The following is a 144,179-nucleotide window of genomic DNA, read 5'->3' on the forward strand; positions in this document are numbered from 1 at the left end:
ACCCCTTCACCAAGCAGCAGCAAATTTTGATGCTTTGTAGGTCAGATTTCCTCTCTGAGAGCAGGATACAGAGGTGCTGACTTGGGTATTTCCTTAGGGTAATGTGTCTATTTAAAGTTCATACAGACACTTGCTGATTACCACAAGGGTGGCTAAAAACAGCATGCAGTCAATTCCCCTTTGCACAAACACTACTTGCCCCAAGAAACCGATGCTTTGGCATCCTTTCTTTTCAGGGTGCTCCCAAAACCCAGAGCAGCTGCTCAGGCACATCCAACACCCCTTTCTTGCCTCCATCCCAGCCTTTGACTGGGAGGAATCCTTCTCCAGGGCTGACCCCATGGTGCGGAAAAGTGCCTGGATCATTATGCCCGGCTTTTATATTGCTGCTTCATTACACAAAGGGAATTAAGAAAGGTCTAAATTCCCAGACAAAGAGGAGAGCTTCAACCCACAGAGTGTCCTTAACAATTTTGCGTGCGTGGTTACTGCTTGGGATTCTCAACTTTTCTGTGAAGAAATTCATCGGGCTGTGATACATCATGTGCAAGTCATTAACTCCTTTCACCATAGCAATATATTTTCAAACAACAATAGTGCTCTTTATTAAAGCACTTAAAAATAGCATTCTAGTGCAAAAGGTTATCCAGTGCCTTTCTACTGTATAGTGTGTGTCCATGGCTCTGACAATTTGCACTGCATGTCAGTGATTTATTTGGGAAATTCCTGGAGAGAAGGGGCAACCTGCGTTAAAGCCTTAATGCATCAAATTCAATGACATATAATAAAAAAATTAACAGTTGATAATGTAAGCATATTGAGGAGGTTGTGAAGAATATTCTTTCTACCTTTAAAGATGTTGAGAATTGGTACTTAAGGCCAAACAACCTGGCATCTCTATTGCAGAGCTCAAATTTTATTTTAATGCAATATGAGAGACTAACCAGAGTGGTGGGAGGAGAGAAAGAGGCTGAAACTCAGTAGCACACAGCAAGGGACTGGGACTGCTCCCTGGCTCCACTGCCACAGATCTGGTCTGGATCTGACCCTAGGGTGATACCCTGGCCTTGCCCTGGTGCAGGACACTGGCCTGTAGCAGTGCTCTGCAATGCTGGCCCTTCTTAGGGCCTCAAAGCACCAACCAGTGGAACTCATCACTGCAGGACTGCTTTCTGTCGATGCAGGACATGAACTGCTTCCAATAATTTTAACCTAGACTGCAGATTTACACCAGCTGAAAACCTGGCTCCAAGCGGACTGCGAGGGAATTTCCTTGACTTTTCTCCTCCTTCCCTTTAGAAATGAATTACTGCTGCATGTTTTCCATTTTCCTATAAGCTTTCTATCCAGTGACCCAAACACTCCAAAATAAACATGTACATTTCCTTCCTTGGTACTCTATGTCAGATCTATTTAACTGCCTCTACAAAAGCAAGTGATCCTAAAAATCCCACAGTCGTGGTTAAACACAAGTTTCCTTTATATTTTTAGGGCCATCTCTGGGTATATGCGCTACCCTTCAGCACGCATTCACGTTCTTGCAGCAGTTATAGGTGCATTTCCTAGGGCTGCATACTGCTGCTGGACTCTACTAACTGGCGTTAGACAATTCTGCTGTGATTTATTCCAGTTCATGTCTGGAACAAATGCAGCTGTTCCTGATCGATTCTGAGTGTGTGAGCCGATAAATAAATGTACAGTGGAATCTTCTGAAATGAAATGGGATGAAAACTGAGTTACAGTGCAGCAAAGCAGGACCTATTATCTCCATGATGGTGACCTTTCCTGAAAATGCAATTCTAGCACTGGAGTGTGTCAAGGTGTGAGGAAACAGTTATCTGTGCTGCTGCTGCTGCTGCAAATACATGCTACTTCTTTCTTTGTTTATTCGTATATTATCACTTGTACTATAGTAGCAACTAAAGGCCTAAACTGAGATCAAAGAATTGTTTTGAGGGTTGCTGTAAAATACATGCTTTAAGATAAATGTAATTGGTCTGGCTGTAGGTGTTGTGCAAGGACAGCAGAGCAGGATGGTGAGGCAAGGGGCAGGAGCTGTATGTCGAAAGCCATGCTGTTGCTGCTGCTGCATTAAAGAAGAACTTGCTACAAGGAAACATGCTGGTATCACCCTGCTTGTGCCATATCTCATCATGCTGCTGGAGGGTCTGGCCACAGGACTTGTTCCATGTAGTTTACCTTCTACCAAGTGAGAGCACAAAAATTAGTATATTCAGACTTGGTTTTGGTTTACAGGATAATCTACTAAGAGTACAAACAGGCTCTGTTTTAAGGGTCCTGTGTCTGCAAACGTGGTTGATGCTTGCTTCTCTCCCCACATAAAATCCCGTCACTGTGATTCAATGGTGTGGTAAATGCACTGTGACCACACAGATTTTGGCACTGGTGTGCATGAACACTGAAGTCACAGGGATTTGATGCTGCCATCATTTGGACAACCCAACTGTGGGCCACGTTCTATCCACAGAGCTGTATATGTGTGCCACTCACGCAGGACCTCTTGCTGTGTGCGGGTTTTCTGGCTTTTCCAGCAATTAGGTCTCCTAGGCTGGTTCATACCTTGACTCAGCCACCTCCCAAATGAAGCAGTTTGTGATGAAGGCTTGCCCCGGGATTCTGCTTTCGTTTTCCCAGGGGAGATGGGGAAATACATCCTGTCCAAGACATATGTGAACAGCTACTTCTGCTGGAATGCTTTCAACTTCTTTTAAAAAGACACATTAGGTCCTCATGCACTGTCCTGAGCTGTAGCAACACGCCCAACCTGGTTAAACAGAAATTTAAGAGGTCTAGGCAAAACAGGTAAAAGACCATTGGTGAGGAAAAGGAGATGTAATTTTCAAAGTCCTGACAACATTTTTTTTTTTCCTGAAGTAAAAAGTTTGCAGCAAGAGTAGCTGGAAAGAAAGAAATTCATTCTTTTTCTCTTTGTGCAACATTTTAATATTTTTCCATATGTTTCTGATTATCTCAAGGCGATGTATAGTTTTACCACACTCCAGAGAAACAAAACCCTTGGTGAGCTAGAAATCAGCTAGGTCTCACAGATTTTAATAATACTCAGGGATGTGTGTGAAGGCCAGTGAATGAAGGCCAGCGATGCTGAAGGGAAGGTGAAGCTAACGCATAGAGTCAGACGTGCAGGTGACAGAACTGCCATTTCCTGAGAGCTGGACTGCTATTAAAATGCAGGATTAATCCAGTGTTTGGCTCCAGTGTGGCTCCTACCCTGGCTCAGCCACACATGTAGAATCCCCTCACTGCTGGCACAGTGCTTTAAGCAGGAGGGATTTTGCTGACACTGTTTTGCTCTGGGCAAAGTACAGGATCTGCTCAGGCACTCATCCTTCTCCCAAGATCTCCCCAGCTGAAGAAGGAATCACAGAATTCATCAGCAGAGCATCACCGAGCAGCCAACCCTCACACAACACAGAAGACACAGCAACATGCAAGTGTGCTGGCAGCACGCACAGAGGTTTTGGAAAGTTGGCTTCAGCTTTCATGTAGCAATACATGGCTCAGTTCAGGTGCCACTCATGTGAATTAGCACTCGTATTTTAATTTCAACGTGCCATTTTCCCTTCTCCACTTGATTTCTCCAGTCAGTTTCTATTTGGCATGGGCACAAAGCGATGGTGAACTCATACTGTATCCAATGCTCTCTTTCCCATTCAGATGTAGTCTTCAGTCCCATGGGAGACACATCAGCTCTGCAGAGCTGCATATCAGGGTGTCTTGGGTGCTGTGCTGCACCAACAATAGGAGCTAAGTACCTAATTGCTTGATTTAGAGAGGCAGTTTGGACATACCGCTGATTTTTCCAAATGTTTTTTGGGCCAAATCTGAAGAAAGCCCATTAACTTCATTGGGTTTGGATGATATCCCATATACACACAAAACTTGAAGAATGATGCTTTAAAAGAAATACCAGAGTTAAATTGGGACATTTTAACAATTCTCTTTGTATTTGAATTTAGTGGCTGTATGCTGACAATGTAATTAGCAAGATGCTATGTTAATTAATGCCAGATGACATTGGTGGGATGGCAAAACATCCAGTTTTCTGAAGAATAGCTCACAGTTGAACTGTTCCTCTCTCCCCACCCCATTTTTAGCAGAGGAACATACTCAGAAAGTCAGAGACATCTGAATTAACCCAAAAGTCAAACCATTTATGAATATTTAAAATGTGGCATATCTCAGTGCCTCACTTTCAAGCCAAATCTAATGTTATTGCAGAAAAATACATCAACCGTCTCTCTTTAGATCCTACATACAGAAAAGGAGAATTTGAAAAGCATTGCACAGTGGACAAATTAGCTGTCACTGAAGCTGAAGGAGCAGAATTTAGACTTGTCCTTCACATAGCGGAGCATTTCAAAGGTAATTTTCAGTTTAAGGATTGTGGATTTATTGGGATCAATCAGATAATTTGAAAAGAATTTGCAATAAATGGAAAAATACATTCACATACAATCTGAATTCATACATGTTAAACTTCAGTCTATACATGTAAAATTACTGAGCAAATTTGGTAGGGCACAGAAATTAATACCATGTGAGAACTATAGTGTGTATAATTTTAATTCATATATTTTAAATTGCATGCGTAGAGATATTTACCTATGGATATGAAAACTTCTGTATTTAAGTTCATGGTCCTTTACTGTACTCCTATTGTAGATCCTGTCTTGAGTAGAATTAGAGACTATGATTGTATTCTACTGTGTCCGATGAGAAAAATTTGTAAGGGCATTTGTGCTGCTCTAGATAAGACTTCAAATCTAGTGGTTTTACTAGCAGTAGGGCGGCAAAATGAAGTTGGCAGGATTTCCTTAAAAGTCTTTATTTTCCTGGGAGGGTAAGCCAAAATGATAAAAACTAAAGGCTGGTACACCCCACACAGCAGAGATGTTTCCAGTGCCACTCAGGGGTGACACATGGACTTGTATCAGAGCCAAATAATGTGCCTGCATGAAACCAAATGCACAGCCAATACAAACTCACACAGCCAGGTCAGGAACATTGTCATCCACACACCTTACCTGCCACTTGAGGCAGCGTCTGTCCTTGAACAAGGCACCATAATGATAGCCTAAAAGCACAAAACCACCAGAAACCCTAGCACTGTGGCCTCTGACAAAATTACATGCTCATGCCTGGCCAGCACAGAAGGTCTGATGGTGATGATCTGACAAGATGTGCCACACTGCTGGTTGCAATGGCCACGAACCCTTGGCCTAACTGTATGTGACAAATTCTCTTTACTGGTATTTTTTCTTAATTCACAGCAGTCAAACTTTTAAGTTGCACAAACCCACCCATCTTCCTGTAGTCATTCTCCATTGACTTTGCATCTGCTTTGCATAGGGTTAAACACCAGGAAAAACCACAGGAAAATTAACTCTTGTCTCAGCTTGTCCAATCTCTGTCAGAGAAAGCTTATTATTTATCCTGAGTCTGGAGCTGTATTTTTACATTTCCTCTCCCCACCCCACAAGCGCTGACAGTCAGGTGGTGAAAGCTCATGCAATCTCATTGTTAAAATGATATTAGCTTTCTTGTATAATGTTTGGGATTGGGTATATCTGAATAAGGTAAATGTGTGGTTGAAGGGGTTATACCTGCATTTGGGTCTGGTACATGATTTCACAAGGGAACTGGGATTGGTGGTTTGCCCTGCGTGTCCTCAAAGATCCATATCCTGGGAGGATCCAGAGGACTGAAATATTTCAATGCAAATATGAGGAAGCCTTTGAATTCATAAATATGCTTTAACTTTACAAAAGCATTTAGCTTCAGCACATGGAAGTGTCTGGTATTTTAGACATCTTCACCTGTGCAAAGATAATAACTCTCTGTGCTCTGAAATTGCTCTGAAGAAACAATCACTAGAATGTGGTATGTCATTGAACTGTAAAATCTAGGAAGCTTTGCATCACTTGTGCCGACTTTTCAACAACATGTAACTTAATATTTTTGACCAGTTCATTTATTTCAGCTTGTTGTCAAACCACTTTACCCATAAGCCTGAGAAGGCATTTCTAAAATCATTGTTAATGAGAGCAAACAGCAAGTTTGTAGTGGACATTTATGAACAAATCTGTACACAGCAAAGAAATAAAACCTTGCATCCTGCTTCTTCCAGAACCCCAGCAATTCCTTTCGTCTTCCAACTATTCGCACAATGATTGTTTGCACATTTCACTGAGATCATATGGAGACACGGGGATTCAAGCTGTCATCAGGACCTGAATCTTTCACAGAGGAGGTTCTCTTCTCTTCTGATCCTAGCAGTGACTGCGTGGGCTTAAAGATGAACAGCCTCTCCCCATATGAAGTTCCATAGATGAGAGCAAGCATCAAAGCTGTTTGTGGAACATCAGCATTATGTACAGGACTGGGAAAGTTCTCCTGTGACACAGGCATTTTCCCACTGTGTTAGGAAGAACCACAACACTCACACAGTTTTCCTAGGGGGAGCAAAATACCAAAGTTGAGATCCTCTTATCCTAAGAGAGCTGATCAGGGCACTTAACTTCAGTTACCGAACATCTGCATTCAAATCCTTTCTTTGCTTCTTTCACAGCACAGATGGGAATGTGGGCTTCCCACATCCCAAGCTTGTGGTTTTACCACCAGGCTACTTGTTCTTTGAAAGCAGGTTTTTCTTTACGTTTTTACATCTGCTCATGTGAGATAGTCTACTTAATAAGCAATCTGAATCACTCCGTTTTAGCACTCATTTGTGAGATGATTCTGTATGTTCCACTGTCATATGCATTTTCATGAGTATTAGAAACAGTCTAGTAAGAACACTGAACACAAAAATGATGTCTAAGGAGTGAGGAGAAACAAGGATCATAAGATGCTTACCAATTTCATTTCCTCTATAGGAATATGTTCATAATAACATATTCGTAATAACATATACCCTCCCATTGCATATATGCATCCTTACACAGGCTTCCATAGGAGTGCATAGGACTTCTGTCACTCGGTTCAATGACAGAGAAGACTGATTTCCAGAACACAAGGAGAGCAGCTCGTCCGACCTTTCCTAGGCTCTGCCTGAAAAGACAGCATTTTTCACACAACAGCTCCAAGATGCATTTGCTATCTCAACAAATCTTAACACCTTAGCATCAGGGAACAGTGTTAAAAAGCGGTAAGGGGGCTCCAGCTTATTTCAGTGAATTAATCACAGGAATACACTTTCTAAATTAGATGGCACAGTCCCAAAGGGTTAATGGCTTTGCTGCTCAGATAGGTACAGCCCAGAATCACGCTGAGAACCAAAGAAGCTGGAAGTTGGGTCACACACAGTTGTGGAGAACAAAGCTCCGGCCTCTCAAATTAAATCTCTTGATCACCAGATGTGTAGGCATGCTGTGTTTGTTTTTGACCTTCCATTTTCAAGAGGGAAAGCAAAACGGTTCCAATTAATCCCTGGTGTAAGCCAGTCAGCATGGCTGAAGTCAGCCCCGGAGCAGGCTGTTATTAGGAGCAAGCTTCGCCATCTGAAAAAATCCCACAGCTTTCGGTGCAGTGCGTGCATTCAGAGGGTCCCGTGTCACATCTCCTCAGTTACCAGGAATTACGCTTTTGGGCTTTAGTAAGAAAACAGGCTTAATTATGCAATTGTCAGCTCGTTTAACAACAAAACAAAGCAAAACGTTTATGTTCGTTAACTTTTGGACTGAACATCTCAGCGGCTAAATGCCGAAGCCTCGCACGTTATTTTGAAATCAGCCAATGGCCATCGGCTGCCTGAGCTTCGCGACAACTCCGCAAGGCCCGTCTGACATTTCTCTGACCGGCTACGGATAAAACCGCTTTATTTTACTTTTGCCGAGGCGGCTTCCCGCGCCGCCACGGCCCGACAGCCGGCGCGGCCCGCTCGGGGCAGGGAGCATCGCCCGCAAGGCGAAGGCGGGCGCAGGCCCCGTTCGCCCAGCGCCCCGCTTCTCGGGAGAACGCGCGCCCCTGCCGCCGCCGCCGCCGCCGCCGCCCTCCAAGCGGGTGGCCCCACCAACGGGCTGCGGAGGGAAGCGTCACCCTCCCCCCTCCACACCGCCTCTCTCACCCCCGGCCGGCTGAGGCGGCGCGGCGAGGGGAGGGGAGGGGCCGAGGAGCGCGGAGCGCATCGATCGCTCTCATCCATCGGACGGCTCGCTCGGCGCTCGGCTCCCTCGGCAGCTCCAGCCCCGGCCCTCCCCGTCCCCCGCCATTTCAGACCGGGACGGAAAGGGACGCGGAGCGGGCGCCGCGCGCGGCGGGCAGGGAGACGCCGGCGTGCTCCCGCGGCCCGCAGAGCGCCGGGCAGGTACCGGTACCCGACCCCCCGGGCCGCGCTTTCCCCTCCCCCCCCCCCCCCCCCCTTTCCCTCTCTCCCCGCCGAGGCGGGGCAGGAGAAGCGACTCCCCGCAGCCGGTCGCCCCCTCGCCCCCCCCCCTCGCCCTCGGTGCCGCTGATCGCGGGAAGCGGCCGGACGGCGGTCACCCAAGCGGCCCGCGCCCGCCCCTCGCCTTCCGTCCCCGCGGCGCGGCGGGACAGGTGGCCAACGCCCTCCGGGAGCCCGGCACCTGGTGCTGAGTCAATCTCGCGCCTCGCGCCGCTCCCCCTTTCCTCCTCTCATCACCCCGCATCCTGCCCTCGAGGTCGGCTCGCAAACTTAGGCGGCCCCGGCGGCTCCGCGCTGGAGGAGCCGGGGCGGGGAGGGCGGCGGCCGGGCCGCGGAGGTGCCGAGCCCGTGCTAGCGCCCTCGCAGCGCTGCGGTGCCGGGGCTGGGCGGGATGAGGGGGGAGAAGTGAGAGCCGCGGCCCCGTCCCGCCGAGCCTCTGCGGCTGGCGGCTGCGCTCCCTGCTCGATGGACGGAGGGGCGGGCTGCCGTGCCGCTGGAACTTGAGAAGAAAGCGGTGGGGAACGAGAGCCTGTCTGAGGAATCTCTTCCCTTCGTAGCTTTTTGTCCTTTTTTCCGGGAGGGAACCGCTTTCCGGTAGTAGTAAAGGAACGCGATAGTGAATGAAGCTACACCGACGGCATCCTCGCTGGTCTGATCCCAACCCTTTCTGCCTAACGTTGCTTTCTTTGCCTCCAGGTCTGCTAAAAAATGACAGAGTATAAGCTTGTTGTCGTTGGAGCTGGTGGTGTGGGCAAGAGCGCCTTGACAATACAGCTCATTCAGAACCACTTTGTGGATGAGTATGACCCTACTATAGAGGTAAATACCTCCGTCTTAGCTTCGTGTGCTGGGAGGTTAGCAGTGCTGGTGGGAGTTGTTTGCTGTTGGACATTACTGCAAAAAACGCTATAGAACAAGGCTGTATTAAATAAAAAGTAAAGAATAGCATCACAGTGGCATTAGCAAACTGCTGTACTTCTTGAGCTGGCTGTATAACAACAGCTACAGTGAAAAATGAGCAGTTCTGTGAAGTGGAAATGTGGCGCGTGTTAGTTGCTGTGTTGTGTTGGACACTTTGAACATGAGTTTGCAGGATCTTGGTAAGGAAGTACTTGCCAAACTCTAATGGAGAAAGGGTGCCAAAACTTACTGTAGCTCCGCATCAGTCTCTTAATATCAAAATGGAAAGTCACACGTAAGGAGAGATTTTACTTCTGAAATGCATGTGTCAGGCTTTCTCAGCTCTTATCATCAGGATCTGTGTCACATGGGGAGGAATGTGTTCTGGGATGTTATGCTGAATGAGGCAAAAATTTGGAACTCGATTTTTTTTTTTTTTTTTTTTTATTTTTTAACAAGCAGTTGTATGTTTCTGTGTGTCTAGAAAAAGATGTAGGATAGCTGCTATCGTGAATTCTTTTCTGTACATGGCACAGTCCTTCAGAATCTGAAAATCTGTTTGAACTTACACAGTTCTGTTATTTTAGAGGCTTTTAATGAGTAGGCAGGTCTGGCTTTGTAAATAGTGTTGTCTGAAATCTCCTGCGGGTAGTTTGATTTAATAACCTCAGACTGTATGAAAGGAGAAATGACATTATAACTTACCCGGGATTTTTATGTTCCCAGCACTGAAACATTCTGCAGCTTATGACTTCACTTATATGTTTACACAATGAGGTGCTTCCAACCTCACTTGAAGGGATCGCAAGGGTATAAATCTGGGCTTAATGTGGTGACTCAGAAATGGTTCTGGAGTCATTCTCAGGTAGGCACGAGTGAAAGGAGCCAGTGTCCCAAGATGGTAGGAGGCTGTCTTACTTCAGTGAAGTACAGGCCTGAGTTGGTGTTCCACAAAGGGGGATGCACCAGGCTGTGTTCGGGATTACCTTTAATGTGCCTGTGTACTTTGTCTGACGCGTGGCCAGATAGATTACCCTATGCTTGCTGAAGGTTTTGTGAATGGATAGGAAGAATGTTTACCTTGCACTAGCAAGGTAGCTCTTTCAGTTATTAAGATTTGAAATCTGAAAACAAAATGTCAACCCAGAACAGTCTTAAAAAACAAGAAACACAACTCATTGAGAGGAACAGGCAAAATGGGATTTTACTTTTTGGTTGCAAAAGGAACTTACAGAGTTGTTGGTAACACTTGTACTACTTGCTCATCATCTAGGTTTCTTGGATTAGAGGTACATTTAAATTTTGCAGAAAGCACTGTTGAGGTTCTACGTTAGAAGTTGTCTGAAAAGGACAAACCTATGTAAACCGTTCAGGAACGCAAGAACTTAAATGTCAGTTCTAAATCACTTGAGGGATTTTTGCTAATCAGCAAGTTGAGTATTTTGAGGAATGCTGAAGGCATTTTAATGATAATAAAACATGCGGTTCTTGTAGGAAGGACATTGAATTCTAGAGCAGCGGCTTTTATTCAGTGATGGACAGGGTAGGTTGTCTGTAAGGCTGTGGTGTGGTCTGCAGTCAAACAATATGATTTTCTGGGAGAAACCTATAGCCTAATGGATTTTACCTGCATCAACAGCTTGTTGAATGTAACAGCATTAGTCTGCTTGTACTCAGCCAAGAACTTGTAGGGAGTTGGTTGCCGTTTTTGCCTTGTAAATCCTGAGACCTTATGGATGGATATTCTATCTACTCACCTGGTAGATCGCTTTGTGTGCTCATGGTGTTATAATTCTGTAACTTGGTTAGGTTTTTGTAGGGAGTACGTACTTCAGTTACTGTGGGGTGCTCTGTTATTTGGAGAAGCAGATGGGTTTCAGCTAGGGGGCTTGTAGTTGGGTTTAAATGCTTCACTTCTGGCTAGGGCACAATCCCTTCAGAAGGGTTTGGTTGTGCTTCCTGTGTATAGGTGTAGTTCTGGTATGGGGCTGCCAAAGAACAGTAGCTGTAGAAAGGCTCACTTTTCGTGCAATGAGGAAATAAGGCTACGGTTGTGACCAGTAAATAAGTGCTTCAGTAGTGTCACAACTATTGTTTTTCACTGACTACTGTTTCTTTTTCTACTGTTTGTTTTTGTTTTGTTGTTGTTGTTGCCAAAACATGCCTTTTCCTCAAAAATAATGAGGTATTTTGGAGTAGGCATAGACAAGAGCTGAGTGTTTGTTGTATACTGTGGGTTCCATACCTACCTGGTTGTTCAGTTGTTTTAAATCTTTCATGGTAACCATTGTGAAATTCATCTCTTCTTAAATTCTTACATTGCTGAAACAGTGCAGGAGAGAAAAAAAAAAAACTGGTTGCTTAACTACAGATGCATTCTCTAACATTCACGTTTGTACTCTTTTCAGTGGAATTAGTGAATGAACAAATAACTTACCTGCTTGGGAAGCTTCATGTCTCATGATCCAGTCAAAAAAACATGTATTTATTTTGTACTTTGTATCTGAATTTATTACAGTTGATGATAGGGAAAAAAATAAAATTACTGTGTGCTTGAGTAACTCCTGTTATTCAGAAATAAATTTTGTTGTGTTTATCACAATTTCGTATCTTTCTTGAAATGGATGTCAAAGCACATTTACAGCCAAGCAATTTTAAGTGTTTTTTTTCTAAGTGTGTACACTCACCCTTTGAGCTCTGGCTTAATGCACAGAGCAGTTGGACTGATGCCCTCTACTGGTCGAGATTCGTTAAATCTTTATTTGCAATATCTTCCGTGATTACTTTAAAATCAGTTCTTTTTATAGTGTCAGCATACATGTACTAGCATTTAGGTCATGTTTTCAGTGACTTGGAGAAGGAGCAGTCCTCCTTGCTGGCTGTCAAAGGATTTTTCAATTGGATTAGCAAAATCCCTTGGGTGATTTAGGAATACTGATATTTAAGTCTGTGTGTTTTTCAATGACCTGTGCACCTGTGGAACTTCCACCAACATGTAGTAGTAGCTTCATAATAATTATGATATTTTAATATTTAATCATTGGTAGAGTGGATTCCTAAAAAAAGTAGTTACTCTCCTAGATGGGGTTTCTTTAGTCAGTGGATTTTTTTTTTCCAGATAAACTCAATTTGTGACAGGAAGCTGAGATGCCATTTTTAGTTAACGGTAATTGTTGTGAACAAATGGAATTATTATTGCTCCTTTAGCATAATGTGTGTGTTTTATATTTTTTATGGCTTGAAAGGTCAATAACAGCAGGCTGTGTGATTAATTAAATTGAAACTCTTTGATGTAGATAATGTCTGCATACTCAGAGAAGTGACAAGTTCATATTTGGAGTCATGTACAGTGTTGCATTTAATTTCTAGTTTGCATTTTGTTTTATATACAGTAGTCCTACGTTAGGTGCTTTTCCATTGCCATATCTTCCAGTGTGCAGTGAAGCTGCTGGATTTCAAAAACATCATGAGAAGGGTTTTTTTGTTGTTAAAAGGGAGTCTGCCCATGTTGGGTTCTGATACTCCATTCTGAAGTAGAGGGCCAGTAAGATGATCAGAGGGCTGGAGCACCTCTCCGATGAGGAAAGGCTGAGGGAACTGGGCTTGTTTAGCTTGGAGAAGAGAAGGCTCTGGGGAGACCTCATTGTGGCCTTCCAGTACATGAAGACAGCATATAAACAGGAGGGGGAATGGCTGTTTACGAGGGTGAACAGTGATAGGACAAGGGGGAATGATTTTAAACTGAGACATGGGAGGTTTGGTTAGATATTAGGAGGAAGTTTTTCACAAAGAGAGGGTGGTGACACATTGGAACAGGTTGCCCAAGGAGGCTGTGGATGCCCCATCCCTGGAGGCATTCAAGACCAGGCTTTATGTGGATGTGGCAGCCTGGTCTGGTGGTTGACAACCCTGCACGTAGCAAGGGGGTTGAAACTAGATGACCATTGTGGTCCTTTTCCACCAAGGTCATTCCGTGATTCCATTATGATTCTATGACAGGTATTGTAGCAGTGTAACTAGCTTTGAGTTCTTCAGTTCATCCTGCACTATTTTTTTTTCTTGGACTTGGTAATTTCTTACAGTATGGTAACATTTGAATGTTATCTGCGTTTGGGCTGTGTGGGCAGGTATTCACTGTGATGCTGCTGTGGAGGTCTCAGCAACCTGAGCTGTTGATGTGGTGGTTTGGTTTTCATATAGTGCCAAATAGGATTTTTTAGGCTTGACTCTTTTGCAGGGGAGAGGGTAGAAAAAAACAGCAACTGAAAAAGCCATATATTTATTTTTTCAGCAACTTGGTAGGAAATCATAAATGTGAGTTTTCTCTCTCACATCCTTAGTCTTTTCCATCTCAGATCCTCTCTTCTAGTTTTCTTTCAGAACAAACTATCTGAAGGCATTCCTTGCTCGTCTACCTGTGCTGTGCTTTGTGCTCAAGCAGCTTTGCTGCTGCTGGTGTGGCATATTAAAACTAGCATTTCTTGCAGGAAGAATTTTAAAGTGGTTTTCTTTGATGAAAATTACTTAAAGCTTTTGTTTAGAGCTCAGCTTTGGAGAGTTGCTTTCCCTCTAGAGTGATGAATTGCACAGAAATTCATATTTTTGAAGTAGCAGTCGGATTGTAAGAAGAAAATGAAATGGGCTTTTTTTATGACTGATGCAATGCCAGAAGTTATGTTAATACATTGCTGAACTGTGATAAAGTTGATAGGATGTGGGAGATCTCCTGTTGATTGAAGTGAGTTGGGATAAAGATGGGCAGGCTTTTTTCCTTCTCATTTAAGCGCTGAGATGGAATGTTAGCCTTATTTTAAAATACATTGGAGATTGTGTATTTCTCTCAGCTTTTATATTTCAAAGACTGCCAACTGCTTACTTGAACACTGAATTTGCACTTCTGTGACATTAATACTTCCAGAATCATGTTGGAGCTGTACTTGTATGTTAAGGGTAAGAAGTCAATAACGTTTTACCTGATATTGTTGAATTGTATCGAGGCTCGACATAAATAAGAGCCCAGCATTTGTTTACTTGAACATACTGATTTTATACAGCTGTCTTGTGATTGTTTTTAGGATTAGCAACAAGAAAGAACGAACTTCTGTGTTTAAAAAAAACAAACCAAGCCACCGAATTGATAAAGTGCACAGCGTATAGTGCTTAAAATTGATGCAAAGGAAGGAAGACCATGCAGAATTCATCTTGAAGTTGGCTAGAATTGCAACTTCAGTTCCCCTCACAGTAGCTTCAGTTTGTGGTTTTTTTTTTTTTTTTTTTTTTTTTTTTTTTTTGTAGAGTATTAAAAAGATCCTGCTTATATAACAAGAGCACAAGCAATATTATGTTAATCTCTAGCTAAAGGATCTGAAAGGTTATGCCATGATTTCCTCTTGACGCCTTTTACTTGCTATGAGTATTATTAACTGAGAATAATTTGTGGTGCTCAGTGACATTTTTAAAGTTTACTGACGTGGTCTTATTATAATAGTGCTTGTAGGAAATAGAGGTTTGGATGAAAAAATAGGACTCGTGCTCTCGTTATTGCTAAAACTATGTGCTTACAGAAGTCTAGCACCAAAAGGCCTGTAAATAAGTATTACTTTTAGCTGCTTGGGACTCTGTACAGATTTCAGCTACTTGAGTCAGTGACCTGAAAACTTTGAGTTGATAGTGTTGAAATAATTTGTTCCAGCATCTCTCGGAACCTATCAGGGCTTGTGTCTGATTTTGTGCTTTGTGTTGCTCTGTCTTGTCTGAAAAACTTGAACTTCAAATGTATTTACTAAATTTTGGTAATTTGGTAACAAATGTTATAAGCAGCTGCTTAGGGATATAAAACAGCTTTTACCGTCTCAAACTCTGAAGGCTTCTTTCTCTGAAGACTCTCTGAAGGCTTTACTTCCTTTCCAAAAGCATAGATTTTTGGAGTAGTTGTTCTGCTTGTGAACTTTTTCTATTTTATTATTTTGTACATGTTGTGGCATGATGTTTTTATTGACATCCATAGAATGAAGGCCACATTTCACTTTTTTTTTTTTTCCCAATTGAGTTAGCTCATAGTTAAATCTTTTAAAATCAGGATTACAGCTTTCTTCAATTCTCATATGAACAAAGAGGTTTTTGATCTGGATTCAATTTGAACTTTTTGTCTCTTTGTACAAAATGAGAAATAAGAATGCTGTGTGTATGTGCATATGTGCATACGCGTGCAGTGTTACTTGCTGAAGACACGGAATGCAGATCAGAACATGTCCTTCCAGTGGCATTTTCTGGATTTCTGGATTAATGTCTGAGCAGAAAGATGGGCTACCAGTTATGCTTTCGTTTGCCTATCTGTAAAATTGGATTATAAGTGTTTTCAGGTATGATCAACTACTGGAAAACAACTTTAACATCTTTTGAACTATCTGTGCTTAAAAACTTTGTTTGTATTTAACCATGTTTGTTTGTTTTTTTTTTTTCTCTCTTCTTTAGGATTCCTACAGAAAGCAAGTAGTAATTGATGGGGAAACCTGTCTCTTGGATATTCTTGATACAGCAGGTCAAGAAGAATATAGTGCAATGAGGGACCAATATATGAGAACAGGAGAAGGCTTCCTGTGTGTATTTGCTATAAACAATACAAAATCTTTTGAAGATATTCACCATTATAGGTGTGTATGCTGAAAGATAAATGACTAACTCATGTATTAGCTGTGTGGGTTGCTTGCTTTTTACACTGGATAATGAATTGACCTCTCATGAAATAGCACTTAAAGGAAAATTTGCAAATTAGCAGTGTTGCAATTTACTTGTCCATTTGTAAGTCTGTAATTTTCGGTAATTGAAAATCTGTTGTTTCATTCTGGAGTTAAGCAGGCAACGTATCTGAAAGCTCTCTGTTATGAATGACTGTTACTGCCTTAATAGATATTATTTATGTAGTAAGAAATTATCTGAAAGTAAACTCTGCCTATTCCATAAATAAAATTGTGGGTTAAAGATGAAAAACACAGTTTAAAATTTACAGATAATATATTGTTAGCCTTTCTTCTCTGGGGGAAGAGGAGGAAAATACCCATGCAAGGGTATCTAAATGGGTACCTAAATGGTAACGTGGGCTCTGACACCTTAAAGAAAAAAAAATAAAAAGGATACCCATATGAAATTTCACAGCCTGGATGATGGCTGATTGAGTTGGTTAAAAATTGAAACTTGTGCTTGCTTGATGGCAGCTACACTAAAATGGAAGTAGAAGCAGTCTCTACTTCTGTTATCAATACCAGTAAGTTATAGCTTTTTAGCTTCATGTTACATTGAATTCTGCTTGGGAGTTGTATTAGAAGGCAAATCCCACCAAAGATCACGGATTTTAGCAGTATCAGTTTAAGGTTGTTCCCAAATGCATAAGTTAAGCTATTCCAAGTTAAATATTTAAATGCTCTTGAGTTTGTGTTGCTGTGTAGCATAGGAATGACTTGCTGTAAGTAATAACCACAAACTCAACATCTACTTTTAAACTGAAGTTGCTCATTTTGTAACAAATTGAAGTCACTGATTCCTCACTTAAGGTGGGATACCTTATGATAGTTCAAGGTAATCAGAGTGAGGAGCTGTAGCTGTCTGGATTGTGTAGCATATATTATATGTATTATATATAGCTTATCCTGTATGCTAGCAGTTCAGCTCATTTGGTAGTGTAGTGTTGATTTCAGTTGCTAAACTGGTAGATTTCTAGCTACAAAATTAGTTTACTGCTGGCTTACCTTCCTGTAGCAACTGTGCGATCAGGAGAGTTCTGTACGCCCTTTGTTTCAGGACTGTTGCTTTTCCAAACTGAAATTGAGCTAGCCAGTCTTTGTATACCTTTCACTATATCTAAAATGTAGTAAGTGAAGAATGTGATGTACCAGCAGCTTCCTAATAAAAATGGAATAGATTAGAGTTCTCAAGTAGAGATAAAAAAATATAAAATATCTCGCTCTCAGAAAAACACCCTACATCTCCATTGTCTAACCAGATTATTAGAAAGGAGTTTCCTCTGTCTGTAGAGGAGGAAGGAAATGGGAAGGTGTTGACATAAGGCAAAAAGGAGTGTGAAGTTTGCTTTTAAGCTTCATAAAGAAATAGTTGTAGACTTGCACGGGGAGGCCTTCTGGGTTTTAACTCAGCGCTGTGAGCTGAATGCAGGAGCTCCTCCTGTGCATTCCCACACCTGTGGATGACTTTGCTGACTGAAACTGAATATTTCTAAATAAATAACTGAAAACAACGACTGCATTAAGGAGAAGACTTATAGACTGTTTAAGAAAGCAAGGAAAGAAAAGAAGAAATAAATGATTGTTATTTGAGATTCTTTACAAGTACATCTAAATGGTATGGTAAAAACATTTTCTAGCTAGTCTTTTAAAAGACTCTGTACCAGATTTCTCTTTTCAGAGAATCAGACTAGTGGTCTTCGGAGTTTAAAATCTCTTTATCTAAGTGCATAGTTTATGATGCTGACCTGGCCTGAAAAACACAGTACAGGCAGAGGGCTTTTGACTGTTTTATCTCAGCAAATGAACTGGGTATTGTGAGTGCAAAGTATGGGAGATGGGTAGTAAGATTTATACCAGAGCTGACATTAACTGTTGTTTTTGGGGAAGATTCTTGTGTAGTGACATGAGAAGCTATGGCAGTTTGGCTTACTGAGCACTGCTGATAGAAACACTTGCTGCAACATGCCAGCCTTTTAAGAATAAAGTAATAAGCTTGATAGTGATAGGACTTGATCAATTTATTTATTTTTTAGTAGCTTCTAATAGTGAATGTGCAGTGAATTAATATAAGGAATGATGTTGAAATGCCATAATTTCATTTGTTTTAGTGTTTTATAATCTACTGTATAAACTATTAATATCTGTTAAATAAACTTTTTTTTTTTTTTTCTTTAGGGAACAAATAAAAAGAGTTAAAGACTCTGAAGATGTCCCAATGGTGCTAGTAGGAAACAAATGTGATTTGCCTTCCAGAACAGTAGATACAAAACAAGCTCAGGATTTAGCAAGAAGTTATGGAATTCCTTTTATTGAAACATCAGCAAAGACAAGACAGGTAAAGCTCACAACTTACAAATCAAAATGTAGCACTCAGCTCAGTTTTCATCAAGTTAATCATTCTGAGCATTACCAATCATTACAGCAATGGATTTGTTTCTTCAGAGTAGAAATTCTTGTGGTGTCTTTTCTTTCTGTCAGCTCTCTGACTGCTGATAATTGTTTATTAATTTGTGATTTGCTTCTGTTGCGCAAACTGAAAGAATGAGACCTGGGCTGCTGGTACTCTCCACTGTCAGTTGCAGAATTCTTATTATGCTAGGCTTTATATGTAAAAAGTACACCTGTTTAGAGGTGAAATGTTTGTTTTCTCTCCTCTGCAAGAGGATTAAGCAGACAGTACATTACTTTATTCTAAGCCTCAATGACAAAAGAAAGAATCTTTTAAGGTGTTAATTTAACATGAGTGGAACGTGCTTCAAATACCTTTTTATAAGTAAGCGATTGACCGCAAGTCTTTTTTTTGAAGCTACAGATGGTTTGGATGTTAGATACTAGGAGGAAATTCTTTACTATTCTTTACTCAGAGGGTGGTGAGATGCTGGAGCACAGGCTGCCCAGGGAAGCTGTGGATGCCCCATCCCTGGGGTGTGTTCAGGATCAGGTTGGATGTGGCTCTGGGCAGCCTGAGCTGTTGGGTGCAGTCCTGCCCATGGCCGGGAGTGGAATTAGGTAGGCTTTAAGGTCTGTAAGTCATTCTATGATTTCTGCAGGGTGAATTGCTTGTGTCAAGCGATAACTTTCCAAATCTTTAGAGCACACATTTGTTTGTTGTACTCAGCTGCTGTAGATGTAAGAGACAGTATTAGAGCTCTTTCAGTATTTCTGTAACTCTGGGAGAAAGGTGAAGGAGGTAGTATATCTGCACTCAAAAGAAGATAAGTATACAGTATAAATGAAACTGGTTATGTACTGAAGAAACCATTCCTTTAAAAAAAAAAAAAAAAAAAAAAAAAAAACCAGAAAAAAACAGTTGGTTTGCATTGGGGTTTGATATTTTTCACAGGAGAACAGGGACTTACACTCAGTACGGAATTACGGCAGATCTGAGTGGTCAAATAACTTTTATTCTCTGCCTCTTCAGAAGTATTGCATGTAAATCGGTACATACGTATAGCAGAAAAATGCAAATAAGGGCAGAGTGCTGCAGTTTGAGTAATGTCATGCATCTGCTGAATAGATGGAGCTGCATCACTTGACAGAACTTCTTTGTAAACAGTACATAAATTATTTCTATATTAAAAGGAATGACAATTTTATTAGTGCAAATATGCTGCACCCACCCAAGTTTCTGACAAGTTGAGGCCTGGACCAATTACTGAAACTTTGCTGAGGATTCAATGGAATTCTAACTTCAGGCAATAAGGAAGAGCCAGTAAACCCTTGTCAGGTAGGGTAAGTGAAATAGAGCTACAGAACTTCAATGGCTGATGATCAATGAGGCACAAGAAAGAGTGTGGCATATAAATGGTCTGGATAATTATGGTGGTTAGAAGCTCCTGCGTTAGTGGCTGTCATTGAGATGTTAAGATAAAAAGGAAGAACTCTGAAATTGCATTTGAGGTTTGAAATACAAAGTCTGTATTAACATCTAGATGTAACTTTGTTCAGCCTGCTATATAGTGTCACGTCTTGTTTAAGGAATACTCTTCTCAAATCCTCTAATGAAAGTGGATTGAAAATGATGTAATGTTCAAAGAAGTCCCAGTCTTCACTTTATCCTATAAGCCTACCTAGTGAAAAATTTCACACTCACAAATTGCCATTCCTGTTCAGTTTTCTGGTCTTCACTTATGCAAAGTAGTATCAGCTTTGTTTCTCTTTAACCCAGGTGTGCCTCTAAGGGGTCTGCTGGAGCTTTGTACTTTTCACTGCACAATCATGACTCATGTATGAAGTGCTGCAACTTATTTCTTGGTGTTTTTTTTTACTTCATATTTCTAGAGGTGTCAACTGAAATATTATAGAAAGGGGATGGCCTTTAGTTTTTCAGTGCTGATCTTTACACCCTCTGCAGATGAGTAGTCACTCAAAAGTCTCAGATTTTATGGTGGGGATACCTACTGGTCTATTCTGGAAGGTAACATTCTCAAAAGGTGAACCATTAGATATGCTTATTTCACAGTGTGGCATTAAATCTCCTAATGATGCAGTGTATTAAAATGGTAAGATTGAATGGAATTGAAAGAAGGAGCTGATCTTTAAGTACAGCAAGCTCATCTAAATATTTGTGTTTGTGTATATATATATACGTGTGTGTGTTACGACTTTTAAGTCACATTAATTGATATAAAATACATATGTACATTTACCTTCTTCCAAAGTCATTCTCTGAAGTGGGGGTGTGGAGGAGTCAAACCATTTTATGAGCTGGATGTGGCCCATAGAATGTATTTCTAGTAGGCAGAATTCAGTCCTTGGTGTAAAAGGAAATGAGAGAGGGAGAGAAGGAGATATCTATACATCTGATCCTTTCTGTGGCTATATGAAGAACCTGTGCTATTGGGCAAGTGTAGCTGATGGCCTGATAACTTTGAGAGTCTATATAAGGCCCAAGAAGATTATTCAGCAGCAGGAACATTCTTACTCTTGCGTTTATGCAGCTGCTGGCACTAATGCCCTGCTGGAGGGCTCCCGGCTGCCCACTTGCTTTTGCCATTCCTTTTGCCCTGGCTTTGCTGGAGACCAACAAGAAGCAAAAGGGCTTCAGGGTGAGGAAGTGAGGGAGGTGAAACTGCAGTGGAGTTACCTGTCTATTCTGTTTAGATTGCTGAGATGTGTCTTTTAAAAGACAGTGCAGTGTGCTCAGGCATTACCTTGTATCTCTTTCAACTAATCCCGATTTTAAGATTTTATATAATTGATAGGTGGGGCCAGAAGTAGGAAAGGAAATAACACTGAAATGGAAGTGTTTTAAAAGCTAATGTAATTGGTTTTCATTCCATTCTGACTGGCATAAAAGTCATGTTGTTACACAAATCCTTGTGTGATTTTTTTTTTTTTTTCTTTTTTCATACAAATTGTTGAGTTGAGCAGTAAAGTATTAACTTGGTGGATCTTACAGGTTGGGTATAGGGCTGTAGATTATTGGTTGTGGTTAATGGGGTGTTCTTTCTTCTCTTGTTAGCTAAACCACTGACTAAAGTGGATATTATGTAACTTTTATAAATAGCACTATCGCTATTTTGTATATGTAAGCCAGTGTGTGTACTGGTGGTTTTATAGTGCATGTTGCATCAGTTATCCTTTCACAGTCCTTATGCAGAAGAGTTTGAATTGTCAGGGTTTATTTTTATAGCTGTTCTTACTTCTCCCTGTCTGACACAACCTTTAATTTTAAATTCTTCCCTGTGCATGTAGTGCATAGTCCCCCATCATGGGAGTGAGAGAGGAGGGGCAGGGTTATCCTGACAAAGGGCTACTAGATCTGGTGTTTGTTACTGTGCCATTTACCTCAGTTACACGACTTTCAGTTGAATGTTTGACAACCTTCTAAGTCAGAAGCATGTTGAAAACATTGCCATTGAGATCATGGGTTCTTCACGTCGCTCAAATTCTAAACTCTGCCAGAGGGTATTTTTTGCTTCCATTTCTGTTGGCTGGTTAATTATATTTTAGATGTGTAAACCGGGCTTGTTTAAGAAAGTAATATTGAAAACTCTTAAAGGAAATTGGTATTAAAATGACTCGTGTTTATAAGAGCTTGACACCTGGCTCTCTAAAAACGTCACCTTGTGCTATTGAAATTAGCACAAATGTTTCTTTGTATGCATTTGTTTTCAGAATAATTTTCCTCAACAGCATTCATAAGACTGTTCTTGATGGTGGCAGTAGTAGCAATTTCTTTTTTCACTCTGTCTGTCTCTCTGCCTCTCTCTGCATTGCTAAAGCAAATCATGGCTCCTGTTGGTGATGGGAAAGATGGCAATAAACATAGAGTGACGAACTGTTGCCTGATTATTTATGTGAAATCTCCATAATCAAATTATGTATTTCTACTGCAAAACAGTAGATTTGCAAAGCGTTGATTCTCGTACAGCCTGTGCTTTGGCACGTAGCAGCTGATCAATATTGAATCTTTCCTCCTCAGGAATAAGTTTCCATGCCTTCTAGGAAAACATGAAAGCATGAGCTTTACTTGAGTTTTGATGTTTGTAATAGCTCCTTTAAATTTTTCAAGACCTGGAACCTAAGAAGGCTCAACTTGTCTGTAGTTCACTACATGCTTACTGGACACATCTTGTGTAACAGATATCACCCAAGAAATAAATTAATTTAGTCTTTAAATTCGAATGACTTTAGTTTGGAAGAACTCACAAATAAGCAGCAGTCTTAAATAAGATAGCCCATAGTGTGGTTCATGAAAAGTGACCCACTAACTGTAGCAGGGAATGTTAGCTATTTTCATTATTGGGTGCACAATATAAAGATGAGCAGGAGAGTAACTTAAAGAAAATCTGTCATACAGAATCTCAGATTTTGAGTAATAATAAAGTTCTGGGGTTTAAATTAATCTGCATTCTTGATGTTCAGTCTCTTTCATTTTTATTTCCAAATAATGAGCTTGTGTTAAATTAACAACAGTGTTGATCTGACTGAAGAGACAAGTCATGAGGTCGACTGAGGAGAGATTTGCTTCTCCTTTAAAAGCTGTAGCTAAACATTGCCACCAACTTAACGATAGCGCTGTACTTCCCTATTTGCTGAAACAAACCAATCCTCATTATTTTTTCTTTAAATGCTTATGGTATCCTTATCTCTAAGTGGTGTAAAGGCATAGCTGTGGAGAGGTAGTATGTGAGACTAGAGGGTGAAATGCTGCTCTGTTGGCCCTGGTGTGCTTGAGCAGCTGTCTGTAGCCGAACAAAGACAAGAGCAGCAGCAGGTCAGAGTCTGTATGGATGTAGTGCTGCCATAGGGCCTGACTCTGGCCCAGAGAGAACTCATGTGTGCCTTACATGAGGATCTGAACCAAGCTTTTACACATCATCAGTAATGAACTTGTTGCCTTGTCAGCGTGGAAAAATAACTTCTCTTATTACAGTATTTACATTGGAAAGTTATTCTGAAATACCATTGAGATACTTCTTAGAAAGCACTTTGCCATGACTCAGAAACCCATTCTTCTAAACCTGCTAGCATAATCTTGCTCTCTAAAAAAGCTTTAAAAACAGTTTTCTCTGGAATTTTATATTCTTAAGGGAATTTATTGCTTTATCAACTCCTATGAACTTTTTCTACACTTCAGTAGCTTGCTGCACAAATTTTGCAAAGCAAGTAGTTATTTAAAGTACAGAAGATAAACAAGATTACTTTTCTTTGCCAGCCCAAACAGTGACAGGTTCTGGCTTTGGCTAAGAAGTGAAAATAGTTGGCTAGCTGTATGTAAGTGCCCCCTAGTTACCAGTCTCACAGGGCTTTTTGTCTGCAAAATACATTCACACCCACAAAATTATGCAAAAATATTCAGAAATTGAAGCTCTGTTTTCAACACTGGAAGAAATGGGAGAAAATTTTCCATCTATTCTGATGGATGGGATCTTTGATTATCATCTCTGGACCCAATATGAGTGCAGACTTTCTGTGGGCCATCTGGATATCCATAGACTTCTCTCAAGTAAAGCTCATAATTTTGGTATTTTTTTTTTTTTTCCCCTGCCATGGTGTTCCAATATGTCAACATTGTCAATAAAGCAGTTTTTAAGGAGTTGTGTTTTACAATGCAGAGAGTGGAGGATGCTTTTTATACATTGGTGCGAGAGATTCGACAGTACAGAGTGAAAAAAATCAGCAAAGAAGAAAAGACTCCAGGGTGCATGAAAATTAAAAAATGCCTTGTAATGTAACAGGGTAAGTTTTGTAATGTAATAGGGTAAGTTTTAAAGTCATTTGCTGAATAACACTGATCAACAGTATTTTGCAAATCAGATATTTTATGATTAACTGATTACATTATATAATATCATTCAGATTTCAGTATGGCAGTCCTGAATAATATACCTAGCAAACACCTATAGATTTACTTTGTTTTTCCTGTTTCTTTTTTTGATAAATAGGTTAAAAGAAGATCTTTACTGCGTATCAAGTTCTCCATCTGTAAAAATAGAGATTTTGTTTTGTGCCTCAGGAATTTGGGAGGAAAATGTTTTAACGCGGATTAATTGCAGATACTACAGAAGCTGTATGTTGAGTGCATCTTCAGGCTGATGAACTGAGGAGAGAGGATCATAAAACTTGCAATCTTTTTGAGATGTAGAAGGAGGTTTCTTGATTATTTTATCTTTTTTTTGGAGCTTTTATACAGGGGAGGAAAAAGCAATGGTGAAGTACAACTGGAAAGAACAGTTGCAGGATTCTCACAAATAATCATTTTTTTAAATCAATACCCTGCACTGCAAGCAAAAGAAAGGGGAGAGGGAAGAATTGGCATTGTGTGAGAAGTGCTAGTCTAAATCATTTCCAGTGATGTTTGGGTAAACCATCGCGATAGCCCCTTGAGTTGATTCTTTGCCTCTTACTGTGAGAGTGTGGTCTGTTACTCCTCTAATGGAGGATGATGTGGAGTTTCCTATTGCTTAAAAACCCATTGAAAAAGTTTTTTTCACACTGTAAAACAGCTTGCAGAAAGTAAGAGGAATTGGACTTGTCTTTAAGAAGACTGTTGTAACTGAAGGAAGATTTCCTTTAATAAGGAGTGGGGGTGGAAGGGGAGAATCTTCTTTTGTAAGCATGAGCACATCTAGTAAAAACTTATTATATTCTTAGCTTTTTAGTGATGAATGACTGCTTTGAGCTGCATCATTAGATGTTTTCTAAAAAAAAAAGAAAAAAGAAAAAAGATGCTTTGTGATACTATTTGTATCAAAGGCTTCCTTTTCATGAAACTGGAAACTCTAGTAATGACGCTACCCAAGTTTTGCATCCAAGTACCAATAAAATTAGTGCCAATAAAAAACTTTTTTTTTTTTTGTATTTATTTAAAAAATAACTAAAAGCAGCTTGGCAAGACTGCTTTTGATGAGAGTAATATGAATTAAAATTGCTTAAGCATCCTTAAAGTAGCATTCTTAAGGCCAGCTTTTCCATTTCTTGCTCTTTGCTAGTATAGTCTCAATGTGAAATGTCTTTTATTTCCTTGGAAGGGCTTTTAAGTGTTACTACTAAGCCCCTGCCCTACACCTTGTTAATGGATTGACTTTGTTCTGTGAGCCCCTCTTCCTATGGGAAAGTTTATTTCTTTTTACTTATTTACAGTAACTTACTGGACTAATTCTGATAATGGGGAGTGATGGAAGCATTTATTTGCAAAACCCAAACTAAAATTTATTTTGTATATTCGTACTTTAATGCTATTTGATTTTCCTTTTCGTGGACTTTCCTGTGAGGAGCATAGGAGGAGTATAGGGTTTTTTTTTTTTGTTTTGTTTTTTGTGTTTTAAGTGGAGGAATCTTTTCATATTTTAAGATGCTGCTTTTTTTTTTTTTTTTTTTTCCTTTAGCAGCTCAGAGAACATATAGGTAGGTCACTTTGAAAGCCATGCCTCCTATTTATTTCCATGGAAACTGCAACAGATACAAAGAACACAATAACACTATTTGATAGAGCACATTCTCAGCTACAAAATGCTCTTTTTCAACATAGTCACCACTATTAGCAATGCTTTTTCACCAGAAATGAACAAGAGCTGCACGACTCATTCCTGAAAATGTGCACTAGCGAAGGTGCCACCGCTGTCATCACTGCTGAAGAGCACCACCTCACTGTTTGGTCTCTGTAAACATTCAGAAAGTGTTGAGGAATGTCAGTGGGTGCCATTTTTCAACATGGACAAATTCAGTGACACAACCTTCATATGCACTTTTGTGTCAGACACCATTCTGTCAGACTGCCTGCTCTGCTGCCATCTGTCCCACAACAACAAAATGTAATGGAATACTGGTAGGGAAGTTCAACCTCTGCTGCCATATCAACAACATCCATCTGAAGTCATGGGCCAGCATTATAAAGTCGGAGGCATTACTTTCAGAGCAGCCCTTGTACTTCCTTTCCATCTGCTTCCAACTTTTTCTGTCTACTTCAAAGAGAAATGAGTTTTTATTTTTTTCCCCTCTGAGGAAGATCTTTTGTCAGCAATCAATAACTTTTTTTTCCTTTTTTTTCTGTTACATACCTTACTTAAAAAACAGAAGGCTGTAGTGCTTTCAGTATCTGCTCAGCAGAGGAAACACTTGTCTTCATTTTCAAATGAATTCTACATAAATACCTTCAAGTTACTGATAGTCTTTGCAGCAACTTCATATTTGGAGATTAAGCTAGGGATGATATACTCCAAAATTCTTGCACTACAGCTGTAGCACAGTAGTGATGATAGTGGCGTGAGAAATCCAGCATTTAAAACACTCCAGCTTGTATTACTGCCCACTTAATAAGACTAAATGCATTCTATTTCAGCCTGCTGTATGTTAGATGAGCTAAGGTGAGCAGCACCTAATGGTGTATTTGAGGCTTGCTCGTTGTAACAAGTGTTGGAGTGATGCACAGTGTATATCTTCCTTTCTTGCCTATGGGTTATCAAATTTGTTCAGGGTGTTTTTGTACCTCTTGGAATATCCAGTTTATGAAAGCTCATTAACTTACCAGTTCTTAATTAAAACTAATTTCATGATTTTTCAGTAGCACTGTGGAGGTGTATGCGTAATTTCTTTTTCTCATGACTCTGTGTGTGTATGAGATATACTTTAAAGGACTCTATTTGAGGCTGTAGTCCTTAGGAATCCGAATTCCTTGAGAATTTAGGGTGTGTAGGGTGACAGATTCAGGCTACTTGCCAAGTCTCTTGCATGTCTGTAAACACATAACCAGACATCTAGACTTCTGTACAGCCACTAGATAACGCAATTGTAGTGCTCCAAAAAGAAGCTGTAGCTAGGATTGGACTGCTTTCTGAACATTCTGATTTTTCTGTTCCCTTCACTTAGTTGCCCTTTGGAAAAACAAATGCCATGAGCAAGCTGTCCTGTATGCAGCAAGTTGCTCTAAACCAGTGTTTTCCAGAGCAGTGTGCTACAGCTCTGAGCATGCTCTCTGAATTCTGAGTTTCTAATCCTGAGCGTGGATTGAAAGCGCTCATTCGGTACATCTCCTGCTTTCTGAAAAGTTTGTACACAATGACTCCAGTGTTAGAGGGAGAAAGGTCTGCTGCGTGTGGTCCCTTGCTACTGAAAGAGGGTAACTGGGAAATTGACCACTCTTGATCTTGTTTGTAGTACTAATGCCTTCAGAGATCTTCTGTAATTGTGGAGTGTCCACTACTTGTATTCTAAGTGCATTTTTAAGATTTAATTCACAGACTGAAAAGTGAAGGATCTCCATTTTTCTTGAATCTCCAGTTCTAACACACAAATACTCTAAATATTTTCTATGTTGTATTTACAGTTTATGCTTAAAATGAATTGTGACAGAACCAAAACTACCTAGTTAACAACTGTAAAGGCTTGCTCTGCAAAGGTATAAATGCAAGGACAAAAGCAAGTTATTCCCAAGTATTTTGCAACATGCTGTCTTTGAGACTACCACTTCAGGAGGTGCAGTGGAAGATCTCAGCCTTAACTGTGAAGTCACATGCTTAAAGGGCCACAGTATTACTTAAAACACAGATAAAATACCTTGTATAAAAACTAGTTTGAGGAGAGAAGGTTGCTCATTTGAAGACTTGAGTTACAATTTCTGTTAAGTGCATCTTGCTTGAAGACACTGCTGAGAGTCATCAACTATCCTTGTAATGAATGTTGTAATGTGTAACACAGTAATGATGAGCCTGAAGTGCTGAAGGGTAGTTTTGTAACAAAATGTGAACAGTCTCATAGAAGAATATTGTGCAAAGGATCGTTCTTACATCATTCTTATGTTGTAAGAATGAAACTCTGTTGTTGACCGTTGTGACAAACTCTGTTGGTGAGGTGCTGGAACAGGCTGCCCAGGGAGGTGTTCAAGGCCAGGTTGGATGGGGCCCTGGGCAGCCTGGTCTATTATTAAATGTGGAGGTTGGCGGCCCTGCATGTGGCAGGAGATTTGGAGCTTGATGATCCTTGAGGTCCCTTCCAACCTAAGCCCTTGTATGACTGGTTCTTAATACTTCCCTCCTGGTTGGCTGGGATAAGAACTGCAAAAGATACACTGTGATCTGTTGCTATTTGTAGATCATTTCCCTGCATGAACTTTGCTAAATGTTCACTTTGTGCATTAAGGCTGAAATTATAAGTAAAATATTCTCCCTCTATAAAATAACGCCAACCTTTTCTGATTCTCAAAAAACTTCACCTTTTACAGAGCCATGCATACTTCTTACAAGGTACACTACATCAATTTTATTTTAGCAAATAATATTTTCAAATATAGAGCAACTTAAATGCACATGTATTTTATATAAGACCTTGCGAAACTCTATTACCAGTTTCAGAGGATAGGCAGTGAAGGGCTTTGATCTAATATTGCTTATTTGTAAGTGTTAATATACACAGGAGCAAACCAAGAGTGCTCATTTCTATTGGCAGCTTGAGGGCACAGTAGCTGACAGGAAGTCTGCTGGCTGCAGGGCTGGATTTCTCAGCCCAGTTCTGTGCTGGTGCAGCTGGCTGCTGTGATATGATAACGTTATGCAGCTACTGCACATAAATAGGTCATTACAAAGTAAAGCCTGTAAAATTGCACTTGATTATGAGTCACATCAGGTTTATGGGTGTCTGGTCAAAAGTAATAAATTTTGTCAGTTGCAGTTATCCCCCAAAAGTAGACAAACTATTCAATGTGAAGAAACATTAGCTTTTGTGTGTGTAGTGTAACTGTTGGAGCTCTGAAGGTTTTAAGTGGCTGTACATGATATATGATAGACTACAGACAGTTTGTTCCATGTGTCTTTGCATAAGTTGAATGGAAAGATTTATCAAACGTTGACTGATCATTGCAGCATGATTAATTCGAATGATTTGTTTATGTAGAGTTTTTAAGAAACCTGTGGTGTGATAAAAGGAGCTGAGTACGTGGATGAGTCATATCTATCTCTTTGGTACTGAATTCCTGCTCTTGTGTTTGTATTTTAAAGCTATGTATAGATTTTTAAGCGTAAGCAAAGCTAACAAATGCTTCAGAGCTTTATTCTGAAATCCAGCAATAGTACTATACATCCTTATAATCTAAATGTGGCTCATTCAGGTGGCTGATCCTCAGCCTGCAGCCAGGAGGGTTTGCTCACACAGTGGCCACCTGCTCCCTAGAGCTGCTCTCCTGCAGAGCTGCACACAGGGATGCCATCAGATGTATGCATTCTCATGTAAATTCTCATGCAAACAGGAGACAGCTGCAGTCTCCCACCATCTCAGTTTTTCCCAACATGCCCATTCCCAAAGACAAGGGAATGCTCAAAAAGGTGTTGGTGTCCCGACAACTCCTACAACCCACAGCCTGCTCTTGGGGTGTTGTGAGGGCCTCAGCGAGGAGGGGATGCTGTCAGCTCTCCTGACACAGCTTCCTGCAGGGCAGGCTTCTCCTGCTCAGCTCAGGTGAAACGAGGCTGTACATGAGCAGGCAGCCGAGTCTGTTAAGGTGATCATAATGTGTGTATCTGTGTATCTTTTTAGGGTGTTGACGATGCCTTCTATACATTAGTTCGAGAAATCAGAAAACACAAAGAGAAGATGAGCAAAGACGGTAAAAAGAAGAAAAAGAAGACAAAGACAAAGTGTATAATTATGTAAATACAGTGTATCCTTATTCTTAAGACGTACTGAAGTAATTTTTGTACATTACACTAAATTATTAGCATTTGTTTTTAGCATTACTTTACTTTCTGCTTCATGATCCTGTTAGCTTTACCTGAATGCTTGTTTTAAATGACAGTGGAAACTTCATTCCTCTTAAAGTGCCAGTATTCTTTGAGTGTTGGTTCTTGAACTAGCAATGCCTGTGAAGAAAAATAAAAACAGAAAAAAAACACACAAAAACCTGAGAACTGTCTTAGGACTCTTTGGTGCATGCACAGTTGCTAACTTACTACTTTTCTTACTGATTGTGAACTTCTGTTCTGTGTGTAAACAAAACAATGAAATGATGCTCTACATGTTCTAACATCCCCCTTAATTTTTACTATTTTTTATTTTTTAAATCTGGTTGGGAAAACAGACTAGTTAGCAAAAAAAGAATTTATTTTCAGATTTTCTTTTAGTTTAGACTGACTGCAATATAGAGAGACCAGAAGCCTTTATAGTCTTCCTGTAGATTTTGCTTCTAGGCATCTAGTCTTGTAGCATTTCAGATCAACTTTATTGAATGTAAAGATAAAACTTTCACAAAAAAATTTTTTCACTGCAATTTGTCTCAGTCACTCCTTAAATACTATATTTTTTCTATTAAAAAAAAAAAAAAAGAAAAATTAAAAAAAAGACACTAATGCACATCTGGCAATGGAAAAAGTAAAAGTTCTGATTAGATTGATTTCCTGTTGTTGATGTATTGCTTTAAAACTTTCACTTAACTTTTTCTGTCTGAAGACACCAAGGTGCAATCTTAGCTCTCCTGAGCTCCCAGTGGTAAATCTTCAGGTAGTTCAGTAGGACGAGATTTCACCCTTAGTGTTTCCAGGAAATACTAGAAAGCCTTAATAGATAAGTTGATTCAATTTCTTAGGTTACTTCATACATGGATCCAGAATTTATCATAAGAATTAAATCAGAATGAATCCTAAATTATATAGTAAATCAAAACCATTTGATTTTTTTTCCCCAAGGGTGGCATGAAATGTTTCCACATGCCCATTTTATGTAAAAATAGGAGCAGAATTTTAAATTCTAGTAACCTCAAATCAGTGAATGAATGAGCTTGAACTTAGCTGCTTCATGCAAATAATTTGGAAATCCACTATGCCATAAAAATGGTGTGGAATTTGCACTAATCTTCAGCATAGAACATGGTTTCCAGATTCAGTGTTGTTTATGTGATGTCTGTGAAGTGCTAGTTTTGTTGCACAGATTAAATGGTTGGTGAGTGGCATTCCGATGTCTAGACTGTCATGAAACTAGACCAAGGATTTAAATGTTGTCTTTCTCCGTGATTAAGTCTCTTGTGATTCTTTTTTTTTTTTTTTTTCCTTTCCGATCAGAATTAATGCAGAATTCAGGTTTCCTTTTTGGTACTGTAGTCTAACTATTCTGCACCAAAGTAAGAGCTAGTGTTTGCGGTGCTGCCAGTTCCTGTTTTCTTCCTGCAAAAGTTACAGCGCTAGGCTGTGTTAGTTGCCTCAGTGCCATAAGGCTCACTGGTACCCAGTCAGCTGCAGAACAGAATTGGAAGCATGACTTTGTGTACCAAAAGTAAAACAGAAGTCACTGAAGGAGGGTAGTGTAGGACAGTGCACTGGTAAGTTCTGAAAGTTTGGAAAAGGGAATAGCAGCATTGCCCAAACTTAACCTATATCTAAACCACCTGGAAAATTTACACGGTATCACTTGAATCTACCAGTGTAACTTAGACCATTTATATGATGTCAAAGGTGCGACGGCAGGCACACATTTTGCTTCCTACAGCAAAAATCAGCAGTGACTGTTAGGTGGAGAGTTGCAAAGCTGGCAGGGGAAGCGTGCTGTCTGCGTTGCTGCACATTCTTTCATGCGCCTGAGAAGTTAACAAATGAGTGCCTTTCCCTGCCTGCACTGACTGCTCTCCCAGCCCCCCAGCAGCCCCCATCTTTTCAGCATCAGTGTGAGATGTATTTTAGCTTATGAAAAAGAAAATTGAAAAATTATAACAGGAGAACATAACTTAATACATATTAAGGGCCAACGAGGAATACTGATAAATTTTTAATGTCCTACAACATTTTACAGCTTCCAAGGCTAAAAACAATTTGGAGGCGGTTATTTGCACATGGTAGTTAATATATGATTAGATATGAAGAAGATAGCAAAGCTGGATAGTATACCCTGAGCTAACAACAGCGATCTTAAGGTGACTTTAAAGATTTTTGGTAACCGAGTCACTCTGCATGTAAAACTCTGAAATTCTCATATTAATTAACTAAAAACTGTTAGGGGAAATAAATTTAGCAGAAATATCTTAATAATCAAGCGTGGATTATACAGCTCTGCTATCAAGATATATATAGATAAAATAAGTTTTTCAGTAGGTCTGATCTGTAGCTACCAATCTAATCAAATTATTATAAAATTGCCCTATAATAGCCCTTATTGACTTAAAGGAAAAAAAAAAAAAAAAAGAAGAAAAATACTCATCCTTGCCACTGTTGTGCAGTTTTGTCTTAATATTTGTAGAGATTTGGTGAAGCATGTTGGATTGCAGCTTGCACAAGTTGATCTCAATTATTCTGTCTTTCCCTATTTGAAATGTTTTCAAAGGACATACCTGGATGCTTTCTTTTCTGGCAGTAACTGCTAACTGAACATGTGAATCACTTGCTGCGTTAATACATTACATTGCCATATGTCAGGGAGTAACACCTTCTTACAGTAGCTTTATGTAACCCTGGTAAACATTATTACTGGTTTTCTTAGAACTGAACATTATTTTAACCAGTCTCATTGCCCTAACTTAGGAAAAAAAGAAGTTACGTCACATAGGATCTCTGCAGTAGGTAAATACAGACACACAATCTTCTACACTTCATTCTGTGAAGCAATACAATTATTACCTTCAAAGACCATCAAACTGTATACCAATCATTTTGTCTGAAGTTTACATAAAGCTACATAGATGGTAAACCTTTCCTAACATTTCTTTATTCCACTGTCTTGTGTTTTCATGTTGAAAATACTTCTGCTTTTTCCTCTTGAGTGCCAACTTCTTACTAGAATGACTTCTTAATGTAATATGTTTACCTGGAATGTATTTTAACTATTTTTGTATAGTGTAAACTGAAACATGCACATTTTGTACATCGTGCTTTATTTGATGTGGAACATATGCAGTGTGATCCAGTTTTTCCATCATTGGTTGCGTGACCTAGGAATGTTGGTAATACCAGATACTACATTTAAAAAAAAAAGAAAAAAAAACACAAAAAACCTCTGTTTGTTTTAAAATTTTTAATGTTTTTAGGAGTATGTGCTGTGAGGTGATCTGGAATTTGTCTTTTTTTTTTTTTTTTTTTTTTTTTTGTCAAACTGTACTGCTCCTATTTATTGTAATGTAATAAAAAAATAGTTATTGTGAACTTCTGTCCCTGTTTGCTTTTCTCTGCAAGAATTTCAGTGTTTCATCTCTGCAGTGGAGTAGTCTGTGCCACTGTACTCTGCTCCAGTGACGCATCACCTTGAGTACTGTGTTCAGTTTTGGGCACCTCAGTACAGAAAGGACATTAAGGTGCTGGAGCATGTCCAAAGAAGGGCAACAAGGTTTGTGAAAATATGCCCCACGAGGAGAGACTGGAGGAACTGGGGCTGTTTAGTCTGGGGAAGAGGAGATTAAGGGAGACCTTACTGCTGTCTTCCAATACCTGAGAGGTGCTTACAGCAAGAGCGGGGTTGGTCTCTTCTCATTGGTGACAGGTGACAGGATGAGGGGAAATGGTTTCAAGTGCCAGGGTAAGTTTAGGTTGGATATCAGGAAACACTTTACAGAAAGGGTTGTGAAGCAGTGGAATAGGCTCACGAGGGAGGTGGTTGAGTCACCATTCCTGGATGTGTTTAAAAACCGTTTGGATGTGGTGCTCAGGAACATGATTTAGTGGAGGGTTGTTAGAATTAGGGTCGTATGGTTAGGCTGTGGTTGGACGCGATGATCTTTAAGGTCTTTTCCAACCTGAGCGATTCTATGATTCTATGAAGTACACACGTGTTTGGCAGTTGTTTGCAGCTTATTTCTCCTCATTGCCTGCCATAAGCGGCACTGACGCAGCACAGCGCGTGACAACGCTGAGCCCTCTGGTGGGCCATGCTGGCTCTGCACTCTGAGCAGGGCCCGGCCTCAGGTGCATCTCGGTTGCAGGTGCGTGTAGACATCTCTTCCCTGAATTGAAGGGCCGTCGCTCCCAGCCAGGCACAGAGACCAGGTTTTCCTTACTCTAATAGCAGAAGGAATTTGTATCTGCCTGCAAGCCTGAAATGGTCAGAAGAGTCATTCTGTACTCATTCCCAGCTGTGCACAACACCTCTATCAAATGCCTTTTGTGAACTTAGGGAAAATAAAAGCATTTCCTTAGTACTGATTGTGTCCTAGGGAAAAAAAGAAACAAAACAACCTGTAGAATTGTTACTTTTCCCGCAAGTTGGCCCTTTGTATCTATAATCACATCTAGACAATCTTTTACCAGTTATTGGGCAGGGTTAGTTACATTTTTTATGTAAAGGTATTTCCGCAGAGTAGGTTTCACTGCAACATATTGTAGGGGAGTTAATCCAACTGATACGGAAGGGCTTTGTCAGATCAGTGCAGTATGAAGCGAAGCACACATCTCAAGTCTCCTATTGGCCTTTTTTTAAAAAAAAACTTTTCTGCTTTTCTGGAACCCAGGCATCTTAACACTGTGGCTGTTGCCAACAGTTTTGCTGCAGTGATTATTTACCTACATTTCAAAGATCTTTTCTGTTCTATCATCTCCAGCGTCATTTAATTCTATGCGAGAAAAACCTAAAGCAGCAAATCAGCAGAGCATGTAGAGAGGAATAGTTAAGGTGAAAGTCTGCCTGTTGTGCCAAAGTTCACAAAGTTATCCATGGAGCAAACAGCCAGGGTCAATCTTCTCCTGCAGGGGAGAGGATCGAGTTCTAAACTCTTGCTAAGACAGTTATACAGCATCAGAAATCAGTAGCTGCAGGAATTGTCTTTGGGGTCTGAGTACTCAAACCATTTATATTCCTGTCCATTCCCTTCCTGACCCACTGGTGTTCTTTGTATCACAGTAAGATGTCAGTATGTTGATGTATTGCACGCTATGCAGATATAGCCAAAATCTTAATATCCTTTTGAGAAGGTGCTCAATTGTGGTGAAAAATATTCATTGAATGTGGAAGACTTTCAAATTCAGATTCTTCTTCTAACTGACAAAAGATGTGCAGCACCTCAAATCAGCATTGCAACGCACAGCTGAACCAATATAGAAGCAGTGATCTGCTCAGCATGTATAGGGAAACACAACCTTATCACCACTTCTGCCTGCAGAATTATTCTCAGTTAGAGTTCAAGAAGGCCAAAAGAAGTTGAGAAAAAAATTACCTGAGTAATACAGACCCCAAATCTTTCCAACACCTCCTTAAGGGTAAATGAAGTCCCAATTTGTATTCTAAATGAGGTGGAAGGATTTACTGTTCATTTCTTGTGAAGTTTCACTTCTTTTATTGGCTGTTTATGGCTTTGTATCGTTAGGGTCGCAGCAGTTATTCTTTGTCATCACTGTAGTAGCGCTTTTTCATAGCTCTGTATTTCCTGAGGAAGTACAGAGCCTCCAATTCTTTTATAACAAACTCTCCTCGTGCAATTAGCTGCTTAATTTTTTCAGGATCTTTCACATCTTTGTTTTTTAGAAAAGCTGCTTTCAACCGGCTTCTAAAGTAGTCTGCTCCTTTGGGATACTCCCTTCCAAGGTACAGCAGCTTGAAGGGGAAAAGAATGATAGGCTTTTAGACAGGCTTCAAAATACAAGGATTTTGTTTAGTTTTAGAACACGGGAAGTTCTTGTGGCACTTCAGACACTTACATTTTTATAAAGGTTCAGTACTTCACCTCTTAAAGAGCCGGCCATTGCACATGTCACTCAACTCTTAGTTCTTACGGGTGGCAACGCTTAATTTACCTGCAGGATAACCAACGCGACGTTAGCCTGTTACGGAAGCCAGCACACTCCAGTCTCACTTCCCACACCGACTGCAGCTTCTCTCCAGCCTCCCCTCAGCGCAGCCCCGCTTGCCCTAATCACCCCCACTCTCCTCAGCGCCCGTGTCCCCCCGCCCGCAGCTCTGCCCTGCGCCTCCCCGCCTGCCACACCGGCACGGCCGCCCTGCCCGCTTAAGTTTCCGTGGCCTGCTACAGAAACGCTTGCTGCCAAAGCGCTGTTAGTAACGACATATCAATAAAGAAGCGCTAGTCGTTAAGCGCGATGCTTTTTTATTTCTATAAATCGGAGCCAGCCCCAGCTCGCTGCCCGTCGGTTCGACCGGTCCCTCCCTCTCAGGCCGCCCCCCGCCCCGCCAAAAGGAGAGAAGAGCGAAAGGAAGGTCGTCGCCTCACCCGCTCCGCGCCCCGCCGGAAAGCGCGCTGCTTTACGACGCGGCCGTCACGCGACGCACCGTGTTCCGCGCCATAGGCGGCCAGAAGCTCGATGGCCGTCGCCATGGCAACACGGCGGCGCCATGGTATGGGCGGGCGGGGGTTGGATTAGCTCCGGAGTAGTCCCGTTATTTAGCGGCGGGGTGGGCGGCTTTTGTGATGATTTTTGTGCTCTGTGCCCCGTTCTCTGACTCTTCCTTTCTTCTGTTTTTGTCCCTAAACTTCTAGGGTCCAAAAAAGCAAAAAAAGGTAGGTGGAAGCGTGCTGCGGTGATCGCCCCGCGCCCCGCGGTGCTCATTGCGATGCACCAGGGCAGTTCTGTCAGTACAGACACAGAGTCCTCATGCTGAAGCTGAAGAAAGCGTCTGTCACTTCTTGATTCAGCGCATCCAAAAACAGTATTGTAAGGACTTTTTTTTTTTTTTTTTTTTTTTTTTGGTCACAGTAAAGCTGTTGTGACGACGTTATTGTATGCAAATATGTTTAAAAACAAAAAGATTCAGGCTAACCCTGCTGGGTGCATGTTGTGGGCACTGAACTCCCACCAGCAGTGTGAGCTTTCTGATAGCCTTGGTATCCCGAGTCACATTCATGCATTTATTTATCACTGTGCAAAGTGATGTGAATAGCTTTCCAAATAGTTATGCGTGTTACCTTTCCAGACTGAACCCTTGTAAGCACTTGTCTCTCACCTGTGGGGATGCGCAGTCCTAATTTCAGTTCTCCAAAATGAAACACCCAGGGTAGCTGCCTGAAATGGTGATGCATCTTCCCCTCACGTTGTCGTGTCTGCTGAACTCATGTACACTCCCCATGCACACTCCCTATTTTCTCTGTTTTTAAAAATCAAACACACGTTCTTTGAATTTCTTTTCCTTGCTTGTCAGCAGCAGAATGCTGTTATTCAGTCAGTGCACACATACCCCACCTGATGTAAGTCATTCCTTTTCCTTCATGTCTTCTCTTTTGTCATCTGCAGCTTTGCTTTCAGCTATAGCTCAGTCTTCTGTCATTCCTTGTTATCTCCAGACCCTGGAGCCTGTACAGAATATAATTTTTGTTCCTCACCTATACAAAAAAAAAAAATAATAGCAATCCCAACCACACTCAGCCAACACTGTAGGCTGTGAATTCATTTTGCAGTACAAAACCAGCCGCCTTGTTTTCACAAGTTCTATAAACTTGATTTACTTCTCGGCCCATCCTTCCTTTTCACAGAATTTCTTGGGTTGGAGAGGATCTTAAGGATCATCTTGTTCCGACATCTCTCACTGTAGTAGTCTCTTACTGATTTGTGTGTGCTTTTCTTTGTGGTCACTGATTGCTGCTGTGCTGGGGCCTTGTCTTTGCAGCACCTTCAGGATTGGCACTCCTCCCCAGTGGCATGTCACCCACTCATGTAGAATCAGGCTGCACATTGCCCATCCAGTGCTACTGCACCACTAAATGCTAAAAAATAATACTTGAAGTTGTAACACCTACTTTCTTACCAGATCTACTTACTTATTATTCAATTTCCAGATTAAAAATTATTGTTCTGTATTCAGGAAACCTAGAATAAAATTATATAAGGGCTGCTCCGAAAGTAATGCCTCCTATTTTGTTATGTTGGCCTGTGATGTCAGGCAGATATTGGTTGTATGGCAGGAGAAATCAAACCTTCCTGCCAATATTCATTACATTTTGTTGCCATGTGACAGATGGCAGCAGAGGGACAGTCTGACAAAATGATGCCTGACATGGAAGTGCATATGAAGCAAAGGGATGCCACTGAATTTATCCATGCAGAAAAAAATGGCATCCATTGACATTCATCAGCACTTGGTGAATGTTTGTGGAGACCATCAGTGGATATGAGCACAGAGAGGCAGTGTGTGGTGTGTTTCAGCAGTGGCAACTATGATGTGAAAGCCAAGCTACATTTGGGATGGCCGTACGCAGGTGGCACACCTCAAAACAATAAGCTTACATGCTTATCTGCACAAATTGACAGAGTATACGACCAAGGAACTGTGTGCAGAGCTAAGTATCTGCTTCAATGTGTTGAAAATAATGGTGGCAGTGTTGGATCACAAAGTTCCTGCCGGATGGGTCCCACAAATCCTCACACAGTAACAGAAGAAACATTGAATGCAAGTTTTTCAGGACCTACTGAACTAATACAAGGCCAAAGATTACAGTTTCTTGGATCACATCATTATTGGTGATGATATGTGGTGTCACCGCTACAAGCCAGAATCAAAATTACAGTTAATGAAGTGGTGACGCGTGAATTGCCTGTTGAAGAAAAAGTTTAAGTTGCAGCCCTCAGCAGGTAAAGTGATACACTGTCTTTTGGGATAGGAACGAGGTGATCCTTCTGAATTTCATGGAATGTGGACGAACCATTCACTCTGACCGCTACATCAATCACAACACTGACTAAGCTGAAGGCTTGAACTTCCAGAGCCAGGCCAGAGAAGAAGACAGCCTTTCTTTTGCAGTGTGATACTGCCAGGCAGTTGGAAGGCTGTGGAGCACGTTGCCTATTTTGGCTGGAATGTCCTAACATACCCACCATATAGTCTGGATTTGGTTCCTTCTGGCTTCATCTGTTCAGGCCAGTGAAAGATGGATTGTATGGGTGACATTTTCCTAACAGCAACTCCATCACAGCAGCTGTGAAACAGTGGGTCACCTCTGCTGGTGCAGATTTTTTACGAGCATAGCATGTAGGCTCTTGTTCATCACTGGTGAAAATGCATAGCTAAAGGTGGTGACTGTGTTGAAGAGGTGTTTTGTAGCTGAAAATTCGCTCTATCAAACAATGTTACTGTGGTCTGTGTATCTGTTGTAGTTTCCATGGAATTAAATGGGAGGCAATGCTTTCAGAGCAACCTACGTATAATAGCTATAAGAGCATGCATCACACCATGGAAACAAGAACAAAAATGGATTTGGGTGTATATTGTAATTCTGGAGGCTTCAATGACTGTGTAGGAAGTCAAAAATCTTTATTCAGGGTTCACATTAGATGGGCAGAGTTATAGAGGGTCAATACCTCCCCAGATGCATTTAAATAATTCTGACATTTGGTTTCTTTTAATTTATTGCAAACATTAAGTCCAGTGGAAAAAACAAAGTTGGCAAAGCTGAAAAACTGAGATTACAGAAAGAAGAGGAGGAAAGGAAGCTGAAAGAGGAAGGTACCGTGCACTTCATTTACAAGGAATGTGATGACACAGTCATTTATTTTAATTAAACAGAAAGAAGTTACCTGCCGAGCTGTAGCACACTGATGTTAACACTGTATTTCAAAAAATGCATTTCTCTTCTTCTGTGTGGGTCAAATTCTATGTTACCTCTTACTGCCTCCCCATCTCACTTTCCTGCTAGAGCCATACTTTTTCCTCTAATTACTTCTGCCATGATTAGGAGCCTGGGGATGAGAGTGTCAGGAAGAATTAGATTTTTTTCCTCTCTCTTACCATTACATTTTGAAATATTCTCAGTGGGATGGAAATGCAGTGTTCTGTGTTTTTCTTCTCTCAATCCTCATTAGCAGAAGGTAAGAGAAATTCTCTGAAAAGGCCTTTTTCAGAGAAGGTTGATAGGGTACACCTATTGTCAAGAGCTAGCTGGGTGTCTGCTATCCCTTTGCTGTCCTTGTGGCAGTTAAAGCTGTGATCAAAGTTACTGATCCTAAGGAGAACTGACAGCCATTGAGACAGGCCTAAAAACTCATCTATTTCATTGAATAAACATCTGTAAGATGGAGTTTCCATCAAAGGATGTAGGAAAGCAGAAGAGTAGCTGGGAACTGAACCACTCAGGTGATTTCACAGCAGACATCGGATTAAAATTCTGGGCCTACTCAAGCTGTAGGGATGGGAAGAGGGAACATCCGTTGTTGTTTCTGAGGGGAAAAAGGCAGCCTGCTGATCCCTTTCTGCACTTTCTTTGTCATGGGCTGATTAGGGCAGTGCTGTAGTAGTGGGTTTTAGTACTGTGATTCAGATGAGTTTATCTAATCCCATTTGGAAGATTCTGGGTAATATCAGATATGTTGCTTCATATTATACTTGTTTTGTCATTACAGCTAATAAGAAAATAATGTGTCTGGTTCTAATAAGCAAAATGTAATTGTGCTCTTGATGTATTTCCCAAACTTCAGAGGAAGCCCGACTGCAAGCTGAACAAGAAGCAGCAGCTAGACTTGAAAAGGAAAGGATTGAACGGGAGCGTATGGAAAAGCTTCAGGCAAAAGTTAGTTCATAGGCAATAGTGACTGCAAAATGCTAATTCCATTTCTAAACTTATGACAAGATCTGTAAAACATTAGCAATTTAATGTGAGAATGAAAAGGAATTTCCTTTTCATTAGTGTTGGAAAGGAAGGAAATTTTCTAGCATCACTAGATCAAAATCACAAAAGCAAAAAGAAAAATTGGGAAGGTGCAAACGAAGCAGTAGTGCTTAAATAAAGCACAGTACAAGTGCAATCAAGATAAATGGTGCTGTAGTGGTAGTGTGCTGTATTCCTTCTCTAAGGCAATGTTTGGCTTAGTGTTGCTTGGTTCAGAAAAATTCCCTAAGGCAAGGTAGTTTTGTTACACAAAGGTACTGTGGTTAAAGATGTTAACTTTGGGGATATGTCATACTCCAGTTTGAATAAATAATTATTTTTATCAAAATTCCCGTCTAGCTTAAATTGGATAATTTTTTCATGTTCCCCAAAATTTTGTGTTGCATCTGTTTTGAGGTTTTTATTGTTTTTCTCTTCAGTAAAAGCCACTCTTGCCTGTGCACCTTTGTCCTTCACACAGTGTTTTTTCCCTTACACCAAAAAAAGTAAAAATAAAAATTAAATCATAGAAATTGTAAGGAAAAAAAAACAACAAACACAAAACATTTTGCATTCTTTTTTCAACATGTGCTTACATTTTATATCAGCTCTTGTTAGAGGTAGTTGTAGGATGATGACGATGATGTGAAAACTGTTGATGTGTAAGGATAACAGTCATATGACACGTGTTTGTCATATGGCTCAGTAACTAGTGTGATGACAATAACATATTGCTAACTACTGCAGCTTACAAATTGAATGCTTCTTTAAAAAGCAACGTTTGGATTTGTTTAACTAGTAGCTCACTCAAATATTCCTGATTATTTTCTTTGATAGAAAATGCTTGTAAGAAGGGGAAAGAAAAAAAAAAGTTTAATTGCTCTGCTTGATATACAAATATTTTATCAGGATCAAGAACGGAGGGAAGTTGAACTAGCCGAACTTAATGCACTGGAAGAGAAGTTTGTGTGTGCACAAAGGTGGAAAACAGAATTTAGAGCTTATTCAAAGGTAAGCTTTCGAGATCTGCCCACTGTCATAGAGTTTAGACAACACAGAGGCTTTAGGCTATGTCTGTTTATAGGACCTAGGAATACTTCAATTTCTTGAATTCATCCATCTCAAGGTAGGAATTTGCCCTGCTCACTCTCCTTTTTATACTTCGTTGTACATGGAAAAGAAACGTGACAGTGAGGAGGCTGTATGGGTGAGTAGGGCCCCACAGTTTATGCCAGCAGTAAGAACGATGTTAGTGGAGCAGAAGTATCTTAACACATTATTGTGAAAATAAGCTATTTCTTTCTGGCATAATGATGATGATGGGAGTACAGGTAGCATTACAGTCCTGTTTAGACACAGGTGTGAATGTATCACTAAATATCACTAAATAAATCACTGCATTTGTCTTTCAGAATCCTTCTTGTCGTAACTATGGAAGTCATTTGCACCATGTGCCCGTATCTACTTTTCTTTTATGCTTTTTCTGTAGTGGGAACATTATATTGCTTGTGATGGAAGTCCTGACCCAACTGTACTGCAGGAAATAAATACTTTCATGAACTTATGGCGCGAAGATCAAAATAAGGACATTCCATTTGTGATGGAGAGGGGAGAGCAGGTGCTAAATGTAAGTGTTACATATAAGTGGTATTCTTCAGTTTAAAATCACTAACCGTATCCTTAATACTGCTCATCAGTACCCTCTTCCCCTTTTCTTTTTTCCAAAGACTGAAATCAGTTATAACCTTCACCTTCCTTTTTTTCTTCACCTAACTTTTTTTTATTAATTACAAATTTATTTTAAAGTATAAAGAAGGAGACTATAGACTTTAAACATGCTGTGTATTTAAGGGACTTCTGTGTAACATTTCTACACTGAGCTCTTCCATGCTATCTACATCTTAAAAAGTCTTGAGCCAGCTAGAAACAGGGGGTGAAAGTTGGTTGTGTATTACAACTTCTGCTGGGCTGCTTTTTTCTGCATGTTAAACTTCCCTTCCTGCAATGCTTGCTGGATGCTAAGATTTTCATCTGTCACATATTGTCCTCTTCTGAGCCAGCAGGGAATATGGTAGGCCTTTCCAAGAACACCAACAGCTAACAGGATCCCTGCAAGTATTCAAGGTCAGGCTGGATGGGACCTGGGGCAGCCTGACCTTGCGGACAGCAATCTTGACCACAGCTGGGAGCTTGGAACTGGGTGGGCTTTAATGCCCCTGCCAACCCAAGCCATTCTGTGATTCTATGATTCTATGGTTCTGTGAACGCCATGAATTTCTCTCTTACACTGCAACCCAAACAGAATGTTTGCTCACATTCCATTCCTTCTTTCCTGCTGCTATGTCTTTCCCCTGATGTACTTCTTCCTTACTCCTCTGTGTTTCCCGTTCAACACTGAAGAGTTACAGGTCTTTCGTGTCCTATGAAAGTATCCTTACCCTACACGATAAGATCAGTAGAGTTTTATGTGATACTGAAAGACAGGCATTTTCACTTTGCCCCCACTGGAAGTCAAGGTGATGTCAGAGAGTGTTAAAAGAGTGGCTATTTTCTCATGGTGCAAAACGTTTCATAGAATCATAGGATGGTTTGGGTTGGAAGGGAACTCTAAAATCATCAAGTTCCAACCCCCTGCTTAGGCTGGGATACCTCCCTCTAGACCAGGTTGCTCAAAGCCCCATCCAGCCTGGCCTTGAATGATTCCAGGGAGGGAGCATTCAGAACCTCACTGGGCAATCTGTTCCACTGTCTCACCACCCTCACAGTAAAGAATTTCTTCCTGATCTCTAGACTAAATCTACCCTTACAGTTTAAAGCCATTTCCCCTCATCCTGTCACTACATGCCCTTATAAAAAGTCCTTCCCCAGCTCTCCTGTACTGGAAGGCCATTATAAGGTCTCCTGGCAGCATTCTCTTCTCCAGGCTGAAGAGCCCCAGCTGATCATCCTTGTTGCCCTCCTCTGGATGTGCTCCAGCGGCTCCATGTCCTTTTTGTGTTGGGGGCTCCCAACACGATTTGAGCATTTCTTTCCTGCTCTGTACTTGTTTCTGGAGAAAAATTCTGAAAACTCAGGGCTGTGAGAAGCTGTAGATCAGCAGCTCCTAACTGGTAGGGACCTCCTGATAAGGACCGAGTGAAAGGTAAAATCTAAAGACAGTGGCAGTGCTAGTTATTATCCTGCTGTTCAGTGAGTGGTAGCACTGCAGTGCCTCAGGTTAAGAGGGAAAACAGTCTGGCAAATCTGGAAGGGATGCATGAAATATAATCTGGTTCTCTTTCTCAGTGCTGCAGATCTGGGTGAAGAAAAGTGGTATGTAAGATGCCTTTGTAGTGATAGCTCTCCTTTGCTTTGCTATGTTAGTTACCATACAGCATTTTGGGTGTGTGTTTTGAAGGGTTTCATAGCATCAGTTAACATAATAACAGTAGCACGTGTGATCTGCTTCCCATGTCATTCATAGCTGACAGCAGCTCCTGATGATTGTCATTAAGCAGAACAGATCAGTTAATATTTCCAGTTAGAGTTAGTATTTCACTGTGACAGCTGTTGAGCAAGAAACAGGTCACATAGATAAAGTGAAGCAAGTTATTCTTCTCTCTGTGCAGCATCTGTTAACATGAATGGGTGTAATTTGTGGATGGGGAGTGAATAGTAATAAAAATTCCATCAAGAGGTTTGAAATTTAGTTTTACTGGAGAGTGTGTTAATAAGTGCATCCTGTGATAGATCAATGTCTTTAAAACTTCAGCCAAATAGGAATTTTTTAGTCTTCCACGCTCGTTTAGAAGTTCAGATATTGGCATGTATTGGAAGACAACAGTGTTACCGTGGAGTCCCAAACTTCACACTAAGGATTATTCTCAGAATTAAAGCATAATTGCTGTATGTCTCAGTACTATATATTCTCTAGATTTCAGAGCTGAGATAATTGATGCAGAAAATATGTTTCAAAAATAGGTCTGTAAGATTTTCATTAAAAAATTTTTGGCCAACAAGTGTCTTCGATGACATGACAAACTGGTTCAACATGTGGTCTGTTTTATAAGCTAAAATTTCACATCTCCATGTTGAGGAATGGAGGAATTGGGCTGCAGGAATGAAGGAAGGCAGACTTGACCTGGATTTTCCAGCATTTTGCATGGTTGCCTGTCTATGCTGGTTTAGTACAATCTCAATGCATATGATGAATTATCTCTGTAGCAAAGATACGCCTAGATGCAAAAGAAGCAAATCTGCCTCTGTTTTTATGATGGAACAGCCTGTATGGCAGGATTGGTGGCAAAACAGAGATATTTTTCTCAATGTCTTCTAGTTAATTGAGAAGTTGCAGTTTCTTTTGTTGGACACGCCACCAAGTGAGATAACAGAAAAAGAAACAGCTCAGTACAAGGAAACGATTCTGGAATTGGAGAATCTTCTTCATCAGAAGTACAATGAAGCGACAGAACAGCTGCTTAAAGTAAGTTTTACTGCTTCCAAGTTGCAACACGTGCAGCGCATGGAAATTTTGCTTCAAGTTTTTTGCTGTGATGGTTGTTCTTGGTGTGTTGTTTTGTTTTGTTTCTTATATTGTGACACAAACCACGTATGGAACAGCTACCAGACCTCAAATCTTCTGAGAATCTTAGCTTTCCTTTGGAAATTGCTGTTTAAATTAAGGCATTTAATATTCCATTACTGTGATCTTAGGAGATGTTGGAAGCAAGTGGCTCCCTCTGAAATTTGTTTCCTTTTGTCTCTATGAGTTGAATTAGAAGTTGGCTGACCGCACAGAAATTTGCAAGTGTGAAAAGTGGGTCATAAGTTTTGACAAAAAATATCTGTGCAGTAAGGACTGTAAAAAAGTATTATTTGTGCAGTAAAAAATAGGACTGTTGTATTACTCAGTAAACACTGTTTTTATAAAAAACTTCCACTGAGAAATACAAAACAAACTACTAATGAAGACAGGCAGTCCCATGGAAGGGGATGATGTAAGACTCATATTTGGTGGTATTTTGATTGACAGACTTGATGATGTCTGAGGAAGAAAAGACTTGAGCAAAGAGATCTGAATTTATAACCTGGCATGTTCTAGTATATAAATAAAACTTAGCTAAGCTTGGTCTGCTGTCATTTTTTGCTCCTATGTGTTCTCTTTTTTTAATTTACTCCAGTGTAGATTTAAGTAAGTCCAAGTAATATCAGAAGAGAACGTGATTCCATCTGCTTTCTTCTTTGTAGTCAGCTATTATGTATGAAGATTCTGACACTGGAAATATGCAGACAGTCATAAAGGATAAAAATGTTACTTTCTGTATTTGGGCCAATCTGAAGAAGAAAGCAAGGTACAGCATGTTGAAATTCTTCATTTACTTTGAGACTTGGCTTTGTCCAAGTACTCCAAGAACCAGTTTCTTGTAATTGTTTTCGTGTTGAATAGGATTTATTCTACAGCCTTCCAGCTTCCTAAGCTGTCTCAGTTTCTTACGAAGTGGTGCATGATGCTTTACACTCAGTTCTCAGTAATGATAAAAGAAGACAGAACCTGCGCTGGGAATATTCTCCACAGTCGGTTCTGAATTTAAGATTTTTTATTAGATTGCCATTTACCTGATACATTTTTCAAAACAAGTTCCGAAACAACAATTTTTTTCTTTGAGACTTCCCACTCCCAGCCTGAAAATAGGAGATTTGGTAAATGGTCTTTGCCTTGACTGAGGACCCGCTGCTACAAGCATTGCTAAGATAGCTGCAAGGCTGGGTCTTGAGCAAAGTCAGACTGACTGGCAGCAAGTGCCCACTGGAGTTTGTGTCTGCCATGGCTGGCCTCCTGTGCTGCTCGCAGCCTGACTCCTGGGCTGTCCCAAGGATTGGTGGGTGTGTAGTGCTGCTGCTGATCAGAATTGTCTTTGGATTTCATATGGAAGATGCTGAGGCTGATGTAATTCAGACAGCGGTGATTTCACCTGTATGGGACTTTGCCCATTAAATTAGTCTGCTTTAGCAGAAATGTCCTGTGTAGAACAGCTGTTGTCTGATTCTGCTGCATTGTCTTCCTATTGGGACCATTACTTTTTGGCAACTCCTGATCCCCTTAATGCCTCTACAGGTTTTCTGGAGAAGCATACTGACAGTTGTCAGTACAGGACAGGAGGTGCAGTGTGACATCCATTTCTAATACTGTGCCATGTAGCAATAGAGAATTTAGGTGACTTTTAGTGCAGAACATCAACAAGAATAGTCATGAGAAAATGTAAAAATGAGTGCTGCCGATCTTACTAGGGAACTTCTTTTTCTTTAACTTATGTACAGATTCAAGAATCATGTCTTTTGTGACACACATCATGGATTTGATCTTCCAAAGTCACTGGCTGTGAGCAGCATTGCTGTTCGCATATTGCACACCCACTACGACCACATATCTCCACTTTGGCTGCAGTGCCAGAGAGTGCCAAGACTGGAAGTCTTAGACAGTGAAGAGTTGACTCAGCATTCACAAGACAATGCAGGAGAACCACAAGAGGAAAAGGAAGCCAGAGAGGAGCCCAAAGTGACTACTGGACAAGAAATGCTTCCTGTAGAGAGAAATGTAGGTAAATCAGCTCATGAAAGGATGTTCTACAGCACCAGCTGCTGTGTGATTGCTTCTTAATGTGCCCTGTACAACTTTCTGAAACTTCTAAGGGTAAAGACAACTTGTGTTAACACTGTGCCATGAATCTTCTGAGGGGATGGAAAAGTGCATGACCAAAGACTACCTAAAAATGGTGGAGGGGGAAGTTTTGACAGGACATAGCAGTTGTTGTTTGTTGGCATGCATGAGATGGCATTTGGTCAGCATTTTGTGAGCAGGATCAAGCAGTGATGATTGTTAGGCACTGTTGTAGGGCATTTGCTGCAGTCTGTGATGTATATCAAGATGATTATATTCTGCACCCCATACATTGGCAGCCCCATAAAATAATTGCAAGAATGTAATCTTAGGAAAATCAAAAGAATGCAAAATAGGATTCAGAACTCACTGAGGCTTGGTTGAGCAGTTTACCTGCTCAGTTCCTGTATGTTGATGTTTTTGCCACTAGAGGGCTTTCAAAATCTGCTTCTGACTGCTGGATTCTCTTTCTTTGCAGTCTTCAATGAAGTGTAATGGCATTTGGGCATTTGGTTGTGGGGTTTCTTGGGTTTCTTTTTTGGTTTTTGTTTTTGTTATTGGGTTTGGGTTTTCCACTTATCTGGGGCCTCCAGATAAGTGACCTGACCACTGCCTAGAATACCATTTTTCTTGTTCTTTTGTATGACAAGACTTGTCCATTGACAGTTTTCACCTATGTTTTTCAGTCCTACGTACACTTTCATTGCTTCTATTTTTTTTCCAGGTTTTACTCTCTTTCTCTCTTTTTTGTGCATTACCACGTTCTCTCTGAAGCCTCCGCTTCTCTCAGCCACTGCAGTCACTCCTCCTGTCTGGCTCAGCCTTCAGCTCCCCCATGTTTCTGTGGGTAACACCTTTTCCCCTCCCAACCCAGGCCAGGAGGTGCGTGCTCCTCCTGCTCCCAGGCAGGCACACAGGGGGTGCCTGTGCCTCCACATGCATGGTGTGTGTGCTGAACTATTGTTTGCTTATTGCTGTGCTTCCAGAAGAGTCAGCTATGCCAGGGATGAAATCATATCTGGACTGGAAATTTGGCTGGAAATCTAAGGTGATGTTTTAGAAATAGAGAACAGTATGAGAGGGAGTAAGTATCACAGGCAAGGCACAGACTGAGACTGTAAGCTGAGGTTCTGGCAGAGTTATCAGTGTGGCTTTGGATTGAACAGTTCAGTTTTCTTTGTGGCACTCTTTAGCTCTAAAGTCAGCATAAATGTTAGTTTTGAGTACACACACTGCTAGTGAAAAGATTGGATGCTTGACTAAATGCTGACAGTGGATTAAATGCTGGAGGTGGAATTTGCAATTGAAACAATTATGTTTATCTCTATTTACACGTTAAATTCTAAAATTGAGGGATATCTTTAATAAAATTTATTTTTCTCAGGTAGGTAAAAAGGATTTCTCCTAGAACTTTAATCCCGTGGCAAGATCAGTGCAAATACTGCTGCAGGAGTGGAGCTGTACTCTTTCTCTTTGAGCCACTGTTTTTAACAAAGTGATACTCTCTTTTTTTATTGAGTCTCTCTACCTAATTAAAAATCTTTTCCTTTTTTATAGAGTGCCATTTCATTTAGAGGAAATACAAATAGCATAACTGGTATAAATGAGGTGACAGAAGAGGAAACTGAGAAGAAATCAGAAAGCTTTGATATACCACCAGAAGGTACTGTGTTCTTATTTGCAACACTATGACACTGCTTATTCTAAATGTCTTGTTGACAATATGGAAGGATGGTGATACAGATCTCCACTGGAATAGAACAAAGTTGGTAACTATACTGCTGTCTAGCTAATGGCAGTCTTGTTGACATTTCTGTTAATGATTGCTAAAGACAGGAGAAAACTGGACAAAGAGGCACATGGCAAATGGGCAAACTCACACAGCCACTTTTGGGAGGAGTCTGAAAGGACACTACTAAGTTACCACAAATCCACTGACAACAGGCAGCCAAGGGACGAGAGAGGAAAATAGGAGAGGGCAGCAGTGAGAACAGCAAGAACTTTTGCAGGTTATTATCTGGATTTAATTTAGTTGTACCAGTGTTAAGAAGTTAATTTAGCTTGGAAAAATTAATAGCTTTGTTTAGAAGACATTTAAACATTATTGTATGGTAACATTCTTTCTTCTTCTGCAACATCTGGTACAATAGTTTGTGTTTGTTGTTTTTTAAATACATTTTTCTGGGCATTTTTATCCATGGTATCAATGCCATCTAATTTTTTTTATTTTTATTTTTATTTTTTTAGTTAATTGAGGAAAAACTTGAATTTATACATCTGTTATACATAGAAAAATACTACAAATTACTTTTTGTAAAAATTTTGTTTCACTTAAGTGCCTTTTGTCCTCAAATACCATCTACCCTTCACCTTCAGCACGTGGCCTGTAGTTGCACTATATCTTTTTAATTTCCCTTATTTGTCATCTCACCAATACAATCTTACTGAACTTGGCCAGAATTTACTGTCTTGTTCACCTGTGAAATTCTTCTGTGATTAGTGATGCAACTGGTTTCTGTCACTGGAACTGCGTTTCTGTACGAAGTACTTTGAGCTGACCACAGAGTGTGAATAGGGATTAATCTTCAGAGCACTCAGTACTAAAACACAAGAAATGCTTTTCATGGTCCAGCATCCTCTTTCTGTGTCAATCAGCTGTTAATGGATGCATGGCATACTGGCACACCAGTAGGTGGAGCTGAAATGCCACAGAAGGGGAAGCACTTCAAGCACACGGTTTCTGGTGCAAATGTAAAAAATAATAGAAGCATGAAATGTCAGTGGCTTAGTTTAAGCACCACGATAACTCACCTTGCTTGGTTATTATGCAGTTCAAATTCTACAGATGCAGGAAAAGACCAGTGAAGAAGAGGAGATGATAACTGATGAAAACACTGTTGATTTGCAACGATTTGTCCCTGTGGGTGGTGTGTACCACATCGATGGGCTACAACTTCCACCTCAGGTCCAGCAAATCAACAGCTGGAGTGTGGTGGAGGTAAGTGAGGAAATATTGCATCTCGTGCAGCCTTTTTCCCTGCCATCCTCAGAGAGCCATTCCTAGAGCTGGCACCAGGGCATATGCACAGTTTATACACGTGTTGACCTCTTGAACAGTTAATTAATTGAAGCTCCAAAGTTGACAAATCATGTTTTCAATTAGACTTGGTCAATTTTTGCAGCAGCTGAGGTAAACAAATGTGCATACAGTAAGGTGTGCACTTGGACCCTGCTCACTAGCACAGCTAACACAGATAACTTAAATTGTTGTGCTGGAAAATGCTCTTGGGAAGTAAAAGAAAAACTTACTTTTTCATATGTGAAAAGGAAACGTATAAGGAAAGATGGTAAGAGTATTTAGCAAATCCACTTTCAGACTCCACAAGATGTTTGTGATCAAATGGGCACAAACGGTGAACGTATCTTTTTTCTCCCACATGTAGTCTCAGTTTTTATTGTGAAGATGAAAACAATAAGTGGAATGAATGTACAGGCTAAAGAAAGCAGGACTGGGGGCAGACTGGCAAAGCTCTCATGTCTCTCACTCACATTTGACCTCTTTCATTCCTTTTGACACTGTACAGACATACGGAAGTTGTCTTGGCTTTTACCGGGTAGGAGCCCTTGTTTGTCTTGTAGACTCCAGCTCTATTAAATACCTTCACTTACCACATAGCACTGCCTGAAAGGGCCAATGGAGCACATGAAGGGTGACTGCCAGTGGGACCTTTGAACCCTCCTACTGCTTCCACCACTGTAGTTACGATGAAGGGAAACATGCACTGCAGCAGAACTTGTCCCAAGTGCTACTGTTTCACATTAGTGCTTGGTAAAAGTCTAGCAAAATCCTTTAGCAGGAGGATGTAATAAGGAAAAATATTTGTTGGAGATATGCAATATTAGCACACCATTTATACTAGTAAATTTTAAGTTGTACGTCATAAAGATCTACAGGCGGTTAGGTGGACTTCAGTCAGTTCAGGCTATTTCTTTTTCTGATAAAACATTTTGTCTGTTCTCTTCCTGCTTTGTCAAAGTTACTCGACAGTGGCTTGGAGGCATACCCATATCCCCCAGAAGAGTCTGAAGACACCACACATCCACCAATTCAGATAACACTCGGACTTCCTGACAGTGTGATCTTTTGGAAGGAGCCTGTGATAGCTCGCTGGGATCCTGCAGGTACCAAGTTAAAATAAATTCATTTTGTTTGGCTTAGAGAGTTTCTAGCTGAGTTTGAATCTTCTAGAAAACTACCTAAATGTAAGAGCCAGCTCAGAGCTAAGAAATACTTTAAAGATTTCAGTTTGTGGAGTCATTTTTTTTCCTCTTGGTTCTGTTTTGCTCCTGCACTGTGTGTAGTCAAGGGCTGCTTTGAGGCTTTTGATATTAATAGAAAAACCCTGCACTATTTAATGGGGCAGCAGAACACCGCTGTAGCACAAATCAAGTTTTGCTAGGATGAAGCCTGCTCTGAGCCAAATTAGTCCCTACCCTACAGTCACGTTACATCAAAATTCTGAAGTTAAAAACAAATGTGATATTCAGTTATTAAAATCTGACTTCACAAAAATAGGCAGTTTAAGATAGTTTGATGGCTGAAGTTACTGTTGAAGATAAGATTGCAGACTCCTGTTACTACATAAAAAGCAACAGTTACATTAGTCCATGTTGTTCTTTTGAGTTTAAGGAGAACCTTTAATGTCAGGATTAGTCCAATTTTGTGTTTATTAAACTAAGGGAAGCTTTTGCCCCAAAATACTAGGCACAAAGTAAAGAGAATTAATTTATCTCAACTCATTCTGACTGCAAGGAGTTTCACATGTACAGCTTTTTCTTTTTGCCTCTCTTTTGTAAAGGCCAGCAGTGGAGAACAGATGGCATCAGCCACATAACATATGAAACAGAGGAGGAAAACCTCACTTTTGAGATAGATGCCTTTTATACAATAGCATTTCTCCAGGACATTCATCTCAACATGCCCTATCGAGCATGGGAATTGCGACCCACCAGTACAGATGAAGCAGTATTTGTAATTACCACAGTCTTCGCAGAGGTTCAGATACAAATTAAGGTACTGTAATTTAGTTATTTAATATAAAAGACTTGTAGGCTTTTTTTGAAAATAAATATAGAACTACCATGCTGTCCCTTGTTAAGAACTACTTGTGCTTCTACAAGAACTTGAATTTCAGTCCTTCTCTGTTGAAAATAAGGAAGGATTCTCCTCATTTCCAAGCATTAATTGAACCAAAACTACAGGTGACTTAAATTATTTTCAGTGGACTGGTCAGAACAAAGCATCTGTTGTGCAACATTCCAATAAAGTTCTTTGATATTGATACTACTTTAGCAAAGTCAAAACTGCTCCACCAGCACTGAAAAACTGCTTCTTTCCCCTCCGAACTGTGCCAAAAGAAATAAAAACATTTCAAACAACCTATATTTTATGCTACTCATTCCTTCCAAAGGTTGAAACTATGCACAACTATTCGTATTCCTGTTGACATATAAATTGGTTAAAGCCATGTCTGTTACTGAAAAGTCAGCGTGACTGTAAGTATGGGGCAGTAGAGTGGCTTTCTGCAAGATCTGTGAATTAAGATCTGAAGATCAGGGTGATACCTGATGTGGGCAGTATCCAGAATAGCCACGAGGCAATAAATAGTTGATGCCTGAAGCAGAAAAATACCTTTGTTCACCAGCAAGATGCTTTCATTGGTTTATGCAACAGGGTAATCAATGCATGCTGGCTGCAGTAGTGGTGGGAGAGAAGAATGCGCTTTCCCAGTTGATGGGAAAATGGATGTGCCCTGTCACCTTCAGAAGAGTTTTGAAGAAGTGTGGTCTGAATATTTTCCCAGAAGAGTATTCATACAAATATGTCTGTGTGAACAAAAAGGTGCGTGCAAGCAAGTGGTTTTGCCATTTTTTTTTTTCCTTCCACCTCTTCTTGTAGGCATTTTCATATAGCAAGCTGTATAGAGGCAGCAGGCAGAGTTGTGAGTGGCAGCTTAGACAAGTGTCTGCTTAAAGGAAGTTGTTTTTTTTAAGCTTTATTAGGCAGAAAATGATGCATATTTTCTAACTTTGTATTACAGGCTCCTCTAACAGAATTTAGGGCATATCAACAAATGGCCCTGGTTGCATCTGCTTTTGCTTTTGGCTGGAGCAAGTGGAATCTGGAATCAGGTCAAGATCAAGTAGTGTTCAAGGTTCGTAGCTTTAGACCAAATTTCCAGGGACAAACCAGTATAAAAACATACCACACAAAAGCACAGATGATGGAAGGTATTTCTGTCTCAGTCTTCAAGCCCTGTCCTGATCCATATACATAGGACATCAGTTCTAAGATTTCAGGTTAGCTATTTAGGGTAAAAATAAAAAAATAAAAAAAAAAACAACACACAAACAAGAGCACATCTGTGTTCAGCAGAGCCTGCTTCTCTCCTGCTTCACAACTCCTGCATTTGTGAGGAACAAGCCTGAGAGCTGTAATGGTACAATTCTCAATAACAAAGGCACTTACTAATGTGCTAAGATGTACAGCTGATACAGGTCAACTACTGGGGCTAGGAGACACTGGTAGGTGCTGATTTCTCAAAGTAACCTATAAGAAGGTCCTCTGAATTACCATCCAGTTACCACCTGGAAGCTACTTCTTAGCTTCATAGGTGTTTTCATTTGTTCTGTACTGTAAAGAAGGGAACACACAACTTGATTTGTTTCCTCACTGAGTGGCACACGGTCAAAACTTCTCCCAGACAGAGAAATACCTCCATTTGTGGCTGCAGGTACAGAACATACTGCTGAAATACTGAGAAGTTCTCCCCCCCGGGTTAATATTTGTCTGAATGTCACATGCTTTTAAGCCCACTACTTAATCTAAGCAGAACAGAAATACATGATGCCCATTGCAGCTAGCTCTTCTTTATGCATAAGTCAGAACAGCAAGAAAGGCAGTGACTGATACTTGCAGTTTACAGAAGCAAACCATGGAATAAGCTGGCGTTGATGTTATTCTACACAGTCATTTAGGTGAAGACCTAATGTTACATTAAGAGTTCAAAAAAAAAAAAACCAAAAACCATACTGATTTTCTGTAGTAAACTCAAGCACATACTAGAATTAGTTCTGTCAGCTTTATCTTACAGCCCATTTTTTTTCCCCGCATCAGGTAAGTGAGCATCTTAAAGCAGATTTTGTCAAAGATGAAGACTGGTCTCTTTACATGTTTAATGGTCAGAGAGCACAGAAGCTGAAGATCACTGAAGTCAGTGAAGCTTTTTCAATGGAACTAGAAGAAGATTCTGAATTTCACTCCTCTCTCTACCACATGCTGAAAGATTTTGCCAGCAAAGCAGCAATTGATAAAGTGAATACAGCTAACTTTCTGTTTGTTGATGTTGTCTATCAGCTGCTCCTTGCTACGAGAGTTTTAACATACTCTTAAATACTTCATGCTTTCATTTAAAACTTTATTATCAAAAACTTCCAATAAAGTCACATTTCAAGTCTTCAGTCTTTTTCTATTCAAACTATTGGAACAGCTTTAATGACTAAAATGTAACCATTGCATCTTTGTTAAAATAAGTTACTTATTCTCTTGTGGCTGGACCATTTAATCATATTTATTGTGAGCCACATTCAAAATCACTGCCTGTTTTATTCTAAACCTGAATAGAACTAAGACTCCCCCCTCCCCCCATTACTTGAGAAGTTAACTTTTGCCAGAATGAGAAGAAAAAAGTATTTTTCAAGTCATGAAAAAACAAAAGCACAAAAAACCCTCAAAAGGCCCACAACCCAAACCATGACCTTAAATATATTACCTATCTCAGTGTAGCTTCTCATACTGTCAACTAGAACTCAGACGTGTCACTTCACACAGGTCCAAACCTTGGTTATACTGGGGGTGGCCCATTGTGTTGAAGTCCTGTATATGGCCACAACAGTTGCTGTAGTGAAGTCCAGGAGTCCCCTGTTCCTACAGGTGCTGCATCTGCTGGTCGCTGAAGAGACAGCCCAGTGAGGAAGCTTGTAAAAGCAGCAAGCAGTACCAGGATGGACACAGAAACCCAGAGAGTTTTGTTAGCGTTGGAAAAGGAAGTCTTGAAATGGGATGCCCACGATGACACTAAATTGCACCTGTAGAATACAGTAAGTCATGTAATGCTCCTTCCATTCCTCTTCAGAACTTGGAACTCCCAACCCTCAAACAAACAAACAAAAAAAAAAACACCACCAACTGAAAACTCCCACAAACCAAAAAATAACACAATAACTCACCAAGACAGTAAGCCAAGATTTGAAAAAGCACATACATCATTAACTATCACAGACAAGGATTCTGTTGCACTAGGAGCTTTGCACAGTGCTAGCTGACATTTTGCAGATCAGTAAGTTTTTGATACAGGCTTTAGGTGACACACCTAAAGCCCAGTTCAGGCAGCCACCTGCTCCATTCTACGCTATTTCTGAAGAGGATTCACAAGTGCTGCCTTGCAGATTGTGAAAAATTCTGTGTCTCACTGCTTTCTAGGACTTTGGTGCCTCCCATGAAATTAGGGAATAGTCTTTTCTCACCTACTTTTCGGTGACTTTTCTTTCCTACTTTTCCTCTCTTAAAGCTGTCATGAAATTGGGAACATGTATTCTTTGTCCAACAATAGAAAGTAAATGTATTGTTCTTTCTGCTGTCTTTTCAGTTTTACATGCTAGCGTGCAATTGTCTCCTTGCCCAGGAATGCCTGAACTATAGGTTTAGCTTAGGATATTCATGCAGTTTTTCCTGTACAGAACGTGATTCCTTTCCTGTAAAAGGATTCTTGAAAGGATTCTTCTTGAGGACAGCCTTCTTTGACCCGGGAGACCCAGAGAAATTAGCTGCAATAATCTAGACTTGGTGGTGATAACTGCTTGTCTCTCAGTTTGTGCCTGCTGCTAGGTGCTGTACAGGCCTCAATAAAAAAAAAAAAAAAAAAAAAATCCATGGTGTTTTTTTTGTGTGTTTTTAAAATGAGAGTAGATGTCACATGCCTCAGTAGCTCAGAGCTCAGCTATAAATACAGGCACAGAGTAGTAAAAGCAGGATTGCAGCATGAAGCTCCCATTTATCTCCCCATTACCTTCCCCCTTAAGGTTCCTAATGGATCCCTGGTGAGGTGAGTCTGGCATCTGATGTTATTCATTCCTGGTTTGTTTTTTTTTCAGCAGTCAGTGTTGAGAACAAAACCCAAAGCGACAGCTTTGGTTCCACTTCCCACAGCCATCCACTGCTTTACCTCACAACCATGTGAGGGGAAAAAACAAAAGAAACTTACGCCGACTTCAGGTTCCATTTTGATGGACACTTTCCTTTTTCAGAGGTACTTTCCTTTCTTGATAGTTGTTCTTGCATTTCAGCAGGCAATTCCAGCTGCTCATTTCTAAAAGCAAGCAAGCAAGCAAGCAACAGTTCCAAAGCTTTTCCATCAAGCATTTGATTTGACAGCTCATAACACGGAGGGCATTGCCATGGAACTTACTTAGTTTCCAAATGTTCATCCTCATACTCTGTCCAGGAATAGGTGCTAATGAATCGCTGTAGGGAAGGACGCTTCTCATTTTGCCTTGCTCCTAGTCGTCCCCTGTCATATTTTAAACGTACTTGCCTGAGTTTCCCCACCAGAAACATATCATGAAATTACAAGTTTAGCAGCAGCCTACTCATTTGGTTGGGACTTAGACAAATAAGTTTCAAGATTAGTCACCTAAAATTAGGGATTTTAAAAAATTAAATCCAAATCCATTAACATTAGCTACCTGGTTTTCATATTTTAGTTCTAATGCAAGAGAACATAATTTTTCAATTAAGGGTTGAGAGATTTAAAAAAGAAAAGCTGCAGCATTTAGTCACAAAAGCTCATTTACCTACTGAAGCACATAGAGCTAACGTGAAAGATGTAGCCTAATGTTATTATACCTCAGGACGCTCCATAGGTTGCTTTATATAGGCACAGCTTGAGCTGAAAATTATTTAACCCTAGACAAAGAAGAAGCCGAGCAACTTTACCAACTGCTTGATCTCCTGTTGAATTTATCACTCCATTCATCTCCAACAGGTTCTTGCAGTTGGGCCTAGAGAAGAAGCACAAGCCACTTAGTGCAGCTGCCTTTTCCCAGTGAAACTCAGCCACTTCTGAGAAGGGACACGTGCCTCACCACACGAGAGCCCTTACTCACCAGTGGCACCCCAACACCTGCGTTTCCAGAGCTCCTAGGCAATGTTGCAATGCTAACTCTTCGTAAGGATGGTGACGGCTGCAGGAATAAAAGGCATTACTGGCTCAAAGAATGACTGGATTACTCACTGAGTGCACAAGACACCATCTGTTTTGGCACAAACTGTAAAAACTCAACACTGATACTTAGCTTGAAGTGACACACAACAAGCAATTAAATGATGCACACAGCCTCAAATGCATGCTTTTTTTTTTTTTTTTTTTTTTTTTAAGTAGCATCTTCCCAGATTAACTGCTCCTCCCCACCTAAGTAGAGGCTGGGCACACAGCTTCCAGCAAAACACCAAAAGTGAATGCATTCCCTCACAGGAATTCCTCCAGTCAACAGGAATTGAATTCATTTTTTCATCTGTGCTAAACCCTTCTCTTGTAACGCCAATGGGAGAACCACATGTGAACAATATTTCTTAGCTGCTACATGAGAACACAGTCATTTCAGCTTTTGTGAACCCCTCATTTGCCCTAAGAGGGGCCACACACAACTCCCTCGGGTCTGGAGGAAAAGGGGGAATCAAGGCAAATGAGAAAATGTGTCTGTGTTTGATGACACCAGCCCATATTTGAGAGAAAACCATCATGTCAAGCATGCACCACAGTGCCAGTGCATGACTTGGCAAAGGAAACCACACACACACACACACACAACACATTAAACTAAAAGGGCCATACCTTGAAGTTAAAGGAATTGGGGAGCTTCTTGTTTGTAGATTCATCTGTGAACAGATTAGACATCAGGAAGGTTTACACAAATGCAGTGTGTTTTAGTTGCAACTAGAGGTCTGACTTTCTGCAGTATCTGCCTAAGCAGAGAGTACATCAAAATGCTCCCAGAAAGCAGAAATGAGATTTCAGGGGGAAAAAAAAGCTCTCTATTTCTAGATAAGTTCTGAATATATGCATATATTACACATCCTCTGCAAGGATCAATTCCTGTTGCTATCAGTGTTTCTACCATTATCAGTCAAACACCCTGTTTTAGGCCAATCTCTACAGTAATTTATGGTTCGTAGACAAAATTTAAGATTAACCTGTGGTTTAGGCTCCTGATTTTTAGCAGCGCACAACTAAGACCACCTTATCTGCTCTTAAAATGCATGCTTCACTTCAGAAGAAATTCATGCTCCTCCTGGAAAAGCCACAAGTTCATGACACTGTCTGAGAACCCAACCACTCTACCATTTGCTGAATGGGGGAAACTCAGAGCACCTGCAGTTCAACAGCTGAAATTCAAATTTAGAAAAGAGCTGCAAGCACCTACAAAGTCAAAACTAAACTACATAGAAATAACAGGCTGGGAACACTGCAGAGTGAGCAAGCACCTAAATGTACTGCTCAGAAGCAGTAAGATTACCATCACCATACCCAATGCACTTGTGGAAAAGCCAGAACACTGCCACATCCTTGCACTGTTTCTTCCCACTATCCCACAGTTCCTCATACTTTATATACAACTTTGCTTGTAACATAGTATTTTTCCTCTAGTTTTAGAAAAGGAGGTACATCAGTCACACAAATCTCTCTACCTCAGATGTTGAGCCTTAACTAGGCAGGCCTGCCTGGCAAACTGCAACAAGAGGAGGGCCCAACCGGCTGGTCTGAGTTACCTCGATCTCCAAGAGAACTGAATGACCTCTCATTCTGGAGCAGGACCTGCTTCAGCTCCTCAAGTTCTGCATGTTCTTTTGCGTACATGCGCTTCAGGTTTTCCACGTGCTGAATCATTACTTCCACAGCCTTGCTGATACGGCTCTCCTGACAGAGTGAAACGGCCGTAAGTCAATGAAGTGGCCCCTCTGAGGAGCTACACTGTGCTTAGATTTTAAGATTCTATTTTCTCCGTCATCGTCTATCCACTCCCATCTTGTACCATAGTGGACAGAAGTGAGAGGATGTTGCATCACATCTACAAAGTTTCACTGCAACCCATCTCTCATTTCACACCAAAGTTACGCAAATCTCATTTCTTCAGTGACTTTTCTTATTCTAACGTGGTTCATACTTTAATGTTCTGAGTCCTTATAACTCACCTCCTTTGAGCAACAGTCTGAACACTATAATACAATACATTCACTAGTATTGTCAAGACTTATCTTCATGCTGTTCTTCCACATGCTTACACACAACATTTGACTAGATTTTTAAAGAGTTTCCATATATTTCACTTACGCTTCCTCCAAAGCCCTGTTAGGACCCTTCCCAGAAGGCAGGGAATTACCATTAGAGCAACAAGACTGCTGTTGCCACATTATATCTTTGTGCTCTCTATTGTAAGCAGCCCTAGGCTACCAGTTTTCTTTTGTTTTGTTTCATTTTTTATTTTAAATCAGGACCACATTGGTGCTGTGTTCCTCCATAATGCGGTCATTCTCACAATGCCTGTGATTCCCAATAGCAACACATGCAGCAGTCTGAGAAGGCAGAGCCAGGACTAAACCTTACTGGTCAGTTTCCTCTGCATATATGAGTTCCCACATCTAGTCCTGAAACCAGAAGCCCAGCCAACAGGTACTGCTAACCCTCAACAACTAGAAGCTTTTATACAAAATGTGTATGTGGGAAGCATTACCTGGTTAATAGCTCCCAGCATCTCTGCTCTGCTGGCAACTCTGGCTGCATACTGGCTGAGAAACTGCAAGCTTTTCTGCAGCTTCTTAATAATTTCCTGTGCTTGGTTATCTTCTTCACACAAAGGAACTAAAGCCTAACAAACGCATGGAAAAGAAAAATAAATGTGAGCTGTCTTTACAGAACAACGGGCAAACTCAACTGATGATGCTGAAGGGCAGTGTTCAGGCTCAGAGTCACCACACTGGCACTCAACAGCCTCACTCAGTGTACCCTGATAGCAAGCTCCAGTGGACAGAGACTTCAGCTTAACTAGCATAAAATCAATCAAGTACAGGGTTCTTTCTGGACACCTGTGCAATAGAGAAATTCCCTACTGTCTGAGCACTCAGATGCAGGTTAACCCTCCAATACTAAGTTCCTCCTATTTTAAATCCATCACTTTTGTTCAGATTAGTTTATGATGTACTACAAATTCTGGAGAAAGAGCGCCATACTGGAAGACACTAATAACCACTGCTCCTGTGCACCTCACTCACACTCACCTCCAACATCTTCAAAGCATTTGTAATCTCCTTTTTCAAGTTCTCTTCAGCCAACTCTCGGGATCTTTCTTCAAGCCTCACCCTCTTGTCCAAAGTGAACAAGTCACACTTAAAACCTAAAGACAGCCTTAGAAATTCTGCCTATTGTGGAAACAAAATGATTTCAGAACAATCCAAGCAGTGCAGAGTTGTGTTTTTTTTTTTTTTTTTAAGTAGATATGAATGCTGAAATGACATTTTGGAATATACTCCATAATGAAGTTACAGAAGAAATACAGAAGATAAAACAAACATGGCTTGCTTCCCCAAAGCCAGTCCTTCCATCTATAGTGATGGAGAAAATAATCCGTAGCCAGGACAGATGAGACTCTGGCAGCATGCAGCGTGCCATCTGTCCTTTGAAAAATGGGCTAAACCAATACACTCTGCCAGGAGGAGGTCACAGCTCTGCTCTCCTTCACCCTTGCAAATGAGTGTTTCAGTTGCAACAGTGTTTTAGTCAGTCTTACAGATTTCCACCTTTTCACATCGCAGCCCTTCCATATTTGTGACATACAGAAACATTGTTTATGTCAACATACTTGGGAACAACACTTCAAAAGCCAATTTTCAAAAGTAGACTGGGTTTAAGTTACTCAGCACCATTCTTTTATATGGGAAAAGATAGCAATCCACAATTAATGGCTTATGTACGAGGCCCTTCTGTTGTCCACAATATGTAAGGATACAGGCAGTAGAGACTTACCTCCACCTCCTTCTCACTCGGAGAGTCACTGTGAGATAAGAAGAAGCAATCATGTAACAAACTGCTACTCTGAATTCCGACATGCAGGTATCACTGAAAATCAGAACACTTACGGCTCATTTTGCTTCGCTTTATCTCCTTTAAGGCCACCTGTAGTGGGTGAACTCCCTGAGAAGAAAAAAATAAAAGCGTTCTCAACCAAAATGAAAAAACAAAACGAAACAAAACCAAAAACCAACAGCCCACCAAAATGGTTTGTGTCAGTCTTTGGAGCTCCAGCAGAAGCCACGGCTGTAATTCCTGTGTTAAACTCTTTTTTTTCTTGTGTACCTCAGTAGAACAGCAACAACAAAGCACTGACACTTGCATGGAACCACAGAAGTTAGTTCAAGTGATTTCAACTCACATCTTGCGTGCATGGGAAAGCTTAATATAAACCTTGGATTAAACTTTCAACCCTTAGGTTCAGAATGTTACACCATCACTCGCTGCTGTTCTCCTCCAAAGGCAAAAGGTGAGGTGACAGAGTGGGGATCACTAAGCACAGTTCAGCAGAAGCATTTTCCAGTTAATCTAGAACACAGTACCCTAAATTTTAGTTAGCATAAAGGATGCTGCTTTACAAATCTCAGGAGGAGGTATGTCAGTTTCAGACACCCCAGCTCCTCTGCAGCTCTTAAGTTCTTCCTCCTGCCTAGAGGAAGCTGGAGCTGGTTAGATCAGTATCTGCAGAAATCAGAGAAGCAAGTTTTTGTATGCTAACATCTTTCATTTCTCTACTGCTAACCCAATTCTGGTGTTCAACTGCAACATCCATCCCTAAAAACAGAAGCCTCATACAACTACTGGCACAGCCCAGGCAGTTTTTTTTTACACCCACTCACACAGCTCTTGGCACAGATGACCAAGGGACACACCTGGTAAGTTAAGCAAATGAACTCAACAAATCTCTTACCTTTCCTGCTGGGAACCACGGCTGGTGTTACCTCAATCTGTTCTTTAGTAGCTTCATTTTCCATCTCCTAAAAAAAAAAAAAAAAAAAACACAGACCAAGGCAAAAGCTGTAGAAGCCCTGAAAGGGCCCATCCTCTGCTGCTTTGCATCGCTACCACTCAGCCAAACAATTCAACATTTCCACATCACCAGGACTCTCACCAGGTCTTTCTTCATGGGATCTGCTTTGTGTTCTTCCATCATGGAGGTGGACTCCTTCTTGATGAGGTCAGGTTCTGGAAAAAAAAACGTTCCAGAAAAGAAATGTAATACAATCAAAACAAGCCTCCAACACACCAACACCCAGAGTACCAGCCACTGACCAACAGACCTCAAAAAAAATGTGTAGTAACATGCACTACATGTTTATGAGCAAGACTTACTTCTGACCAGAGTTGCTCCAGGTGAAGTCACAGAAGTTCAAGTAATAGTCTCTTGGTTTTTCTGTCCTTCCCCCCCCCGCCCAGCTGTTTTCTTTGTTATTTAGAGAGAGAGTTTATAATGAGTTTTTATTTCAACTTCAATTAGCACAGGAATACAGGAGATAAATTCCCATGCACAAGCTAGAGAAGAAGCAGCGAGCGTTTGCAATTCTCCAACTTCATGCTATGAAACATCAGACAACACATCAGATACAGAACTTAATTCAGCTACCATTACAGAGCATCTCGAGCATAACCAGGTCAAGAAATGCACAGAGTTGTGGTATATCAGGAGCTTATAAGCTTCCAACGCCTGACACCTGGGCTGCCCTTCCTACTCAGAAAAACCACCAACCAGTAGGGTGCTGGCAGAGCCAACAGAAGAGCTCTCCTTGCCAAAAGGCTGGTGGCAACAAATTGCTCAGTTCAGGAACTGATGATGCCAATTCGGATTCTTTCAAGTGCCATAGTGTAGAAAGCATTTAAAGCAGTCAAAAAATAACCTCCAAAAAGACAGCTATTAAAGGGAAAATATTTAAGAAACTGAAGGAAGTCTTGGAGAGTTAAACTGATTTCTTGTGTGCAAGTAACTCTGGCAGCTATTTATAGCTCTTAGAACATCCAGAATTTTTTTTTTTTTTTTTTTTTGCTGTTTATATAGTCACACACACCCACATACACAGATGCACAGAAAGAAATAGCACAAGAAAAGAAAAGTTTCAGGTCTGAAGTGCTCTCTCTCTTCATCCTTCACATAACCAACATCCCCTGCTCAGTGCTCCCTTTGCCCCTGCTATTTTTTCCACAGCCCTAAGTATCCAACCTGGCTCCCAAGCACCTTTAGAAGACGTTGTGTAGTAGTATTAAAGATCACAAATGCAGATTCAACAACACTCCCATCCTAATGCTAGAAATGCTTTCTGCTGGGAGATGTAAAGCTAGCAGCAGGATCTCAGACTTTAAAGCTATTTGGACTCTTCCTGATCTGCTTTGCATGTCTGTTTCCTCCTTGCTAAAGGTACTTTCATCAACTATGAAAATTAACTGCAAAGGCAAATTAGTAGAAAGAAAATATATTAAGAAAGGAGACTGAATTAGATTTCAGGAAGATAGCTCCCAAGAAACAAAACAAAACAAGAAACAAGATGACAAGAAAAGAGCCCTATATTTGGGTAAAGGTTAAAGATAGTTACAAACAACCACGAGTTCTGTGGTGCTTATTCAGATCAGCCACGCACACACTCTAGTTTTGTTTTGCTTTTAGTTTTTAAGAGAAGCCCCAGCAAATCTGGTAAAAGTCATAATTATGGATACATGTTACTATAGGGAAAAACAGGACCATACACAAAGGTCTCCATCTCATCTCTCCTCCAGGCCCACCCCATCCTTTTACACTCTAAACATCAACTTCAAAGGAAAATGCCATTTAGTACAGTTACCAAACCTCATGAAACAATGAAAAGATTTTTTCCTCCCTGAATGCCCTGGGGTTTAGCACCCACACAGTGTTACACCAGCTGATTTCACCAAGTTATTTCGTGCTCACATACAACAATAAGGCACCCTCCTGGGCACAGCCTTACTCCTACTTATCTTTGAGAGCACTTGCAGGTGTGAGTGTTTGCAACAGCAGAAATTCAGAAGTTGAAGTTAGTTTCTTACTCAGCTTCTTCATTTTAAAGGCATTCTGAAAGCAAACTGTTTCCTCACTGCACGAGCACCAGTGTGGCTGCAGCAGTTACTGTACCTGACACAGAACCAGCTGCATCCTGATCGTTGTTTCTCTCCATTGTCAGAGAAGTTGGCACAACTTCCTCCTCTGCGCATGAGTTCTTGGGTGGCTTTTCCTCCATCACAAGGCTGCCTAGGTATCAGGCCACGGAAGACGGAGCACTTATCAGTCAGTGAACGCAGAGACTTCACCATATCTATTTTGAGAGTTTCAGCACAAGACATTTACACACCTGCACTCTGGTTTAAGGGCCCTACCTGTTACCGGCGCAGTGCTTTCTGAAGAGGATGTAAGAACTTCTTGGGGAGAAGTTAAGCCATCACTGTCAAAACAAAGTTACTTTTCAGATGCTCATCCATATTATACAATCTTAATACTTTTAAAGCTTCACACAAAACCTGACCTGGATGGGATCAGACCAAGTGGTACTGACGGCTCTGCACAGTCCATCTTAACAGGAAGAGAGAAGAGTTAGTATCAGGTTGCCTTGCAAGTAGAAAATTTTTTATGCCATCAAATGTCTTGTGTGGAAGGGACCTTAAAGCCCACCCAGCCGAACCCCTGCCATGGACAGGGCTGCCCCCTCACCAGCCCAGCTGCCCAGGGCCACATCCAACCTGGCCTTGAGCACCTCCAAGGATGGGGCACCTGCACCTTCTCTGGGCAGCTGTGCCAGCGCCTCACTGCCCTCTGAGTAAAGAATTTCCTCCTGACATCTAACCTAAATTTCCCCTCTTTTAGTTCAAAGCCATTCCCCCTTGTCCTATCACTACCAAACCAGAGTCAGTTTCCTGTTCATAAGCTTCCTTTAAATACCAGAAGGCCACAATAAGGTCTTTTTGGAGCATTCTTTTCTCCAGGCTGAACAAGCCCAGCTTCCTCAGCCTTTCTTCATAACAGATATGCTCCAGCCCTCTGATCGTGTCATCTCAAAATCTTAATTACTCCAGCTGTACCTGAATTACCTCAGCAGCAGAAAACCAGATGGTACATGAGCACAAAGTCTATAGCCACCTCTACTCATATCATACAGCTTACTGTGATACTACTGTTCGGAGTGATAACTCTCAGCAGAAATTTAGTGAGATAATTTTGTTCCTGACAACACATTTAGCTTCTAACACATTTTCACATGACCAAAGCATGTATTACTATACCACTTTGCTATCCCAATTCTATGCTTAAGGGTGCACCCATTTTTCAAGGTCATAAGTGCACAGAACTCCATTCAGCTATAAATATTCAACTCATTTACGTAGATAAGTGCATTACTTTTAACAACTTGACTGCACAGACAAAAAAAAAAAAACAACTAGTTTTGCTCATGTGCCTTTAGCCACTGCAGTGTGGTTCTGGTCCCAAGTCTTATTGCGTCACAGCTGAGAAGAAGAACATCTTTAGCCTTTCAATATGCAAAGAGAGACACTGAATGGGAAATATCCTTCTTTCCCCTCCAGTAGAGCTTGACTGCCCTCGCAGAGTCTGTGCCTCAGCCAGCCGATGTTTCCTCTAATGCAAACGCAGGCTATTTTTATTCCTATTTGAATTCTCTATTAAGCTTAAGGAAGTTCAGCATTGTGTTAGTCTTGTTCAGGCCAGTAGGACTAAAGGAGTAGTTGAGGAGAAGAAAAGAGATGAATGGTGCACTGGAATGAAGCAAGAGAATTCTGAAGGATTCCTGAAGCACAAACATGCACTGCCAACACAAAGCAGATGGCATCTGGAGCTGACTAGCACAACACAGCATCCTGCATGACCTCTCTGGGTAACCTCAGTAGTTTCCTGTTTTGCAATTAAGGAAAATCCTCAACTCCATTTTTGAAGACCTCATACTGGCTGCTTGTATTGGGATTGCAAAGTCTACACTTAAAACAACCACAACTAAAACACTTTATACATTTTACTTTCATACCATCAAAACAAGTATGAAATGCCCAATTCTGATCTAGCTTCACAAGCACTCCTTTATTTAGTATCCCCTGATCTATCTCCTACAATGACAGCATTGACAAAGCCCTGGAGTTACTTACATGCAGAAGGTCTCAGCCTGGTCAAGCACATCTGCAACCACAGTGCAAAATAAAAAGAACTAGAGATACCTTTCCTATTAATCTGGGGTATTCAAATGTCTCCACACATCACAGGTTTCAGAACAGGTACTGGACACAGTCTGTTTACCTCCTCCTTAGGGCAAGCTTTAATACTTACATTTTTCCTTTTTTTCCTTGTTTTCCTTTAGGAAAAGGAAAATGCCACTTGCAAGTCCAGTTGGAATTACAGAAAACTCCAGAACAATGAAGGACAGACATTTTGAACAACTTTGCAAAGCTGCCGCTTCCCAGGAGGATTAAAATCACTGCAATTGCCCCTCTAAGACAACATAAGCAGCAGCAGCACGAGGGATGGAATTCCCCACCTTCTCTTTCCCAGCTGAGCAGTGTGCTGAGACCACAGGCAGTATCTATCTCCCACTTTCTACCTTCATTGCACTTTCTGCCTCACTTTGCACTGCACTGAGACCAGGGCAGCTCTGAGGCTGCATACTCACTGGTGCTGCACAACTTGTTTCCAGGTTCACAGAAACCACCGACCAATTTTTACTGCTGCCCATGCTATAGCTTGTAAAGCTAATTAGAAAGCCATGCTGTGTAGCAGGGCTGAGGTCTGGATTTCAGCAGTGAGTGCTGCAGCACTGAGCACAGTGCTGAGACATGGTTCATGTGGCTGTCACCATGAGAAAGCTGGCTGACAGTTCAAACAGTAGGAGGAAGCAGTTTGATAGATGCAGAATTCACTACAGCAGGGAAAGCATATCCGAGCACATGACTGAAGGAAGGTCTTACATACAGCAAATACACCATTTTTGAGCTGTTACAGACATAGGAGAAAGTGCAGAGAAAGGCAGCATTCACAACTAAAGAATCCTGTCATCACTTACAGGTGTGGTGAGGTTACTGAGACTTCCCCGGCAAAACAGAGCATTTCTGTTCAAAGAGCACTGGCTGAAGCCTATAAACCATTTAAAAGTCATATCCCAGCTAAAACCATAACCCAGTGGCACATGAACATCAATACTTTTAGGTCAGTAACAGTATTCCAGGATAGAGCCCAAGCAGAAGGAAATATCCCAGAAAAAAACATCTCTGCACCCTGCTGGCTAGTGCCAGCTCCATTGCAGTGCTGATAAATCTTCATCTGCCTGTTTGTAAGGCACAAAGTGCACGAACCCATTCAGAACTACATTTGGGGTATCAGAGACAGCACTCACCTCAGTAAGTGAAGAGTCCATCATTGTAATGGAAACAGGAAGGTCTGAATCAGTATAGCCACCAGCAGAGTATATTTTCCACCTGGCAATACACATTTTATTTGCATATTGCCTGAACAACAGTGAGATACATTGCCTTAAGCACATAACAACCAAAGTCACTGCTATCTGTACAGTCAGACAGCTGGTCTCCAAGAGAAATTCATGACAAACATCAATCCCTCCTCCCCCAAACAGCAAGAACCACCACCTGTCCTTCCCAACCTCCTCCACACTGCACTGCTCTAGAGAAAACCTATGGCAAAAGCTTCAAAAGCTGCTGAGTTTCCTCAGAAGCTGCAGACTGCCTGCTTCTACATCTCCAGGAACATCCTTAGCTTGCTTTTTAAATATTCACTGACATTAGTTAGCTTGCTTACAGAGTCTTAAATAGTTCAATCTGTTTAAGAGATCTAAGGAGACAGTTTGATAGGCAAGATTTTAGAATCTTGCACTAAATTCTGCCAAAAAAAAGTTCTCCTTAAAATGGATAAGAATTTGGCTCCAAAATGCAAGTGTCATCATGAGTTAAATACTGAAATAGACACAAGAACACCTACCTTCTGCCTCAGCATGAAATGCTGTTCACTGCCACCATATCTGCCTGATGGCCATACCAGTGGTTCAGTAAAGTTTTAATAATACTCTTGAAAAGAGGAGCAAAACGTTCCCCCCAAAACACCATTAGCTGGCCATTGAGTGCCCAATATATTAAGAGATGCTCATCTTTTGAACCTAGCGTGCTGAGCTTCTTCCAGGACCTGCTGTATCCCAAGCAGTCTTCCACCCTTTACCCCAAAGAGGTTATCCTGCCATCTTACTTGTACCCTACTGATGTCACATCTGAAATGGATGCATGCCACAGACCACAGCTTTCAAAGAGGCTAGTGACAGATCTCCATCTGCAAGGGGGATTCCAGCTGTGCACAGGAAAGTTAATTGGGCAGGAGGTTTCCAGGTTTAGAGCATCTGTAGAAAGTGAAAGCAGCATGAAGAGGCACAGCCACAAGCAAAGTTGTCACAGTCACATCAATTTTCATTTCTTAGGTCTGAGATAATAAAGAAACAGACCAATCTAATAAAGATTAAGAAAGTTTTTGTCTTGTATGAAGGGTTGGATTACCCGGGCTTTGCCTATTTTTGTACATGGAAGTATGTACAGGGTGTTTACTTCCCTGTAGCACCCAAGGAAAGGGATTTGTCCATCAGTCAGGTCACAGAAACTTCTGTATGGCAAAGTATTGGTCTAGTGAAGTGTTGTTTTGTGGTAAAGGGCAGTGGAAAAATAGATCTTTGACTGAGGACTTCTTAAAACAATATTTGACTGATGCAAGACACACAAACCTGCCTTCTTTATGGCAGGATCACAATAATACAGCAAGTTGCAGCTACACTGCGTTAGTGCATTTTAGAAAGCACATACAATCAAACAAGTTTATCCTCTATTTCCCCCAGTATGGGGCTAGATTACATTTGGGTATTTCACAGCTTGTACTAGAACAGTCACCTTGTTCTACCAGCTTTATTAATGGAGGAAATACTGTTCCAAGTGCACTCTGCTGTGCAGTGGAGTAAGGCTTGAGAGATGCAGGAAAGCACAAACCACATATAAAGAAAGAAGTCAGAAATGCTACTATTTGATTCTCAAAAACTATGCTACCCCTCTGAGTTTTTAAATCAGGATTGTCCCCATCTCAGTAGCAGGATGCCACTCACTGCCTTAAGCGTGTTCAACAGGATGAATAGGAAGAACATAAGTCCCATCAATTCAAGTACCTTGCCAAGAGTATACTTGAGTGTGTGTTCAATATGCTCCCTATACTTTTGAGGACCATTGGTAGACTAACAGACAGCCACCTTTTGAGACCTTTATTTGAAAGCATTAAAAGCATGGTTCAACCTCAGATCATATGCAAAATAGGCTAAAGCCAACAGCAGGCTTTCCACAATCTAGAAGCACATTTGGCTGCAGCAAGACTGCTCTATACAACTTATTAACTCCTCTGTACTTCAGGAAGAGGCAGAAAATTGGCAGACATCACTAGGTCTTACCTAGCAGAGGAGTAAGACTCCAGTATGAAGTATCAGAGGGCAAGGTCCTGGGAAAGTCAGTGCACAGGGTAGGTCTCTCACTCCACAGTGTTTTTCTATTAGCAGCTCTGCTGCCCTAAAAAAAAGTACTTAAGTTCAACCATGATAAATGTACTGGTGCCATCAGCGCCACACACATGCAGAATTGTTTTTGCATTATATAATACTAAGTTATGCCATTTCCCTCCACCCACACTTTTTCTAGAAAAAAAAAACTTAAATCCTTCATGGGCAGAACTGATAAAAAGAGGTAGAATAATTGAAGTTCCAACTTCACAATTGTAGCAGGTAATATTGGTTTCAGCTACGTTTGGGAGTAGATAACATGAAAAAAGGATGGAAGGTATAAATGCAGGGTGTGAAGGACAGGAGAGGAAAGAAACCAAACCCAAGCCACCCCATTCTTTCCCCCTTCTCTGTTTCCAGTAAAGCCAGAGTAAGACCAACGAGGCAGACCAAGACAGGGAGCACTTGCCCAATGCCTGGCACCTACTAAGCAGAACAAGTTTCCTTCAGCTGGGGTAGCTGGACAGCTCCAGCTTAAGCCCTGTTGCATGGAGAGAAGGCACTGCCCACATACCCTACAGACACACACCATTTATTTGTCATATAGTGCTGAAGAGGGATTATCTCCAGATGGCTAAAAGAAACATCTGAAATATTAACACAGCATTTTATCAAATGTTGTATAAAGTGATTAATAGAAGACAAATTGAGAAATGCAGCTCCATCTTCAGTCTCTGATCCTTCTCAAAAGGCACCTTACCAAGTGCCTGTACTTTGTAACAGCACTGTTCAGAAGCAATAGTAAACTTTGAAATATATATTTGAATATACTTTTGTGTATGTGCACATATACATAAACATACAAACAAGTATGTATATATAAAACATACAATCAAGTAACTTAATTGACTTGGCAAAGTTTCTCATGAGGAGAGACTTTTTCCCCCTAAGTAATGAAGGAAAATACTACTAAAACAAGCATCATGTTTTAGCAGCCTTGGCAATGGTCAGAACCACTTACCTTCCCTCTCACTGGTTCCACTGATGTAGGTAGCAGACTGTAAATAGATTCTTCATCTACACAGAGCTGTTGCAGTGGAGAAACAGTAGAGAGAAAAAAAAAAAAAAAAAAAAAGGAGTTTTATCTAATTTAATTATTTTCAACTATTAGGAAAAACACACAATTGTTTCCCCTTGCTGTCTTCAGTCTTTAATTCTGCAGACTTCTATGCACAAATAGAATTTGTTTTTATTTTTTGCTTTTATTTCACATGCAGCTGCTCCACAGTTTTGATTCTGCTCCTCTGATGCTCTCGTTACAGTCTAAGATACATTTTAGGATCTTATGTTTGTCTTTATAAATACCTTCCTATTCTCTTTTAAATTCAGACTGCTCAGACCATAAGCTATAACATTTTTTTACTAGAGCCAGTTGAGAAAGTCTTCCCACTACGTCTCCCCCTCCACCTCCTCCTAAAGATGAAGAAAGTATTTTTATTCAAAGCAAATTATTCTAGAGTTATATAATTTCCAACATATCTCCACAGAGGAGCATGAGGTAAAAATCGTTTTATATCTTTTATCCTAATCCCTTTATGCTGGAAGCATTTTTTAAGGAGACTCTCTGCAGAAGAAGGATATGACTGGGAAAGGGGACAGTTGGGGAAAAAAAAGTAATAAATCACATCATGCATCAGGGAAAGCTCCCTGAATCTACATTCAATATCATCATGTAGAACTGCTTACATTGAGACCAACAGCACACCAGTGAGTTCTAGTCCATCTTTACTGTGAGAGAAGAACGTCATGCAGCTTGGCAAATAGATCTCATTTGGATTCCACAGCCAAAAAAGTAATGGAACTGCAAGTGATTTGGCAGCATAGCTCAGCTATAGATGCCCTTTCACCAAAGCACCTCTTGTGCAAGCCTACCTTTTCTTCCCCAGCCAGACAAGCTTCATACCTGATACAGCCTTTCACAGAGTCGCTCTGTAAGCAGCTCCCCTCTCAGCGCAATAACAGTGGCTATGAAGAGACATTTGTCAGTTTTAGAGTGCCCCTCACAATTTGATAAGGAGCAGTCCAGTATTAAAGTGCCTGTAAACTCAAAGCTGCCTGTCACAAACTTATCACGTTTTGCTTTGGTGTTGTTATACTTACAATAGTTTTCACAGGAAATAGTTTTAAAAGCATACTTTGTTTCAAAAGTTCCATCAGGCAGACAAAATTGGGAACCTTTTAACTTGCGATTATGCCTCCTTTGTTCTTCTATGAAGGGGGGATTCTTCCCCACACTGTCAGTGTTACAGTTCCCTATGGAAACGAATGATTATTACAGATTTTTGGAAGAGAAGGCTTTGTACAAAGAGTTTACACAGAATGGCTTGGGTTGGAAAGGACCTTAAAGCCCATAGAGTTCTGCACTTCCACCATTGCTGGGATAAGGTTGCATGAAATAAGGTTGCCCACAGCCCTATCCAAACCAGCTTTGAACACTTCCAGGGATAGGCTTCACTTCATACTTAAAAACATTCTTTGTTCAAGTTTGGTTACGCTGGGGCCTGCCCCTGGTGGTTTTTACTTTGATACAAGACTCTTGGGATATAAAAACTAAATCTAATACTGCGCAAGTAAGGAGAAGGAAGAAAGATTTTTATAAGCAGTGTCATCTCAGTGCCCAAGTAAAAACTGAAGGCAGGTCATTCAGCTTTTTCACTGAATGATGGCATTAGCAGCTAGCTTCAAGTCATCACTCCACATTTGAAACACACAAGTTGTGCCAGGCTGACATGGGTTTAGTAGCAATCTTCCTCATCTATCAGGTTTTCTGATCTGTTACCTTATCACGTAGGATGAGGAAGTGGGGAAATGGAGTGAGAGTCAGGGAGGAAAAAAAAAAAAAAAAAAAAAAAAAAAAACAAACAAGCAAGCAATCCAGGCCTTTTGTCAGAAGAGGCAGTAGCCCACCAAGCTTTTTGCAGGAGCCAATATAAAGCACTGTCCTTGTCCTGACCCCAACCCTGTTTGCCCTGTTCTTTACAACAAATTCCAACTTTCCAACAGAACTACCTATTTATTTCTGTTTATCTTAGAAAGACCCCTATAAACTACCTGGAGTCATTTATAGCCTAAGTCTTGGCCATTTTCAAGGCAGGAAACTTCAGGTCTTGTTTATTTATTTTAGATCAGTGGCATCAGCCTCCTTTGTAGTATCTGGAGTTCTCACTCTTGATTCATGCTAGCTTGACTTGCAGAAACACTTCATCTATTTAGTGCCATCTTTCAGTTCTATTTCCACTATTATGCCCTTTGGTTACGAAACACCATATGGCTTGAAGAAAGCAGCAAACATGAAAGCATGCACATGTGACTGATGCTTTGGCATTGTCCATAAGTCAGCACAGCTAGGGGTGTGTAAGAGCTGTACCTTAAGGCTAAGGCATAGAGCACAGCATAATTTTTCTACAAGAAAAACTGTAATTTCACACTCACGTGCCTTGAGCTTATTGCCAACACAAATCACACTGTACACTGCACTTTGAAATGCATGCCTGAGGCCAGATATTTAGTGGGCATAAGTTAGCTTTACCTGGCAGCAAAAGCTACTTGTGTATTTGGACAGGAAAAGCCATGTACACTGGAATTAAACCAACAACTTATTCAACCAACTCTGTAAAGTGGGGACATTAGCAAGCAAGATGTTGAATTAAATTTTCATAGTTCCATAGCAGAAGTTGCACATGTACAATGAAGTGACATGATCGCTTTTTAACAAAGATACCACACAGTTATTTGTGTACACAGAGCAAATCTAAACATCAAGCAGAACACAGAGCATAAAACCCAAGTCTCCTTGACACCGGAAGCTTAAGACACAGAGATGACTGTTAAGGCTATGTAGGTATATGAACAGCACCTTCAGTAAGGTGAGGCTCCCATGGAATTACTAAACCTTCCTCATAGGTAGTGTTAGGAGTCCACAGCTCCAGTCCAGCCCAGCCACACTCATGGGAATCCCACCCAACTCACTTCCACAGAGCATTTTACCACAGGTGACCTGCAGGTCAGTATTATTCCCTTTTGCTATAACTTATCCATAAAGTATTTGCCCACGGAAAGATGAATGCTGTCACACTGCCAATAGTTACTCACTTTTCTGCTCTTCCATCTTTTCCTGAAGCAACTGGCAAGTGCTTGTTAGAGCTGCATTCACATCCTTGAGCTTTTGCTGCTCAGAAATGGCTTCCTTTAACTTGCACTTCAGGGATGCAGCTTCCTCACAGGCAGAGCGAAAGGCTTCAGCTTGGTCCTTTCTCTAAGCACAAAACAATATTTTAAAAAAAAAAAAAAAAAAAAAAAAAAAAAAAAAAAAAAAAGGGAAAATAAGAAAAACAGCCTGCCTAATACAAGGAGCCTCTATAGTTCATGTAGATAAAACCGAACTGCATCTGTTTTCTCTCAGGAAGTGATAAAGCTCTCTCTGAACTTCTGCATTTTTACAGTTGGGGTGGACTGTGTATGGAAGCTATTTTTGGCTTTTTTTTTTTTTTTTTTTTAAAGCCACCACAAATATGCGATGCTGCCTCTTTCATCAGCAAACTGTTGTCACCACCCCCTCACATTTTACTTCCTTCGCTGGTTCCACTTTCGCAATAAGGCTCTCCATTCTGAACGCAGGACTTCCTTTCCCAAGAGCAGCAATGCACTGTATGCAGTGTTTTGCATCTGCCTGCATCTTTTCGTTAAAGAGGAAACTAGTCTGTCCCTTACCTGTTTGTTGGCATCCTCAAGCTGCTTTGTAGCTTTTTGCAGCTCCAAACCAAGAGCTTCTGCCCGGCCAGCAGCTTCTTCTTGCAACTGTTTGACAGTTTCTATCTCACGTTGCCTGCAGGGTGCGAGAGCACAAACCGCAATCCGTTACTGACATTTTAGAGCAGGCATGCCTGGGAGATGACACATGCTAGTCATTGAGACACGCATTAAGAACCATATTCAGCCATTACATCTCTAGGACTGAGCAACAGAGGCTTTCAGCTTAGGGAGAACAATTTAACCTAGTAGGCAAACAGTTTTTTTTTTTTCTTGTTGGTTTTTTTTTTTTTTTTTTTTCCCCCCCCCTCCCCTATAGTAGCTCTGGAAGTAGGAAGAGAAGTAAGATTTTTCCCTGGTTTCTAACTAAGCAGAAAAAGAGCTGTGCCAGCCTCTGCCAACTGGGCGTCACAGTGAAAGCTTATAGACTATTCAGAGACATCTCAAAATTAAAAACCTTATTTGATCGAATTGTGAAAGCTTGGTCTAAGTTCATAAAATTATCAATATTGAGTCAATTGTTTTAGCAAAAACACCCTGGAGCTGTGCCTGCAGGTAATAGCTTCCTCTGGTTGATCTCCCAGTACTCCAGAAGGTATTTCACTTGGCAGTGAGCAGATTCCGTACCACAGAACAGGTGCTAAAGTTGACCACTTTCAAAAAGCCTCTTGTACTCTGCACAAACATTTTACTTGCTTATTTTTTGTCTCGTTTATACAATTATTTCTTTTTCTTGTTGCAGCCACCACAAAGAATGGCGATGTAGAGGCAGCTCTATGAAAGCAGTATTTTTTAAGAAATTGGTATTTTTTGCCAGCTCCTTCTTCAGTGAAGGAAGAGCAGGTGGGAGGTCTACATTAACAATGTGAGTTGCATCTGAGTGAAGTGAGAGCGCAGTGTGACTGCTCTGCATTAGCTCACAGGAATGCAAAGCCTCGCTAGTAAGCTGCTTGCATCCTGAACCTAAGAAATGGCAAGCATGTAAAAATTTACAGTTTAGCATAGGATGGTGGAAGACTGACACTATAAATAAGTTTAGGACAAAGAACTGAGATCAATTTTTCTGGAAAGAAAATTAGAAAGAAAAATCCCAACTTGGCTAGCTCACTTCTTAAGCGTCTGAGAAGAGGTGAGAGGGAAGAAAGAAAGATTTCAGGTTTATTATCACTTGCTGTCGTATTTGTTATATTAAATCTCTCAGCAGGAATTACAGGCTAAAAAACCTCAGATTTAAAGCTATATTTTCATATTTAGTGAGGTACCTCACTGTCTTGTTTTCTCAGGAGTACAGCTTCAGTTATACCAAAAACAGTAACAGCCATAGATATGTATTTCACAGGTCTTGCTTCACATGCAATCAGCAGTTTATTTAATGGTTGCACCTGCAAGGTAGGCAGTGCTCTCCCCCACTTATCCCCTTCTAACTTCTCAGCTTGTGGTCTTCCCTCATACTTTCAAGTAAGAATTCAAGATCGTAAATTACTTCATACACAAACCTGAACTCTTACATGCTGTAATGTTATACTAAAACCAGATCCATTCTCCAAAAACCCATGGGGGAAAATAAAAATGCTTTCAGAATTCAGTAAACTTTAATACACTTAATACAAATGAAATACATTATTTTTTAAGGGGTACCTGGCAGAGAGCTCTTTCCTTAAGTGAAGTTGCTCTGTTTTGGTTCTCCTCAGGTTGCTTGCCATTCGAATAAAATCCTTATCTAGAGATTCTTTGTGTTTTTCCAAGAGATTGAGTTTTTGGATCCAAAGGTGTTTTTTCTCTCCTAACTCCTGCTTGAGAACCTGTGGAATTTTGAGATTGAATTGCCACGTGTTTAGAGGAAGAGCAGATACACAGGGTAAACTAGAACCCTGAATTAGGTGATGCAGGATAAAATATCAAGAAGAACTCAGTCCTCTTTCTCTGACATTGTTCATCCGCTACCGCAAAAAAATGGAGGCCTCTGACTTTAAAGAATGCTTAACATGGAAGCCATATTTGCTTACACTGGTTCAAAGGGAACAAACATTGATCCCACAGATGTGGGCCACATTAGAGTTTAACATTGTTCACAAGCTTCAAACAAAAGAAAAGCAGCGCATAACGTACCACACTGCAGAACTAAAAAAGCCTGAGCATTTTCATTAGATCAGTTTACTGGAGTGACATGGGACATGGCCACGAGCAAATGCCCACATCCTGAAGATAAGTTCCTCAGCCAAAGCAGGCAGCACTTGCTGTTAGAAATACCACAGCTTGACACATAAGTGGCAGAGACTTATATCAAGACTGTTATGCTGTACACATGCCCTATCTTCCAGCAGGAATGAGGCAAAAACTGTTTACTGTCATCATGTATATATGCTTAAACACACATACAAACGCAGATATATTTGAAATTTACTTGTTTGTAACAATTTAAAGCATTCCAGCAAAGCATACACATAATGTATTTTACAGAAGATAGGGGGTAAAAAAAAAGTGTTTAAGCTTAAAGTGACAGTGGCTGGTCCCAGTTTCCAAAAACCTCACCAACTTTCCACAAAAGCTGCCTGTAAGACTAAAAAGAGTGCTTTTTTCCTTGCATCTTCTATTGTTCAGCTCCCTGTACCATATTTCACACACATCCACTGCATTCTAAGTGAAGACAATATGCTTGACATGAAGTCATTCCATGCTTCCAGAACCCTGAGGATGGGAGACCTATTTTTAAAGCATCCTGCTATTTCTTGAACCTCTGCTACTCTAGTTTCTAATTGTATAAAACTCGGTGAGCCAGAACAGATCAACATTTAAAACAAAAGTTCTCAGCTCTACATGCTTAATGGGAATACAACTGTGTCATGAAAGGTAAATCAACATGCATCTTTCAGCTGAGAAATATTGCAGGAGGAAGTTTTTCAAGACCAAAATCCTACAGCAGTGCAGGAAGGCTGGGTGACTCTAACAATTGTTTCCTCCTGCCCAAGAAAGGATGGAGGGGATAGCTATAATATTTTGCAACACTGGAGGAAAGAAAAAGGAGTATCTTTCTGCTTAAAAGCTAACAGCTTAAAGCAGCATGTTTTGTGGTGTTACCTGTTATTACCGAAGTAGGCTAAATAGAGGTTTTGCATCTACTTAAGAAATAAAAAGATTATATATAGCATTAATACACAGTACAATGGATGAGCATGTAGAAGAGTTCTTAACAGATTAGAGGAAAAAAACCTACATCCAGTATGATGGCCATCTGAGAAACCACTGTTATGTGGAAAACCAGGGGAGAAGTCAGGGAGAGAACAAGAGCAAGAGGGTTGAGCAGTATCTGCAGACTGTTGCTAACAAAGGGAGAAGTTCTTGCCACAGTTACTTTGATTCTATACCCTCAAGTCTTAAGAGAAAATGAGAGTAATAGTAAGTATACATTATGCCCCGTCCCTGGAGACACTCAAGGCCAGGCTGGTTGGGGCCTTGGGCAGCCTGAGCCAATGGGTGGCAGCCCTGTCCATGGCAGGAACTGACTGTGCTTTAAGGTTCCTTCCAACCCAAACTATTCCATGATTCTATGATTGTCTTATATTTCTGTAGAAACCTTTTCTGATGCACATCCAGTAATAGCTGAACATTTTGCTTTTTAAAAGAGAATCTGGTTAAAAAGCCTGCCTTCTTCCTCCTCCTGGTGGAGGAACCTTGTAGTCAAATAGAGCAAAAAGAGAAAACTGGTGTTTTAGAAACACAGAAGTTCCAAACAATGGACAGAAAAGCTTCATAGCTCACACTAGACTGTGCTGTCATCTGACTTCAAACCTACTCGCTTCATCTACCCTTTCCTTCAAGCATAGAGTTACCAAAGAGATGTGTCATACAAGACAAGTCAGGAAAAGCCCAACAGTTGAGTAAAAAGTTGTTCTTTCCCCTCCCCTTGCTCCCTAAGAGTTAGAACAAAATATACTTTTCCCTATATACCATATCTGACCCATAAATGGTCTGCCATACCTCTAATAACACATATAGGATGCAACAGTAAGATATACTGGGGCCGTACAGAAAACTTTAGGCAAGTCTGACAGAAAATAGCATTAAAAAAACGTTACCACAAGTTTTCTCTCCCAGGCCTGCTGCACATTCACATCAGGATCTTCTACCCGCTCTAAAGAAGTCTTGACAAGCTCTTCTGCTGCAGAAGCTTCTTCTTGCTGAAAATAAAGATTAAAAAAAAAAAAAAAATCCAACTGCTAGTCTAATGCATCATTACCCAATTAATAAGCAGTGGAATAGTATATACCAAATAATATTGTTAGAAGTGCCCCAACTCTACATCCAAGTAAGTTGCTTGCATTTACTTTTTGTAAAGAGAGTGAATATGAGCTGATTAATAATGTTTGAACGGGTTGTAATTAAAAGACTGACAACAGACCACAACCTTACTCACATAAGATAGATCACTGACCAGGTTTTGCATGACAGCCTTAAACTTTTCTCCCGCATATTCAGGTCCCTGAAGTAAGAATAATACTTCACGGTCCAGTGTTTCATCCAGGGACATCCATTCAGTCTTGGTAATCTTTGAAGACACAGAAGAGCCAGCTAGCTTATTTTGACATCCTTATTACAAACCAGCATCAGTGACATTTAGATTTCTCTGAAGTATCCTAGCATTGTATTTACCAGAAGGTCAGAGCTACTGAAACTTGAAGCCTGCAAAAGCTTTTCAAACACATTATGTCCTGGAGATTTAGTAAAAGAAAAAAAGCAAGCAAGCCAAGCTCTTGAATGATCCAATATAAGTTTCAAGTCAGAAGTAGGCAAGAAGTCAATACTTGTTTTCCTCTTATTCAGAGTAGGTTTTACCAAGTGAAGTAAAAGCAAGAACTCCTACTTTCTTTACAGGTCATTAGGTGGAGTTGTATCTCATTCAGTACTTGAGAGGTAAACACAACAACTTGCTGCTGCTGTGTAGAGTTGCAATAGGTAGCAGGACATTACTTTTGAATCCGAGGTATACCAAATATACCTCTCACTCCTGGACCTGCATTTTCAGTCCTTCACAGGATCTTCTCCCTCAAATGCTACCTACCTCTTGAAAAATGCAGCAACCACAAAAACAAGTAGCAAAGTTATAGTGAAGACTTGCAGGGAAATAATTAAAAAATAAAAGCACTGCAATAAGGCATTCGTTATCAGCACTACTGAATAACTTGCATCTGAAGAGAAAACAACACTGCAAGGAAGGATAGGACTCCATGAAGTGCTTTTAGGGAAGTGGGCACAGAATAGCTGAAACCAAAACCACAACATAAAACTAGACTGCTGGTGCAGCAGTTCTCCACCAGAGTACTGAAAAACTACAAGAATCAGAGATTAAACTTCCAGTGTGCATGACCAAAGTGCTGCTCATAGAAATTAACTGCAGAAGACATAGGCAACACTACAACTCCAACCCAACAGGCACAGCTGCACCACTAAGATCCACCAGCTTGTGCCTCACTTATCAGAAGAATGCTTCTCACACTCTCTTCCAAGTTACTATCAAAAGACTTCAGAAAAAAACAGCTGGACAGGACTTCCAGATGTGAGGAACATCTTTCCTATTGAGATGCAAAGGAACGCTACCTGCAAATAGATGCTCATCAGTTTCTAAAGAATAAATTAAATGAAGACTACAACCTTCTCAGCTGTTTACTTTGGTGCTTAGTCTTCTTCTTCTCTACACTAAATTTCAAGAAACATCTGTCCTCCCGCAATGCAAAACTCACTGTTTGTGTCCAGTGTAGGCAGTATTTACTTTCTTCATTAGCCTGTTAAATGTTTGATGACTCATCTCCTGTCAGTCTCTTCTTCTGCCAGATAAATAAGTGACCAAAGCTCTTTCAGATACACATCAGCAAGTGTTTGCTCTGCTTTTATCCGGGCTTTCTCTGACATACTTAAAACAACACTCTAACCCTCACATTCTATGCTTATGTGCAAGGACTAATGAATCCTAACTCCGGGATTATCTAACAATCTGCAGAGAATGAGCTTTTTTTTTTTTTTTTTTTTAATTTACTGATGCAAGACAACTGGGATAAGATTCAATAGGATCTGATTCACACCTCAGAAGACTGAGCAAGCTCCAGTTCACAGTCCAGTGAATTCATCTCTTCAGGAATACTGCCATTAACTTTACTCATCAATGGGAAGCTCAAACCATTTCTAAAAGGAAATGGAGAAAATAAAAATAAGAATCAGTCCTTTTTGATTTTTCATGAACTATTTTTCCTGGGACTCTCTCTCAGTACTCACGCGATCAACTCTTGCTGCATGTGCCGCATGTCCTCCAGTAGTTTACTCTTCTCTGCCCGCAAAGTCTAAAATATATTTATCAGACCTAGTTAGAGAGTTAGTCTGGCATGCAGAGGCAGCACAGGATATGCACATTTTCACCCAATTAGACAGTAACTATGCTTATTCCCATACCTCTATAATCGAGGTACACTCCACAATGGTTACTTTCAGTTCTTTGATGTCATGCTCCTTCTGCAAAGAATGTGGAGAAAAGCTTTAAAGCATACAACCCGATAATTAGCACACTGAGCTATAGTTGTAGCTATCTATTTTGTAGTATTATTTTAGTTACAAAGCATACTCAATATTACACCACAGATGCAAGCTGCAGAAGAATGCCTGGCCTACTGGCCAATAGGAAGCATTTGGTAGATCTTTTCCCAAAGTCCTGGAATTAAGGACATAGAAAATGCTTTCTAGGTGCTATGTTTTAACTTATCAGTTATCTGGTTGCTGTATCAGCATTCTACTTCTAGTTGAAAATCTGACTGATCCTTAAATTTACTTGTGTTCTCCAAGATGTTTATTCTCGTTAGCTTTCATGATTACAGGGAAAGAGCATGGGGGGCTTTGTAAATTAAACAGTGTCTAGTGAAAGGTCTGACAGAGAACACATCAACCCTCACAACACTACTGACTTGGTAGAATTAGAAGCTTTCTTAGGGTTATGCACTGGGCTTCAGTTGCATTATGTGCTACACATACAACTGAAACATTTCCTGGAGAAAATAAGAACTTGAAGTAAAGAGCTGTCTCCTCTCATCCCTTTAATGACCTCTATCTTCTCTTCTCACTTGTTTTCAGTGAGCTGAAACTATTTAATCAAACTGATGAAACTACTTCTCTTTGGACACAGAGCTATGTTTTTGTTGTTGTTGTTTTGCTTTTTAATAACAATACCTTTGAGGTAAACCCTCGTCCCACTGATCCTAAAGCCAGCTATTTGCTGGTTTCAAATTTTCTACACTAATTTCCTCAAGTTGATGCAAACCAATCACCCTGACCTGCAGAAATACACACTCTAGTATTCAGCATTTAATATTCCCTTCTTGACAACGGACTAAAACATTGAAAAGAAGAATACATAGCCCGTGGAAGTTTAAAATTGTTCAAATAGGAGGAAGTACAAGCTATTAAGCTGCTTCTGGGAGCAGAAGTGAGGGTGAGAAGAACACCTTGTCAGCTAAAAGTTATCAGCTAGATCACAGTCTGATTCTGTCTTGTCACTATTTGAATTCAAACCACACATTTTTTGTAGTGAACTGATAGTCAAGTATTTCATCAGCTGATTTAGAGCATCTTCAGCTAAATGGAAACTTCATTAACCCAGAAAGCACTTTGCACAATTCACTATGCCAAAACCTGCATGTGGTCTTACGTTTTTGTATTTAAGTACAAAATACATCACAAGTGCGCAAGTACAAAAATCATCACAGAAGTAGTTAACTAGGCTTTCCTGCAGCATACAGATCTCAATATGGAGAAAACAGATTTTCTTTTACACTGAGTTCTGGATCGCTATTTTGACACAAAATTAAGTCATTTAAAGCTAATCAGATGATGGAGAAAGATCATTTGCAGGTACATTCTTTTACTGTCTAGTGAAGGAAGTAGCTTTCAGAAGTCTTTGCACTTTTTCTGAAGTTTGGAAGTTTGTCTTAAAAGATTCTGATATATATATATATTTTAATAAGGAACAGCAAATTCCAGCAACCTTTAGTTATGCTGACTCATTATCAGGTTCTAAAGCAGATCTCGCCTACTTTGAAGACATTTATAGGATCAGGTTCTGTCATGTGAGAACACTAGAAATCAAAGCACTATAGCAAAGACCACAGCCTTGCCTTTTCATAAAGCATCCCATCTCAGTATTTTCAAGGCATCAACAAAAGCAACTAACCTGGATTAAGCTTGCCTCTTTATTCACCACAGTGCTCTCATAGATATGTACCTGCATCTGAAGAGTAGAGAGAACAAAGTCACCAGCATGAACTATAACACAATTCTACTCTTACCTGGTATGTTATATCTCAAAATTCAAATCTCGCACCCAATTAAAAGTGTTCTCAGGTCTCAATCAGCCCTTCTCTTTTCTTGCCTGTGTGGGCCAGCAGTGTCAGCAACATTAACCAGAGTGCAACTTCCTAATGCATCTCCTCAAACAGTGAAGAAAGGGTTTTCTGAAAGTCTAACTTTGAGGGATGAAATAAAAATGTGGTTTGCCTATATTGCCCAGTTTTTAGCCTCCAGACAGCAATTTCCTTTGTCAAAGCTGTCAAACTGGCCAAATAAGGATCACGCTGCATTTCTTTAATATACACAAGTTCAGGGTTGTCTACCTTTCAGAGAACACAGTAGACCTGACTAAACCATCGTCTAACTTCTCATGTCTCCTGAAACTCTTACTTGAAGCTCTGCCACATTTTTGGAGAGATCCAAAATCTTCTTTTGAAGTCCATCAGTGTCCATGCTATTCCTAATGTTCTGAACAAAATAGAGAATGTTTAGGCACAGCTGAACAGATTGACAGCTTCTCTTTGAAGAAACGAGGAATAATAACACATCCACCCCCAAGATACTGCCTACTCTAAAGCAGTAACAGCATTTATGCACATACAAACTTTATTCTCCTACTTTCTCTCATGCTTCTACACCTATCAAAATAAAGGTCTGAGGTTGCAAACATGTTGGACAATAGGAATTGCACTGTAGTTTTTTGCTTATTTGTGTGGTTTTTTGTTCCCCCCCCCCCCCCCCCCCTTCAGCAAGTCCTATAAGTTAAAGGCAAAAAAATATGAATGTTTAGGGTAACAACCTCTATCTTAAGGCATATATTCACTGTAGACAAGCTTTTAGTCAGAAAGCAAAATTGTAAGGGTGAAGTTAACTTGATGACACCAGCATCTCCAATTCAGTTCAAAGCAGTTTATTTCTCATCTACATGAGCTAAGCTCGCCCTACTGGAATAGTTTCTATTTTCCAGTTCCCCCAAACCCCTGTTTGAACTGAAGGACAAAATGCCAGAAAACATCAGCTTTTCAGGCCCACCATGAGTGTAAGAACAGAAACATGCTGTTAATCAAGGGCTATTGAGACATACTAGTATTTGAGAAAGACTAATCTCAACACAGCAAGCACGCAGTGAACAATAACTACTATATAGTACATAAGTATATAGTAAATAAGTGTAGTAGATAGTACACTACACACACTATATACTTAGTGAGAACTATTGGTAATCAGTGGATGGTTGGACTGGGTGATCCTGTGGGTCTTTTCCAACCTTGGTGATTCTATGATTCTATATTTTGGCATAATGATAGATTCCTAAAAACCACATTTTTAGATTATTTTTTACGATCTGTTTCCATAATCTCACTTTAAATACCATACAAGTACAGTCTGTAAGCGAGTATTAAAATTTTATCATCTGATGAAGACTTCTGTATAGAATATTTACTTAAATAAGTAAGAATTAATAACTCTCCTCTGAAAAGGAGCAGACACAAAAAAAGCTCAACAAATAAACAGCCTATAGAGAGCTCCATTAGCCTCCTGCAGATCCATTATGGGCCAAGGACAGATCTGGGAGTGGAATTCCCAGCCACCATATTTCTTTAGAACTACAGCTCCATAAAGAACTCCTCCTTTGGATCTTACAGAAGGGTTATAGAAGTGAATATCAATCAAGAAGTGTTAATTGGAGGTTGTTTTGATATAGAGTTAGTGTATTCACAGCTGTACAAATTAAGCTTAGTTGAAGTTTGTTTCTAAAGCTTTGAATTTGAAAAATAAATTCAAAAGCTGCTTTGATCCCATCCCTTCATGCTTCCCACCTCATACTCTTGCTTGTCCAGCCAGTGGAAAGTCTGAAGCATAGTACAATTTCAAGATAAGGAGCATTACAGCAAGTCATTGTTGTTAAACATGAGATATCTTGACAATCCAATTAGCATGTCAGGCTTCAAAGTCCCACAAACAATTTATTACTAACAAGCATTTAGCTAGACAAGAACATGTACTTGCAAGGTCATTATTTATTTTACCTCTTCTTGAAGAGAAGCTATTTTGATGAGAAGAGATTGATTTTCTTTTTCCTGATTAATAGAAAAAAAAAAAAAGCCACAGAAACAGAACAGTCATTTTTTGTACATAAAGTTCAAAATGCAAAGCCAAACTAAGCAAAAGCATTGGAGCACAAACACATGAGGCCCAGTACAAAGCTGTTACTTTGCATTCCTTTGTCTCAGAGAGAAAAACAGAGAGTGCAGAAACCTATGCAGCTTCTACACTAGCTAAACTCAGAGTGTGACGCCAACAGTTCGAATCAGAATAAAACTTAGACCATTAGATGACAGGAGGAAGGGATTCAAGGTCAGAGAGAGCAAGGGTAGTTATGCTCATGTTTCAGACAAGTCTGAAAACCTTGTGTGTCACATTATATTTCTCCATCACTGCCCTCCATTTCAGAGGAAGAAGAATAGTAGTGTCCTACTCAGTGCCTCCACAGCTCAGGAGACAATAACTAAGCATCTTGCAAGCAGAACTACAGAACTTCTCATATTTCTCCCTCTCATTTTATCTCCTTTTCACAAGGAAAAGACTGTATAAACCAAATCAGAAAAAAAAAAAAAAACACGCATGCACAGTGGAGCAGAATAGCTGCTCTGTATGGAAGAGCTTTTTTTGCTTTCATGTAAATGCCCATCTGAATACTGTGCCCCATCAGCAGCACACAGCTGTGGAATTTTACAGCTACCCCCATGCAGCAAGACAGATGTCACTGAACATTGTGCATGGCAGCAACACAGAAATATGGTCTTCAGCTAGACTGCTCTGGCATCTAGCAGCACCTGCTAGAACTGCTGCAGCATCAACATCTTTACTGTGCTGCTTTACATATCTTACAATTACGTGGGCTTTGCCACTCAGACATCTAGTGTGCAATTCAGATGCCTTCATGTGGGCTTCTTGTGCTGTATAAGGGATGCTGTCTGGCTCCTGGCTGTCAGAATCAGAATAGACAGATGTCAACTGGGCCCTTGCTATTGCTACCAGCTCACATTGATAATTCCAAGAGCCCACTGATGACTTTGGAAAAACAGCTCCTTTGTGCGTGCATCTGAACAGAGCCTCCTGCTCTGATGGTTCTTTAAAAAAAGAAGTAATGCACAACACCTAAACTTCTGGCAGAACACTGCCAACATTAAATTAGATGGAGCTTAATGACGGCAGTATGGTTATCATTAAAAACAGTTCTTAATGTCAACTTCCATGGTAGGCTGACCCTTTTAAATCTTTACAGTTTTGCAGTTTATGTTAGTTCCATACAAAACTTCACAGTGTTTTCCCTAATACTGTGAAACTACATTTTGAACATATTTAAATGCCTCAGTACCTACTGACATAGGGAAAGCCATATTACTGAGTTTTTATGGTCTGAATGGTAATGGCAGTGCTACAGATGGCATGAGAAACTGTGCAACACAACCTGAGAAGTAAAAGCACCTACCAGCTGTTTATTCTGACAAAGCATCTTCTGCCCCTTCGCTTCCAAAAGGTTCAGGTTGTTCTTTGCTTCTTCTAGTTCTTCTTCCAGTGATTTGGCTTTCAGCACAGAATGTTGGATGCTGTTTGGAGGGAAATAAATCCAAGAAAACTTCAGCAAGTTACACATGGTCATCAGATAGGGCTGACATACTAAGAACACTGTATTTTTAGAAGCTGATTGGGACTTATTCTTTGGCACAGATACTTAACAAAAGTTACAGGCTCTGCTTTAAGTAAAGGCTCACAGATTCATTACCCACTTTATCACATCTCTTCCACACTTGCAATAGGGGATGAGAGCCCAAGCAGGCATAGCACTAAAGACAGTACGCTTTTGTTTGCATCCACCTACCAATCTAGCTTACTGTAGTCAACTACCAGATTAACCTGAGCAAGAAAATTAATCTTCAACACTGCATCAATAGCAGTTAAGAAAGCCATTTCAATTCAGTTTTCAAGGATAAGCTTTGTATCACGTTATTTTCTCAGCCTGATACCCTAACCTATATACATTTAGTCAGTGTGGCAAGGCCCTTTTTCTGCCTCGCTCTGAGCCCGTGCAGCATCACAAAGCACACAGTCTGACATGAGGGCACACATCCCACACCAGCACTGCTGCAGGCCTGTTGCCTTAATATCCCCAGAAGATGCTGGGAATGTTTTGCCAGTTGACATAACTACATCACATTTGAATTAATTGGCTAAGATGAACATTATGAACTCACTGTAAAAAAAGCCCTATATTCATGGCATTGATGGTTCCCTTGGCTGCAGCAATACTTGCTAGTGGGACAACATACTTCAGTTCCTCAGGAAACTAGCAGAATAGCTCTTACGCAGTTATTTCCTCCCTGCTTGGCAGTAAGCAAAATGAATAGTTCCCCCCCAAAATGGAGCACAGAACTGGAAACTTTACAGGGCATAACTCTTGCCTTGGTAATATTAAGACTTTCACCCCATCACCTCAGTTTTTATTTTCCCTTCAAGTTTATTTATATTTACTCTAAAATTTTGCCTAGATGCAAGTCAGCTTGCAAGAACCAGGCTAAAAAATGAGTAACTGCTGTAATAAGAACCAGGAGGTACAGAGCAGAACAATCAGGCAAGAGGATTAAGCCTCACAAACACAATATGAAGCCAAGAAAGTTGCTGGCAAGAAGCACTAGTGAGGCCGCAAGCACAAAGCAAGGCTGGACTACTTGGTAGAATATAGATCCACCCACATTACACTACACAGTAGAACAGATGGTGCCAGGGTCTCCCACCTTTTTATTTGTTGGCATAAATTCTCGTTATCTGCCAGTAATTTGTTGTTGGTCTCATCCACAGCTTCCAGGGTAAGCTTCAGTTTGTTGTTCTCTTCCTGGAGCTTCAGGTTGTTGTACTGCAGGTCTGCGACACAGGTTATCAAGTCAGATGTCTCCCTGTTTCAGTACCAAAACCAGAGAAAAAGAAAAAAAAAAAAACAAACAACCAAAGTCAAGTGACTGACTAACTTTTTTTTTTTTTTAATCCTGAAGCTGAGTGGTAGCAATTAGAGGGGCAAGATGACTGCCTGTAAAGGACTATCAATGCTTGCAGTGAACAGCCATTTGCAGTCAAAATCCAAAATATCAAATCATAGGTAAGTTCTAAAACTCCACATACACTAGCACTAGGCAAATATTTTATCTTTAAGAATTGTTTTTTACTCCCTACGATGAAAGTATGCCACCAGGTGAGTGTCACATCCCTATGCCTGCAAGACAGCACCTTCAGCCTTTATTTTTATCTTTTACTTTACTTCAGCCTTTACTTTTACCCACTCTTAGGCTCTAGCTGATACTTCCAACTCCTTGAGTAACGAGTCCTTTCACTTTCCCAAAACCACCCTGCAACTACACTTTCAACTGAAACTTGAACAAGGACCACTTTTCTGAGATCCTAAAAATGAGAAGTGTCAGAAAGTAGATCTGAAGATTTGTGACTACACAAAGTGCAAAAAGTGATCTTTAAAAATTCCAGTGTTAAGTACATCAATATCAACTTAATCCAAACCTGAGTCATGATTATTAATAAAGAAATAACCTAAGCAAAACTAATGATCAGATTTTTCAGGAGATAACACTATTCTATTATCATGTACCTAAGAACTTGGAAAAAAAAATAATTAGGAAAGAGGAAGGGAGAGTTTAAGACAAAAAACAAAAACCATAATTTTCCCCTCTCAGAAAAACTTTGACCACAGGAAATTAAAAAGGCAGACAGATACAAAAGGACTAAGATACCAGTGGGGAAAATTACTACTGTTTTTCACTTTGAGTAGAAGCTGTGAGGAAGAATGCGGCACTATCAAGAGCATCAGGATTTCCACCAAAATAGTTTTCTGAAACCATCAGCTTCAGTGGTTCTAGGAATTGCTCTTAAGTAATCCAAAAGATAAGAGTACTAAGTTCTGCAAAAGAATTGCTTTAACAGACTTACATGTCTCCTTTGGACACATCACCCCCAAATGCCTCCAAGCTTCCTGATGTAACATTCATCCAAAGCGGTGCCTTTTTTACTGAAAAAGATTTGTTTTTGGTTATGGAATAGAGACACAGTACTTTCCTGAATAATATTAGAATAAAGTGGTCTGCACCTTCAAAGGTGTTTCTATGTACTTTAAACTCTTGGTCTTCTATGCTTGCTGTTGGTTCCTCAGCAGCACTACCATCCCTGAAATACAGAAGCATCAAGAGTCACATCCAAGAGTACAAAAGAGGCGCTTGTTGATCTTGCTTACCAAATTGTAATACATAAAGTTTTCAGCCAAACACCACCTCATGGTCATGACTGGACATCATGAGCATGTTCCAAAGTACAGGAAGTACAAACCACAGGAAAACTTTCCACAAAATATTTGAGATAAATTGATAAGAAGCTCTTACCACTTCCTCTTACAGTCTTCAATCCACTCTTTCATGATGGCATGATAGGTTTCAAGGTCCACAGAGACATCTTTCTGATCTGGGTCAAGCATGTTGCACAGCTCTTCAAGACCACTGTCTTCTAGTCCTCGACTTGTTGTGTGTCTCAAATAATCAACTATCTTGGAAACTGCTACTTTTCCTGAAATAGATACATGGGACCATGTACCAGATTGTGAAGACTAGTAGGCTAATGAAAAAAAGTTGCAATTACTGATCTGCCATAGTGAACACAAAATTGTCCTCTAGAGCTGTAGACAGGCAATCAATCACTACAGCTCAAATGAAACGCTTTTTCTGTTGTTGGTGGTGGTGGTGGCTTTTCTGTCTTTCTTCCCCTAATGCAGAAGCATGAAAGTCACTAAATTTGTGGAAATCAGTTTAAGAACAACAAACATGCCTTATTTACTGTGTTACTGCATTCAGGCCACTCATCAAATTGAGAAAAACATGTGACATCTTACTCTGCTGGACTTTTCTGCCTAACAATGTTAGTCATGTTTGAGATGGAACTTGGAAGAATAACCTGCTGCTCTGAAGCTTCACAGAGTTCGTTCCTAACGGGAAAAACTCTAAGAAATAAGAGATCATCTCCAATATGGCTGATTGTCAGAAATGCTTGCTCCTCTACTTGCTCTGCACTTCTGTACAGCAAAAGTTATCTGGGGAGGAGGAGAAATGAGGGGAGAAGGAAAGGGATGCATCATAAAGAGACATGATCATATGATGTGCCACATGTACAGCCACCTAGCTAAGGCAGCTATTCTTTCTAAACATACCACAGATCACCATGCCCCAAGCTGTAACATGATCTTAGTTTTGAAAACGTGTTGACTGAAAGCTGGAAAAACAGCAACAAAAAGCACCAAACCTGTACGTTGTATGTCACACGCGTGAAATATGGTGGTCAGTAAGTCTTCTTCACAGATCAAGCTCACATCATACATGTCATCAGTTTTGCAGCCCCGTGACTGCTTCTGTCCTGTGAAGAATAAATTTGTCATTATCCATCTTCATTTGCTCATAGTTACTTCCATGCACGATGCCTTCTAACTGCAGTATTGTTTCTGCAATAGCATAAGGCTGCACAGCATACCACAGCTTGGACAATGCATTTTTTCAGGTGACAAAAAAAAAAAAAAAGAAGAAGAAATAACAGCAGGAAAACTGATAATAGCTGAGGACTTGAATTTGGGAACCAGCCTACATGCCTACTTCTATACATGCATGTTTGGGAACTCTAGCTTTTCCTTTGCTTGAGGCAAATATTACGTAAATAGAACACGTTATGAAGCCAGGTATCTATTTCTTCCCTTCCAATCTTCCCATATCTTGGTCAGGTTGAGAAAACAAGCCCAAAGCTTCAATAATAAGAATTAAAAAGTCCATGTGTATACTTTGATCTTTTTATATTAAAGGTGGACTACACAGATAGCTAAAGCCCCCTTTCCTCAACAAGGAATCAGCAAGTCTGAAGAAGTATTTTTTATTCATGTTTTACATTGAGATTCACATTTCTCAGGGAAAAATTGAGATTTTGTTCAGCTTTTTAACAGACTTATCAGGTTAGACTTATCCTAAAACATATTGTTACCCATTTAAAGAGTAAAGAAGTTAATCTGTTCAAGTTTATATACTCAGAAGCTTTTGTTTCCAGAACTTTTACCTCTTTCACTCAGAGATAATCTCTTTGGTACAGGGGGCTGGATCGCAGGACTTTCCAACTTTTTATCAGATGCAAACAACAGTAAATGCGGACTGGATGTCATGTATTTCTGTTCGCGGTGCACATCTTCAGATTCAATGCTTGCTAAAGCACACCGCTGGTTTTGGGCATTCTCCTCTCTGGATGTGAAGTAAGGTGGAGAACAGCTGTCCATGGAACATACTGGCAACCATGTGTTGCTGGTCCTCTCTTCCCTTTCAATGACAGAGTATGTAGCATCCGCAGAGCTGCAGTCTGAGATACGTCTGGAACAAGGTGACAGCAACTGCAAGTCTGCAGAGAAAACGCTGTCACTGCTGGGACTGAAGAAGGGGGGACTGGCACTATTACGACTTCTGAAAGTTCTTTTCTTCAGTATTTCTTCTAGATTTTTTTTGATATTGCACTGCGGACTGTCAAAGTTGCGAGACTGAAATTTTGGTATTTGCAAAGCAGGGTTAGAGACTTGATCCATCATTTGGATTGATTTGATCTTCCTGCATATACTGTCCACTGGGTTGTGATGCCGTTTGCTAGCACCACGTTCTGAAGACATTATCAATTCCCCACTCTTGCAAAGTGTCTGAAAAGAACAAGGACAAGATGCAATAGTCAAAACAATGGGCACACATCCTTCGTGCCATCCTGTTCACTGAGCAGAGAGCTCAAAGCTTGGCTATCAAGGGATGTGAAAATCCTTGGTCCTCACACCAGCCACGACAGCAGCCTTCAACTACAACATTTGGTTCTCCAGGGAACTAGAAATGCTGCAGATTTGGAAGGGGTGGGAAATACATTTTGAAATCTTCCTACTCATTCTTAAATGCAACATCCGAGATAAGATGGATAGGGTTGTGAGCAACCTGTTCTAGACCGAGGTGTCCCTCCCTATAACAAGGGGGTTGGAACTAAATGATCTTAAATATCCCTTCCAACCCAAACCATTCTATGATCTGTAACCATGCCAAGGGGTAGTGGGAGGGTAAGGAATAAAGGAGTTAAACTGAAATCCCCCCTCCAGACTAATAGTTACCTATCATCTTAAAGGGAGCAGTAAGCATCTTTACCCCTCATCCCAGTTTATTTGAAATTATATATTTAACATAGAACATTACATATAAAAAAAAAACAACAACAATAGAAATGCACATAACTTCCCTAATTATTACTTCTGACCATATTTGTAGCATATGCTTCCTCTTGATCCCATAGGATCAAAACTTCTGTTTAACAGCAACCAGCAACAGCTATTTTCTCAAGATACCTCCTGCAGCTTCGGGTACCTGTAGATTTTAGTTTCATTCTATTGCATCTTTTTACTCAGACTAAGGATCACAAAACAAAACAAATTAATAGCAGTTTCCCTAGGAACTTAACTCCCCATTTTCCCTTTAGATACATAAAAAATGGTTTAAACAATTCCTTGCTATTTCTTTTATCAAATATTTATTTTCCTCTAATACAGCAACATGCTTCATTAGCATTTAATGTAAGATACACTGCATGTACAATCCTGTAGTGTAAAGAGGAAAATCATAAGCAAGTATTTATGAATCCAGACTACCAGAAAATACTCAGCTATTTTATTTATTGTAAGCTATGTGCATACTAACTGCTTGGTTTTACAGATGGAGATCTTCACTGCTTCAGTTGTATATATTTTTTTCCTACTATTAATTCTTTAAGCAGCAACATTTACATATGGACCACATCCTTGGTCTGAGCAATACTTTATGATTAATAACAATAGTAAGATACTCAGCATGCTTTTTAAAGAAAAAATAAACAAGTTCATTTTTAATTATCATTGTGGTTGATTTGCAGAATTTAGTCCTAAAAACAAATGCTAGGAAGTAAGCAGTTTTCTATATTAATAATAGACAACATACCTTAAACGAAAAAACACAAACACATTGCAGTTAGGCTTAATTACATTCTTTAAGCGTACAAATGCCTTCAGATACAAGTAACAGATCATAAAAGAACACTGATCACTTAACAATAACGTTTTTTAAGTATTACCTACATTTCCCTGATTAAAAATTAGCATAAGACTTATACTCACAACAGCAGAATAAAACACAGAAAAATACCTTCACTTTCTCTCAGACAAGAACAGCACACACTAACTAAACCTATTTTAGCTGTTCCTCTGACTAGGACTTAAATAAAGGAACCTTGGTAGTGATACAGGCAGAGAGGGTTCACCTTCTGGAAAATCACCTTAACAAGGTACACCTGCTGCTGCCTGCCACTCAGCTGTAGGGCCAATGGGGCAACAAGTTGCAATGAGGTGCAAATAAAATGTCAGCTTGCAACTTTCTTGCTACCTTATTTGTTTTCTTTTGCACCTGCTAGGTGTGGTACCTGGATTTACAACGCACTTAGTTTCACTGCCCTAGTACTCCAATTTCTAAAGGGAAAATAACAATACAGTTTATTGCTTTGCTCAGATCTGAGGTACCCAAGGTGTTCCTCACTTCAATTAACAGTTTTCTTATTTTTCCCCAGTGCTGTAAGCTTTTAGGCAGCAGATCTCACCTAGTTTTTCCTGTACAAAAACTGAACAGGGAATGTAAAAATCATATGAAATCTCGTAGCTCTTATCAGTTTTTAAAGGAATTCAGAAGGTGAAATTTGCAGGTTATAGAGTCTCTGTGTTGCCATCTGATCTGAAACTTGGTTATATGAGAAAACAAGTTTTGCTATAAAGACTGCTAGCATGCTTCTCTTTTCAACATTATATTCTTAATCAAGATTTGTTTTTCAACACTGTGGATCATTAGGTATATGTTTTACAAACAACAAGAAATAGAATCAGTTAATACAATGCTTTTGAGAGAACATTACTGCTTGTCACATAAATTCTAACCATGCACCCCACCAGGCTCCAAGTTCTTGGAGAAATGGCACCTCCCTGTCTACCACAGGCTACTTTGGCACGCCTGCAGAAAACTAGAATTGATGTCACTTTGTGATTAAACTCCAAATGTGGAAATGCACTGACATTTCTGTTTTGTGGAAAAAATGTTAACTAAAACAAGAAGTAGGCAATACCATTCAGTAGTGTTGCCAGATACCAGGTGTTGGTACAATCAGTTCTGGCTTAAATAGCAGGTGAGTGAGCACTGTGACTAGACACTTTTTTCCAGGAGTAAAGCTGATTCTAATACAGAGGTATTATCTCCAAGAGCAAGCCAGTCCAGCTGAGGGCCTCATCTCTTATTTCTTTTATCTTTGAGCAATTCATTATGTGTACAGGAAGCTATTTAACTTTCCAATTTGAAGAGGAGGCCTCCCACATTAAAACAGCACTCACACCTTCCTACCTTGACAGGAACAAGTGGCCTGTTCTCAAGAGGTTCCTCCAGGTGATGATGATACCCATGCAGTGTGCAGCTAGCAGAGCAGGCACTGAGCAATCACAGGGCAAACAGTCCTTGCCTACTGACCACGTAATCTATACTGAGAAAGATGGAGTCAAAAACAGGGTGACAGATAAAAGTGCTTCACTGATAGGGTCTGAGGTTTAATTAGACCCTAATACGTACTCTCCTAATAGTCACATCAACATACTATACAAAAGTTAGTGTGCCATGTATTCTAGAGGTGTGAGAAAGTATTGAGGACCAACATTTTAGAAGTTTTACAAGTGCTAATATAGTAGAGATCCTAAGATACTTGGCTTCTCTTGAAAGCACTCCCTGATTCAGCGTTTAACATTTTTCTCTACGCAAGTTATATACTTTGTATATAAATACAAGTATACAAATATATAAAACCCTTCTATACCCCTCCTGGTATCCATGGGTAAGGAAAGAGCACATTTTACAGATGGTGCTTGTACAGTTTGGGCACTATGTCAAGAATGCGGAGCAGACTGCTTCCATCTCTGACTCCTGACTGCCCATTTATCACTCAGGTTCTCTGTGTAACCTCCACAGTTCCACGCAGCAAAATGTTGGCATTCAGCTTCTCAGTTGATAGTGTTTATGTTTCTTGCCCCGCTCCATGGGTGAGACTGTGTGACAAACATATTGCTCTGCCAAGAGCACATGACTACATGCGTAACGCTTACTATAGTTGGTAGCCCTCTAGGTAACTTCTTGACAAAGACAAGAATCCTTTTTGCCAAGTTCATGGGGATGGAAGTAAAGGTCAGAGGACTCCTTGGCCTCTGGTGCTTCTGTCACTACAGAAAGGCATGCTCTGTGTGATGTGCTTGATAGTATATGCTTCTGCTAACTTACATGGTAAATGCATTTACTTAGGTGGTCAGATCTCTTTTCCAGCTTGCAAACTGAAGAAAACTTTTTCAGCTGGACTCTTCTTCCTGGTGTTTGCCCCAGACATTTCCAACCATGAAAAAATGTTGTACTATTCTATGGGTCACCGAACTTCACAACTAATACTTCTTTTTGTGATGTTTGCACCTTTCAAATATTTGTTTATTTCTCTTCTTTCCTGATACTTACAAATATCCCTTGCCTCATCTAATATCTTCAATTTAACTTATTGATTAATTAATTCATTCATTTACTTTACCTTTTGAAATTTCTTCCTTCTTTTCAAACTCTTCTGAAAACAGTAGTACCTGGACACAGCATTGGTCACATTGTAGATCTCAACAAAGGCTCTGTGTGAGGCAATTTACACAGTCCCTAGCAGACAAACTTTTCTACATCTTGCACTGTAACTCAAGCAGTTTTTAGTACAGTTCTTCTTGTAAAGTCTAGAGAAAAGAAGAAAAGCAGCTTCAGAAATGATGCAGTAGCACAGGAATCATGCAGACATTACAGTGTTGAACAGGCAACAGAGTAGTTAAGTTTTACTCCAGCTACTCATGATCTCTGTAATTGTATGCCTTGCTTCTGTGAGAGAGTATCTCTTCCCTTCAGAACTGCACCACGAAAATACAAGTGCTCAGAGAATTTGGGTCCATTCCGAAAAACAGGGCTGAAGAGCGTGTTCACATGACATTTTAGGCTTCTTGTATGTCAACTGATGGCAGATAATTTTACTCAGAGAACAGGTTTTACAAGGTGAATATAGAACTTGGACATAAACTTTACCCCATTCTGGACGTATGGTGCTAAAATCCAGAGTGAGCTTTGAAACATCACAGAATTATAAAAAACAGAGCCAGATAAAGATGTTCAGAAACCATACAGTTCATCACTCTGTCCCAGGGCAAGATCAGTTTACCAACTAATTCTAAAACTGGCTTGGCTAATCTACTCTCTAAGCTTCTCAGTGATTATAGATCCATAGCCTTTTAAGGCAATCTATATTTCACTGTGCTACCACTGGAAACGCCTTATCAACAAGCTTAAATTCCCTTGCTGTGTGTTAAACAAAAATCTTAGTTGTTTGCCATTTCCTACTTTGCAGACTCTGCCTCAAGTAGTTCAGTCTTTTAAGATGTAATGGGTAGTACGTATCAGCTATAGCAATGCTGTGGTAGATGCTGTTCACATACCAGACTGCAGTGAGATGAAATTGCCAAAGAGTTAACATACTAGGAGGAATGCACAGAAGAAATGAGGGTAAGAGAAAAGGGTCATGGTAACGGTACATTTGTACCTTGATACTATAAGAATACCATACTTGCTGATGTATCTACTGGCCACCTACATACAATAGCTACACCTTTTACTCAAGAGCAAAAAACAGATCATCAACAGGGAAAACACATGGTCGTGACAAAAGTCACCGATACATATTTGGCTCCAAAAGGTAAATCTCCACCACGCAATAACTTTCACACACGTCAGCACTGACTGCCAATCCCAGAAATTGGCTTTTTATCATTTACAGGGCCAGGATAAGCAGCCTCTGCCCTTTAGATCGTCTTTAAGAATAAGCATAGGTTATGTTCTTTCTAATAAGGGATCATGCTGCTACAGTGAGCTTCACTCTACTTCCCTCACTTAGAATATTGATTACATGTCAGAGTCACTTCCTCATTTATGTGAATCAGCTGAGAAATGGCAGGATTGACAACGAGTGTTTCATGCACAGCTCATCACCCTGAAGTCCTGTAGAATTTAGTGTGTTATGATCCGTAACCCAATTATAGGCTACTTCATTTTTCAACAGTATAAGTTTATACATGCCTATGCACATCCAATGGGTGGGGTTTTTTTCTGGTGAATGCAAGTACTCTGCATTTCTTTCTGAAAGTATTGTCTTCTGTTGCAGTTTGCAAATAAATCATGTCTCACCTGCCATCCCAGAAGTAGCTAGATTTCTGAGAAGAGTGAGATGCCCATCTTCTCACAGACTCACGGCAAGAAAGCTATACAGGGAGAAGTGTCTAAATTTTTAATCACTAAGGTAGAATTGACAAATCTGGAGTTCCTTGTTCTGCACACAGATTTCTTATTTCTTTCCAGGGAAATGGTTTTGAGATACATTTGTTATAATACCTAGGCAACTTAGAATACTTGCTCATACTAAAACTAAATAGATTCAAGGCTCAAAAGTCACAAAGGCACTAAGAATTTAAGGAAATAGAAAATCTTTTTCTTTAGCCTCTGCTGACTTCCACACTTGTTGGGTTTAAGATTATGAAAATCCTAATGTTATACCAATAAGGAAATTTAACTGGGAATTGGGTTCATTTCAATTGATCAGGTCTGTGTAAAAAGCCATCTGTCTAGGCTCTGTCTGAAGCCAACAAAGAGAAATGGACATCTTCAGATGGGTATTCTCTCCTACTGTTGTAAGCTCTGTGGCCAGGAGGTGTGTTTCAAGGTCCTGTTTCTCTCCACTGAAAGACAGACTGCAGAAGTGCTTCAGCTCCTAGTCACAAGGAAATAGTGACATTTTAGGTACATTAGGAATCCTACCTACCCTCCAGCTTCTTCCTCACAAGGTCTTGGGTCTCCTGCAGGTCCTATGTGGTGTCCTAGGTGTCCTGGATTGTGTTTAGGCAAGGAAGTCTGCCTCTTGCTAATGACAGAAAAGAAACTTTACACTTCTAGACACCTTACTGTCATTAAGAAACCCAACACGACAGCATTAAAACAGTTCTGGCTAATTTAAGAGGATGCTGGCAAGGTCCTGCATTTGCTCTTGAGATGATGGTCACTTAATCTTACAGTAAGTCAGTTTAGGGTCTGACCTGTCTCCTCCCTGCTGTCTTCTGGATAGTCACAAACAAGCTACAGTTGCTATGAAAAGATGACAACATGGCAACACAGCCATGCTTGCAAGAGCGTGGGATTTCAACACCACCAAATTCAAGCAGCTCAGGACTTAAGAAAGTGGTCAGAAGATAAGAAAGGCTGAAGTTTTCTTTCTACAATACAGTCGCTATCTAAATCATTTTCCATATTTCCCATTCTCTTCCTCTTCCCCCTCAGTTCCCATAGGAGAAGCAGAGCTGATTGTCTCTGTAGATTGTGTTAACTTGTCCCATTTCTCTGGCAGGAGAACAGATGTTTATTTTCAGTGCCTAGTACATTCTGGTTGTTTTCCACAAGGACAATAATCATGAAGACAATGTATTTTGTACTGAGAAGAAGCGAACTTTGGGTGTTAATTTTCACAGACTCTGTTGTGCGTTGTGATTCTGTACCTTTGGTCTGTGCGTGAAGAGCAGCACCGAGGCAGCTACAAAGGGAGTATTTGTATCTTTTTCGAGTTCCTGCTTGTCAAATGTCTCATGAATGCACTGCATAACCCTCTCCTAAGGCTGAGGGTTAAATGTCATCAAGAAAAGTCTCTGATCTGTCAGAGCATGAAGAAAATAGCACGGAAAATGTAAATTTCACATTGAAGAAGATGCAAGTAGAATACACTCTGCTGCATAAAGCTCCATCTTGGCATGGCCTTTTTAAAGGACAGAGGTACAGTGGCAGTTCCCAATCACCATGAGAACTGCATGAGATCAAAACCTAAACTTTCATTTAATTTATTGCATCTATGCCAGAGCAAGCTACAGCTAATGTGAGTTATGTGGGATGACCAATTATGACTGGAATTAGCACAGAACAGAGCAAAATTCCCCCAAAAGCAGGAAAGTAATTTTACCTTCAGTAGTGGTGTCCTTCAGAGCAGTCTATTACATATACCTCATGTCAGGGAAAAGTTCCTAACAAATCTTAACATTGCCTGTATACTCTTCATTCAGACTGCACATACATGAGCGTGCATTTGTCCCACATACAGGCTGATTCTTATTTTTGCTACTAAACAAGCTGCTTCTGTTTGTGAAGGTCCCACAGTAAATTTTTTATTGCTCAGTCTTCTAATCAACAAATTTCTCACTTCCCATTTGCACCTTTTCCCCTTCTGACACCCTCTCTCATTTTACAAAGGAAAACAGTGAAGATAAAAATGTCAAATACAGAACCAGCAAGGCTAAGTACCAGGCATGATGAGCTCTTTGTCTGAGGATCAAAACAACTACACATGACTGTGGCAAGTCCAATAGAAGTAGCTTATGGAAATGATTTCTCTCGTTCCTACTTCCTGCCTTTCTTCTGTTAACAGCTACACCACTTGACCTCTTCAAGCCATGATTTGGCTTTTACTCCAACAAATCCATGAGACAGCAAAGGGTTGGTGGTTTTTCAAAATTATTATTTTTTGGTTACTCAGCTTTGTATTTTCATTTGTGTGTAAGAAAACCATATGCAAGAGATTGTTAGAGAAGTGAACAAGAAGCTGCATTCTCTGAGTGTAAAGTAGGAACAACCTCAAGCTAGTAACATGGGATATGCCACCTTTTTCTCAGTGTTGCCATATTATCACTGGGGAGTAATTTACTACCTTTTCCAGCTACCAAAATGGATTACAACCTGTTATATAGTATGTTATATTATCCTGGGTAAATACTCATTATTCATATTAATACCTGCCTCTGGCCATAGTTATTGATCATCTGGCAAGAAGGTGACGTTGTATTGCAAATGCACGCAGCTGATGCTGATGCATTCAGAAAGTATTCACCTGGCTAATGGGGTGCATCTCCAAGTGCATCTGTCTTTCCATCATTTCCCTCACTTCCTGCAAGACTACAGGTTTCCCTCAGGAGTCATTAGACCTTCTACTTCTCCATCTACAGAGCTGACAAAGAGATCCCTTTGGACTTCTCCAGCCCACCAGAGAAGGGGAGGGGACATTCACTCTGAAGATTTAAAAAGGTGCCCCCAAACCTTTAGGAGGTCTTGTGACACATTATTCCAAGAAACGAAGACTGAAGATTTGCTACTTCAATAGGTATGAAGGTGAGTGAAACTCTTTTGGTATGTGGGTAACATTTAGTTTGCAATTTAAGATTTTTCACGTGAGTATAATATTTCAGGGACTGCAGTTAGTAATTTTAACTTTGAAATAACAGTGAAGGCATATATACATAGTTGTGTTTAGTGTGTTTGAAACCACTGCATTAAATACATGCTCTAAAAGACAGGATGGAATTAAACACTGTGAATCACAGAGCTAGATGCTCTCTGATGCCCGTCCCTGTTATCAATGCTCCGCAAAACAAGTGGACATGCAGTTTGTTCACAGAGGATTCATGCTTGGTGCTTTCATTTGCATGTGCTGCATCAGCAAACAAATTAAAAGGATCCAGCAAGCAATCGTCTTGAAGTGTATGTAATTTTGATTGAAGGAAATAGGCTGCTGAGTTTAAAAACTTTTGTTTCCTGAGGAAGTAGTGATGTGCTTTCCCTGCTTTTGTTTGTAGTGGCCAGCCCCTACATTTGCTTATTGTCTGATTTCTATCTTCAGACTTGGTAAAATCAAGATGTACTTTATAACATATTTCCCTGCTAGTCTGTACATTATTCCTATTTCTGCAGGATCTAGAGTCCTTGCAAACAGAAGCACAAAAGGTGCTTAACTCAATGGCAGTTCTCACCTATATGCACCTTTAAGAAGAATAGAGCAAAAAGAATAAGTGTGTTTGATTTAACATTCATCCTCCCATTAGATCGCTGAGTATAGAAGATGAGATAGCTAGAGATCATGATAAGGTTGGGCTGCAAGACAGGGAGAAAGAAGGAAGAGGAAATACCCTCACATTTAGATTTGAAGTTGAGAAGATTTACAGATCTGAAAAGCTTTTCCTATATCTTGTGGTTCTTTGCTGTGCACAGGGACTGCGTAAACTGACAGCATCTGCATTGGCACTGTTCCTTACAGTGTCCTTCCTATCTTTTTCCTGGAGTGCTCCTCAGGTAAACAGCTGACTTGGGCTGAATGCACAGCTTCTATCTCACAGGTCGGTGCTATTTAATACTTGTAATTGCTAGTAATGTCATACAGTGTTGACATGTCTCTTTACTCGTTTTTTGTCATAAAGGCTCATTTCCAAAGGAGAAACTGGACTCCTCAGGCTATGCTCTATTTGAAGGGTGCACGTAAGTCCTAAGCTCTTTAAATTTTGAGGAGATAACTTTCTATACCATTGGATTATTCCTGATCTGTTTGGCTGTACACAAGCAGTAAATTCCTGACGATGCTGTGGAGGTAGAAGTTCTGAAGCCTGCCAAGATGCATTTATCGTTATCTCTTCTTGTCTTTGAAACAGTGGCATTGCCAGTACTATTATTAATTTTTAAAGGGATCCAACTGAAGAAGGCAACTATTGAAAGAATAAAAGCAAACCAGAAACTACCGAAGATATACATAGTTGGAAGCTTGATTGTGAAACCTATTGGAAAGGCAACTTCCTTAACTGAAATAATCTCAAAGGAGATTTAATACACACTTGATACATATCATTCCTCATCATTATTCAGGCTTTAATTAAAACATCTTCCCAAGCAATAGGATAACACATTCCTACTACAAGCATCTTGCATTATAGTCAGTATTCAGACCACAAGTGACCTTTTCTAAGGAGAAACTGGATGTCAAGCTTATCAATATTGTGGTATTAAGGTTGTGCAAATTAACTTCCGAGTTTCTGTTATTAGGACAGAGTTAAAGCAGCATTCAAAATAATGTTCTGAGTCTGAGAGACCTTGGTCTCTGATTCAGACCCAGAGCATTTAACAAAAACATTTCTAGTTTTAAAAATTCAATTCCAAATGAAATTGAAAGTTCAAAATGTACCAGACAACGCATATGTTAAGGGAGCAAGGTTCCTTCCAATTACAACCACGATACATATAGATATATAAACTACAAAGAACAGTGAGGTTACACCATGTGAAATAAATTCTGCTGACAATTTCTCTTCATGAAAGCAAATAATTCAGCCCCTTAATTTTTTTTTTTTTTTTTTCCAAACTGAGTAATGGATTGTATTGCTTGCATACCAGTCTTCTTCTAATTCTTTTTGAGTTCATGTAGAAAAATTCTTTTAAAAGCAATACCTCATAGGCCAGCAAAGAGACTGAAGGTTCTTGGCTAGCAGTTGAGGAATGACTGAAGAAAACTCTTCCAGACTATATCTCCTTAAGCAGGATGATACAAGCATGGAAGCTTTTGGAACAACACTTTCATAGAATAAAAGATGTTTTGGAGTGTTCTGGTTCAGGATGGGCTATTGCTCGTTTCAAAAGACCTCAGGAGGAATAAACACATCCAATTTTATGCTTGTAGAATTACTGCTGCAATTTTGTGTTTTGAAAAGACTACTTTAGTAGTTATAAGGTACCAATTACATCAGATTTGGGAAGTTGTTTTCACTCTTTCCACACTGTTCTTGTAGAGGGACGTAGATTCATCTCAGATGAGAGCCAGCGAAAGGATCTGTATGGCAGAATGCAGCTTGGTAAGTACATGTGCACAGGTGTATATAACACCGATCTTTGCTCAGTTTAGGGGAGAAATCTTTGAGAACAGGAGAAATAATTTTGCTTTTCTGGAATCTTGGTCAAGGAAGCACTTATATGACTTCCTCTCATCATATATACCTTTCACTCCAAAAACCATGTGAAACATAAGACTGTTCTCCTGTGCCTGGTTCTCTTCTCTTGTATACCTATGTGACTTCACTTCCATAAGTGGTGATGTTCCACACAGACTGGGTGTAGAGAGGGATAAGAATCAGTCCCTTTGATTTTCTTTTTTCAGTGGAAAGAAAAATAAATCCAATTATTAATTATGCTGAACAGAAAAAATGACAAAAGTAGAGAACATTGTTCCACGTCAGACAAAGGAAATGACTGTAGCAAAATGAAGAATGCGTGAAAAAAGAGAACACTTTTTTAACTTTCTGAAGAATGTTAAAATAACCTCCTTTAGCGAGAAATTGATAAGCTCTTATGTGTTACTCATTTATCAGCCTGACTTTGAGCACATAATGTTGTAAAGGAGAACACAATATATCTCCTTGGGTCTCTAGTTGTAAATACAAAAAAGAAAAGAGCAATATAAAGAAGTCCCAACAAACACAACAAACTGAATGTCTCTGATTTTTTTTTTTTTTTTAATTCTAGAAACACGCAGCCAAAACACAAATCCTTTATCTCTTTCTGAAGCTGCAGCATTGTTCCTTAGTTCGTTATGGAAAGCTCAAGAAGGTAAACATATGTTTTGTATTAAACTGAGCTTTTAAAGGGGAGTTATAAGCACTTTAAATGTACTTTTTAGTAAATGCACTTATAAATATGCTTTAGTATGTACATAACACTTTAATCTAAAAATTTGTCTTTAAATGAAATATGATTCCAACAGAGTGAATTATATCAAGTTGTACATTTACAGAGTCAAGAACAAGAATAGGAGAAACAACAGTATGCAAACTTTTATATATTCAGCTTTTCATCTGCTTTTCAGATTTTTATTGGTCTAAACTCAAAGGAATGCCTATTCTGAATTAAGAGGTAGAATTAACAGAGAACATGGGGGTTTGGATGAAGTATACGAGCATTTCTGAAGATAAAACAGTGGAAGTGTCCTTTGTGTGTGCAACAAGAAAAAGAGAAAATTCTCTGAAGTTCACAATTCATAAATTTTAGTGATATTTTCCTACCTGCTGTTTCTGTTCCAAGAGAAAGGGGATGGAAACAGCCCCTTAAAAAAAAAAAGACATCTGAGAGATCTAAGCAAAACTAGCAGCTTGTTTGGACAGAACTCCATGGAATAACACTGAAATTGCAGTAGTAGCCTAACAAAATAATCAAAGATATAATAATCAAAAATTGCTGCCTTTAAAATGACAGAAGGCATTATTATTTCTATTTTCATGTCTTAGCTAATCAGCCACATTACACTAGGGCTGTCCCTGAGGTATATCTATATCCTGGAAACTTGAAGTGATTGAACTTTTCCTTATCTACAATTTATTTTTCCCCATTGTGTCTTGTCTTGCAGTGGAAGAAGAAAACAGTGATCATCCTGGCCACCTGATGGACAATCTATCAAACTGGTGAAATATTTGAAATTTCTTTAACATTTGTATTCCATCTACCCTGAAACCATGATCTGTGTAAACAGTGTTTAATCTCCACTTAAATGCCAAAAAGTTGACGTATATATTCATTGCAACATTTTGAATTTCAAACTGATTAAAACTTCAGCCAAAGAAATCATTTGTGAAGTTCCTGTCTTGTTTAGGTAATACTGTATGTCTCCTCCAAAATTTAAGATCCACTGTACCATCTTAGCTGAAAGGATGAATGAATTGTCCTTTGGACAATTACTTCATTAATATCCATTTTTCAGTAGTTATAGGAAAACCTTTTACCACCTTCCACCCAACTGTATATTAAAGTCTTTTTATTGTTGATAAAGGTAGATTCCTTTACCACTTCACTGCTGGCCCTGTATGTCAACACAGGATCAGGGCATCAAGTAATGACCATGGCATACAGACACTTCTGTTGTCAGGAGGCATGGTTCTGCTAGAGCTAGTGGGGACACACTAGTTACAAATCTAATGTCAAACATGATAACTGGCACATAGATTATTAATTGCATCATCATTGTACCATTTTGCCAGCCTGTTTTTTAAGCTTTGAAACTGAAATAAACTGAAATCATACATAAACTGGTTCCATGCTGATAAGGATGTATGGAACGTTATTTACATAGCATTGAGGTCTTACTGGGAAGCCCTCTGTAGTTCTCATGTAATTGAAAAGTCACTACATGATCCCCGCGTCCAAGCAGTTATGTTTTATTTTGTTAGCACACATTAACTATGAGGTTGTTTCTCCTCAACGTAAAGACATGCATCTGAAGGTATGGAGAAATTAATTTCTACGACAGGCCACAGGCATTTTCAGTAGTTGCTTATAGTTAATATCATCTCAAATTCCCTTTCATCACAATTCCTCTAACATGATCATTTACAAGATGTATCTAGTGATCACATCTTCTAGCATTGCAGTGAAGCTGGGCCTGGAATGATGATAAATAGATGTCTACTAGCTTGATACTACTAGAACATTTTTAGGTAATGAAATGCAGGATCATCCTCAGATCATGTTAAAGCAATTGTGATGAAAGGACATTTGAGGTGAGATGAGACTTCAGTAAAACAATGCACTGAAATGCAAGTAAAAATGCCAAGTTTCTTGAAATCAAATTTTTTTTTTTTTTTTTTTTTTTTTTTGAAGAGAAGATCAACTTTCAATCATTATGACCTCTAAATGTTCTTTTGTTCAACTCTCAACCTTTGACTCTGCAAGGTAACTTTAATTAAAACCACTCCAAGGAAGAACATACACCTTTGAGCTCACAAAGTGCAGCTGCTCTCCATTTAGTAAACTGTATGAACATTCGGCAGTACTTTTGCTTTCACTGCATTAATATGAAAAATACTCATTAATTGTAATTATTCGTTACTTTAAAATCATCTGGGACAGTAGAAACTCCTTTAAAATTCATTTCAGATACTGCAGTAAAGCTAGAACAAGGCTTCTGACACGGTATCTTTTTTCAGTGATCCAGATCAGCTTAAGAATGAAAATGCGATTTTAAAAATGATTTTACGTGGCTGAAGATGTGGCACTTAATCACTTTTAATCTTAATAATCTGTGTAGGAGGAACAGTGCCATTCAGTGACAGCCAAGTGTTTGAAGGGTCAGTGTGTATTCAAAGCAGGCCATTTGACCCTACCTCGCCCCCAAATAGCAGTGGAGGTAAACACCTCCGGAGGTCAGATCTTCCTACCTGATAAGGAAAAGGCTGAATCAAGTCCTGGAAGGGGCTTTTCTTGAACAGCGTGAGGAATTCTTGATTCACAAAAAAAGAACAATCTCCTTACTAATGCCTTTGTGTTGAAACCTACTTCTAAACATATTGATCCAGCCACTCTGTATCTATGTAAGTTAAAGACAGTTGAAACTTGCAAGGCAAATCAGGTGTCTGTTTCTCATTCACAGATTCACTTCTTCCACAACGGTTTTAAAAAGAAGCTTCATAATCTTTACCAAATGCCTTATGAGAAAAATATATGGGTTTGGAATTATTGTAGGATTTTATTTAATGATTAGGTCTTGTCATGTTTTTGTGAGCCTTGTTATTAGTATTCCGCGTAATAATATCACATAGTGCACTGGGAGTTAAGTAGCTAGTAGTGCTGTTCTGTGGATTGTTGCTATTTCAGCCCTTCATCTATTGGCAGCACCAGGCCTTACGCAGCCCAGCACGCCGTTCACCAAGGCAGCCTGGGCTCTTTGCTGCTTCAGCCTGGTGTCCAGCAGGACTCCTAGGTCCGCTCCAGCTGGCTAACCCCAGCTGTCATGCGCTCCTGGGAAGTTTCCCCCAGGTGCAGAAATTTGCCCTTCCCTTGTCATGGGGTCCCTGTCCAGGATGCAACAGTGCCAGCAGTGGCTTGGCAGCAGGAGAAAGGGGAGAAAGCAACAACAGCTGTGCCGTTAGCAATGCCAACACGTATTTTTGCGGTTTGTCTTTCTAGTTTATTTGCATGGTGGAATTGGACACTGATGGCAAGGGTCCATTGGGGCCGGCGTGTGTCCCAGCTGCTGCCCGGCCCCAGTCTCATCAGCTCGGCCGCTGTTCTATTGCTGCCGGCTGGGTGGCCTCTTCTTTGGTGATGCCGAGGCCTGGCAGTCGCTGGCCTTCCTCTTCGGGGCTCGCCGGGACTGCTGAGGAAGGCTGTGGCCAGAGGGCCCTGCCACAGGCTGCCCTGGCTCTTCATGGGGCACTGCCTGCTCCACGGTGACCTCCGCAGGGTTGTTATGCGGGCAGCTGGGATGCCCAGCGACGTCTCCTCCTGTCCTGCCTGGGATTTCGTCCCTGGTGGAGCTGGCAGGGCTGCTGGAGAGTGCTGGGCCAGGGTCAGGAGCCTCCTGTTGTGGGGCAGCTGTGGGCTCTCATGTTGGGTTGGCCTCCTGTGCCCCAGCAGCAGGGGTGACGTTGAGGCCCAGCAAGCGCTGAGCCTCCCTGCCGTACTTCTGCACGGTGAAGGCGATGAACTGCCTTACAAAGTTGCCTGTGTGGCCGTGCAGGTGGAGGTCCAGCCTCTCCATCAGGATGTCCTGCTCCAAGCCGACGAGGAGCAGGGCCGAGATGACGCTGTTGGCCAGCGCTTCTGCCTGTGGCTCCTCGGTGCCCAGGATGCGGCGCAGCTTCCGTTGCAGCCAGGAGCGCAGGGGCCGCAGCAGGGCCGGGTTCTCCCGGAAGATGGAAGCCCAGGTGTCACGGGAGAGGCCGCCCGCAGAACGCCTGGGCACTGCAGGCCATGGCCAGGCTGCCCGGGGCCCTGCGGGGCGTCGGGTGGCAACGGATGCCACTGGAGCCGGTCTGAGGACCAGCTCCTCGTACTTGCTGTCCGCTGGCGTGGTGTGGATGATGGACTGCACACCCTGTTTGCAAAGCGGACACTGGGGCCTGGTGCTCGTCCACCGCTGGATGCAGGGAAAGCAGAACTGGTGGCAGCACGGCATGGCGTACGCCGCGCTGTCCCAGTTGTCCAGGCACACGGGGCAGCGGGTGTCTAATGCTGCCTCCATGCTTCCGCCACTTGCGGTGGGCTCGGGGGAGCGGGAGATGGCAACGCGCTCCCCGGCACTGGCGCTGCAGCAGCAGGTGTCACGCTGGAAGAGGACAAGAGGACAAGAGACGTTGGTCACACACCTGGGAAGCGCTGGGAAGGCTCCCTCAAGGTGCCCCCCTGCCCTGCGCCGCCAGTCCCCGTGCCGCCTACCTGTGCCGCTGCACGCGCCTCTCTGGGATGTCCCGTCTGCCTGCTCCCAGCAGGGTCGGGGTAAAGAACAAGTGGCTCTGAGACGGCCGCTGAGAGCTGCGCTAGCAGCACCCAGAGCACGTTCCAGCACCAAAGCTCGCCCTGTCCACACTCCGGTCCTCGCACGCACGCACGCTCGCTCGGTCGGAGGCCAGGCACGAACTGCTGGGCTGAGCCGCTGCACCCACGTTAAAGCATCCGTGGACTATGGAGTCACAATCCGTTGCCTGGAGACGTCTCAAAGCACAGCTTGGCCAAGCCGCTGGGCGTCGCCTTCACTCCACCTTCACTTGGGGACATCGCTGCCCATCCCACAGTGATGCCACAGTGCATCGCCGGCTCATCACAATGTGCCGTCCTCACCTGCAGCACGTGCTCCAGCGCCGGCCCAAGTTTCACAAGTTTCTGGGCTTTTCCCAGTGCCACTGCCCACTCCATTCCCCACGCACACCTCGTGTGCTTGGCGTCAGTGTTTCACACCAATCACCGGGGCCTTGGCCACATCTTCCCATGGGCCCCATCAGGTCTCTCTGGCCATGGCATGCATCCCCAGGCATGTACTGCAAGAAGAAGAACTTGTATTCAATAAAAGTTCATGTTTTCACACAGAGGGTGGTGACGCAGAGGAACAGGTTGCCCAAGGAGGCTGTGGATGCCCCATCCCTGGAGGCATTCAAGGCCAGGCTGGATGTGGCTCTGGACAGCCTGGTCTAGTGGTTGGCGACCCTGCACATAGCAGGGGGATTGAAAGTCGATGATCATTATGGTCCCTTTCAACCCAGGCCATTTCCATGATTCTGAGATTCTGTGATTCTACAATTCTACGATTCTACTATTCTATGTTTCTGTGATTCTACGAATCCAGGATTCTATGATTCTATGATTCTATGATTCTACGACTCTATGATTCTTTGATAGTTGGACTTGATGACCTCAGAGATCTTTTCCAACCTTAGTGATTCTACAATTCCATCTTTCTTAGGCTACAGGAGGAAGTCCTGCAGGCTCTCCCCATGCTCCCGCTCTGCTAGCTAGCCTTCTGGGACCTCCAGGTTCCTCCCGAGGGATGTCAGAACCCAGCGCAATGTCCGGTGGATTTTCTCCTCTTGCAGAAGAATCAAACCATAGGGCTGCCTCCAGCTGCAAGCCTTGGCCCTCTGTTCATACAAGGGCTTGCAACAGTTGGCCCCCGGCTGGCTTGTCCTTATCAAGAGTTATTTGACAGTATTTAGTCACTAGATAGTTGGTGATAGTGAAGGACAAAAGCCTGGTGTCCCTCAGTCAATGGATGGGAGGGCAGGGGCTGCCCAGTTGAGCTCCACTGACATGACGGAGAGCTGCAGGGCAGGGCAGCAGAGGAGCAAGGGGTCTGGAAGCAGGGAGAGGGGAAAGGAGGCTGGAGGAAAGCAGCCAAGAGAAAGGAGGATTGAAGGAAGTAGGAAGGGTCTGGGGAGGAGTGCAAAGGGAGCAGGAAGGAAGGAGGCAGGGGGCAGCAGGGCTGCTGAAAAAATCAGGGGGGAGCTCATGGATAGGAGGGTTGTGATGTGTCTGTGGGCAGCCTGCCCTGGGGAGGCCCCTGGCACTGTGCTGGCACCCTCGCCCGCACTGACAGGGAGAGCTGCACTTCATCAAGCAGCTCCAGATCAGGCAGCATCTACTCAGCTCATCGCAAGCTTTCCCGTGCAGACGTGAGGTTGCTTGCTTCCAGCTTTCAAGTAGGTTTATAATTTGGCATGGAAAGTACAGGGAGGAAAAAGCACCCAAAGCCACGTAGTGACAAAGCATTACATCACATGCCTTAACGCTTCAGCACAAGGCGCAGCCGAGAGCCCACTTTCCACTGCACATCTGCCAAGCAGTGCATGGAAGGTGCCATCTGTGATGTCTTATGGGGGCATTTCCCGGACTCAGCTTCCAAAGAGTAACTAAAAACCGAGCTCTGTAAAACGTAAGCCACTGCCCAAACGACTGGAGTTTTAGAAACATGTAAGTTACAGCTGAGAGAGAAGTCGTGATGACTCCCGCTGTTTGGTCTGCTCAATCTGTGTCTACTTGGAGTTCATCAGCCCCGCTGGCAAAATTAATATCTCTGCCATGGTATTATGAGCCCTGTTATCCGTATTCCGCATCATAACATCACACAGTGTACTGGGAGTTAAGGAGCTAGTGGTGCTGTTCCGTGGATTGTTGCTGTTTCCAGGTACCTGGATCTCAGGAGAGAAGAAGAACTACATCTCCCAGAAGACTTTCACTGCTCCCTTTCCATTTTCTGTTCAGAGGGAAAGATAAATCTGTTTCGCAATTCACGAGGCGGCCCCTTTTCTTTTACTACTTGTCTCTTCAGCAAAGTGCCCTGAGGATAACTGATCCGACTGTTAAAGGCAGATGTAAAGGAGGCGTTAAGAGCCTCAGCCTTTTCCTTATCCACAGAGGTCAGTAATATTGTGCTATTTTGCATTCCGATGTCATATTTAGAAATTAGTTTTTTATACTCAGAGCGCACTGGGCCTTCGTTAAGTTTGCCACTCTGCTCTCTGCAGCTATATGTATATACGACAAATTCAAAACACGGATGGAAATACCTATCTGGTATCTGTACACAGCGTGGCGTGCATTGGACATGGAAAGGTACAGCCCAGAGGGAGCTGCTAATGTGACGGAACGTGTGATATTTAAACAGGCTTCCAGCTTCTCCCTAGAATTCCTTGTGCGTTTTTTGAACGTTCGTCCGAGGGCCATGTTGTTAACCTCCGTAATGGCAGCCAGGAAGGCATGGACGACGCATGTCGCAGGGGAAGAGTCACATTTTAATTTAAAAACACCCCCCACAATAATGTAGAGGCCATGTGCAGCCTGTCATGCAGATGCTGGAGGGCACATCACACGTGAGTGGAGGATGGGCTCCTGTGCAAGGCTGGGGACAACCCTGCTCCTCATACCGAGCCTCCCAGCCCTCCAAATACACCACATCCCACCAAGCTCAGCAAGCGTTGGGCAGGTGGCACAGAGACAGTTTGCCCTGCCGGGGCTATGGACATGCAAAATGAGCAACACGCGGTCTCCTTGGCGCTGGAGAGCTCGGATCTGGGCCCAACTCTCCAGCTGTGGCCTCCTCAGAGCTGAGCAAAGGGGCAGGATAACCGCCCTTCATCTACTGGCAGCACCGGGCCTCACGCAGCACAGGGCGCCATTCACCAAGGCAGCCTGGGCTCTTTGCTGCTTCAGCCTGGTGTCCAGCAGGACTCCTAGGTCCGCTCCAGCTGGCTAACCCCAGCTGTCATGCGCTCCTGGGAAGTTTCCCCCAGGTGCAGAAATTTGCCCTTCCCTTGTCATGGGGTCCCTGTCCAGGATGCAACAGTGCCAGCAGTGGCTTGGCAGCAGGAGAAAGGGGAGAAAGCAACAACAGCTGTGCCGTTAGCAATGCCAACACGTATTTTTGCGGTTTGTCTTTCTAGTTTATTTGCATGGTGGAATTGGACACTGATGGCAAGGGTCCATTGGGGCCGGCGTGTGTCCCAGCTGCTGCCCGGCCCCAGTCTCATCAGCTCGGCCGCTGTTCTATTGCTGCCGGCTGGGTGGCCTCTTCTTTGGTGATGCCGAGGCCTGGCAGTCGCTGGCCTTCCTCTTCGGGGCTCGCCGGGACTGCTGAGGAAGGCTGTGGCCAGAGGGCCCTGCCACAGGCTGCCCTGGCTCTTCATGGGGCACTGCCTGCTCCACGGTGACCTCCGCAGGGTTGTTATGCGGGCAGCTGGGATGCCCAGCGACGTCTCCTCCTGTCCTGCCTGGGATTTCGTCCCTGGTGGAGCTGGCAGGGCTGCTGGAGAGTGCTGGGCCAGGGTCAGGAGCCTCCTGTTGTGGGGCAGCTGTGGGCTCTCATGTTGGGTTGGCCTCCTGTGCCCCAGCAGCAGGGGTGACGTTGAGGCCCAGCAAGCGCTGAGCCTCCCTGCCGTACTTCTGCACGGTGAAGGCGATGAACTGCCTTACAAAGTTGCCTGTGTGGCCGTGCAGGTGGAGGTCCAGCCTCTCCATCAGGATGTCCTGCTCCAAGCCGACGAGGAGCAGGGCCGAGATGACGCTGTTGGCCAGCGCTTCTGCCTGTGGCTCCTCGGTGCCCAGGATGCGGCGCAGCTTCCGTTGCAGCCAGGAGCGCAGGGGCCGCAGCAGGGCCGGGTTCTCCCGGAAGATGGAAGCCCAGGTGTCACGGGAGAGGCCGCCCGCAGAACGCCTGGGCACTGCAGGCCATGGCCAGGCTGCCCGGGGCCCTGCGGGGCGTCGGGTGGCAACGGATGCCACTGGAGCCGGTCTGAGGACCAGCTCCTCGTACTTGCTGTCCGCTGGCGTGGTGTGGATGATGGACTGCACACCCTGTTTGCAAAGCGGACACTGGGGCCTGGTGCTCGTCCACCGCTGGATGCAGGGAAAGCAGAACTGGTGGCAGCACGGCATGGCGTACGCCGCGCTGTCCCAGTTGTCCAGGCACACGGGGCAGCGGGTGTCTAATGCTGCCTCCATGCTTCCGCCACTTGCGGTGGGCTCGGGGGAGCGGGAGATGGCAACGCGCTCCCCGGCACTGGCGCTGCAGCAGCAGGTGTCACGCTGGAAGAGGACAAGAGGACAAGAGACGTTGGTCACACACCTGGGAAGCGCTGGGAAGGCTCCCTCAAGGTGCCCCCCTGCCCTGCGCCGCCAGTCCCCGTGCCGCCTACCTGTGCCGCTGCACGCGCCTCTCTGGGATGTCCCGTCTGCCTGCTCCCAGCAGGGTCGGGGTAAAGAACAAGTGGCTCTGAGACGGCCGCTGAGAGCTGCGCTAGCAGCACCCAGAGCACGTTCCAGCACCAAAGCTCGCCCTGTCCACACTCCGGTCCTCGCACGCACGCACGCTCGCTCGGTCGGAGGCCAGGCACGAACTGCTGGGCTGAGCCGCTGCACCCACGTTAAAGCATCCGTGGACTATGGAGTCACAATCCGTTGCCTGGAGACGTCTCAAAGCACAGCTTGGCCAAGCCGCTGGGCGTCGCCTTCACTCCACCTTCACTTGGGGACATCGCTGCCCATCCCACAGTGATGCCACAGTGCATCGCCGGCTCATCACAATGTGCCGTCCTCACCTGCAGCACGTGCTCCAGCGCCGGCCCAAGTTTCACAAGTTTCTGGGCTTTTCCCAGTGCCACTGCCCACTCCATTCCCCACGCACACCTCGTGTGCTTGGCGTCAGTGTTTCACACCAATCACCGGGGCCTTGGCCACATCTTCCCATGGGCCCCATCAGGTCTCTCTGGCCATGGCATGCATCCCCAGGCATGTACTGCAAGAAGAAGAACTTGTATTCAATAAAAGTTCATGTTTTCACACAGAGGGTGGTGACGCAGAGGAACAGGTTGCCCAAGGAGGCTGTGGATGCCCCATCCCTGGAGGCATTCAAGGCCAGGCTGGATGTGGCTCTGGACAGCCTGGTCTAGTGGTTGGCGACCCTGCACATAGCAGGGGGATTGAAAGTCGATGATCATTATGGTCCCTTTCAACCCAGGCCATTTCCATGATTCTGAGATTCTGTGATTCTACAATTCTACGATTCTACTATTCTATGTTTCTGTGATTCTACGAATCCAGGATTCTATGATTCTATGATTCTATGATTCTACGACTCTATGATTCTTTGATAGTTGGACTTGATGACCTCAGAGATCTTTTCCAACCTTAGTGATTCTACAATTCCATCTTTCTTAGGCTACAGGAGGAAGTCCTGCAGGCTCTCCCCATGCTCCCGCTCTGCTAGCTAGCCTTCTGGGACCTCCAGGTTCCTCCCGAGGGATGTCAGAACCCAGCGCAATGTCCGGTGGATTTTCTCCTCTTGCAGAAGAATCAAACCATAGGGCTGCCTCCAGCTGCAAGCCTTGGCCCTCTGTTCATACAAGGGCTTGCAACAGTTGGCCCCCGGCTGGCTTGTCCTTATCAAGAGTTATTTGACAGTATTTAGTCACTAGATAGTTGGTGATAGTGAAGGACAAAAGCCTGGTGTCCCTCAGTCAATGGATGGGAGGGCAGGGGCTGCCCAGTTGAGCTCCACTGACATGACGGAGAGCTGCAGGGCAGGGCAGCAGAGGAGCAAGGGGTCTGGAAGCAGGGAGAGGGGAAAGGAGGCTGGAGGAAAGCAGCCAAGAGAAAGGAGGATTGAAGGAAGTAGGAAGGGTCTGGGGAGGAGTGCAAAGGGAGCAGGAAGGAAGGAGGCAGGGGGCAGCAGGGCTGCTGAAAAAATCAGGGGGGAGCTCATGGATAGGAGGGTTGTGATGTGTCTGTGGGCAGCCTGCCCTGGGGAGGCCCCTGGCACTGTGCTGGCACCCTCGCCCGCACTGACAGGGAGAGCTGCACTTCATCAAGCAGCTCCAGATCAGGCAGCATCTACTCAGCTCATCGCAAGCTTTCCCGTGCAGACGTGAGGTTGCTTGCTTCCAGCTTTCAAGTAGGTTTATAATTTGGCATGGAAAGTACAGGGAGGAAAAAGCACCCAAAGCCACGTAGTGACAAAGCATTACATCACATGCCTTAACGCTTCAGCACAAGGCGCAGCCGAGAGCCCACTTTCCACTGCACATCTGCCAAGCAGTGCATGGAAGGTGCCATCTGTGATGTCTTATGGGGGCATTTCCCGGACTCAGCTTCCAAAGAGTAACTAAAAACCGAGCTCTGTAAAACGTAAGCCACTGCCCAAACGACTGGAGTTTTAGAAACATGTAAGTTACAGCTGAGAGAGAAGTCGTGATGACTCCCGCTGTTTGGTCTGCTCAATCTGTGTCTACTTGGAGTTCATCAGCCCCGCTGGCAAAATTAATATCTCTGCCATGGTATTATGAGCCCTGTTATCCGTATTCCGCATCATAACATCACACAGTGTACTGGGAGTTAAGGAGCTAGTGGTGCTGTTCCGTGGATTGTTGCTGTTTCCAGGTACCTGGATCTCAGGAGAGAAGAAGAACTACATCTCCCAGAAGACTTTCACTGCTCCCTTTCCATTTTCTGTTCAGAGGGAAAGATAAATCTGTTTCGCAATTCACGAGGCGGCCCCTTTTCTTTTACTACTTGTCTCTTCAGCAAAGTGCCCTGAGGATAACTGATCCGACTGTTAAAGGCAGATGTAAAGGAGGCGTTAAGAGCCTCAGCCTTTTCCTTATCCACAGAGGTCAGTAATATTGTGCTATTTTGCATTCCGATGTCATATTTAGAAATTAGTTTTTTATACTCAGAGCGCACTGGGCCTTCGTTAAGTTTGCCACTCTGCTCTCTGCAGCTATATGTATATACGACAAATTCAAAACACGGATGGAAATACCTATCTGGTATCTGTACACAGCGTGGCGTGCATTGGACATGGAAAGGTACAGCCCAGAGGGAGCTGCTAATGTGACGGAACGTGTGATATTTAAACAGGCTTCCAGCTTCTCCCTAGAATTCCTTGTGCGTTTTTTGAACGTTCGTCCGAGGGCCATGTTGTTAACCTCCGTAATGGCAGCCAGGAAGGCATGGACGACGCATGTCGCAGGGGAAGAGTCACATTTTAATTTAAAAACACCCCCCACAATAATGTAGAGGCCATGTGCAGCCTGTCATGCAGATGCTGGAGGGCACATCACACGTGAGTGGAGGATGGGCTCCTGTGCAAGGCTGGGGACAACCCTGCTCCTCATACCGAGCCTCCCAGCCCTCCAAATACACCACATCCCACCAAGCTCAGCAAGCGTTGGGCAGGTGGCACAGAGACAGTTTGCCCTGCCGGGGCTATGGACATGCAAAATGAGCAACACGCGGTCTCCTTGGCGCTGGAGAGCTCGGATCTGGGCCCAACTCTCCAGCTGTGGCCTCCTCAGAGCTGAGCAAAGGGGCAGGATAACCGCCCTTCATCTACTGGCAGCACCGGGCCTCACGCAGCACAGGGCGCCATTCACCAAGGCAGCCTGGGCTCTTTGCTGCTTCAGCCTGGTGTCCAGCAGGACTCCTAGGTCCGCTCCAGCTGGCTAACCCCAGCTGTCATGCGCTCCTGGGAAGTTTCCCCCAGGTGCAGAAATTTGCCCTTCCCTTGTCATGGGGTCCCTGTCCAGGATGCAACAGTGCCAGCAGTGGCTTGGCAGCAGGAGAAAGGGGAGAAAGCAACAACAGCTGTGCCGTTAGCAATGCCAACACGTATTTTTGCGGTTTGTCTTTCTAGTTTATTTGCATGGTGGAATTGGACACTGATGGCAAGGGTCCATTGGGGCCGGCGTGTGTCCCAGCTGCTGCCCGGCCCCAGTCTCATCAGCTCGGCCGCTGTTCTATTGCTGCCGGCTGGGTGGCCTCTTCTTTGGTGATGCCGAGGCCTGGCAGTCGCTGGCCTTCCTCTTCGGGGCTCGCCGGGACTGCTGAGGAAGGCTGTGGCCAGAGGGCCCTGCCACAGGCTGCCCTGGCTCTTCATGGGGCACTGCCTGCTCCACGGTGACCTCCGCAGGGTTGTTATGCGGGCAGCTGGGATGCCCAGCGACGTCTCCTCCTGTCCTGCCTGGGATTTCGTCCCTGGTGGAGCTGGCAGGGCTGCTGGAGAGTGCTGGGCCAGGGTCAGGAGCCTCCTGTTGTGGGGCAGCTGTGGGCTCTCATGTTGGGTTGGCCTCCTGTGCCCCAGCAGCAGGGGTGACGTTGAGGCCCAGCAAGCGCTGAGCCTCCCTGCCGTACTTCTGCACGGTGAAGGCGATGAACTGCCTTACAAAGTTGCCTGTGTGGCCGTGCAGGTGGAGGTCCAGCCTCTCCATCAGGATGTCCTGCTCCAAGCCGACGAGGAGCAGGGCCGAGATGACGCTGTTGGCCAGCGCTTCTGCCTGTGGCTCCTCGGTGCCCAGGATGCGGCGCAGCTTCCGTTGCAGCCAGGAGCGCAGGGGCCGCAGCAGGGCCGGGTTCTCCCGGAAGATGGAAGCCCAGGTGTCACGGGAGAGGCCGCCCGCAGAACGCCTGGGCACTGCAGGCCATGGCCAGGCTGCCCGGGGCCCTGCGGGGCGTCGGGTGGCAACGGATGCCACTGGAGCCGGTCTGAGGACCAGCTCCTCGTACTTGCTGTCCGCTGGCGTGGTGTGGATGATGGACTGCACACTCTGTTTGCAAAGCGGACACTGGGGCCTGGTGCTCGTCCACCGCTGGATGTGGCTCTGGGCAGCCTGTTCTGGTGGTTTGCAATCCTACACATAGCAGGGGGGTTGAAAGTCGATGATCATTATGGTCCCTTTCAACCCAGGCCATTTCCATGATTCTGTGATTCTGTGATTCTGTGATTCTATGATTCTATGTTTCTATTATTCTATGATTCTACGATTCCAGGATTCTATGATTCTATGATTCTATGATTCTGTGATTCTATGATTCTATGATTCTGTGTTTCTACTATTCTATGATTTTTTGATAGTTGGACTTGATGACCTCATTGGTCTTTTCCAACCTTAATGACTCCACGATTCCATCATTCTTAGGCAGCAGGAAGAAGTCCTGCAGGCTCTCCCCGTGCAATTCTGTGATTCTATGATATTCTATAGTTTTCAGAAGAGACCTTTTCCAACCTTTCGGATTCTAGAGTTGACTGTAAAAGGGATTTGAATAGTGCTACTCTCCATCTGAGAAGGAGATTTTTGCCACCTATGATGTGGTTTGTGCTGCTTCCAAAGTAATCAGTAGTGAAATGCTGGTCCTTCCATTACCTTATCTGAAAGTGCTAATCTGGATGTTTAAAGGAACAGGTCCCTCTACCCATTAGGCTACTGATTCCATTAGGATTAATTGGTTTGTGTTGATTATACAATGACCTTGGATGGAGAACCTCAGTTTTTCAGGAATCTTAGTAGTGATCATGGATGGGCCTGAACGTAAAAATTTTGGAACATCACCAGGAGAAGTATTGCGTGCTAAAGAAGCCCCATTATACAATAAACTACTAGAAAATGAAAAGAAATTTGCACTGTTCACAGATGGAACATGTTGTATTGTGGGGAAGCATCACAGATGGAAATCTTCTATGTGGAGCTCTATGCAGCAGGTTGCAGAGGCCACCAATTTGCAGAGGTAAAGGCCATCCAGCTGGCCTTAGATGTTGCTGAACGCGAGAGGTGGCCAGTGCTTTATCATTGTACTGACTCATGGACGGTGGCAAGTGCTTTATGGGAGTAGTTATGGTAGCGGGAACAAAAAAACTGGCAACGGAGTAAACCTATTTGGGCAGCTGAATTGTGGAAAGACATTGCTGCCTGAATAAAGATTACTGTTGTAAAGGTGCGTCACGCAGATGCTCATGTGCCAAAGCATTGGGGTACTGAAGAACAACAAAATAACCATCAGATAGACTGAGCTGCTAAAACTGAGGTGACTCAAATAGACTTAGACTGACAAAACAAGCATGAATTATTTCTAGTTATGTTGGCCCATGAAACCATCAAGGAAGAAATGCAACATGTAAGTGGGCTAGAGACCAAGGAGTAGACTTAACTATGAACACTATTGCACGAGTTATTCATGACTGTGAAACATGCACTACAATTGAAGAAAACCAGGAGGATGAAACCTCTCTGGGGGTGAGGCCGATTCCAAAAGTATAAATATGGGGAGGCGGGGCAGGTTGATTATATCACCTTGCCACGATCTCGCAGTGGTGTTATATGCTTACCATGATGGACGAAACCACTGGGTTGCTTGAAACATATGCAGTACCCCATGCTACCGCCTGAAACACCATACTGGGTCTTGAGAAACAAGTACTGCCGCAACATGGCACTCCAGAAAGAATTGAATCTGATAATGGGACTCATTTCAAAAATTCTCTTTAAATTCTTGGCCAAATATCATGCTATTGAGTGAATTTATCATGCACCTTTGTCATGCACCATCTTCTGGTAAAATCAAACTATACAATGTTGTTAAAAAGTATGTTGAACATAATGGGTGATGAAACATTTAAGCATAGGGAGAATCATTTGACAGAAGCCACCTGCCTGATGGCTTGAGGATCTATGAATTGAGATGCTCCTGCCCAATCCAGCTCCCTACATACTGTAGAGTGAGATAAGGACTCTGTAGTACATGTAAAGAGCACACTGGGAAAAGTGGTTTTGGTCTTTCCAGCTTCTGGAAAGGGCAAAACTCTCCATGGAACTGTTTTTGCTCAGGGACCTGGGTCAACTTGGTGGGTGACACAGGAAAATCAGGATGTTCATTGTATACCATAAGGGAATTTGATGTTAAGGGAGTGTAGTCAGTGATTCCACATACATATATATGTGTATATATATATGTTTGTATGTGTGTAATGCATGTTAATCATTGTTTGTATATATATAGTAAGCATGATGTACTAATGTGGAATAAGGAGTGGAATGTCATGGGTTTATGATTTTTGTTATTGGCATTCCACATCCTAACATCATATAGAGCACTGGGAGTTAAAGAGCTAATGCTCCAGTTTCATGGATTGTCGATAGTTCAGAGTATACCTATCTCAGAAGTGAAGAAGAACTACATCTCCCAGAGGACTTTTTATTGTTCTGTTTCCATTTTCCATTTAGAGGGAACGATAAAACTGTTCACAAGCCGTGAGATGGTTCCCTTTCCTTTCTGCTCATCTCTGTGGTGTGTGCTCTCTAGCAGTCTTGCCTTCAGCATTAGAGTAAGGTCTTCAGTTTTTGGACACTCATTTCATTTGATTTATTAGCTTCAATTCCAATTATATTTTATTATATTTTGTCACCTTGCATTCTGGTATCTTATCTAGTAAATTAACTTGCGTCCTCAGATCGTTGCTGCTTGTCTGTTTTTGGTCCATCTCCCTACTTTTTCCCCTTTCTCACTCTCAGGTTGTGGTCCATGGGTTCCCCCGGCCCCATTAGTCACATAACTGGACCAAACTGGCCCATAAACTGTTGGCAGATCTCTTCCAAAAAATAGAAATAGAGCCCAAACCAGCGGGCAATTGGAAGAACTAAAATTACACCGCTTTGAATTGTTCTGTGGCATATCTTTGTCTGTATGTGCAGCTGCTAATTAAGTTAATTTTCTCATTCTCTTTAGACAAGTCACATTAATTTCCTCTCTGAACTAGTTTGTTAACAAACTCAATGTAAAACATGATGAAAACAATTAAAGAGACATACCAGAGGAGTCAGAAAATAAACAGTCTGCTGTTTATTGTGGGTCTAAAGGACTTCAAGAAGATGACTTCATTTGTATCTATAATTCAAATGACCACCTCATAAGACTTTATATTGTTCCACAGTGTGTTTTAATCCAAGACACTTCCATGTACTGTAAAAAATGTTTCAAATGATGCAAGTTTACAATAAGGTAAACAGCATAAGGAAAGATAAAGACCATTTTCTTCTCAGTTTTTTACCTCTGACAAGATTTCTCCAGTGTAACACTTTTTTTCTCTAAATTTTCTGAGCTCTGGCTTAAAGATTATGTTAGTTTGGGAGGAGGGAGTGAGGGACATAAATGAAGGAAGAATTCATTTGGAACAACCATTGCAGAACTATCAGCATGAACTAATATTAGTGTAGATGATTATGCAGACAAAGGTGTGATCTACACTTTAGATAAGCTTAAGGAGACTGTTACATTCTCTAAGTTTACTAAGCTTGATAAAATTCTTCTACTTCTGAGGAGCACAGAAGAATTGTCATTTAAACTACTTTCAAGATGAAGAAAAATTAGGCTTCCCAACAATGTAGATCAAGTGTCATTTAAGATTCTCCTAAAATATAACATACTGTCCTTAATACAAAGCTTGCAATGCCTACTTTACTCTTAAATACATGGAGAGACTCTGTGTGGATGGAGAGTAACACATTCAGTTCCTGAACTCTCCATGCTGTTTCTTCTTTCCTTGTGGCAATACTCCAAGTGAAAATGGAGACTTGATATTTTGCCTATCCCTTTCAGCTTCCTCATCCTCATCGTATCTTTCATCCTCATCTTCATCTTCGGCTTCACTATGGTGAGGGCTGGAATGCTGAGAGACAGAAGGCGATGGTGGCACTGATGAAGGTCTTGGGAACCTGAAACCTTCCGTCTGGCAGAGAGAGAATCAAATTGCATACAAATTACCACAGTGTTCCTTAATTGATTGTGTATAGCAATTTAAGACTGTCATTGCTACAAAGCAAATCATGGGTAATGGATGTAAACTAGACTGCTTTGCACTCCAAAAATAAATTCCCTTGAACACAGATCCCTTAAATCCTTCTCTGCTAGAAAGTGCTTGTATGCCAGTGATCTTTAGCTGGTGTCATAAAAGATAGGCTTTCTTTCCAGCATGGTTTCTTGTAAAATATGATAATCTTTACTGAGCTTTAAAATCCTCACCATTACATTAAATCCTTCTAAGTTCTGTAGTCAGAATGTGCTGAATTCAGAATCTGTCTGAAGTTTGAACAGTTTTCTAGTTATAATGCCAACATCTGCAGAACTAGAGCCAAACAAGGAGTTTTGGCCTAAGCCTCCTTTCTCATTCTCGTTTCAAAATACAAGTTGCTCTGGTGGTTTCTGTAGATTTAGTTCAAATAGCATGGAATTTAGACTGGGTCCCTTTTCAAACTGATGCTATTATGCATTATACATGAAATGACTGGAAGTGTGCCTATAAACTGACCCCTTGAAATTACAGCCAGTCTCCTCCTCACATCCTCTATTTAGATTAATGCAATATTTTGTGTCTTTTTTTTCCCCTAGTTACACTTTCCCAACTGCTCTTCAATAGTTGAGTTTGTACCGAACTTCTCCATGGGGTTAATTGGAGGAAAAATTAGGGACTCTCTTCTAACAGAAATTGCAAAGGCCAATTCCTCAGCTAGTCTATAGTGGCATAGACCCATCCATGTCACTCTAGATCATCTGAAGAACTGCTTCTGTATTGCACACGGTACCCTTACTGTTTGCATATGACACCATTATAAGTTCTGATTGGAGCTTGGGTCTATAACTAGAGGTTTTAACTGTGAGTTAACTTCCCTATAGTTAAGTAAAACCTTATTGACTCTCTCACTCTCACACACACACATATTCTTTTTCCTTCTCTCTGTAAAGTAACTGAAAATGCAGATGAATTCATCTCTAAAAAGCAGATTTTACCTTTGGTGGAGCACATGGTTCCATCTCAAATTTATCAGGGAATGTTCTGCTGAGGGCCAAGTGTCTAGCATGCATGTAATACTGCAACATAAAAGAGAAATCTTTACAAGTCAAGGAAGTCTTGGCTAGATTAAAAAAAAAAAAGGAACAAAGAATGAGTATCTTCTCAAAGATGGTGATGAACAATGGCCGAACACAAGATAAGCCAAATGATACTGATATTTGTAAAAAATGTGTTACTGGGAAATAGCAATACTGAAGCAGAAGGTGTACCAAGATGGAAACCAGCACTCATGACGGTTGGTGTAGTTCAGTGTAGAGTGACTAGTATTTATCTCTCAGCATATAACAGGGTCTTTTTTATCCAGAGAATTTTACATCTTTAAATATACATGTGTATACACTCAAACTTCGGGTTCATCCTTGCATAGGAAGACTGTGTAACCATTAAAAAGAAGAAATATTTATGAGTTTGATGAGGTGTGACATTAAAGGATTTGCCAAAAATAGTTGATGAATCTACTATAATCACCAGTCACCATTACCTGTACAGAAAATAATAGCTTGTGTCAGAGTCTTACACAGTGTTAGGAGTCATACAAACAGAAAGATTCTCACACAGACACCAACAAGATCTAAAATATAAGATCTAGAACAAGATCTAAAATAGTTACAAAACTGATAAATGTGCATCCATCCACTTCTTTTTTCCTGTAGATTTAAGAACGTTGCTTTGCTAATTTCTTCTTAGTAGGTGGTACAGTAGTGTTTTCTACATCAAATTAAAAACTCCATTTTGTTTTAATGCACAGATTTAGTGCACAGGAGTGCTGATGAGCCACAAGGTCTAGCAGCGTTTTAGGAAGAACAGATAGAATTCTTGAAAGACTACAGAGCACAAATCCTACTCACTGTACAGTTGCCAGGGTTCTCAGAGACATAAGCTTTTTGTACTGAAGTTGGCATAAGGAGTAGAAAGAGATCACTGTGTCTGGCTTCTGCTCTAACACATTCAGTTAAGTTATGCCTATCCTTACCACAGGACAATGGAAGAATTACACCAAACTATAAAGGCAGCCATCATCTTTAGCACCTCTGACAGGTGCTTTTCAGAACAGGAATGCCTCCTTGCATTGTAGCATGATGCTGAAGACAGAGTGTCTGGAATTTTTAATACCTCTATTAATAGTTTCACACACCCTGCCTAGGTATCTCCAGTCCAACAGATCTGAGAGCCTCTCAGTTCGGTTTCTTTGGATGATCCTCTGGCGACGGGACTGCTGACAAAATCCATACAGGAACTGAGTCAGCTGGTTGCATGACTCATCAGGTGAGCGGAACCTCCTGTCAACTATGTAGATGCCTAAAGGATACAAAGAAAATGTGAAGATAAGCTGAACTGAAAGTGGAATCTGACCTCTTACATTTCCATTCTACTGTCTGTCACATAGTCTTACAAATATTACCTAAGTTGTGTCAATGCCCACATCTATGTTTTTGCAGAGTAGAGCAAATGACCCGTCTTTCTACCTGTAACCTTTCTAAAGGTTTTCAAGGACATGTCTGGCCAAGCAGGTGTAGATATATTCTGCAGCTGGCCCTATCCCTTCCAGTAGGTCAGGATATAATTGGGACTAGCGTGGAGATGTTTCCATTTGATTGTACAGACAATCCAATGTGCTTAGTAAGATGCTTTAGTTTGGTCACATTCTCAATATTGTCTTAATGTACTGGGATTTGGCTGTACTCCTCACCACAATTTAATGAGGGATCATTTTTCTAGTTTAATGAGCAGATTCTTATCTGTAAGTAGGCTCCTTTTATTGTCAAAGGCTTATTTTTAGTGTACAAGATAATTTACTGTTTGTTTGATGAGGGCATGCCTCACTGTTCCCAAAGTCACAGCATATCCTTCTTGGACTACTCAAAGAGAAGGGGATTTTCACTGCTTCTTTTGAAGGTCTCCAAGTGTTCCAGTGTAACTAGAGGTACTGAAGGGATGTGTGGGATAAAGAGGGCTGATTTTGAAACAACAGAGCAAACAAAAGATTAAAGATAACAGACAGAGAACCTGGAAAAAAAAAATGGATAAATATCAAAGCTTGAATAGCTTGCTCAACATCACCAGAGTTTTGGAGCTCTGAATGTATTTTCCTAATGCACTGTACTAGTAAAAACATGAAATTCAGAAGCTGAAGCATTGTTGCTGTGGTTTTGCTTCCTAATTCAGAGGCACTATTTTGATATGGTGTTAAAAAAGTTTACCATAAGCAGCTGGGTCAGCAACATGTTCCTGCATGAAACAGCCGAATCCAGAAAGGTTTGTGGTCACACTGGGAATACCCATCACAGTACATTCAGCTGCCAAAAGAAATAGATTAAAAAAAAAAATGTTTATGATATAAGCAATATAAGGCAATATGTTTATAATATAAGGCAATATGTTTTGAATGGTTTCACCCCATGAGAAAAATAGAAAATGAAATAGACGAACAGAAGGTCCCATAAAACTAGAGCTGCTCTGAAAAAATCAAGGGAAAACTATAATGCTTTGTAGTGGATTAAAGGGAAAAGAAAAGAGAAAGAAAAAGAAAGGATTTTTAAAGAGAAAATTTCATACTGTTTTTGCAAATATATTTTTGTGTTTTCCAGTAGCTAAACTGAAAAAATCGCAGGATTCTAGTGTTGAAACAGAGAATCGTGAGACATGGCCTGGACTGTCTGCATTTTAAACTGAAGCCTGTTGTACACAAATGTTAATTAGGTGAGTCATTACTATTTGTAAAATTGATTCTCCTAATTGCAAGAGCGTGCAATACGTTGTATGTTGTTATTAGGTGCTTTTAAACTAGTCTCTAGAGTAACAACAGAGAAAACATTAAGTTTGAATTGCTTTCAAAGTACATGTGGAATCAGCTTTACAAATTTATAAAATGCATGCCTCTTTTGTAGTTATTTCTATCATGGTTGTGAGTAAGAATAACTTTTTACTCCTGCTTAAAGAGCTTCTGCTGATGAATATTAAGCCTAACCTAAAGCAACAAACATATGAAGTAAAATACTCCAACTGAAATGCTGAAAGCCATCTACATGGCCTTCCTTCATATGACAATGAAGCTGATACAGCAGAGCTACAAATCCACCAAAAAAGAACACTTTCTGTTTCAGGGAGAATTAAATGGATACATCAACAAAGAGAATCTGTTCTGCATTAGCAAAAGAAATAACTCTTTTAACAAGTGTAAATTGCAGCTTTCCTCAAACTGCTAAGTAGTAGTCTAACTTTTCTGGTCAGGTTACTTTAAAATTTAATTTCAAAATCGTCCCTGGCTGTCACATTTTCCTTATACTTCAGCTGAGACTAAAACAGGAAGAGAAAGTGCCAGAATCCAAAACTTGCATTGGAATTAGATAGCTCTCTTAAGTAGTGAGAAATAGCTCTGGAGAATGATCAACTTCACAAAACTTTTATTCTGATTCACTGGCTTACCGTGAATTCACTTCAGAGGAGCATCCAAATGTTCAGATGTGTATCAAGATTACAGAAGATATTTTGCAGGACATACAAAATAAAACAGGCACCTAGGCTTTGATCTTGATAGACATTCAAGTTTATGGTTTGTACTGATTTCATTAGGTGTTAAGTACCCATTGTAAGTCTGGGTAAATTTTTTTGAACCTAAAACTAAATGTTCTCTGTATCTTTAAAAAATTTCCCTTTAAGTCTGTGAGAATATCTATTACTTCATGTAGGTATTTGTGGTAAATATCTTAGATGTGGTGTTACATACACATACCAAACTTAATTGCTATCTTGAATTAAACCCACAGAAGTATGTCTGCTGGCAGCATCAGAATTCTTGCTCTCTTCTCTGTTTTTCAATACGCACATTCTTCTAAATCTTTTAAAATCCCCTATGCAAATTAAAAATTATATTTAAAAATGACTTTTTCATTTTATTTTATTTTGTTCTAAAGCCACAGAAAATTGAAAGATTACATGTTAGTATGGAAAAGGGTCCAGCGCAGGGACAAATTTGAGTAGCTGTCAGTCAGTAGATGCCATTTAATACCACCTGGCCCCCAAATTTTTTCAGCAGTAAGACCTTTGCACTGCAGAGGAAACAGAGTCGAAAGAGTTTTTTCAGCACTCTAGAAGAAACTGGCTTTAAATCTATTCTGCATCAGCAGAACGGGTATTCATCTTTTGATACCTATTAAAATGTACAGATTGCCTACCTGGAGTGTAACCCCAGGGTTCATAGTATGATGGAAATACACCCAAGTGACAACCTCTAACAAATTCTTCATAGTCCAAGGGCAGCAACGGGCTTGTCGAAGAAAGAAACTCTGGATGTACTATTACCTGGATATTCAAAAATTACATTAGAGGTGAAAGAGAAGCATCATCAATGCATTGCATTTATCAGTAAGCTTCAGTAATTTTTTTCACTCTGGTCTTCTTCTGAGCGCTTGGAGAATACCTTCCTTGTCCATCCTGTTATCTAATTCAATTTCCACACTAAAATGCATTATCTTGTAACCTGTCTGTATGTAGTCTTGTCCTGGAAATAATACTGATAATGAACACTATTTTCTGAATGGGTCTTTGGCATTATTCTTCTTGCTCAAGAAGGGCCATGCACATTGTTGATTATGCCTAAGGCTGTAACATTTAGCAGTACTACATTGGTTCTCTTGGTCTGTTGTACCACAATATTGAATATTGGGATGTTTTCTTCCAGAGGAGACCTCATAAGAATACAGCGCTCCAGAGCACCCAGCTGAAAAATAGGAATGCTTGCAGTTCTCAGAGGATAGCTGAAACCAGATGTATTATAATACCATCATCATAATTCTGGACTTGGGCTAACTGATCTTGCTGAAAGACTAAGCTTATTAGCTTAGGCTAATATCCCTCTTCCAGGACCCAAGCTAATTTGTTTGCATGACTCTGCTGGGTTTGAGGTCACTGCCCCATATTCCACTGTCAAGCAGAGAAGCACCTTCTATAGCCTGCCCAATCAGCTCAGGGAGAAAGGATTATGAGGGAAGGGTTAAACCTTCTCTGGGCCTTTCTTCCTTGCATTTACATACTCTGAACATTATTCCATGTCAGGGATATGCCCTTCTCTGTTCTTAATAATATAATCATGTTACTCGCTTGGGTAAATTGTATTCAATCAGTAAATGGCTTGTAAACTCATTATGCAAGCTTATTTGATCCCAAGGAATCAAGTAAGATTTTTCATTGGCATCACTGTAGCTTTTTCATATGCTAACTGTGTCTTCATGGACGTGTAATACACGTCTCAAGATGACTTTCTCTTTCAACTTTACAGAATTTTTATCCATGACATTCAGCTTATTAGGTGCTAAGCCTGTTGGTATAGTAGGTAATTTTCCTGTTGTAATGCCAGTTTTGTACAACCTATCCAGTCAAGCCTGTTGAGAAGCAGGAGGAGGTGTCTACAGTATTACATGCAATTTACTGACTAATTATTCAAACAGTTTGTATTCTATTCTCAGAGCTCACTGGATCATTATTCCTGGAAAGGGGGCAAGGGGGAAGAAATAGTACATTACTGACTCTCTATCAGGAATTCGACTGTTCTTTCTATGCTGATGATCCAGATTCAGACTCTTTAATTCCATTTTATATCTAGAATGAGAAAACAACAGAAGGTACCTTTACTCTGTCTGTTCGGTTGTTGAAAAGGCCAATACGTCGGATGGTATTGAGTATGGGATCATTGCCATCGTCAATCATGTTGTGGGTGGTCACCGGAGGCAGACAGTGTCGCTTAAAAGAGAAAAGACAATCCTTGAGCCAGGCAAAGCTCCCGGAAAAGTGTCCTGTTACCATTTTCTGAGGTTAGTGGAAGACACTGGGAAATTTTGCTTTTAATGTGGATAGCTTTTTACCATTTCATTTGAAGACATGAAAGGAACATTGTTTTTTTACAGAGCCCAGGACACAAAATGGACCATAGAAGCTGTCACAGGCTAATTTACCTCAAAAGAAATGTATTTGCATTAACTTTAGAAATGCCTACCATTTATTTCTACTTGTTTTTTGTGGCAGAGGATTGACCTTAACTCTCCTAAGGGATTGAATTTACATCTTTCATTAAAATGGAATAATTCAAGCTTCAGAAACAATGCAAAGACTTTGAACTTTGTATAAAAGAAAAGAGTGACAGCATTTGTTGTCCTGCATGTGACTGGGGGAAGATGTGCAGATTTGCCAAAATAATTATTTTGCATCAGACTTTCCTCAAAAACAATCACAGACGATCTTTAAATGTTACCAGTGAAAAACTTTTTTTTGTTGTTAAAAACTTTTTTTTTTTTTCAAAGCATGCATGTCATACACACAATCCTTGTACACAGCTGTGCTTAACTTACACAGTGGATTTTCATATAAATAATTTGCTTTCTGACCTGAGTTGAAAAGATGGCTCTTTTCATAATGGTTATATCATCCCGGTCAAGAATCTTGCTCAAGTCTGGAATTTCTCCTCTGCGGAGGCAACACAGAGCCTAGTTTACCAAATGATTCACTATCAGTCCTTCTGAGAACTAGCATTATGAGTTTACATTAAAGATGCTTAAAAAAAAAAAAAAAAAAAAAAAAAGAAGAAGAAATAAACAAGGTCTGATCCGAAGTCTGCTGATGTCAACCTGAATCTTTCCTTAGTTTTCCTGTCCCTTCTACGCTCCCTACAATTTATTCTCCCACAAAATTGCTATCCTTCCAATTAACTTACAGAAAACTCCAAAAGGAATTTTTGTTTTGTTTTGTTTTTCAATCACACTTTATTTTTGCTGAAGTTTCAGTCCTCTTAGCTCTGGATGATTCACTTCCAGCTCACATCAGCTGTCTTTTGAAAGGATACAACCAATTCAGTAACCCATATTTGTCTCGGGTGCTCATTTTTGTCCATGAGTTCTCAGCATTACATAAACATCCCCCATGTCTCTTAAGATCCTTTACAATATGGGATGTTAGTACCTTTAATTTTTTCATCTGTGGTTTGCCTATCATACAACTATCCTGTATGCAGCACAGAGGGTCCCATATCCTTCTCCTATATCCTTTCTGTAGACCCCAATATTTCTTAGACAAAGAGTAGAACCACCAAATCACTATAGGTAAGCCACGTGAATATGTGGCCCTGCAAGACAGGACAAAGTAACCTATACACTCACTTTAGTAAGGCATTGTAGAGTTTCTTTCCAAACTTTTCTTTCACAGATTGTGCAGTGTCCCTAGGAAAATAAATACATTTATGTATAAACATGAGAATCCTTTTCAAAGACAGAATAAAACATATCCCTGCTGCTGTGAATAATATTGTGCTTTTCTGTGCTGGTGGAACCAAGAATGCAGAAGCAGAGGTTTAATTCTCAAATGTCTTTTACCCAACCAGCAGCCATGACTCATTTCAGTGCAACAGAGGATACGATCTGTACCCAATGATGAACTAACTGCTAAAGCCAGAAACAGATGATTATTTCCAGCACTTTGATCAGTAGGCCACACTTTCATCTCAGCTATGAAAAAGAAGACATATATGTGACTTTAAGTAGAGAAATAGGCATTGAAGGCCCAGATGTTTTCAGTTTAACTTGACCTTATGAGCAATACAAGAGGTAAAAAAAAAATGGTGATTTTAAAGCAAGATTCTTCCTTCCATTTCAGCCCTGTTCTTTCACTTAATTTTTTTTTTTTTTTTTCTTTTTTTAAATAAGGGTTAGATTAACAAGTAATTTGGCATAAGTCATTTCGGAAATCAAACATCTTTCTGGAAAGCCCAGCCCATGTTTTAAACTAATGATAAAACCTGTGACAGAAGTGTTATATTTTTGTTGAGAAAGAACTTGAGTGAACAACCATTCTTAAAGCAAAGAGCCATATCATCGTGATCCTAGAAGAAAGAGCTTGGAAGTACAGCTGAAAGCAGTGCTCTCAAGACAGCAAATACACTCTCAGTCTGACTAAAATGCCCACTTTCATGGGACTTTTCCTGCTTTTCTGATTTCTAAGAATTAGACTTTGGACTTGGACAAAATTTGTTGAGTGAAATTCTAAACTTTACCAAGCTCAAAAACCACATACTTATTTTTAGTTGCTCTCTCTCGGCTCACATTGATACAATAGTAGATGACTTAATTCTCTGTGAGCTGTGAAGCAGCTAAATGTCAAAACAAATTGATTCAAATACCAGCAAGCTAGCCCACTCATGGCTATGTTTTGTTGACTCATGCCTTGAACAATCTCCAAAACTTAACCCAGATAGGATAGGCTGCTGTTTCATAAGCAGAAGAAATATTTTATATCCCATATCAGCCATCATCTATTTCTTGATAACTGCCATCCCTGTATTTAACTTCTGTGGAATCCTTAAAATCAAATCAATTAATATTATTATTTAACAGTGATATCAAGTGTTTTTTTTTACAGCAGCTCACATGATGATCGTGGCATTGTTGCACTGAAGGACACAGAGGATCTTTTACTTTTCGCAGAGAACATCTGGAAACAAAACTTTTTGCATGATTTCACACCTTTTGGTTTACTTTTACAGTTGCCATTGTGCCTGTATTTGTGAGTACCAGAGAAACAGCCATGTAATAGAGATACAACTGGGAAAAATCTCTGCAAATTTCATTTCATTTAAACTTTCCTAATATATAGTATTTATTTAATATATACCTGTTGTATTGCATTCAAACATTACATGCGTTAAATTAAAAATATGGCAGAGGCAAAAAGGGCCCATTGAAAGCATGGCTGTCTCTCACTGCACTCACATTAGTTTACTGAAGTTGATGTACAGCCAGAATCTTGCCCTATGACAGCAACAACACGCCATCCATTTAATTCTGATCAGGCTTCAATGGTATTTCTCCCTGGATGGATGCATACACTTTCTCATTAAAAGCTCTGGATATATTACAGCACTTTAGCTATCTAAGTTGAAGATAATTGTGTAAATCCTCTGCACATCCACAGAAGGTGTTGGCCAATTTCAAAAGATGATTTTGCTTGCCCATTTTAGACTCTTCCTGAGGTTGTAGAGGATGAGTCGTGATCTGGAATGAACCATCACTCTCTACTGCCAATGAAGGCTGCTCAGAGGCACTGCTTTTTAGGAAGCCACATCTGAACAGCCAGTTCCAGCCTCTACCTTTGTGGCATCCATTTTCAGAGTGGCAAAACATTTTCTGAAAATCCCCAAAGTCACTGTTTGATGACTCCAGAGATAATCTAGAAAGCAAACAGATTTCTCATATCTGACTTCTTTCTCAAGTACAGTCAGAGCTAGATATTCCAATGACCCTTAAACTATTTCTGTTGCTGCGTCTGTGCGATTTCATTATTCTTTAATCAAAGGTTTCAACTTGTCTCCTGATACCCAGAAATTCAGCCACAGGTTATCTGTTGGAGGCAGTTAAAAAGATATATATATATTTTAAACAGTATTCTTTTCGTAATCTGTACCTTTTATATACAGATCTCTGAGTCATTTCTATAATTTTATAACTAAGGAATTGGCATCTGAAAGAGGTTAAACACAGTGAGAAACAGGTATCAAGGCAGAAGCTAGGAGCTTTTGTCCGTTAGCTTAAAAATCAGCTTCCTTACTTCTGCAGTAGAAGTATTTAACTGTTTTGCTCATCTGATAGGGTGTACATTTTGATTTGCCTGATTAGATAATTAATCTGTAAGTACGCTGAATGAAATAACATTTTCCACTTTTTCTTTAAACAAAATTAATCCTTCACTTTCTTGATTTTCTTTGAAGAATATCATCATTCAGTTCTATGATGTGTCTCAATCTGAAAGTACCTCACGTATCTCCTCCTGTGTAGAATCACAGAGTAGTTACAGGGAGATGAGGTTCAATGGTTGAATTCTGCTTTGCTTTTTTGTTTGGAAAGTAGTAAAATGAATTAAAAAAAAAAAAAACAACAAAACAACCTTATAAACTCATAACAAACTGTGACAAGAAGAAAGAATATTAATCTTCATCAGAAACATCAATATGTCTCCCTGAGAATCAAGGTTCTCAGTGAAAATGGCAATTACCAGAGCTGCTTCCGGACTGCTTGTCCTTTCAGGGTTTCCACATTGAAATTGTTTGTCTTTGCTGGCATAATGAAGAACACAACAACTGTAACATCACTCTTATGTACCTGAACAGACATGGGATGGAGAGAAAAAATTAAAACTCACCACTGGGTATCAAAGACCACGTTAACACTACAAAATAGTCACAGCAAAACCCAGCAGACTTTCACTGGTCATTCAGGAAGACTCTGATCTTACTCCTCTCCCTTTAGCTGTCAAGTTTTTATCAAGTCAGGAATATAACTGAGAACAGATACAGATAAACAGGTATCAATTGCTCAATTCCAGTTTGATCAACGTGGATCTTCCTGGCTTCTCATGGTTTAGTAAAGCATGGCTTAGGATATGAATATAAACAGCAAAAAAATAAAAATAAAAATAAAAATAGCAAACAGATTTTCTCATGTGACATAAACTTGGTTGGCTTAAAGGAATGAGAAACTAGTTTAATAGATGAAGAGTGCACAGATGTGGGGCAGGGGACTCCATACAGCAAGCAGAACAATCTTCTGCAGCAGTGCCCCAGGTGTATATTCTAAAAGAGTTATTATCAGAAACCACTGTATATCTGAATCCCTAACACAGAACCTGCCAGACACACAAAAAAAACCCCACAAGTAACCTCTTGCTCATTTCTTACATCTTAGCTACTCCAAAGGCAAAAAGCACGAGATGTAAAATCCAACCCTTTGGTTATAGATGGTTTCATTTACTTCTCTTGTGCATAAACAAGTTTCAGAAGATCAAGTTCCTGAGAGATTCCTCATGTGGAGCAGAACAAGACTGGACTCTTGTCAGCAACTCTTTAAAGGAAAGCTAAGAGTAAACTGCTCAGAGCTGTAAAAATTATTATGAATTACTTCCACTCCATAAACATTGGACAAACAAAAATACTGTTAGTGTGCTTCTATCAGATGGAGGTACAAAAAAATGTGTAGTGTAAAATAATAGGATTCACTTATGATTTTAAGATTCTTCCCTTTCTTTAGGGCAGCTCAAAAGTCTATATGCTATTATATTAGTGTATATTAACAAACTGTCATAAGGTATACAGTTTGTCTTCAAAGTATCAAAGTATCCAATGCTGAGCATTTCTGAGGTTCAGGCACACTACTGGAGCCTAGTTTAAGTTTCACCATCATTTTCAGGCTCACAAATAGTAAGAGTATCCTTCTGATCCCAGCCAAAATCCCCTTCCGAAGTAATTACAGAGCAAGTGTTCTTTGAATAGTTTTGGATGAAATCTGGAGCTGGCAAGCGCGTTGTAACAGTAAAACAATAAAGCCATCTTTAATTTATGGGAAAATAATTTAAGCTATTAGCATAAAAATATTTTTTAAATTGTATTATTATGTGATTATTTTTTTATCTTCTTTCTGATAGGTGTACTTTCAGAGTAAACTCTTAAATCGTATTTTTAGTATTTTTCTTTAAAAACAAGGGTGGCAACCACAAATTAACTTCTTGAGGTACGTAATCAATTATTTTTAAGCAATCTGGCATTGTTGTATGCTTTGATGATTCAGGGAGATAGGTGTATGAAAAGCCTGAATGTGCTATAATTATTTTCCTGTAAACCAGAGTATGAAATAGAAACTATCGCACATGACTTCTATAATACAGTAAGTTTTCTACATTTCCAGAAGCTTCCTTACCCTCAGCAAAAAGTTTAGTCTTGATAAGGCTTCTAGAAACATATCAGCTCCTTTGTTGGAAAATTCATATCTCCCAGCAATGAAGAAAAATAAGGTATTTTCAAGACTGAAGTCAAGGTGGCTGAAACCAAGTGAACAAACATACAAGCATGAAAGTATTTTTCAAGATGTAATCATACAAAACACATGTTTTTCTATTCTGGAGAAATTTATTACCCCAGGAAAATAATGAAAGAGAGGCTTTTCTTCACATTAAGGTGACTATCAATCTGATAAAGTCCATCTTGGGTAAATAATGAAAATAATCAAGATCTTCTGCCTGATCCCACAAAGTCTTAAGCAGAGTTAGAGCTGGAATCTGAAATTCCTTCAGTTTCTGTCTGAGAAATCCCAGACAGATATTTGACTAAGTTGGTAACAATTCACTTCCTTTATGAAGTATTTGTTAGACATATTGGCTTGTTTTTTTGCTTTAAATAGTGTTGGAAAATCATTGCTAAATCTGGAAAAGTAAAAGCATACCCATAGAAATGACCTCGAATGAACTCTTGAATCCTAGCCTTGTACATGGAATGCAAATTCTGAAATTCATGCATTGCTGAAAACTTCTTAATGTTCAAGCCATTTGGAGTGACAACATCTGGAAAAGCAGAGAAAAGGCAGAGGCAAACATCTTCAGAGTCAGAGAAATTCTTAAGGAAAGAACAAGTGTGCCTTCCAATGGCAGTATGTGAACAGTTAATACATACTCTTATCACTCATGGCTCGAGAACAGCACTGCCTAATACAACGGTTTTTGTTAGTTTTCTCCACAAAGCTATTACATGTTATATTCCACTCTCTACAGCATTGAAGTGGCTTTCTTTTGACCTGTACTCAATGTTAATATAAACCCTGCTGGATATAAAGGTCCTTTTTGTCCTCTCAAGACTGAATTTATGCCTCCACTTAGCCATTTTTTTGTGTAATATGTCCCTTACATCTTTAATCCTGATATCACCGTTGCCTGCTTTATTACTTGATAGAAAGCTCTTGAAAGCAGAAATTGTGCTCTACTACACACTTATTCACTGCATGGCATAACAGAGGCCTGTTCTATCCAGACTTCTGAGGATTTAGCAGAAAAGAGAGCTTTTGCACTGGGGCAAAGGGCAGTTTGCATTCTTGCTAGATAAAGTGTACAGTCTAAATTTGGCAGAGTGACTGCTTACATCAAACTAACTTCACATGCTGCTGTTGTGCTTAATTTTTAGGAGTACTAAATTTGAATAATAATTTAGGAAATTATCTGACAAAAGCTTGAGTGTCTAACGTTAAACCTGCTCTCTGATGAATCATGTAAGGTTCTGTCTCTGATCATAAGTTTTATCCATGATTTGAAAGATGATATTGTGGAATTTCTATTATTTTCATTCAGTTACAAAACATACATTTCTTAAGTAGTAGAGAATACTCTGAATCAAAGTTCTAGGAGATTTAGTTAAGATCTAGACCTAGATTTTGTAGCTGTATATATTTGACCAAAATCATAAGAGAAAACTCTGAAAAAGTCCTGAATCTTTGCAGTTTGTCAACAGAAAATATCATCCTGTGCTATCGTTACCTAAATCAATTCCAGTTTCTTTCCTTTCCTTCCTGAAATCAAATGATTCTGATTTGACCCACTTGGGGCAATGTTAGAACAGAATTTTCACCAATTCATTAAACAAAACAAAATGACCCCACATTTAAAATGGGAGTAAAGCCCTCTTTCATCATATTTTCAGTAGGGCACAGAATTGAAATATTGTTTGTTGAGCAGAAACAGCGAACTGGACAGTTTGGGAAACCACGTTCGCTTTATACCTCTGAGACTTATGTAAATGACAGATTGAACACCACTACTGATGAAAGGGTAAATGGAGCTGCATTTTAATCAAAGAATATGAGACTGGTCAATATACAGCCTGCTGTGGATGAGTGAAAATATTCAAAAATCCCTCATTAATACCAGAGAATGGATGGAAACTGTCCAGAAAGAAAAACAGTCAAAGATTCCTATGTTGTTAGGAAGAGCTTGAAAGTGGTTGCAGTATTAAAGCTAAGTCCTATATGAACCAGTTCTCCCATAGTGAACTAGGAGGTTGGAGAAGATTGCTTGTTTGTAAACAGAAAAGAGGATGTTTCTGTTCTGTTGACCCCACATTCTTTTCAGTCAGACAGCAATGAAGTTAAGGGTCCAGTGGATAACTTTCTGTTTATCCTAATGCAGAAATTGTGGTGTGGCCTGTGGCACTGAAGGTAGCAGGGATAACAGTTCCAGATCTATAATTAGCACTGCAATTCACCTAAAATAAATCTAAAAAGAATAAATAAACCAAATTCAAAACAAAACCGCAAAAATCCAAAGTCCTTAAAGAAGTGCTATATTTGAAACAACCAAGACGTGAGCACATCTGCTAAACAATCTCAAAATTATGTATACCTGTGGATGGAATGCTATGGCTTATTTTTCTAAAGCATTATGCTGATTTGAAAAGAGCTTTAATGATTCATCAAACTGGGCTCATTACCTTATATGTTATATGACAAATTTTCTGATAAATTCCATATCTAATGAGAGTGATGCATAGGGCTAAACAAACTTTTGGGCACATACATTAACTGTGTTTTTAAACTGTTCTGATTGTCTAACAAAAAATAATATATACATCTCTTAAATTTATCATGCCTAAGTCCTAAGATGCTTATGACCTCAACCACATTGCTGTTCCTAGCTATGATATTTATACAGAAATTAGTTGTAGTGATCTATGGTTTGTTTTAGCCTTCTCATATCTTTCAATATTAAGTAAAGAGGAACAGCATAATCACTGGAAAGTATAATACATCTAACATCATTTCACATATGAAACCTTTTGCCACATTTCTACAAGAGCATATCACTCTCTACTAGCAAAGCAAGTTGTGAAAGCTGGTGAAATGTATTACAAAGATTCCACCTTCTGTTTTCTTCAGTTGACTAGAATATATTAGCATCACCAGAGGATGATGAAATATATGTCTCCTACTGTAGATAAACTCCCTGTAAAAAAATCCTGACATCCACAGAGGTAAACTAATACTCTCCTAAAATGGCACGGAATATAATTATTGCATGATGCTGAACTTGACTTTTTCCAGATTACATATGCTACTAGAATGTGTTTCAAGTGATATTGTCTGTACATGTCTTTTGAAAAACAGTTGTTCTCTGCAGTGTAGCCACACATACCTACACAGTGTGCCTTGCTCTTATGTTTTTATGCCTGTTGCTTTCATTCAATCTGAGAAAATGTAGGTACTGAGAGGAAATGTAAGAAGGAAAAAATTCAAGTCTTACCAGGATTTCTTTTAAGCATGTGTTCTGCTTCAATTGCTGTTATCTGTGAGACTGTGGTGAACACATGGGCACAGTGTACGGATGCCCGTTCCATACAGTATCGATGGTAAATCTGTCTCTCTCCTGCTTCCTTGTCAATGTCAAACTGTTAAATAACAAAATATACAAAAAAAGATATCTATACAGTGTGCCCACCAGATTTATTACCATAAAGAAAGTCTCTTGCGTTAAGCTAGATTTCTCAAGGGAATCATTTATGATTATAGTCTGTCTGCCTGTTTATCAAACCATTCTATGGAGAGTCAACAGATTGATGGAGAAAGTCAGATCTCAGCTCATGCCTATTTGGGAAAAAGATGACAGCTGAACAGTGGGAAGGAAACCCAGATTAATGATTCCTACATAGGTAAGGATCGATGCTGTTTGGCCTGCAGACTGGCCATGTCATGCGGCCTCTTGATTGGACTTGCTGGAAAACTTGAAAGAACAGGGAATTTGCTGATAAGGTACAGAGGGAGAGAAGAGAAACACAATGAGGATCAGAGGAGATCTGGAGGCTGGGTAACATAGTGAGAATCATGGCTAGTCAGGAGAGAAACTGAGTTGTTTTAGAGGAATGGGATGTAAACATTTAGTCACAAAGCCTGAGGGAACAAGGAAAATGGAAACTGAGGCATTTTCTGATACTCAGAGCTGTTCTTCCTTCAAGCTCACCACAATTATTTGCTGCTTCTTTTACTTCAGTTTGAAGGCCATTGATTTCCAATGGCAGATTAAGTTAAACTCCAGATAAAATCACCTTGAATTATTTCTGAATCACCCTTAAATCTTGCAGGTGTCTTTTTAAGTAGATTTAAGTAGAAACAAAACAAAAAAGAAAAGTCAGATCTGGATCACTCTAAGTTTCAACATGAAAAGGATCAATCTTCTCCCAATATCTATTAACTACAGCTCCGTACTTGAACTCTCCACTATGGTTATGAAGGACATGCCTTACAGTATGTTGTAATGTTCCTGTGCATTGGTAAGTATCTGATAGTTTCCTAGATAGATGCGATTGCATTTCATGCATGCATGTGAATAATGCATGTTAGATATTTAGATTTACAAAAGTTGTCCAGAACTAGGAATAAAGGCATTTAAAAGGAATATTTCCTGTCCCTCTTATATGAATTTGCTGGTTCACAAAGAGGTTTGTGAAACAAAAACTGGTAAAATCTGTGCAGTGGGAATGTAATCACAAAGTTCAAAGCAAGGAAAATCTAAAATACCTACTGAGCTCATGTTTAAAGGTTCACAGAATCAAATTTTCATTACTGATGAGCACTGCAAAGTCAATACAATGAAGTCTAAAAAAGAACAGTGCTAATGAAGTGTCAATGATTACAATTAAACGTCAATCCTCTTAGTCTTACATGATGTTTCACTTCTGGGAACATCAAGGTTACTCTCCCAAGGTCAACAGCATGGGCACCAAACAGACTGTTAGTTACACGGAGTGTGACAATGTCTTTCAATGTGCTATGTCATTAACAGTGCCTAATTTTAGGTGCACAGTCGGATTTTGATTGCATTTGACTCTGGAACTTCATTGACCGTAATGGATTTAACCACTATTATAGGCTGAGCAGATAGCACTATCTATAGTTACAACTGTCTGATCTTTGTCATGGCTAGTTGCTTCCAGTACTTTGGAATTTAGCCTGGAATAAAGCTATTTAGAATGTGAATTTCCACACTGAGTACATGCTAACAGTTGGTACAGAGCATATCTTGAAAGCAGAGAAAAGAAGAAAAAAGTAATTAAACTCCTGAAAGTGATACGGGGCTCTAGCATGATGCTTGGCTTATCCTAACCCAAATCTTTTACAATGAGTTCCCAACTGCGTTTCTACTTTTCTGGGAGACTATCTTGATACCTTTGAATCTGATCTGTGGAAACACTTGAACATTCACATCTGCATTGGAAATTCATGGGACTTGTAGTCTAATATTTTTTGGTTTTAATTAATTTTATTTATTTATTTATTTATTTTGGGCTACCCCCCATGCCCCTGAAGTGTGTGGTAAACTAATGAATGAATGTTACTGGAACATTCATATATCACTTATAAATGCCACAAATAGCTTTCAGAAAACCACAGTCTTGATCTTCGGAGCAGAAATGTTAATTGCATGTACTAAATAAGGTAGCAGACTGACAGAACAAACATACAGTAAGATCACTGTCATTGTTCAACCAATGTGTTCAACCAATGTGTACCAAAAATGCAAAATGGAACAGTTCTATACCATGCTGCGCAAAGACAAAAATGAGATGAGATGCCACTGCACACTCAAAGCTATGCAAAAGTTTATTTAAATATGTTTGACTTTAAATTTTTTTTAACTGCTAATGAAAAACATAGCTAGCCAAACTTTAAAACGTTTCTGCTCTCTTTTCTTTTTCTCACCAATAACTGTTTTTTTACTAAATGTTACTAAAAACTACATTTGGGACATGTTCACTAACTAAACACTCTCTTGAATTCTACTGGGAGAAAGATTCATAAAGGGATTGTTACAAACACTATGGCTCACTCCTTTCTAGCTTTTATTTCTTTGACTGCAATGAACACTTAACACATGTAGCACATCCACAGAATAACACATCCACAGAGTGATATCTCCTCACTGATATTCATTTCTGCATCTTCTGAAAATGGGAAAGATGTTACTTTGCACATGCTTGGCATGTTTGGCATGCTTTTTCAAAGGTACGCAATTCAGTTAGCAATAATTTGCTAGTCCATTAGCTTATATAAACTGGGCGCACAGAGTTCTCACATTTTACCTGTAATTATTCTACAGCAGTTTCCTTCACTGATCAATACAGCAAGATCCTAACCTTTAAATTCACTTATAGTGTCAAGTGAGAAATCTCATCGTGTACCTCTGAGCAGGCTAGACAAGTGACTTCAGAAAATAAGTCCTAGACAAGTTGAAGGACAGGTTGAATGGAACTTAACCGATGAGACAGTGCAAGAGACACATTTAGTCACACAGTGGAGTACTGGGAAAAGACAGCTGAGCTTGCTGTGATAGTATTAACTCCAGAACTAGGGGTAATATGGGGCACAGCTCTCATCTGACCTACTGTGTCAAACTGAAGCAGACTGTCAGCACAGTTCTTCACCTCCAAACCTGTGTTTCTACGCAGCAATTTGTTCTGTGATCTGGATGCACTGCTTGTCAGAAACAGCTCAAGCATCTATGAAATATGTTCCAAAATGTTCATGTTCAGTGAGGCCAAAACAAAATATTTGTGAAGTGAATCATGCTTACATTTGTTTGTTTGCCATTATCAGCAAATTAGAACAGTGACAAAGCCACAAATGAAAGCTACAGCAAAAGGAAAACAGACTCATTGTCTCTTCCCTCAACGGCATTTAAGAACTAAGCTCTTCACTGTAAATACTCCATTTCTCTCAGTGAGGTTATACTCCCACTCTGATCTTTGGAAACCAAGCAGATTATTACAGTTTGCATGATGGCAAGGATTACATGGGAAAATGTTTCTCATATAAGGTCACTGATTTCAAAACAAAACAAGACGATGCTCCACAGGTTTTTGACTGAAATTTGCATTTGTTGTAATGCACCTCTGAGGAAAAATTCCAACTCATTTTTGTCCTTTCTATGGATCCAGGTGATGAACACATTTCACTTGTGTCTTAAAATGTTAGGGAGAACAGTAGTTAAACACTGAAACTCCCAGCATGACACTGTGGTTCAGAGAGCTAAGAGGATCTTTGAAGGTAAAAGCAGGAGAAGTCTGAAGGGTATAAAAATTACTTTTTTTAAAAGCTACTTTACATCAGTTTTAACTCCCATGGATTGTTATTTTGTGCAAATAGAACTTGTATTGTGGTACAGCCAAATAAGACAAAAATTTGTACTTCCTGGCTTAAGTCAGATTTCATTAGCTACTACCAAAGCGGATCAGCTTTGTTTAACAGCAAGCTCAGTGACAGGTATGACAATACAGTACTAAGAAGAACATAAGCTTGTGCTCTTATATTGTCAGCATAAAAGCTCTCAAAGATTCATTTCCATTGGGATTTTTAATACTTTTCCTTTTAGACTCGATGAGGCAGAATTCTCCACTCCTTTCTGAACTATTTTCAGTCACACTTGAATGAACTGAATGTAAAATTTTCTAGTTCTGAATAGAAGTGCTACTCACTGGCAGGATACCCTTACATAAGGAAAAACGCTACGAAGAGTGAGACTAATCGTTTATTTTTCTTTTTCATAGAGAATCCTATCACAGAATCGCAGAACCATAGAAAGACAGGTTAGAAGGAACCTTTAAGCTCATTTAATTTCAACCCCCCACTGTGGGCAGGGTTGCCACTCACTGATTAGGCTGCCTCAGGCCCCATCCAACTTGGCTTTGAACACCTCCAGGGATGGGGCATCCAAAACTTCCCCGGGCAGCCTGTTCCAATGCCTCATCATCTCCTTAGTAAATAATTTCTTCTTAATACCTAGCTTAAATTTCCTGTCTTTTAGTTTAAAGCCATTCCCTCTAGTCCTTTCTCTATCAGACTGTGTAAAATGTCGGTCCTCCTCTTGCTTATAAGCTCCCTTTAAGTACTGGAAGGCTGAAATGAGGTCTCACTGGAGCCTTCTCCAAGCTAAACAATCTCAGCTCCCTCAACCTTTCTTCGTAGGAACAGTGCTCCAGTCCTTTGATCATGTCTGTGGCCTGAGTGCATTTTCTATTATAATACCATTTATTTTTTTTTAGTAAGAATTAGCAGAGGTCAAAGCCCACAGACTTCTTGGCTATGCCAGCCAGTGATCCAGGTCACCTTCCAGGTGAAATTCCAGGTTAGACCATTTGCCCAAAAGATTGCTCCTAGTTCATCTAGGAATCAACATGGACCATCACTGTCTCTCAGTCAATTACAAAAGGTATTGGTCTATTTAAAATCCAAGAGGAGGAAAAGGAGAAAGAAAAGGAGAAAGAAGAGGAGGAAAGAAAAGCAGATTCCTTAATGTAGAAAGATATAAAAGATTAAAATCCTCCATCTTCAGCCAATAAACCAGCTGCTCCTGGGGAGGAAAAAGGTTTAACAGGCTCAGACCTTTTTCACAGAACTTTTACTGTAGCAACATACAAAACCTTATTTGCATCAATGTAAAAGCTACACTGGACATAGGGAAAAGAGGAAAAAAAACAAAAAAAAAAGCACTGCTGGTTGGACTTTTAGATCTGAAAAATTTTTTAAGCACAGCTAAACTTATGATAATATATGTACTGGGAATGAAGCTCATAACATATTCTGCTTGTTGAAATAAGAAAGTGTTGACTATAGAAGATTTTAAGCCAGCAAACTGCAGGTAGGTTCAGCAGTCCATGACCCCCATCTGTTTACACAGGGTTCCTCAGATGCTTGAACAATAATATAAATATCAGACACTATTAGTTACTATGCAAATCAGCTTCTGTTTTGTTCTGCTTTCCCTCCCTTCTTCACTCCAGAATCAGAGTGATTTAAATGTGAATCAAGGAACTGAAGCTGAAGTGTTGCCTCAGGGTTATTGCCTCAGGGGTCCTCAGCTCATACTATCTGTTTGTTACATGCTGCTGAACACAACAGTTTTATTTCTAGTATTTACTATGATCCTGTGCATGCTGTTAAGGATTTAATGCTTGACTTCTCACTGGAGCAGGACCAGCTGAATTTCTCCCAGTCCAACTGAACTGAGTTACATCTGTAAGAATGCAAGAACTGCACACTCTCAACCAGTGATGCTGTATCACTGATGCAGCAGTGATGCTGACAAGGATCCTGTCTCCGACCAAGGTAAATAACACATGGCTTGGGGAGAGGTTGAAAAGGTCTTTAGCTCCCTGTTTTTTTCCAGCTATTTTGGCTCAATACATGATGACCATAAGTCTATAAACAGTATTCTCTCTCCTTACTTCCATTCAGATTCAGTTGCTCTCCTTAACAATCAGTTCATAACATTGGCGCAACCAATATTCAAACTGATTTTTGAATTCTCTCATTGTTCCCAAATCCTGCAAATGGTTTGCTATAGCTCACAGACTGACAACATAGTAATGCAGCCATAGTGTCCTGGTG

The 144,179-nt window shown here is 40.9% G+C and overlaps 5 protein-coding genes across 9 annotated transcripts in view; 2 read left to right on the forward strand and 3 right to left on the reverse strand.

The window, feature by feature from the left end:
• Positions 1-9,133: 9,133 nt before the first annotated feature.
• Positions 9,134-55,086, forward strand: LOC306958115 (GTPase KRas; the record flags this gene model as incomplete). Of its 3 annotated transcripts, XM_079549533.1 has the most annotated exons (17): positions 9,134-9,244; positions 15,800-15,978; positions 18,241-18,400; positions 39,777-39,858; positions 40,827-40,918; positions 41,906-42,007; positions 42,486-42,623; positions 45,312-45,458; positions 46,223-46,326; positions 47,294-47,570; positions 49,191-49,296; positions 50,465-50,631; positions 51,671-51,815; positions 52,493-52,707; positions 53,368-53,535; positions 53,735-53,848; positions 54,811-55,086. In XM_079549533.1, the coding sequence occupies 17 exons, from the start codon at positions 9,134-9,136 to the stop codon at positions 55,084-55,086; spliced, it is 2,583 nt and encodes an 860-aa protein (XP_079405659.1). The 3 variants fall into 3 exon arrangements, with proteins under 3 accessions (XP_079405659.1, XP_079405660.1, XP_079405661.1); XM_079549534.1 differs by lacking the exons at positions 39,777-39,858; positions 40,827-40,918; positions 41,906-42,007; ... (9 more) ...; positions 53,735-53,848; positions 54,811-55,086 and adding exons at positions 30,040-30,152; positions 32,809-32,848; XM_079549535.1 differs by lacking the exons at positions 39,777-39,858; positions 40,827-40,918; positions 41,906-42,007; ... (9 more) ...; positions 53,735-53,848; positions 54,811-55,086 and adding an exon at positions 24,129-24,248.
• Positions 35,785-36,149, reverse strand: ETFRF1 (electron transfer flavoprotein regulatory factor 1; the record flags this gene model as incomplete). The annotated part of the gene is made up of 2 exons (XM_079541135.1): positions 35,785-36,000; positions 36,105-36,149. 2 exons carry the CDS (start codon positions 36,147-36,149, stop codon positions 35,785-35,787), a joined length of 261 nt encoding a protein of 86 aa, XP_079397261.1.
• Positions 55,087-55,537: 451 nt separating the features above from the next.
• On the reverse strand, positions 55,538-92,200 carry IRAG2 (inositol 1,4,5-triphosphate receptor associated 2; the record flags this gene model as incomplete). Of its 3 annotated transcripts, XM_079549181.1 has the most annotated exons (39): positions 55,538-55,781; positions 56,957-57,061; positions 57,161-57,262; positions 57,688-57,752; positions 57,858-57,935; positions 58,586-58,629; positions 59,521-59,668; positions 60,483-60,617; positions 61,027-61,167; positions 61,772-61,799; positions 61,885-61,939; positions 62,727-62,793; positions 62,928-63,001; positions 64,935-65,051; positions 65,177-65,241; positions 65,323-65,369; positions 68,188-68,269; positions 69,048-69,195; positions 70,279-70,383; positions 71,341-71,410; positions 72,287-72,348; positions 74,476-74,638; positions 75,094-75,208; positions 76,771-76,934; positions 79,209-79,310; positions 79,547-79,678; positions 81,210-81,309; positions 81,400-81,464; positions 81,574-81,633; positions 83,342-83,398; positions 83,848-83,925; positions 85,488-85,538; positions 86,954-87,071; positions 88,257-88,415; positions 89,455-89,533; positions 89,612-89,688; positions 89,901-90,081; positions 90,811-90,921; positions 91,606-92,200. In XM_079549181.1, 39 exons carry the CDS (start codon positions 92,198-92,200, stop codon positions 55,538-55,540), a joined length of 4,389 nt encoding a protein of 1,462 aa, XP_079405307.1. The 3 variants fall into 3 exon arrangements, with proteins under 3 accessions (XP_079405307.1, XP_079405308.1, XP_079405309.1); XM_079549182.1 differs by lacking the exons at positions 75,094-75,208; positions 76,771-76,934; positions 79,209-79,310; ... (12 more) ...; positions 90,811-90,921; positions 91,606-92,200 and having other exon boundaries at positions 70,279-70,384; positions 71,345-71,410; positions 74,476-74,491; XM_079549183.1 differs by lacking the exons at positions 57,858-57,935; positions 69,048-69,195; positions 70,279-70,383; ... (18 more) ...; positions 90,811-90,921; positions 91,606-92,200 and having other exon boundaries at positions 68,188-68,211.
• An 8,674-nt stretch (positions 92,201-100,874) lies between these two features.
• SPX (spexin hormone) lies at positions 100,875-104,984 on the forward strand (the record flags this gene model as incomplete). Its single annotated transcript, XM_079550748.1, has 6 exons — positions 100,875-100,880; positions 101,757-101,837; positions 101,963-102,020; positions 103,319-103,381; positions 104,049-104,132; positions 104,926-104,984. The coding sequence occupies 6 exons, from the start codon at positions 100,875-100,877 to the stop codon at positions 104,982-104,984; spliced, it is 351 nt and encodes a 116-aa protein (XP_079406874.1).
• Positions 104,985-121,608: 16,624 nt separating this feature from the next.
• The window catches only part of GYS2 (glycogen synthase 2), a gene marked incomplete at both ends in the record, with an annotated part of 39,903 nt that continues 17,332 nt past the window's right edge, over positions 121,609-144,179 (reverse strand). Inside the window, 12 exons of the mRNA XM_079536472.1 lie at positions 121,609-121,830; positions 122,889-122,969; positions 124,088-124,251; positions 125,154-125,249; positions 127,128-127,254; positions 128,578-128,691; positions 129,333-129,411; positions 130,101-130,160; positions 132,985-133,091; positions 134,682-134,802; positions 135,204-135,321; positions 138,043-138,187. Coding sequence (XP_079392598.1) covers positions 121,609-121,830; positions 122,889-122,969; positions 124,088-124,251; positions 125,154-125,249; positions 127,128-127,254; positions 128,578-128,691; positions 129,333-129,411; positions 130,101-130,160; positions 132,985-133,091; positions 134,682-134,802; positions 135,204-135,321; positions 138,043-138,187 — 1,434 coding nt within the window. The remainder of the gene's footprint in view (positions 121,831-122,888; positions 122,970-124,087; positions 124,252-125,153; positions 125,250-127,127; positions 127,255-128,577; positions 128,692-129,332; positions 129,412-130,100; positions 130,161-132,984; positions 133,092-134,681; positions 134,803-135,203; positions 135,322-138,042; positions 138,188-144,179) is intronic.

The sequence above is a fragment of the Tetrao urogallus genome (assembly GCF_951394365.1).
Source record: "Tetrao urogallus genome assembly, chromosome: 1".
Classification (NCBI taxonomy): domain Eukaryota; kingdom Metazoa; phylum Chordata; class Aves; order Galliformes; family Phasianidae; genus Tetrao; species Tetrao urogallus.